General features: G+C 36.4%; 3 protein-coding genes across 8 annotated transcripts; 2 read left to right on the top strand and 1 right to left on the bottom strand.

Annotated features, from left to right (window-relative positions):
- Positions 1-4,537: 4,537 nt before the first annotated feature.
- On the top strand, positions 4,538-24,749 carry LOC149794421 (ATP synthase-coupling factor 6, mitochondrial-like). Its single transcript, XM_089968629.1, has 4 exons — positions 4,538-4,645; positions 13,680-13,864; positions 18,736-18,869; positions 24,376-24,749. Exons 2-4 carry the CDS (start codon positions 13,695-13,697, stop codon positions 24,492-24,494), a joined length of 423 nt encoding a protein of 140 aa, XP_089824755.1. The 5' UTR covers positions 4,538-4,645; positions 13,680-13,694; the 3' UTR covers positions 24,495-24,749.
- Positions 24,750-29,247: 4,498 nt separating this feature from the next.
- LOC149794420 (PIH1 domain-containing protein 2-like) lies at positions 29,248-40,797 on the bottom strand. Of its 4 annotated transcripts, XM_089968627.1 has the most exons (6): positions 40,674-40,723; positions 38,436-38,511; positions 35,022-35,206; positions 33,929-34,058; positions 31,744-32,327; positions 29,248-29,612 (listed from the first exon to the last, which is right to left on the bottom strand). In XM_089968627.1, exons 3-6 carry the CDS (start codon positions 35,199-35,201, stop codon positions 29,469-29,471), a joined length of 1,038 nt encoding a protein of 345 aa, XP_089824753.1. In that variant the 5' UTR covers positions 35,202-35,206; positions 38,436-38,511; positions 40,674-40,723; the 3' UTR covers positions 29,248-29,468. The 4 variants fall into 4 exon arrangements, with proteins under 4 accessions (XP_089824753.1, XP_089824754.1, XP_089824752.1 ...); XM_089968628.1 differs by lacking the exon at positions 38,436-38,511 and having other exon boundaries at positions 40,674-40,797; XM_089968626.1 differs by lacking the exon at positions 38,436-38,511 and having other exon boundaries at positions 40,573-40,686.
- A 9,804-nt stretch (positions 40,798-50,601) lies between these two features.
- Positions 50,602-110,265, top strand: LOC149794419 (tetraspanin-9-like). 3 transcript variants are annotated; one of them, XM_089968623.1, is made up of 9 exons: positions 50,642-51,318; positions 55,583-55,741; positions 58,951-59,131; positions 59,702-59,754; positions 72,519-72,587; positions 76,185-76,292; positions 102,871-103,074; positions 103,510-103,593; positions 107,231-110,265. In XM_089968623.1, the coding sequence occupies exons 2-9, from the start codon at positions 55,682-55,684 to the stop codon at positions 107,294-107,296; spliced, it is 825 nt and encodes a 274-aa protein (XP_089824749.1). In that variant the 5' UTR covers positions 50,642-51,318; positions 55,583-55,681; the 3' UTR covers positions 107,297-110,265. The 3 variants fall into 3 exon arrangements, with proteins under 3 accessions (XP_089824750.1, XP_089824749.1, XP_089824747.1); XM_089968621.1 differs by having other exon boundaries at positions 50,642-51,425; XM_089968624.1 differs by lacking the exon at positions 103,510-103,593 and having other exon boundaries at positions 50,602-51,425.
- Positions 110,266-144,179: the final 33,914 nt, after the last annotated feature.

Below are 144,179 nucleotides of genomic sequence, written 5' to 3'. Positions count from 1 at the left end.
AAGCGATTAAGGACAAACTACCTAGAATGACAGAGCAACTCGAAAAAATGAAAACACCTCATGGGATCATCGGCAGTGGCGTATACACGGTTCAATACGGATCATTCGATTGGACTCCTACGCGTAATGCAATAGATGTCACCGCAATTGTTAAGGGCATTTATCGATTGACATTGATTTCGGCGATGCAGTTCAGTATATCATCGCCGAGTTCATCCGGGTTTAACAATACAATATCAACAATCATCGACAAGGATACAATCGAACGGTTTATAATTAAAGCCGTTGATAGCAGTCTATTTAGGGCAAACATCACATGGTATGCGGAATTTGTAGTGGATCTAAGTAATTAAAAACACTAGCTCTTTTAAAATAAAAATGACCACCAAGGAAATTGAATCAGAGGTATCACCGACGTCACATCAATATCGATTCGATACCGCAAAAGAATTTTCCGCGAACTTGAAAACGCTTTCCGAACAATACCGTGTAAAAATAAAAAAATACCGTCGTAAAATAACCGCCATCGACGCGGTCGTGTACTCGGTGTCGGGTATAATAGCCGGTACCGGTGTTATTTTATCCACGGTAACCACGATAGCCCCGATCGCTGTTCCAATCGCTGTCTCCGCAATGACAACAGTTGCTGGAGTCGCCAACGCAATCACTAAAAAGATATCATCGTGTTTTCAGAAAAAACTCAACGAGTATACAGTAAAACATCAAATAGTATCCGACGCATACTCGAAATTATCCGGGTTGATCTCGTTATCGATTGATAATTTGTTCGTATCCGATGTTGAATTCTCCACGATGGTCCAGTTGTATAGCTCCGCGATGTCAAAAATCGAGGATTTTCAACTGGAAGCCGGAACCACCTCAATGGGCTCTGGTTATTAATATTAAACACTAAAGACAACAAATAATAATAATGTCACTGAACCCCGAAGGGTTTCAATTACTTCAGCGGATCGCGGAGAACACCACTCCGGTACAAACAAATATGATATCGATAACATCAACGAAACCCGAATTCAGTGTAAACTTTCCATCACCGGTTCCAGTGAAGGAAATAGCGCTGGCAAAATTGCGAGTATATCACAGTTGGCCTAATATTCGAGCGGACGCATTTAACGGACAACAACCTAATAACTCGCTGGTTTTTGCACGGAAAAATAAACCCGATGGAACCCCAAACTGGGAGGAGGTTACAATACCAACTGGGTCATACCAAATAGAACAAATCAATAAAGAATTTCAACGCAGGATAAAATCGATCACAGGAAAGGAATCAAAAATCGCTATTACGGTTCATGAACCGACGTTATCGTCGACGATTGAAATAAGCACACCGGGGTATATGGTTGATATTTATAACAGTTCAATAAGAACCATACTAGGATGGCCTAAGAATCCACCTTATGAAAACCCCGAGGGCAAACAATCGTATCATGAGATTAATCCCAATTATCGAGATGTTTTGTTTGTTATGAAAAACTCGTCACCCCCCGACTGGTTTACATTTCAAGACAGGAATACCATGTATTGGTATTTTAGGTACGAGAAAACTCCTGGATCGGTCGTCGAGGTCGAAGTTAATTTAAATGATATCGATAGGTTTTTTATCGAGATTAATCGTATTTACCAATCACAACTAGAACAGCTACGGGAAACAAAAGCACAAAAACACGTTGAGGTGTTAAATCAACTTATATCAGACATGGAATATATCAATGAAAGAATCATCGGGGTAATATCCACTAGCAGAATTGATAATAAACAAAAATTCCTAACCGAGTATAATATCGCAGAAGCCGATTTACCCGATTTTAAGTTTCCAAGATACAACACGCCAGAACTAAGAAAGTCTCTTAATGATTTTATCGGTCCATCAACTTATATCCTCAGACACGATAACGGGGATGATGGTAGGCATATTGCTCCATACAACGTAAATATCGCATCGGTGATAGCAATCAATCTAGTGTGTGATGTTATCGAAGGGAGTTACCAGGTAGATACCAATCAATCAAATCAAGCTCAACAGGGATATATCCTTTATTCATTTTCACCAACAGCCCCTCCGGGATTTTTAATCGTTGAGAATCCGATTAATCCGGTCTATATGCGATGCCATGATCGGTTTTTAACGAGAATTAATTTTAAACTCACCGATCAGTCAAATAACCTAATTGATCTACAGGAGGAGGAGTTAGTGATCACTCTGTTTGTAAGATCATTGTAAATAACCACTTAGCAGCAGGGGGGGCGATGACATCGACGCGGTCGTCGATGTGCTTACCGGACGCTGACGACACTGGGGATCGGCGCGCAGAAGGTGTTAATTAAACCAAATGACGTCACCATCGTGTAGGATGGACCGTCGTCGTTTTTTTTTTACCAGGCGCTGACGACACTAGATCGTTGAGTGCAGAAAGTATTAATTAAGCAAAATAACGATTGGACAAAATGTCCGATTCGCCCCCCCTGCTGCTCAGCGACCGCTTAGAGGCCATGTTCTGGTGACCTATGTTATTACAATAATCGCTATTTTTATCAGCCAGTCAGATGAAGTCTTATATCTTCGCGTTTAGCAGACTGAGCATAATAGCTGAAGAGCATCAGAGTGTGCCTATCGATTTGTTTCACTTTAAAATTTCTGAAAGCTGCATTTCCATTGGTTAACGCAAAGGTCACAAAAACATGACCCCTAAGCGGTCGCTGTCAGATCTTCACCCAGGACAGTGGAGATTTGATTTAATCAGATTGCCTAAGCGGATATCGTTAAGCCATGACGCGATTGAAAAGCCTAAGCGGATATTGTTAAGCCATGATGCAGTTGGATAGCTAAAGCGGATATCGTTAAGCAATGACGCAGTTGGGTTACCTAAGCGGATATCGTTAAGCCGTGACGCAGAGGCTGGGCAAAGTCTGGTGCTGATTTATTCGTGCAAATATGAGACCTTACCATCAAACGTTTAAACAGTGTTTGTTTCAGCTTTTTAAATTGTTGTCCCCGTCAAAGAAACAAATATTTTTTAAAAAAAAGAATCAATAAATGCCTATAGGATGTATGTCTAGAGTGTTTAGTTTCGATAATGTTACAATGTTACCAAATACAACAGTGGATGAATCATTTTAAATCAAGTCCGTACAAAGTAAGGTAGTAGTTTTCTTTCAGTGTGATATATCTCTTTCGTATTGGGTGTGTTACAGACAATCGTTTTGAGCACCATTACTGTACTGTTCTGAACTCAGTAGTCACAAGAAACATAACCGATTTGTTGGGCTATTTTCTTTCGGTCTAAGTGTAGTAAAGATGTCCTCACATTTTCTTGTTTGTTTCTTGTTTGTTTCTCTGGTTCGTTTTTCTTTGGCCTTTCTTTTTTCTTCCTTTCTTTTACTAGCACCTGGCAAGTTCGGACCGATTTCGACTATCTATTTCTGTACAGTTTTCTTTTTATAAAACCACAGACTCAACCAGATATTTTTCCGAAACTCCGCAACACGTGAGTGCACACTCCAACTTCAGCAAATAAACAAATTGGAGTACAATAGATTTCAAATTAGCAATACGTTTTGATAAAGACGTGCTAGTATTTTAAATCTTCATAGCTATTTTGTTACAATATAACAAATATAAAACCTATTACAGAAAAGTTTAGGAGTTTTGTGAACACGAGGCAAAATCTTTTATTGGATGTGGTCGTAAGACCGTGCGTTTGGTGAGGTGTGAAGTTTTATGAACCATGCAAGGCGGGTTTCCTGGCTCGCACAGCTCCATGTTCACGAAACAAAGGTCAATAATTGGTTTATTTCTTTGTTTAAACTTTGAAATTAAACATCTTCAGAATAGTGACAATTTTATTTCAGCTGCGTGCTGCCTCAGGAAAGGGTTAAGTAAAAGTCGATAATAAAAAGAAACCACACTTTTTAATGAAATATCATAAATATGAGGTTTGTTTCAAGGTATTCTTGGTTCCTTAATAAGTTTAAACAAGAATTTTGTTGCCTATTTTAATACATATCTTCGTGTGAAAGCAGTTATAATGAATATAAATATATCTTAAATATGACATTGCTTAAAATGTGCTTTGTAAAATTGCTTTTGCTATAATAAGCTATTATTTATGGTTTTAAAGTTTGAGACTTATTTTTTAATTATATATATATATATATATATATATATATATATATATATATATATATATATATATATATATATATATATATATATATAATGTGTTGTAAATTATTACATTCTGGTTATTTTTTTCTTTAAATAATTATTAATTACAAATATAATAACTGGCATATTATTGTAAACATATTACTGAATATATCCATGACATTATTATATGCCGATCATTCACTCCAAAAATAACTACTTTTTTTACTATTACTACTACTACTACTACTACTCGATTCCATATATTGATTGCTGTAATGTTTCGTATCACATATTTTTAGAATTCCGTAATATCTTTTAATTGTTTCGTTTAAAATATTGATTTGAAATGTGCAATTTGTCACCTTAATCTCGTATTTTCTCGTACCAACTCACGTCTCTCTGACCTCTCTCAACTGGACAACAGAGCTAGTGGTTTTCTTTCCTGCGCGCAAGATTCATACGCTTATTATAACCGTTAGTTGTCTGCTATTATTATTATTATCTCAGTCCTTTTTTAAAAAAAATATATTGTGTTAAATTTGCAAGTTCTCGAAATTCATGATCATGTAGACAAAACAGAAATGAATAGTCCTCATCGTGGAATTGCATGTTTCCGCGAATATAAGTTATAACAAATGTTAATCTTATAATTACTGCAATTTATGGAAGTTACAATTGTGATACCATTGCATACGTACTGGAACGATTAAATTTTTTTTCTCCAAGTACGTAACCTATTTTTCTCTGTCTCAAAGTAATTGGCAAAAGTTGATTGTGACATCGAGTGGAGTTCGTTACCGGCGACTGTAGTCCTACAATGTAAGACATAGCACATTTGGGTTTTGTTTTAGGGCTATGTCTTACGATCCAAATAACGGTCTTGTATAGCGTGTTCTGATGGAACGAGTAGTCAAAGTTTCAGGAATATCTCACACATTTGGCAACATATATTGACACTTTTCCGCTAATTTATGTGTGATTAATATACTTACTGTGTAGCTACGATGTCGTAGCCTCAACTTGAATTGTTACTGAGGTTACGAACTGATCCCATATTATCTAATGGAGCAAAAAAAAATCATCACTAAAGTCAGAAAAACAAACAGTGTAGAAATCTAATATATAAGTATAATCATGTTGTGAAAGAAGTTTGGCTTATTTTGAACTTATTAACCCCATACATGATAAAATAAATTGGCATGGTTACACTAATCTTACCCTGTTCGCCATAACAGATAACTCAAGACACTCGCCATGACTCCTTTTCTACTTAAGGCTTGCCAAACCATATCTTTAATGAAACGAATAAAAATATATTATGCCTATTGGAACTGTAAAGCAGTGTTTTGTTTCGTTCAAGAAACATCCGTCATATGAACCTAATTAAACATACTTCGGCATACCTTGACTACTGTCACATTGCACCAAATTCAAATGTATGTCAACGGAACATTAAAAAGTGTCCATTTGCTAATGTCATATTTTCATTATGCCAGGATAAAGACAGCACAGTAAGTTAATACTGATATTAGTACCCTTACTCCTACCTCGTGGACAGGGTACTAACATGAGCATATACGTGTCAATGGAGCAAGCTGTACGTGATTCACACCCAGCACTCTTTTAGCCTAATAATAAACTTTGAAAATATTCCTTGCATATAATCCAATAAATTGAGTAGTCCTCATATTTAATACCAGAAGTATTGAAAATCGTTGTAGAAATAGTTGTAAAATCTTGTTTACCTTTTTTAGCTGATATTTTCATTTAGATTGTCCACCATATTAGTTCAAATAATGATTACTTCTGTTCTCAGCCTCGTTTGTTGTGTGCCATATAAGGACATTGACGCCTTATTTGGAAACGTAAACAAATTGTAAACATTTGGCGCCGTTTGAGTCCAAAGTTCTGCGCATTAAAAGTAACAGAGGTTTATCGGCAACTTTGAAATTCCACCAAGAAGCAATTTTTTGCCACTTGTTTGATAATAACATAGTGTAGAATATCCAACAGAAATAATAAATGAGCAAATAAAGTATATACGCCTTTTCATGGTTTTTGCTCATAACAGGTGCAAACAACTTATTTTATTGCCTGCAACAACAAAAAATTCTCCAAAAAGTGAGCATTTTTTGTACAGTATATATATTGAAAACAAATCCATTAATGGAAAGAATTTTTGGGGTTAACTAATGAAGCAGTCACTAGAGAATATAACCAGTCTGTTCTTGAGGCATACTTTACAAATGTATGTGGTATATTAAAGGAAATTTTGGGGAAATGTGCCTCGGCCAATCCAGAATTTGCAGCTTTACCTACTCAGAATTTAAGGGCCCTGAATGGTCTAAAGTGCTCTCTGTTACGGATCACTGCCATCTCACCTCTGTCTGCGTGGGTTCGATTCTCGGATTCGGCTAATGTGGGTATGTGAGAAAGCTTGCTAGTAACTTCTCGTGGGTTGGTGGTTCTTTCTGGGGTTTTCCTGGGTTCTTCCTCCACCATTAATACTTGCCACCATGTATAGCCTATCGTGTGCTGAACAATGGCCTTAAACCCTATAACAACAACAAATGTAGGTTTTATTTGTTAAAAAAAGATATTTTTTTCACCTAGTATCAAATTATGTGATAAAGCAACTGATGACTTTATATTTAACTGAAAACTCATAATTTTATCAGACTTATTAGGTAAAATGTTTTCCTTTGAACTTTCTATACCAAATTCTGTAAAATATATAAACACTCCCTTTAGATATTAAATTTTTGTTCCAGTTTCACTTAAAGCTTTGGTAGAACAGTGAAACTCAAAATCAATATATTCCTATAAGAATTTATCGATGTTATCAATGCCTCATCTGTACATCCAATGTACTGAACACCTGGATACAGGTAAACTAAAACTGCCAAATCTGCTTATTTGTCCTTTCCTTCTCTAACATTTGATGCAGAAATAATAATCTGAAGAAGAAAAAAATTTAGAAATAAAGAAAGACAAAAAAGGGGAACAATTTAATATAGTTGAGAAGCGTTCATACCAAATTTTGTCAATGTGCATGTAAGGGTAACAGTATGATATCTGTGAATAAAGATCGACTTTAAAAAAATATTAGAATTAGTAATAATAAGTTTGTATGCATATGCTTATCTTGCTTTGCATGGCATTGGTGACCAAAATTCAGCTGTGTTAATTGCCTGAAAATAAGCCCATAGTGGCATTCAATTTGACTTAGTACATTATTCATTTTTATGGATCCATCTACTTTTAATACAGATTTTAATGTGTTAGCAGAATCTAGATGAAGGGGAAATACAATTCACAACAGTTTCATCAGAGCATTTTCAGTTGTTGTTGCATAAAGATGTTAAAATACTCTGATTAAAGGTTGGTTGCTGGCTTTTAGCAACAATTTGAACACTACTACTCAAAGAAAATGGGAGATTTGTGCCATTTCCAAAGACACAACAAAGTGACCTTACCTAGGCAGGTATTGAACACATGATTGTTGTATTATGAGTTCAATGCTCTACCAACTGAACCAGCAAGTGTCCAGGTCACAAGGATGGTGCAATGTGTGTGTGTGTGTGTGTTTGTGTGAGGAAGAAAGAGAGAAAGAAAGAAAATCAAATTGCTAATATGCATAAATGAGGTTTACATTTACAATCAGCCCAGACAAATTTTGGTTGGGGGCCCAGAGTGGACGAGTGGTCTAAAGCGCTCTCCGTTACAGATCACTGCCATCTCACCTCTGTCTGTATTGGTTCGAGTCTCGGATTCAGCCAGTGTGGGTATGTGAAAAAGCTTGCCAGTAGCTTCTTGTGGGTCAGTGATTCTTTCCAGGATTTTTATGGGTTCTTCCTCCACCATTAATACTGGCCGCCATGTATAGCCTATCATGTGCTGAAAAACTGCGTTAAACTGTACAACAATAACAGCAACTCAGATTTTACAATTATGAGTGTATGTCCAGTCCAAAAGCCTTATTATGTGTAAAACTTGCTTTTATTCACGTTTTATTCATGTGAAAGTGAAAAAAGGGATTGGTAACATCTGCCTCCTTACTTTTCACAAGAAATCTATAAGGACAATGTAACAAGAAAATCCAGGTATTTATTCCTTTTAAATGTCTACATGTATTAGAATTTGTTTAGATTAAATCATCTAAAAATATTGTTTATATGACTGAAAGTTTACATAAAATATTTATTTTTCTCTAATATTTCTTGTGAAAAGTTAAATACAGTGTTGTATATACTTTTTATTTTTATTTATTTATTTTGCAGTTGCTTTATTGCATAGTTGGATTGTGCTGGCATTTTTTGTCATAATAATATTAACATTTTTTAAACAGTGTAAAATTACAATAAAATCATAGATAAATGAAGATATTTATGCAGGGGGTATGGATGCTACAACAGCCTGAACTGTGAGTAACCTTAAAAACTTCAAAAGATTCTTTTAAATTATTACAGGGTTGGGGTGGTGGGTCTTATTCTTCAAACATAAGCAATCACATCTCATCCATGAAGATACAAGTATAAATTTTTATTAATCTTTTTTACTGCTACAGTAATTTCATATCCAAAGGTAATAAACAGGTTTTATACTATTTTGTAGCAGTAATAATAAAAACAAACTGCTGGTTACAGGTAGCAATAGCAACAATATTTATATTCAATGAGTATATAGTTGCTACTGAAGGAGTCTGACTTTTTGTCAGTAAAGTACCTTACAATAAATCACCTGAATGTACTATAAATATATGTATATTTATTATACTGATAAGGTGATTTCGTGTTGTCACAGATTTTGTTGTCCTTTATTGATAAAACGTCAGACTGGTTGATACCTCTACCAGGTGCTCAAGGGGAAGAACTGACACACATTTCCAGTTAAAGATGAGACAGAGGGTATGTTATAATACAACCCTATTACCACGAAATGAAGATAAGTACCACAATATTCTTGGCACATTCTATATTTAGATACATAAGTAAAACCTCTCCCGTGTGCAACCCTTCATGAGCCACACTTTTTGTGGATTTTTCATGAAAATATTCTTTGAGCCATATCAAATTCTTACCAATAACATATAGTTTAAAAGAAAAGCCAAATGGTTTCCTTTGTGCAGGTTATGATGTAAAATGTTCCCGCTATTCGTCAGATTATCTGAGGAACATTAAAAGAATGGGAGCCCCGTAAAGAGGGGTACCCTCTCTGTACAAAAATAGTAAGATGGTGGCACTCGGCCCAAGGGTCCCAGAGTGGCCGAGTGGCCTAAAGCGCCCTCCATTATGGATCACTGCCATCTCACCTCTGTCTGCATGGGTTCGAGTCTAGGATTCGGCCAATGTGGGTACATGAGAAAGCTTGTCAGTAGCTTCTCATGGGTCGGTGGTTCTTCCCAGGGTTTTCCAGGTTTCTTCCTCCACCATTAATACTGACTGCCATGCATAGCCTATCGTGTGCTGAAAAATGGTGTTAAACCCAACAACAACAACAGCACTTGGCCTGACTGAAACGCCCTCTGATTACATTGTTATTGCTAAATACATCACATTCTGTTGTGTATGTCAACTGTACGAGACCGAATACGTGACTTTTCTACTTTACTTATTTTCTTCAAGTAAAACATTTAAATTTCAACCATCTTTGTTATTCTTTCATAAACAAATAGATCGATCAATAAATAAATGCATAAACAAATGGATACACAAACAAGTAGAAACATGTAATGATTTTCAATTTTCATGGGCCGGAATCAATCATTTGGTTATTGTTCAAGATAAAAAGCTAATTCTTAAAATATAATTTCATATTTCTAAAAGTATTTCAGGAATACTTTGTTTTGACATTCAACACAAAGTCATGTTAAGCATGTGTTTCGTTTGAATACAATGAAGATGAAACTTTTTGAACGGTTATCGCTTTCATTGAGCATCATCCTATGTCCATCATCTTCACCACAAATACAATATTTGACCATATTAATTAAATTGCTTCGTCAAATGTCTTTGGCACAAACACCAGTTGTCGCAAAAAGTATTTGTACATAAAAGTTCTTATATAAAACAGGTTATGAAATTTTAATTCGTAACTGATATTGTATCGTGAAAATCATTGTCCAGAAATACTCTTTCAAGATGACAAGCTTAGGGATATGATATGAACATTTTATGAAAATGTCAATATTGTCTGTTTGTAAAAAAAATAACTGTATTTCTATTTGATAGCAATATACACGATTGCGGTTCAACTTCACTATTCAGTCTTTCGATATAAGCAAGAGAATGTCCAGCTTTATTTTTATTGTCTTGACATAGAGCACTTAATTTCAAGTATAATCTATGTATTGCTTCAATAAAGTGAATGTCCTTATCGACAGTTAAATCAGATTATTGTCTTGAATATACATGATGACTAATGTTGACAAAGATTTGTTAAGGACTCAAAAGGGCGATGCAAGATGTGCGCAGGTTGCATTGTGGGTATTTGCGTACTCAATCGTGATGTCTGAAAACAACACAAAGACAGTAATGTACCAACGCAAAACTCTCGGATGACCATTGCATGAATCTAATGCGGTGAATTAATTGTCGCTTATAACAGTTTTTACTGTACTGTCACAAAGTCTTTCTACAGGACTCCATCAGGCCACGGGATGAATAACACATTGAAAGTAATTTCACAAAATAAAATGCTTAACAATCCTTTTATTTTAAATTGTGTCATATGATAATTTTATATAAATTTTCTGAATAGAAATATCTAGTTAAAGTTAGGATAATAGAAATGATGGTTGATGACATCATCACACTTCAAATATTAAAGCCAAGACAGATGCTGAACCTAGTAGGATTAAAAGATGACACAGACTCTACTCCATGATCAGTATGAGTATTAGATACTAATACTTATTTACTGCAGGGTAGAATCTGGTGAAATCGACTCCACATGAGAACTATGCTAATTGATTAACAGCTCAGGCAGGTATGTAGGTTTGGTTATTCAAAATGTGAGAAGGTCAAATGTTGTTATACTGATCACTTGAGGCACATATGTGAGAAACATATAGAGAGGAATGCACACATCAATATGGGGTCAGATATAAAAACTATTGTATCAAAAACGTGGAGTATCGGTCAAAGGAAAACCCCTGAGGTCATCTCTTATTTGTTGTACAGGCTGAAATTAGATGTAAAGTTGATTACCTGTACAACAAAGTAGCTTGTAAAAATCTCCACAAAATACATTTTTTCTTAATGCATGGAATTTCAATCACTTTTTTCAATTTCATATAGGGGCCCCGAGTGGTCAAGTGGTCTAAAGCGCTTACTGTTACGGATCACTACCATCTCTTCTCTGTCTGCATGGGGTCGAGTCTCGGATTTGGCTAATGTGGTTTTGTGCAAAAGCTTGCCAATAGCTTCTTGTGGGTCGATGGTTCTTTCCAGGGTTTTCCCGCATTCTTCCCTACACCATTTATACTGGCCGCCATGTATAGCCTATCTTGTGCTGAAAAATGACGTTAAACCCTACAATAACAATTTCATGTGTGCATTTTCAGCTGGACTGTCACAAATTGAAACATAATTGCAGGGACACAAAATTTGATTAAAAGCATGAAATAATACATTGAAACTGTTTTTCATTATATTTGTTTAAACAGAAGTGAATGGTTGAAATGTAATGAGGATCTCAAGAAAATTTTCAAACTATACATCAGTAGATTAAGTCATTACTTCTTACTGGTATACTACTTGTTGATTAGTGTATAGCTTCCATTGCACACCAGTTTTCACTACATGTATACCCATACTGATTTTGCAAAGTTTGACCATCAGGTACCTCTCTCAGCCAACCCACTCCCTACTTGACTTGAAATCATACCAGTCGAAGTGGGCAAATAGACACTCTCATTTGTGAAATTTCTCTTTGCTCCCCCTGCTTTTATTCTCCATTTATATTCTGATCAAAATTTAGAATTCTGCATGTTTAAAGTTTACAAAATTTGTTTATTTGTATATAGAATGCTTTTAAGTCAACTTTAGTGCAAATTTGCTAGCTTCTGGTTCCCTAAAGTATGCACCGGGTGCAATTTTACTACTAGCAGTACAAATGTAAAACTCTAGGAAGTGAGTGAGATCACAATTTTAGCACCATTGTAAGATGACTATTTTCCCTCCCACTCCCAATCCCACCCTTTGTATTTTCTTTTTCTTTTCATCAGTATATACAAACTGAAAGTTTATCTTCTTGTGATCACTTTACAAATGTGCCAACCCTTACAATTTTGCCGTAAGTCATATGAAAATTACCTTTAAAATATGGACTTCTGAAATAAAAGCACAAATTATGGAAATATGTATTTGTGGTAAAATCCAGATATGGGCTTTTCCATGTTTGATTTGGATCTGGGTTTTATATTAGATTGAGTGGAATTGGTCAGGGAAGCAGACTAACAGACTGGTACTGGAGTACCTCGGATGCTGTAAACTGCACATATGTAGTGATGCTGTTTGTTTTTTTTTGTTTTTTTTAAATGGCATCCAACAATCAAGCAGTCATAATGATATGGACAGTAGATATCTTACAAAGTTTTAATAGTACAAAAGAATGAAATGGAACATTCAGATTCTTGGGGAGAAAGCAGGAAGGGCAACAATTACATTCAGTGGACATCGTATGTTGATTTGAGTTTGGAATTACAGTTTGTGAAGCTGTACTGGAGGTAAATAAGGTCAAAGTAAACTTTACAAGCTGTTTAGTTGAAAACAATGTTAGTGTCTTTATATCAGTCTTGAATCACGCTTCTGGACTTTTTAATGCATGTTTTCCAGCTTAACAATTGCAATACATTTTACTTTACTGAAAACTGGCCCAACAGAAGAAAATTGAGTTACTGAGAAGGTCTTGTTAGTATTGGCAGGTATACATTTATTATATATATATATATATATATATATATATATATATATATATATATATATATATATATATATATATATATATATATGGATAAATAAAAATATTTAAAAAAATGCCAATAATTCTGTGCAACTTGTTTTGTATTTAATGTATGTTCTTCAGGCACAAAATGTTTTTCAATTTATATATATATATATATATATACATATATATATATATATATATATATATATATATATATATATATATATATATATATATATATATATATATATAAAATATTTAGTATATTTGTCATGCAGTGATGTTGGATGCATTTGGGTCAGGTCTAGACAAATTTAGGTATGTTTTGGCAGTATTTGGGTGTTAGAGTTTATTCAGGTAAATCAACCTGTCTGATCCTAGTGCAGGCAACCCTATTTTCCTTTTAGAATTAATTGCCAAATGATGTTTGTTGATAATTCATTTATTGCCTCAACATGTTGAATGTTAAATCTGTGTGTGTGTATGTATACATATATAGTACTTAAATCTATCACTGGTGCTATCAAGTTTAATTTTGTTTTTGTTTTCTTTTTGCCAGGAGAGAATCTGAGAGATGCTGACTCAATTGGTAACACGATCAGCCACAGTCAGAAGCTGCCTATGGCATCAACTTCGTAGAAATGTAGGAGTTACTGCAGTCTTTATTCAGAAAGCATCAACAGCCACAGATCCTATTCAGCAATTATTTGTCTCCAAAATCAGGGAATATGCACAGAAGAGCAAGTTAGTTGATTTTTAAAATTTGATCCTTAATTTTGTTTTTTGCCTATGTTCTCAAACAGTGGAGAAAAATATGTTTGATTAAACTTGCATCTAGAGCTCTGGTTTTGTGTATGTTCAGTGTGAGATGCAGTTTAATGGGTAGCCCTGTATTGTTGTTGCATGTTTACAGACAGGGACTCATCTATATCAGTGACAAGTGCTTTTTCACAATTTTAAAGCAAGTCAGCAAGTGCTAATTTTTATAGTTTAATCACTTGCATACCTTTATCTGGCCATTGGGCATGCTGAGTGCTTGATTCAAACTCCATGTATTCATTCACATCCTGTGATACTACAATAAATGGTTATTGATAGCCAAGCCATGTGGATGATTTTTATTACTGCATGACTCCTGTTGGACTAAGCAACCAAATATATCAGATGATCAAAACAAATTTTAAAAAAGAAGTAAATCTGGTTTGTTTACTTGGCAGTGCTTTAAATAGTCTTGTTATATTGTGTTTATTGAACACAGATGCTCAAGAGTGGATCACCCATTGATTTCATTCCACCAAGTCATTGCCATGAAATTTATGAAAGGCACTCTGTTTCCTTTATGAACTGATTAAATGACAGCAATGAATCTTTAATTTTTTTAATTCCTTATACTGAAGAATGACTTCAGCATGCAGTATTGTGTTTGAAATGAAACAGTTATGCTTAAGCAGCAGTCTGTGTTTGCATTTTTAAAAGACAACTCATGTGAGAGTGGAAAGATGAAATAAGGCTGCTTCAGAGTGTGCGGTAACTATTCAGCCAAAGAGACACAAGCCAGATTTGTGGATCCAAAGTATGTTATGTATGATACAACTAACAGATGAAGAAACGTTCAGCCACGTGACAGCCTTACATTTTATCCCTAAGAAGTCTTTACTTGCACCCTCTCCATTTTCTTTCCACAATCTAGGAGTCCATACAAGGATCCTATCGGCTCGATTCCTGCGATCAGATTTTCATTGCCACATGAGTTGGCATTCCAGCTGGGGCCAGTTTCTGTCCAGTGTTCACGCTACTCCTTGTCCTGTCTGTACATCAGCATGCCAGATTCAGGATGGTGTGTTCATATGGAGCAAGAAAGAATAGTTTATTAGTGCTCATGGTCACAGGAAGAAGGTACCCTCCACACCAAAACAGTATGGAAATTACAGCTGTATTTTTGACCATGCATGGGGACATAAACCAAATAAGAATTCATTGTGTGATACTCTTTTTGACACCATGGTTTTGCTGTACATTTACCTCAGGTGACAAAGAGGCACATATGCTCCCTCTGTTTTTGTGGAGATTTGGAGGGCAGCTTTTGATATTATTACCCTCCATGTTCATGCAGGCAGTCTGTCCAGGAGTGGCAAGATAATCCAGGAGTAAGGGGGCTTGTTTATCATGAGATTGAACAGCAAGCTCCAAGTCTACCCTCTAACAGCTCAGAAGGCTTGGGCAGTGGATGCATCTGGTCTAAGCTGAGATTGTTTGTTCCCTTGAGCCTTCAAACCCTGTGGAATGGTTCTGTGAGTGCTGCACAAATTCAGAACTTCCGCTGCTCAGCTGATTGTGTATTCCCTCTGTGCCCCCAACAATCATGATTCATCATTCTTCTAAACAGTTTGGTAGACGACCTGAGGACATTACCTCAGAGGTGGGACCTGCTGTTGTAGCACATTGGGTCTGTTCTTCTCTGCAGTCCACAGATTCTCCGTCTTCATTTCATTTTTGGCAAAAAAATCCACAGCTTCCTACGTTAGCTCCACTCTGTTTCAGGAACCTCAGTCTTGTTTGTGTCTGTGCAGGGGCTGATGGCTTCTCTGCCAAGGTAATGCTTTATGGTTTAGTTTGACCACTAGAAAAGGTGGCGCTCACCAGATAATATGTACTTTTGAGAGAGTGACGTATGTAAGGTGAAGTAGATAGCATTTAAAACATGCACAGTGGAGAGAATGTTGGCATACCTCTATGCTACATTAATGTAATGTGGATGATATTTCATTTGGATATTTTACTTTTGGAAATTTTACATGATTTAAGCACACTGCTAACTAAAATGACTGCTCCCTTGTGTTAAAAAATTCAGTCTGAATTAGTCTAAAGTACACTATACATAGCAGCTATTAAAATAGGGAAAAAGAATTTTGCCAGACTAGACAATACCAGCTTCTGAAAGTGCAATGAATGAATTACCAAATATATAAAATGTAAAAAAAAGTTATCAGCTCTTTTTTATACAATTTACCTCTGAAGTTCAGGAAGTGAAAATGACCAAGTAAAGCTAGCACTTTTTTGAAAGGTGCACATTTGAAGTAAGGCCAAGCTGTATGCTCTATAACCCATAGTACACCCATCAATCATACACCAAAATAAAGGGAATTAAAGGTTCTTTGCATTATACCTAAGATATACAAGGTCTTTTTTAAATAGCCAGTAAAACCAGTGAGGAAAACCGGGGAAATTCTTTTTCTTTAAAATCCTAACCCTATGCAAAATGCGAAACTATAGCGCCACCAAAGGGATAAAAAGGGTGGGAAGGTGCTTTTCCTGCCTATTAAGAGCTATATCTTGCATCCATCATTATCAGGTGGATTGTGGTCGCTTTCAAGAGGACTTATCAGTCCCTCACAGAGAGGGACCTTGCCCATGAAGTTAAGGCTATTGCTGTGTCATGCTTCATGGACCTGTGTCTTCATTTATTATTGGAGGAAGATTATGAGGTCTATATTTTTGGTGGTCATGTACTACTTTATCCTCCATCTGTTTTCCATCTTGAGTACTGTAGTATCATTAGTTTTCATTAAGGACCAGTTTTAGTTCGTTTTCATTGTTGCCCCGAACCACAAATTTAAATCCCCAGTGAACAGTGAGCTACTTAGGATGACTCCCACTGCCATTTTCTTACAGTGTTTCATTCCTAGAGATTAACACAGCTACTTGGTATTTGATAAATCAAGGTCAATACTGTAATCTGGGAATTAAGTATTAGCTTTTACATGTTTTTGTTTTATTTTTTATTTAAACTTTTGAATCAAGAATTATAAATCATTTTATATTGTTTCAGTGCATATGTTCAATAAGGTATCCTATAGCTGTAAATTTACACTCACTGCCTTAAATTGATATGTGAGGTAAGTAAGGATAGAGAGAAAATAGAAAAAGCATAAGGTATTCAAACATTAGTAATACTGAAAATGAAAAAATAATACAAAATATCAGTATATTAAAATTAAATTTAATACTTATTCAGATCAATCCTTCATTCGAGTACAACTGTTGTTGAAACATTTAAATCCTTCTGAAAGCACATTTCATTTTATCCATGCATTTTTAATTCAAAAAAAAAAACAATAATCCTGTAAAATACTATAACTATTTCTTGAACACTATAATTAATGAAACACTCTGTATATACACTAATTACAGCAGAGTATTAAAGCTAACCCTTCACAGATTTTTGGACAAAGCCACTGTATCAACATCGTGTCAGTCAAGTCTCATGGTACTCACAAATGCTTCTCAGGTAAATAATCCCCAAATTGCTGAATTAAATAAGTCCAGCTTTCTCAAAACCACTGATAATTAGGTCCTATCTTTCATTCATTGTCGAATGAACTTCAATTATCCATTCATCGTGAATTGGCTTGATAAATGAGGTTGCAAGGTTTACTAATACTGTGCACTGATCGTCACCAGTAATATCTTTTTCCTTTTTGGCATCCATGACCTGTTTAGCATACCACTCGTGGAAGTGTGACTTTAATTCTTCTTTAATAACTGATTGGCCAAGTGTTGTTGGCTGTGTTGGCTTCCTTTGATTTTGAGCACTAAAACAAAAACATGGCGAAAGTGAATAATCTTGACAGGTGTTTTATTTGTGCTCATAGAGATGGAAGTATTGTTTTAGTGTTGCTGGTTGTGTCAGCTTCGACTAATGTTATTCATTTGGTCGAAAATGCGGTGTAAGTATTGAACTTGCAGGTCTTTGATTTGTGCTCATACAGGTGGTAGTATTGCTCTAAACATTAAAGTGACTGCTATTTGTGTTGGCATAGTTTTATTCTTTTGTATTCTTTATTTTGGGTAGTTGTAGAGGTTAAACCATGAAATGAAATACCTACTAATATGCAAACTTTTACAGGCAAAACCACAAATTGAAGTACCCTCAATTGAGCCAATGAAAATAAATGATACTACAGTATATCAGCCTCTCTCGAAACTGGCTAATTCAGCAAGTATTGTAGTACTGGTATTAAAATGTAGTTTTGAGTGATGTAAAACTAATTTGAATAATATCATAGTTACCTGCCATTATAACAAGATACTCTTCTCCCACGCTGATCTGATTCCCCACGAGTAGTCTGGATCCAGAAAAAGAGGACTGAAAACTGTCAGACTGAGTCTGTGTTCTTTCTGCTCTAGATTTTCTAGAGCATTCTTTCTAATTGGAGGATGAAATTTTCAGATGTGAACAAAGGTAGTTCCATCATGGAAATGGTAAACAAGGCAGTAGTGATTGGTAATATTATATTATTAAAATTAGTTCAACCAACCCAAAAGAACTACATTTTTGTACAGCACTTGGCATGTATCTTGTAAACACGTTAACTTAAATATATAGGAAAGGTATTTTTCTTGAATTTTATAAGGAATATTTGAGTTAGTTTCAATACCCTTTGAGAGCTGTTAAAAAGAATAAAAGGATAGAAAAAATATACTTACCTTTATCATGGATTCCTATAAATTTTAGGCTAGTAGAGTATCAGTGTTTTGTTTTCTATACATATTGAAAAAGATCTGCTCAGTACTACAAGTTTTACATACATGAAAATTGTGTTATTCATTATCAGGTCAGCAGGAGGTAATCTGGTTGATGCCACCCCAGATCAGCAGAAAGCCCTGCAAGATGAGTTGGACAAAATCCAGCGTATTTACAATGCTAAGGGCCAGGATATGTCCAAGTTTCCAGTCTTTAACTTCACAGGTAAAAAAAAGAGTTCACTTGTAAATATATATTTTTCAGTTCATTTAGTTGTTGATCACATTTCTAGAGATCACAAATGTTAACAATTTTGTACAGATTTTTTCAAAAATGAACTATTTTGGATAGTATGGTTTGACAGTACATTAGATAGGATGATTTTTATTGCAGTGAGACATAACAATCAATTTTCCATCACCACAACAATGTGTGTAGGTTTGGTTTAACTTTTTCCTGTATATATTTTCTAAAACCCTTGATAAATTCTCAGTATACTTGTCATAACTCATGCATCTTTACTAGTGAATGGTTTTGATATGTTAACCTATCTACACCTTGGTGAATCGATTTGATATTTCCTTGCTTTGATCTGTGAATTTCATTGGATGCAGCCACTGCATCCAATTAAAATCAAATTGTTCAGATTTGAACACAGTTCCTACATGATTGAGACATGTGGAGCACACAACTTTGCTCATGTTTAATGCACCGCTCTTACAAGCTCTTGGTTAGTCGACATTACATACTTACGAAATCCAATAGATGTCACTAGGACAAAGCATTGAGATATCTTATTGATCCGACAAGGTGTAAGTAGGTTAACATATCGGAACCTTGGCTAGTGAAGATATAGCTTCTTAAGCTAATTCATTCTGTGACATGCATGCTTGCCCTTTTACTTTGGCTGTCAAAGACAAAGTTAAAGATAATTTTGATGTAGTTATGGTTCAAGTTTTTCATCTGCATCTATTTAAAAAAAACTAAGATGAATTTTCGTAGTTTTATGCATCATTATGAGTCTTAGACAATTCTTTTGTTGTGACATACACTCGTGTCCCTTATGACCTTGGAGTAAAGCGGTGCTCTGAGTTTGACCTTGACCTTGTGATTATCACTGGAGTAGGATAAATTGGACTGAACTGTACATAATCCCAATAGCAAAATATATTATATTCAGTTGCAGTCATAACTTTCAGTTTGTAACTTAGATACCAAATTTAGATATATATAAAATGAGGTTTTTTACTAGATTATCGTAGGCTTTATCTTGTATTGTTAAACATTGTTTACTAAACTGTTGCAAGTCTTGTGTATGATATGTGTCATTTTATGAAAACTCTCCCCTTTGTCACTCAATTTATTTATTATCTTACAATTTTGTAACAATTTACCAGGGTGAATTCCTTGTAAAATTAAAGCAAAACTTTATCATATGTTAGAAAAGGCAGGCATGTTTATACATGGCTATGCTGACATATTTTTCTTGAGGGTCAGTGTGACACAATCCCTCTCTTGCCAACACCACCACCAAGCAAGAAATGAAATATATTTTCAAGTCAGAAAGGAAAAGGGAATAAAAAAGGAAATAAATAGGATATGATGGATAGAGATTTATCACTTAATTGTATGAGCAAGAACACCTTTCTATTTTCTTTGGCACATGTCAGTTAATTATAACTAATCTGTGTACCAGGGAAGAAAGTATTTTCCCAGATCTTGATGTCATTAAATTTACTGTGTACCACATATACCGACTTATAAATCGAATCAAACTGCAAGAAACTAAGATCCTGATCTACCATAGCAGAATATGCCTGGAGATCAGGGTCTGTGTTGTTTGTTCTACAGATTACTCCTAACAAACCACACCGACCCAGATCTCATGGTGCATTATTCAATGGCAGATATAAATCCATGCAGTATAAGCAAGTATATATGGTATGTATCATCTGCTGTAAAAACTGATTTGTTCATTTTTAAAAATTGCATATATAACAGCTTTAATGTATATTTTTCTTCCCAATATGGAAATTTAGTCATTTATATCATCAGTACAACCTAAAAATATAAGAGTTCATCTTCAGGAGTCAAGGTTTTGATATTTTAACCCAATCTGTACCTTGAGCAGATATTTCTCTGCATTGGGTTTGTGAATTTCATTGGATATATCAGCAAGCCACTGCATCCAATCAAAATTAAGTTGTTCAAATTTGAACACTGTTCCTTCATGATTGAGACAAGAGGAGCACACAACTGGAATGGACTCATAAATCAGCAGTTATCAACTGTCAGTCACTGCCGGTCAGTGTTTGTACAAGTACCTTTCACTCACTGTGGCTTCTCTCTGGTACATAGTCATACTTTCAATGTTAAACTTACAAAGTATCCTTTCTGAAGTCAATTGCATCCACAATGTTTGGCTGATGTACAGTGCACCGCTTTTACATGCTCTTGGTTAGTTGGCATTACATACTAAGGGAGGCAATTCATGAAATCCAATAGATGTTGCTAGGACAAAGCACTAAACTATCTACTTGGTCCACCAAGGTGTAGATAGGGTTAACATATTCGAATCTTGGCTAGAAAAGATTGAGCAATGTAGGATTTTCTCACATTCCTACATACTGCATGATAGTGTTTTCTAGTGTAAAATATCCTTCTGTGATGAACATTCCTTCATCATGCGACTGCTGTCTTTCATCACACAGTGACAAAATCTCAGATGTCCATCATCACCTTAGCATTCTATTTATAGTAATCAGGATACATTTTTAATTCCAACACTTCTACGTCCCAGAAGTACAGCAGTTGAAGTTAATGTCCTGCAGATGTTTTGCACTATTCAACCTATTTGCTATTTAATCCATTTTTTAGTTTTCAAAGGTCATTGTTATTGTTTATTTTAAAAAATTGATCTTGTCCCTGCTTTGTATGTAAATAAAATTGATTCTTCATCAAAGATGATTCAAGGAAAACATCATCTTGTTTTTATTTGTCCCATTTGGTTTTAAGAATAAGAGTAGACTGAGCTTTTTTACCTGTTCATTTTTTGTATTATTACATAAGCAGTTATCACTATGCTGATTGGGACACTACACTGTGTATTAATGTGTTTTTTTTACCAATTCACATTTGTATCACCTCATAAGTTGTCTTCAGTAAACAATTTTGAACAAGGTGTAATGAATATCTTGACAGTCTCTGACTCTTTTTTCCCCCACTGGTGATGTGTATTGAAATGTCAGTTTACACCAGATTTGATAATGTCAAACTAATATTTTAAGCTCGATTTTAAGGTAAGGAAATTTTAAATGGATGTCTTGCCGCTTTAAAGTTGTATCTGTATTAACGTTTTGACTTCAACTCTGGATTTTTATTCAGATATGTGAGGGGAGTTTGATAGGAACATTCCACCATCAGAACTTTGCATCAGGCCATTGGCAGAGCCTGATGTCAGACACAAAATTATGATCTTGACTTTGAATTTTCATATATTACAGTAATACAAAACAAGGATTGTATTACTGTCATGACTGCAGTCTTCAGCACTGTAAGATGATATCATTATCCTTATTATATCATAAAAATTGAAAAGTTTCTGGTGCTTTTAGTATTTGCAGCACAAATTTTGCCAGATGTAAACAGTAATCTTTGTTAACAAATTATTTGTTGTAAACTAAACATTGTATGCTCTTTGTAATGATATTATTACTTAGTAGAAAATAATGGTTATTTATGAACCCGTATCGATATTAATAATAGCTATCTTTTCTTCTAGTAATATTTCCTAGTGGAATTAGATTAAAAATAATCCATCATATTGGATTGTGTAGGTTGGAAAAATTCTGACCATTGCATGGGATTTTTTTGTCCCACAACATGGTATATCAGGCATATGCAACTTACAGTTCCTGGTCTTCTATCTGCTTAACATATGAAGAGGCTTGAAAAATTGCTTATTGGCCTGCGCTATGGAGAAAGTTGCACATGCCTTAGTTGCCTCTTGTATAGAGGGTTTCACAGTTGCAAAAGAGTTACTGATCACAGGGCTTTAAATTAGCTCCAGTGTGCATGCCCACAAAAAAGTTCTAGTCTAGGATAGTTCAGAATTTTGCACCATTTTACGCTTGGTTAGCGAAACATAAAGTCAACAAAATGAAGGATTCTTAACTGTACAACAGATCATGTTTGGTTATACCAATGAATAAATTATATATGTCAAACTTCTTTTGTTCATACTATGAGAATAATTATAGACATTACAGCAGATAATTAAATTAAATACACTATCCATATTTATATTATACCAGATAATATAGATTCATCACCCATAATTTTAAATAACATTTGTAGGAACATTTCACTTTGCTCTCTGATTTTAAACATTTATTGCACATTTTTGGCTGCATAACTTTAACGAAAACCATCTCAACAATTTGTATTTTTCATACTTTGGTATATCCTTCGTTTATTATCCATATGACAGGATGTAAAATTGCAGACAGTATGATTTAAAAAAAGATTGTAAGAACATGGTCTTTAAGTCAATAATAAATGTTCACAAATATTCATATTTGTTGTCTTTATCTATCAGTCAGTCTTTCTATCTTAGCACCATTTTATACTCGTTTTTAACCAGAAGTATGTTTATGTAATATACGTATGTGAACACACATTCATTCAAACATATACATACCCATGCACCAGATGAAATGAGACAGACATGCAGATAGGTGAGAGCCACAAATGTCCTATACGTGCATAGTGTTTCTAACATCAGTATTTGTCCAAACTGTATATTCTAAAAATTACAACCATTCAGAGAAATAAAATAATCAAGGAGACTTGTACGTTCACCTGTCTGTTCAAGCATGGATGACATTTGTGCATTTTGAAGAAAAAAATCCTTCCTAGATATAACACAAGTTATTTCATGAAAAATATAATGAACATTGATAGAAATGCAACAGTCTAACCAATAATAAAAGAACCTTACGAAGTTATAAAAAAATTCTCGTTTAACCACCACTAACTGCAATGATTAAAGCTGTAAAAAATAAACATATTTTCATTATTCTTCAAGCGAGATAAATTGCAATTACAATCTTTTTATGCAGCAATACACTTTTACACAGTCAAATAATACAAACTAGAGCATGAGGTAGTAATGGAAAGATAATGAAGTTCTGAAATGGGCAGTGAACATTTATTTGAAGCTGGGAACAGCATAAGTTAGTGACAAAATAAAAGATGTAAAGATAATTGATCAAATATTGATAGAATTTCTTTTTAAGATAGTGATATATCAATCATGCTTGCGGAATGTGGGCAGTCTGTCACATTTTCTTGATCTACATCTGCCATCTTTAGTGATTGAACTATCCGGAAGTGAGTTGTACCGAGACACCGTCTGATGTTTTCATGGGGAGATAATTACCATGCGGTGGTCTTTATGATGGGTTGTTATGGCAAAGAACATGATGTAGATATACAATGCACATAGTCCAACATCAGTTTATAACTATATTATGTTGCAAACATACTACATTTTTGATAAATTTACGAAAATTTAATAATGTTGGATTGTATATTACTATATTTCTTGATTGGCTCCATCTAATATAATAAGACTGCTGAAGAATAAATTGATCTGTATATTTTATGGTTAAATAAGTTGTGTTAAAAAAAAGCATAAAATATTAATCAGACCACCTTTTTTGTTACTCAGATCCAACTCTGGAGCCAGTAGATCTAGGTGATATGAAGATGGAATCGACTGAAATTAAGGAAGATGTAGTGCTTGAAGAGGAGGATGACCTCACCAACGTTCCCTACTTTGAAATCTAGTGATTATTGAAACTAAAAGGATGACTTGAAACTTTGGCATAAGTCTAACATATGGAGAATATAAATTGATATTTATTCATTAAAAGGTTTTGAAGTGTAATACTTCCAGCTCTAAATATATTAAGATTCTCTGTCTTCAACACTTGAGTATTGTTGAAATGTTTACAGTGAAAATTATAAATGGAGAGTGAAATAATTGATAGCTCCATGTATATATTGTTTACAGATGTGAAAATAAAGATTTTATAACAATGATGATAAGTGTCTGGGTTATGTCACATATGTGTATATCAAACATACTTAGCAATTTGATTTTCTTTCTTTCTCTCTTTCTTCCTCATACAGACACACACACACACACACACACATTGCACCATCCTTGTGACCTGGACACTTGCTGGTTCAGTTGGTAGAGCACTGAACTCATAATACAACAATCATGTGTTCAATACCTGCCTAGGTAAGGTCACTTTGTTGTGTCTTTGGAAATGGCACAAATATCCCATTTTCTTTGAGTAGTATTGTAAACAGTGTTCAAATTGTTGCTAAAAGCCAGCAGCCAACTTTAATCAGAGTATTTTAACATCTTTATGCAACAACAACTGAAAATGCTCTGGTGAAACTGTTGTGAATTGTATTTCCCCTTCATCTAGATTCTGCTAACACTTTAAAATCTGTATTAAAGTAGATGGATCCATAAAAATGAATAATGTACTAAATCAAATTGAATGCCACTATGGGCTTATTTTGACAAAACAGCTGTATTTTGGTCACCAGTGCCATGCAAAGCAAGATAAGCATATGCATACAAACTTATTATTACTAATTCTAATATTTTTTTAAAGTCGATCTTTATTCACAGATATCATACTGTTACCCTTACATGGACATTGACAAAATTTGGTATGAACACTTCTCAACTATATTAAATTGTTCCCTTTTTTTGTCTTTCTATTCTTTTTGTTTTCTAGAAACAATTCTTCAGATTATTAGTTCTGCATCAAATGTTAGAGAGGGAAAGGACAAATAAGCAGATTTGGCAGTTTTAGTTTACCTGTATTCAGTACATTGGATGTATAGATGAGGCATTGATAAATTCTTATAGGAATATATTGATTTTGATTTTCACTGTCCTACCAAAACTTTAAGTGAGACTGGAACAAAAAAAATGATATCTAAAAGGAGTGTTTACATATTTTACAGAATTTGGTAGAGAAAGTTCAAAGGAAAACATTTTACCTAATAAGTCTGATAAAATTATGAGTTTTCAGTTAAATATAAAGTCATCAGTTGCTTTATCACATTTGATATTGGGTGAAAAAATATCTTTTTTTTAACCCCCCAAAAAACTAACCTACATTTGTTGTTGTTATGGGGTTTAACGCCATTTTTCAGCACACAATAGGCTATACATGGCGGTCAGTATTAATGGTGGAGGAAGAACCCGGGGAAAACCCCGGAAAGAACCACCAACCCATGAAAAGTTATTGGCAAGCTTTCTCACATACCCACATTAGCCGAATCCGAGAATCGAACCCACGCAGACAGAGGTGTGATGGCAGTGATCCGTAACGGAGAGCGCTTTAGACCACTCCTCCACTCTGTGCCCCAATCAAAATTTGTCTGGGCTGATTGTAAATGTAAACCTCAGTTATGCATATTAACTCAGGGCAGTTGGAAAAAAAGGAACAGTACAGATATGCAGCCCTTAGAACAACTGGGTTAACCATTTACCTGTATAGTGTGTGTTATCTGTATATAATCAGAGCTCCACATCAAATACAGGAACTCCACAGTAATAACCTTGTCTACCTGTCGATCCATCCATTTGTTTGTCCATCCGTGTCCATCAGTCTGACCAACCATCTGTCCATTTACACTTAGCAGTAGCTTAGTTCTGCAATGGTTACACATTACTGAATGCCATTTGGTAGGTGAATTGCCTGTTACAAGTAAATCTGTAATTCAAAGTTTTTTGGTGGGGGGTAGTCTTGATGACGTTTTTGCCCCTTTTCCCACCAATATTACACATCCACCTGGCAGATCCTTGCGATTGGAATAGCTCAAGAACTAATCAACATATTCTACTCCAATTTGGTACGAACATAGACTTACATGTGTCTTTACGAATTTAGTCTTGTTTAGAAGACATGTAGCCCATGACTGCTTATCCTCCTTGACCTTGTTTTCTGCAAAATGACTTCAACAAACTTCGTTGGATATCTACCAAATTTGAGACTGTGACTTCAGAAATGACAAGGCCCTGAGTGAATTTGATTTTCAGCTTTCCATGAAATCATTTTTAAGGCTTCCTGATTGCTTGTTCTTCTAATTTTAGTTTCACAGCATTTTACTAGCTTAGGTGGATTTCAGAGACTCTGGATGGTTGAGTCGTTACAGATGCTTGCCTTTACAGATCACTGACATTTGACCTCTGTCCACATGGGTTTGAGTCTCAGCTTGGCCAATGTGGGTATGTGAGAAAACTTACCAGTAGCTTCCTGTTTGTTCTTCCTCCACAAAATATACTGACTGCCTTGTATAGCCTATGTGTTGAAAACATAGTCAACCCCACCAAACCAAGCCAGAACTAGACTACTTGGATTTCAACCGAATTATAATTGCATTTTTATGTTGACAAGACCTTTGATTAGTTTAATTTTATTTGTTCAACATTCAGATGTACCACTCTGTCATTGAGAAGACTTGATGTCCCTGATTGCCATTCTTTAACACGTTAACCCCTAGCGACGACTTTACGGGACAGGAGGTTGTAGCCTACTGCCGAGCTCTGTAGCGTCATGGTCATGCATGATACACTAAAGTGGGTGGTATTATACAAAGGTAGACAGATATAGCTCAAAATGATACCAAATAATCTGGAATATCTAGTTGCACTACAAGATACAGATAGAAAAACCTCATGTTTTGGACCGGACTTTTTTTTACCCAAAATTTGCTAGTGGTCAGAATCCGATTTTGTGTCCGGATTTGAGACATTTTGGTCTCAGATATAAGGAAAACTGGTATGAACTGCAAACAGACACATGAGCCTTTGGAAAAAGTAGGATAAGATGGGCATTTGGAATAAAGAGTGGTCTCCATACAAAAATAATGGCTCCGTTTAGCAAAAAGAAAAGGCCAACTTTTACCCTTCTGCTCATGTGCGAGTCAAATAGCCAACGAAAAACGATGTTTCTAACACAACTAGGCAGTATGTTATTGAAAGATGACCGGGGATTTGGTGTTTTCGAGTCTATTCAGAAATAGCTTTCAAAATGTGTTTCCTACTCAATTTTCAGGCAATATTGACAAAAAGCGCCAGGGGTTAATGTGTTAAACAGTCCATTTTGATGACATCACAAAATTTGAATATTCCTTGCATATTTAATCACTTGTGCATCGACATTGCACATAAATTACAAATTTAGCAATTCCTTGATGATTTGTAAAAAAAAAAAATTCTTGTTAACTTAGGAATATTACATTTCAGCCAAAGTAATTATGCATCTTTATGAGAGCTTTAGAAAATTGGGTTTACAGCATTCTGCATCACCAATTGCAAGGATTATGGCCCCTAAATATCCAATTTCTCCAAACTTTGATTTTTCAACTTTAAGGCCCTGTTGTGCAAATTAGATATGATGAAACCATTTCTACTGGTTCTAGTCTTCAGTTAAGGAACTGTTGATTATGATTATGTTCCTTTCATCTTTGGTTCATTATTCATAAAAATTAATTGTTTCCATGTACTATGTGTATGTGCTTCTGTTTAGAGATAAATTATTTTAAAAAATTTTGGATATGCACTTGATGTTTGGTTAATTTTCTAAAACTGTACCAGGGCAACCATGCACACACCGACATTTACATTTGGCATAAGATGTGACAAAAGTAGGTTATATTTTTTATATAAACTAAGTGCTAGGAATTTTCTATTGTGAACTTTACAAGGGTGTAATGAATAATGAGAAAGATGGAAAATCGAGAGGAATGGAGGAAGCTGGTTGTTCGGTCTTGTGCGGTGCCCCAGTGGTCTACCAGACTACAGGACTGATGATGATGATGAATGAATAAATACAGAGCCATAATTTCAATGATGTGTTGAAAGACTGGTGGTTATCCATTATCACTTTGGAAAATACATGTAGAAACATGCACCAAATGAATAAATTAAAAAATCCATTGGCAGTTTGGAAATATTTGCTGTTACCATAGGAAGAACATGAGCCTTTTCTAGACGTATCAGATGTACCAGTAGTTCTTCTAAATTGTTTATGACCTTACAAAAAAATTCAAGTAATGGTAGAAGTAGTTTTCAAAAGAGTTTGATGTAAGTGTTTTCCCATTATAACTGAGGAATTATTGGACATGTTCAATCAACTTTATAGCACTCCAAATGTAACACAAAAAATAAATAGTTTAACATGCAATTTTAATACAAGTAAAGACCGCTTTCTCCAGAAACCATTTCTTCTCATAGATGTTAGATATTTGTACCTGCTTTTAATGAAAAATGAACTGTATTTTCTTGAAATGCATAAATCATGAATCTCAAAATTCATGTAAAGGCCTCCTCCTCCCAAAGATTCACAGGTTATGGATGCAGTATAATTTATCATTGTGATGGCAAGTAAAATTTCAGCCTGAACAATCTCTGACAGTAAAACTATTGCAGAACAGCTTTGAGCAGTGTGTACAATCAATCATTTGAAATGAAACAAAAGATACATCAAAGACAACAGGACCAATGTGAAATTCAATTTATTTTATTAAATTTGCTTTCGGATAAAAGTTATTTTACATGGTTATAGCTTTCTCATTATTTCCCATATATATATATATATATATATATATATATATATATGAATAACGTCAGCATCAGTGAAGGAATGCTGGGATTGTGATAGATTTGTTTGTTTCAGTAACAACCGAAATTTCAGTATAAATGCTTTCATTTAATAAAGGTCTAAATTAACTTTTTGTAACTGGCATCATAGTGACTGTAAGGGTGGAATTTTTCTTGTTGAATTTGGCTGTAGCCTCCTCATCACATATAGCATTTGGTAGGTCTAGATGTAGCTCGTACATATCAGGGACATACAATGTTATGTCATCCTGAAAAGAAAAAAAACAGTAAGTCTTTATCTTACAATCATTTTGCAGAAATAATTTAACAATAAATTCACCTTAGTATATACTGTAGCTAGTACAAACTTACTGGACATCATTCTTCAGAATTCACCTTGAAAATAAATAATATAATATGTAAAAACAAAACGAATAAATACATGGTCATAAAATTCAATTCCGTTTTATGGCATCAGGTATTGTCTCTTGTTGAGATGAGAGAAACATATCCTGAGATTCTTTCTGATGGCTTTTGTGACAGAATTTTGCCCCCCAAAGTAATGTGTCTGCCATATATTTGTGAAAATTAACATAAAAGTGTTTGCTTTGTATTTGTGAAATGTAACATAAAAACATTCAAAGGAGGTATAAGAAGCTTTGACAAAATGAAAAAATTGATATACCTATCAAATTTTTGGTTCCGGATATGCTGATTTTTAGTATTAATATTTGTCCATGCTTGATTAGTTTCCTCTAAAACTCATTATTTATAAATGTCATTGTCTCTTTCGAAGTACTGTACTTTGGAATTTAACTCAATGCCAGTAATTTATTCCTTTCAACTGTTTTTAAAATTTAATATTAATTGAGAACATGCATACGTAGAGACCTAAAACAAGGGTATTTCTGGTACAGCCCATTGGTGAAGTTTTAATGGATTAGGTCTTAAACAGGTCCTGAAGGATGATAATAAAAGTTTGTAGTTGCTATTATTTTTCTGTTTTATTTAAAAAATCTTGGCCTACACTACACATTTTGTTCAAAAGGTCAAATGTGCTGACATGCCACAACACAATGTAGTTTAAAAACGTGCAGGGACAGCTGTAATGTCTGGAGTACAGACCCTGATGCAGGCGTTCAATTATTGTAGTTTTTGGAAAGTCCAGGATTTGAGCTTTGTAACTGTTGAGTGTTTAAACAGTTGAGAAAACATAATGACCAAAACAAATGCATGGGATAATTATGGGCATCTTATGTCCAACATCTGACATGTCAAGTTAACAGATACTTTACCATTTTTACCACATTCATTGGACATACCCATTAAATTTTGTGATTTTAGGATATTTATTTTGTAAATAATTTTGTTGTTGTTCTAGGGTTTAACGCCATTTTTTCAGCACAAGATAGGCTATACATGGCGGCCAGTATAACTGGTGGAGGAAGAACCCTGGAAAACCCAGGATAGAACCACCGACCCACGAGAAGCTACTGGCAGGCTTTCCCACGTACCCACGCTAGCCGAGCCTTGGACTCGAACTCATGCAGATAGAGGTGAGATGGCAGTGATCCGGAAAGGTGAGCGCTTTAGACCACTCAGCCACTCGGGGCCCCTTGTAAATAATGAAATGATCCTGGGTATATGTTTTGAATAGTAACATGTAGTGTGAGTGACTGTGGTTGGATTATTCATGGGTAATTAGAGATCTGTGTCACTAATGTATATAAATCTAATTTTCTTTGGAGGAGGTGAAACAGTTTGTGACATACTGTTTGTAAAATTACACCCATATATGAAACATCTCCAAATATAGACACTTGTAGAAAATAATTACCTTCCTTAATATAGTTTGACAGCCTTTGTGTAATACTTAAAACAGAATCATTTCCATACAACTTATCAATTAAAAGTAATTGCTTAAGCCTTAAATATTTGCTCTAAAAATGATTTCTGATTTTTTTTTCAATGCACTATTATTAGTAGAAACAAAGACTTAAAAAAGAAACAAATCTGATTATAGGGATATCTGCATTTGACCGTGATTGTAAAAGGAAACATAATTATTAATATCTCACAAATTATATTCATCCCTTTTATATGGCAACTTTCTTTGTGAATTAAGTACCCACAAAATAAATGATACCCACAAAATTAAATGAATTCACAATATTCAAAAGTTAGCAAGAAATAAAGTTGTGAATTCTAAGATTTAAAACATCAGATGACCATAGTGATCAGACTGATTTTTATTTCATAATCTCAGAACCCCACCACATACATCATACTTATGGAACTTAGCTAAGATGTATTCAACTATGACAAAGGAATTTGTGTGACAATGTTGTTTTTATTTAGACTGGGGTTTCTGTACTTTTTCCAACTACAGATAATACCCACCTGAGAGATCTCAAGTTCACACTCCGAGACTGATTTTACACCTGGTAGTAATATTGTCAGCGTCAGCAATTCTGAATTATCTTCCTTTGTCCGCTCCAACTGATACTGTGGTTTGGGAAGAGAATTTGCTTTATTTGACACTTCCTGAATGAGACCTGACTTCGCTTTCTTGTTTTCCATTGGTAGTAATATTTCAGGTTTGCTATTTGTCCCAGATGTAACTGTTTCTGACTGATTATTACTAACAGCAATGTTAGCAAGTTGGTTTAACAAAGATCCAGGTTTTGCTGTGGCCAAAGGTCCAAAATTTTCCTCTAGGTGAGAAAGATCTTTTTCAAACTGTTTATCTTGTGTTGTGAATGACTTTCTAAAGCTTTCATGGATTCTCTGTAAAGATCCTTTACATGGTACATCTGGGTCCAGAAGAGTAAAATTCTTAGATATCTTTACATGTTTGTTCACCTGTTCAATCCACATGATTCCAATTTCTATCAATACTTTCCTATCAAGTTCATTTTTTGCGTCACGTCCATATTTTTCAAGTACTTGAGGACTGAAAGCCAAGGAAATGACTGCTACTTTACCTGCAAAATTAACAAGCTTACATTACAGAAAAAGTATGGGTGCTTAAACTAATGTCATATACATATATATGCACACACACACACATCTACTACACAGAAGCCATTGAAAAAAGATTTCTCAGTGTAACATTATCAGCAATATGTGGGTTTTCATGATGAAGAAACAATACCAACCTTTGTACATCAATGACTATTCCCTTTGAATAAGATAGGTTAATCATAATGGATATTCACATGACTTTGGCACTACAATGGCAGTTAATGTATTTCAGTTTAATATATACTATAATGAAATTACACTACCTGCATGACCTGTGATTTTGGACTAGGGCACTATCTATTGAGACTTTTAAAAGATGGGCACAAAAATATCTTGCCTTGAAAAAATGAGTTGGAAAAATCTGTTTTCATTTTTTAGGAAACAGACTTGTTATGAAAATAACATTAATGCCAACAAAAGGAAGAAAATAAGTTCTATTTGACAGGTGATATATGAATACCTAAAGCGTGTGTAAATTGCTCTCAACAACAATTCGTATCTGCAGTCTCTAGCCACTTACATACCATACAAGTACCAAGATTAATTCATTGTTTCTACAGAACCCACATTATATCCCACTTTTATTCCTTAGGGCCATCTTGTGAGGTATTTAACACTATAGTTTATGCACAAATGCTGCTTGATATATTTTTTCATTCCTTCTTTGTTTTATTTCGTGATGGTAATTTATGGCATACGCAGTATACTGTAATTTCAGGCATTTACTCGTGTAAGTTTCTTTGGTGTGAATAGAGATGCTATTTTATTGCAGAGAAAACTACACAGTATTTTGAAGAATCATTCTTGGGATTGAATCTAATTTGTTGGTGATTCTATTGTTTTGGTTATATTTTGTTGTAAGTGTTGTTGTAGGGGTAATAAATCATAACTTTACATATATATCTTTTTAATGTGATATTATAAATTGCTTAGAAGAATTAAATATTGATATGTAATAAAACAATAACATGTTTTCATTTTCCTTTCAATCCCCTTGCAAGTGAGGGCCTCTCAAGTTTATGCCACTGACTCCCAGAAACATGATGGGGACTCCTGAGCTCCATAGGTAAATAGTCCATCCAGGACTCCTCATCCTGAAACTCTGGTGAGGAGGGTTGGCAGGTTTGTAATGGTAGATATCGGAAAACTTGGGCAGAAGTTAACCAGGTACTGTACAGATACTTGCCCAAACAATAAGTTCTGCCTTATGGCAGGCATATATAAAAAAAACAACTTAGTGTAGGGTGTTTACAGATGGACAGACAGACTTACATGCACATTGATGCCAAGGTGATATTTATGCTAAGTGTCGGCCAAATGGGATCAACAATCAGCCAGGTTTTGCAAGCACTTAAAAGAATAATCAAGTTCAAATTGAAAGCCTTCCTAAACTGCTGCCATTTTTCAAAAATTGTTTCATGATACATCTGAGTTGTTGTGCTTTTGTTTTAAGGGGAATTGCTGAATAAGTTGTGAGTGTGTGGTCTCACTATATTGGCCTCACTGGTCAGTGATGGGTGGGTGGAGAAGCACTGAATTTCCTCAAACAAAATGAACCAACCATGTTTTTCGTCTTCCACCTCCTCCAGTTCACAGCCTGCTACTTTGACAGGATCTTCTGTTGACTCCTGTGGAGGGATCCTTTCCCAGCTGCAGTAGTTTATGAATATAGGCATCTTCTTCTTATGTTTCTGCAAATAGTATTTGAATAAAATGGCAGTATAACTGAACAATATGGTGGAAGTAGCACACAATAACCAGTTAATTTTGGGCTTTATATTTTTCAAATTAATTCAGGTTTAAATTCCTTTGGACCATGGTTCCACTTACATTAACGATGTCACCTTTTCTCTTCTCCATTACTCTTAAGCTTAGCCACAAACAAACAAGATGAACTTAAGCCATACAAGTTATACAGCTTTAAATTGTTCTTCACTTTTCTCTGGATTCTTTTGAACAAAATAAAATACATGTAGTTCTTGTGTGATACTGTAGCAGGATGCTTCCTGCAACTGAGAGATTTTCACAGCATTGATTCTATATAAACACTTGGTTTGACAGGGTCATCTAGTACGCAAGCCGATCAGTTTATAAATAAAACTTCTAGGATTCATGGGTGGTCTAAGCAGTGTGTAATAAACTGTACCAAATAGAATACATTTTACTGTTTCAATTCTCAAATATCAGCAAATTTCTTATTTAACACACTGTTCAGCTAAATGAAGAAAAAAACTAGTTTATCAACAGGAAATATATCTTCCTCTGATATTAATTTTTGAAATGATATCCAGTTCTCAGCTATGTATAACTGTTTTCTTTAGTTCAGTAACAATACATGGTTCCCTGTGAGAGACTTGCAAAGAAACACAGACAAGATCAGACAGACCAGCCAAGAGATTGATGCATGAAAAGAAAGACGGAAAGAAACAAAGGTTCATTGGAACAGGGTGTCAGTCCTACACCCAATTCTGTGACATATGCACATTGTATTCAAGTGCAAAACTTTACAATGGTGAATTTTACCAACAAAGCCGTTAATGAAGGAAGTGACATGCTTACACAGGCAAGATAAAAACAAAATATAAAATATGTGACATGTTTACACAGGCAAGATAAAAACAAAATATAAAATACAGCTTATTTGTGCTACATACTGTCATTATGCTCTTGACACACATGTGGGGTTCAGGTGGGGTTAAGTATTTCATCCCATCCTGGGTATGTTTCTTGATGAATTCCTTGTAGGCCTGTGGATCACTGATAGCCATCTCATCCAACATAGACCATACATGCTGAGCCTGCTGCATGAGTCCCTCCTGGCTGAACCCTTCCATTTTGTCTGAAACAATTTTCAAGACCTAATAGAGTGATATCTGATAGTTGTACTAACAATGAAGATAAACAACCATCAATAAAGTTATCACATACACTGTTGTTGAAAAATACAAATAAAGGTTCTATTCGTAGATGCTGTTCTCAAAACAGCCCTTACAAAATTTCAGGAGTAGGAATTTGCCAGTGCTGAAGGGAAAATTACTGTTGATATTTGTCTTCAGGACAGATCTTTACATTAAATATGTAGTATAGTGATATTCTCTTTAACAGCCCCCCCCCCCAGCGAGGTGCAGATAAAAACATTTTATGGCCGTATAGAGCAGACACATAATGGGCTTTACAGACGGAAACCTCACAAATATTTCTTCACTTCTAAACTGCAAATCTCACAAATATTTGTTGACTTCTTAACTTAACACACTGACATTGTTCCAACATCCCAATTATATATTTAGCTTTAATCCATGCAAAGATATACAAGCAAGTTGATTATCCTTACTACTTATGTCTTCCAATGTCTTTTTTTTTAAATTTGTTAATTACTGGCTATTATTAGCACTGATAATTATCAAAAAATGAAATAGTAAAAACAGCTGAGAAGTACAGTATTGTTGAGCTCAATTCAGGTGACACCTGGTCACCATAAAACAAAAATGGCATGCAAATCATCATGGCTTAATCTACCTCAGATTACAAAATGATAACCAGCCAATTAAGTGGCAAACTCGCTTCCTTTGTAAATGCATTGCATTTTGTGTAATAGCTACAAATCAGTTTGACAGCAGTATAGTTGCCAATGAAGGAACAAGTTGTTGCAAAAAGTGAAAAATGTAATCGAAGTTTCTGTTTAGAAAAAAAAGTGAAAGCAATTCAATTGACCAAATAGGAAGAGTTCTTAGATTAAATTATTGAAGTTATGAATTTTACATACATAACCAATGATACACTGTCACACTGTGGTATATAAAATTAACTAAGTGCATTTCAGCATTTCAATGCTGCTGTTGGTGTTATTGTAGGCTTTCATATAATTTTTCAACACAAGATAGGCTATACATGGTGGCCAGTATCAGTGTTGGAGGTTGAGCCTGGGAAAACACCAGAAAGAACCACCAACCCATGAGAAGCAACTGACAAGCTTTCTCACATACCCACGTTGGCAGAACCCAAGACTCAAACCCATGCAGACAGAGGTGAGATGGCAGTGATCCATAACAGTGAGTGCTTTAGACCACTCTGCCACTCGGGGCCCCTGCATTTCAATTCACTACTCAGTATTGTCCTAAAATGTAAGATGTCTACCCTGATATTTATGATGTTTGTCAACCCAAACAACATTAAAATCAGGGTAGGGTATTCGCATACCCTCCCAACTGTTTGTAACCCATTACTGATTTCAAACACGAAAAGCATCAAGGGTATAAAGAAAGCACAAAACTTAGTCATTTCATTCATTTATTCTAATTTCTAACCTGATTTTGCCAAGGGGTCCTTAACAATGTTAAATTATTAGCATTTCAAAGCAAATGGAAGCTTATACTTTAAGCAAGCAAACAGCCTGCTTGCTGTCCATTTCTGGTTTCTATTATGGTCTTTTTTTCAGTAAAAACTGTTTTGTCTGTTGCCCAATATAGCACTGTTTAGTTTTAATATTTCTAAAACAAACTGGATAAAAAATGTATGGAATTATTGAATTTTCAGAGACACTGAACTACATCACATCTGTTGCTTGAAAACAGAGTCTGGCCCAAGCAAATATGGCCACCATGTTGCTCAAGAAACTCCCATTTTACTGTTTTGGTGGCTTAAGTGGTTAGAACACCTGCCTCGGAAGCAGGAAGTAGCAGGTTCAAACCCTGGCCAAGTCATACCAAAGACCTATAAAAATGGTATTAGCAGCTGCCTCGTTTGGTGCTCAGCATTAAGGGGTTGGTGTTAGGACTGGTCAGTCTGGTGTCAGGATAATGTGACTGGCAGAACATCATGTTACATTTCTGCAGCATGATGCCCCCGTGCTAGACATCACTATAAATTGCCACACTACAGACATCGTGGTGATATGACTGAAAATTTTTCAAAAATCCAAATCACACACATAAACTTTTGATTTGAAACTTCAACAAGTTGACAGTGTCTAAGACCTCCTGGCAACAATCAGGTTAGAACTTATAAATCAATGAATGAATGTTTTTAAAATCAGTAGCAGGGAAACAAACAAACTGGATGGCATTAGAATACTATTGCAGAGGGCTATGGTATAATGTGTCTTAAAGTTTGTGATCGGCAAATCTGTAAATAAAAACACTTACCTTCAAGATATTGTGTATGTCTATTTATTGTTCTTTGGTCTATATTAAAATGCATTTAATTTCCAGTTTAAATCAGATGATTGTGGGAAACAATAGATAAGCAGACTCCATGTGGACTCAAAGCTATGTGAAGGGAGTTACTCTGATAATACCACCAAAAACAGTATATTTTTATGATTGCATATATTGGTCCTAATCTTGATAATTTGATGTTTATGTTGCACAAAGCGTAAATGCCGGGTCTATCAATGAGAATGGACCACCAACCTAAGCATGAAAATATGTGTCAACATCAGACTGTTTAGGTGTTCCAACAAAAAGAAATAAGTCATGTACAACAAAGTTTTAAATTTAAAGTCAACATCTGTCAGTTGCAAAAGCCACCAGAAAACAACAACCATCCATACTTCATAGTATGACTCTTATTTGCTACCACAGATTTGATTCCTTGGTACCTGACAAATACTGTCATCATGTGTTCTGGCTGTTGCATAACATCACTGGCCATTAGCCTATCCGATAACAAACTAGTTAACTGATTTATTATGGTGAAAGCAATTTTAAGAAGATATAGATTCTGTTTGAGAACATGGAGTATGGCCATTATTTGGAAACAGTGATATTTATGGGTGTATTTTTAAAACAATGTTTTCGTCAGCAATCCCGACATTTTCATGAAATCAATTGGTGATGCAGGACTAGTAACTTATGGTCATGTAATGTATACAAGATAAGTACATGATGGATGGCACTTTGCAGAAAAAATTTAGAAAAATCGGAATAACACTATAACATTAGCACCCAGGAAATCATAGGAACCTACCATGTAGTGTGTTTGATTAAAGTAAAAGTCACACAGGTCATGTACACATTCAATACTATTTCAGTAATGGGTGTCATTTTTTAAAATTTGATTATACATACCTTTAAGCAGAAAGTATTCACTTCATTTTGACTCTTATACATCCACATTCCTTTCAAAGGTCATTATTTTGATGCCCTGAGAAGTGCATACAGCAAAATCAATGTTAAAATACACAGATTTTTTTTAACAATATGAGCCTAAAGGTGTGATCCAGTACAATCCGGATTGAATGTCATGTGATGTGATGTAGCAATAAAAGCTACGCATATTGATAAACAAATTTGTACTACCCTGTACTGTGATGATTCCTCCTGACGTGCTCTTTTCTTGACCCAAATTTAGTATATGGCTTACATTGTCAAATACCATAAACATCGATAATTTTTGTCTGGAAGATTCTTGATGACAGTTAAGATACAGAGCATTCAATAATCAGGATTGAATAGGCTTTGGTTAAAGAAAACTAGTGTTAAATTTTAAAAGAACAATTTATATTTAATTTAAAATTAGTAAATGCACATACATGACCAATGTGACTTTTACTTTAGTACAAGTCACATGGGTGATTCAGCACCAACTATTTCAGTAATGGATGTCATTTTTTGGAATTTGATTCTACATAACTTTAAGTGGCAAGTATTCACTTCATTTGGATTATTATACATCCATATTCCTTTGGAAGGTCATTATTTACATGCCCTGAGAGGTGCATATGGCAAAATTAATGCTAAAGTACTTAGATATTTTTGGATGAAATGAGCCTAAAAATTTTATCCAGTACAATCCAAGTTGAATGTCGTGTGCTGTGATTTCACAATGAAAACTTCGCATATTGATAAACACATTCGTAATAGTCTCAATTGTGACAATTCCACTTGACATACTCTTATTTGGACCCTAGTTCAGTACATGGCCATCATTGTAAAAGTCCATAGCAATAGATAATTTTTGTCTTTGAAGTTTCTTGGTTACAGTTAAGGTACAGAGCATTCAGTAATCAAGACTGAATAGACTTTGGTTAAAAAAAATTAGTGTGAAATTTTAAAACTATTTATATTTAATTTAAAATAAGCAAATGCGCATACATGACCCATGTGACTTGTACTATATATACCACCATGTCAGCCAATTCTGCGCATCAAGTAATTCTGCACAACGTTATGACATTCCTGTAAACATTTGAATCATGTGTTGTTTTTGGTCAAATATCCAATTTGTATCAAGAAAGAACAATCATCCTTCTATGAAGGAAGTGATATTCATAAAGTGTACAAAAATATCCTATATTTCTACCCTAATTGCATATGAAAATGTTATTTCTAAATGTCAACATGAAAACCCACTCCATGACCATCTTGAACTCGTAACCCAGAAAATCCTATTTACTATGTATCTTTTAGAAGCATAAAATAAATACATTATATAAAAGATGGAAATATATACCTTAAAACAATACTTCATTTTAATCCAAGTTTCCAATTTTGCAATAAGTTGTCCCACATGTAGTTTTATCGTCTGCTATGCAACATGTCAACTTGCTGCTAAAACAGGATTCTCTAGAAATTCCACGACATATGGTCTGTTTCTAAATTTTAGTCATATCTTCCCCATAAACGAGAAGCTGCAAACACATTACATCATATTTATTGTTGGTTCTCTTCAACATCATAGCTTTCTTATATATAAAATGCTGAACTTTACTAAAAAAATTTACACGATCAGTTTAGTTTGCTTACTATCTCTTGCTATTTATTGGCATTATTACATTCAATTTTTTTAAACCAGCTAAAAACCTGACCTAATTACTCGACCGAAATAGTCCAAAGTAATGTATTTCATTTCCATAGCCGGATTAATAAACATTACATCTTTTCAAAGCTATGCGCAGAAAAAGCCGACATATCGCGAGCCATGGCAACACAGTGGTGGTATCCGATGTGTCCAAAAAATAATATTACTTTTAACAGAATAATCTGGTGACAATTGTCTCTTTTCAAGTGTTAAGCACTTCAGTATTTTATTTTCGACAATCGGTCGAATTCGGTATGCATTTTGCTTCAGTATTGTTGACGGAATCCTTACTGTAGGTGCGCAGAAATGCCGACTGAATTGTAACAGTATACGTCTTACTTAACTCTCAATTTCGGAATACTAATGTTTTCCAATGTATCATACATAAATCTTCCATCAATATACCTATACAAAAAATCTTTATCCTTATTTACAGGACAGATCATGCAACTGGATCTTACAGGATAATGCAAATTGAAAATGTTGCAACATTGTATGAAACTCACCAGAAAGCGTCCTTGGTATGCGAAATACGTCAGAGATTTGTGCGCACTGTCTCTAGTCTGGTACACTATCCAATTCATACAACAGGAGTAATAAACTTAACAAGTTCCGGTGTATAGCAAAACTGGTTATTTCCATGGGATTGCAAAATTACAGGCCAATCTGAAAATCATCTGACTTTTCCTTTGTATTCTAGCATAAACCTAGGATGTAAATAATGGCCATTTTGAAAGTTATCTATCTATAAATACGTTGATGCAGTCACACTTGACTATTAAGCAACGGTTGGTGCGTGGTCAAAGATAAAGTAAAGACGGAAGTGATAGAACAATCAGAAGAGGAATGATAGGTAAAGCAAAAATAAGTAAAATAAGTAAATGAGTGTCAGGGTACGTTTTCGTCCCTTCATACTCAGACCAATCCGGCTAACGTAGCGGCGATAAGATAAGGAAACTCAACCGGCACAGCCCTGAGAATCAATGTCTTACTTGTAACTGACTAGTTCATTAGAATGTGATTTTGGAAAGATCCTGCTTGTGAGATACCAAGTCAGGAGCTTCTGAAATTATTGATGGTATTTGTTCCAAGTCCCTATTGTACGTGGGAAGAAGCTGAACTTGAAACAATTTGTTGATGCTGACTTCAATTCGAACTTTTTTTCCAGTGGTTTGCCCTAATTTGTCTATAATAATAATAATAATAATAATAATGATGATGATGATGACTTTGTATAGCGCCTAATCTTTAGAAACTCAGAGATTTGCAACATTAGACACCACATATAACATAAAAAAATATATAATGATATTATTACAACAACAAGAAAATACCATGAAATTAAAAAACATTAAAAAAAAAAAACATGCTGAAAATATTTAAGGTAGGGAACATTATTAGGTCTTTAAGTTTGTTCTTGCAGACGAAATAAGTGAGTTCAAGAGCACTCTTGAATGGAATCACTGTGTCTTTGTGTCTAAGTTCAGTTGGCAATTCATTCCACGTTGATGGACCCTGGTGTGCAAAAGAACGTTGTCCATATGACTTCATTTTCGTAGTGGGAACAATGAGTATACGACTGTCAGAAGAGGAGCGTAAGTATTTTGCTGGTGTGTACAAATGGGTGAGGTCGGATAGGTATGTAGGACTGGAGTCCGTCAGTGAAACGTAGCACAGAGAACAAATTTTGTGTCTGATTCTGGATCGAATGGATAGCCAGTGTAGTGTACAGAGCAGCGGGGAGGTGTGCTCTGATCGTGGTACTCTAAGTATGATCCGAGCAGCTGTGTTTTGAACTTTTTGAAGTTTCTGAAGTATTTATTGAGATGAACCAGACAGAACTGAGTTACAATAGTCCAGTCTTGAAAGTACTAATGAACATACAAGTGTTTTAGTGACATGAGCTGAAAGATATTTGCGAATGGAGCTGATGCGTCTCAGCTCAAGATATGTAGCCTTGCATATGTTCGTGAAATGTTGGTGCAACGTGAGAGTACTGTCCAGAGTGACACCTAGGTTTCGTACTGACTCTGTGAATTTAATGTTGGTGTTACTGATATTTATTGTTTGAGGTAAAGGATATGACTGAGAAAGTCTTTGTGTTGTGATCAGAATGGCCTCAGTTGTATCACCATTCATCTGCAGCTTGTTACATGTCATCCATGATTTCACATCAGAAATGCACCTCTCTACACCTTGGATGGTAGCATCAACTTCAGTCGGGTGTCTAGATTTGTATATTTGGGAGTCGTCAGCGTACAATTGGTGAGACACTGGATGATGATCTATAACACTTGAGAGCGGCTGAGTGTATACAATGAAGAGAACAGGTCCAACAACAGACCTCTGTGGAATACCACAACATAGATTAACTGAGCTGGAGTGTATTCCATTTGCAGACACAGTTTGTGTCCTGTTGACCAAGTAGGACTTGAACCACAGTAAGGCTGTATCGTGAATGCCAAATACATGCTGAAGACGGTGAAGTAATATATCATGGTATATTGTGTCAAATGCTGCAGACAAATCAAGGAGGGTGAGGACTGTAATCTTTCCGCTACCCAAAGCAGAAAGAATGTTATTAACTACTTTTAGAAGAGTAGTTTCAGTTTTGTGGCAAGGACGATATGCAGATTGTACATGGCTAAAAAGACTATTTGAATTCAGATGAGATACAAGCTGGGATAGAACAACCTTTTCTAAGATTTTTGATATAAATGGGAGATTAGAAACTGGGCGAGTGTTGGTTTCTTCAGCAGAGGCTTTACAACGGCATTTTGAAAAATGATGGAAATTCCCCGGATGAGAAAGAAGTATTAATAACATCAGTTAGTGAACGCAATACTGGATCTAAGCACTCAAGCAGCAGTGATGTTGGAATTGGATCAAGTTCACGTGACTTTGGTGCACTCTTCATCACGATTGTACGTACTAAATCCATAGAGACAGGTTCAAATGCTGCTAATGGTTGCAGCTGGAATTCTGTATCCCAACTGTATGGTGACGACGACTCAGTTGAAATTGTGTTGCCAAGCTTATCTCTAATGGTATTTTTCACGGAAGAAATTTGCAAACAGGTCCGGAAGGTCGACAAGAGAGAAGGTAGTTGGAAGTGGTGTAGATTTGTTCCTTGACATTAGCTTGTTAGTAATCTCGAAGAGCTCTTTGCAGCTGGAACTTTCCATGATCTTAGTACTGTAGTGGGCTGATTTCGCTGCATGGACTATGTTTGTGACGCTCTTCTTAGCGGCTTCATAGATTTGCTTATGAATAGTGAGTCTGATGGAAAGTCAAAGCCTCTCAGCTTTACGCAGTCTCTTTTAGCAGTGCGAAGCTGGTCCCTAACACTGCTATACCATGGAGAACACTTTTGAATTGATACTCTGCACTTGGTGGCTGGGGCATGTTTGTCGAGCAATGAACGCAGGCAGTTATCGAGTTGTTCTGCTGTAGGCGGTAGGCAAGTTGTTAGGTTTGCTTGGATGTCATGCATTAGTCTGTTTCTATTTTTCATACGGAGGCTTCTTTAGTAGCAAATAAAGGTGGAGGGTTAGGGTCTGATACGTCAAGATCGCATATAATGCAGAGGTGATCTGATGCAAGTTGGTGGGATAACAGGGAGGAACGTAGAATATTATCATCCGGTCTATGAAGAATCCAGTTTAAAATGTGACCATGTTTATGAGTGGGTTGGTTAACTGACTCTTTGAGGTTGAAAACATTAATGGAATCTAGGAGTTTTTATGTGTTTGAATTTCCGGGACAGTCAAAGTGAAAGTTTAAATCTCCAAGAATAATCAGGTTGCCACCTTTTGAATTTCCATAATCCGGGAGATTCGGAAACTGCTCCAAAAAGAGAGATTCAGTCATCTTGTTTTTTTGGGGGGTTTTTACAGGAGGAGGGCGGTATAGGCAGAAAAAATGGATTGACCTTTGTTCCAGTGTAAGTGTGGTTTGGACTAGTTCAAACGATGTGTGGTAGAAATTGAAAGTTGTGGTGTCAAAGTTGTATATGCCAGGGTCAGGTATTTGTCCACTGGTATGTCCACTAGGTTGTTCGCAATCTAGTACAACATGGTTAGCTGGGCCTTGGTCGCCTGGATTCGAGTGATTCCCACGGGAGATGGTTCAACACTGCACTGACACGGCTAGTGTTACGATATTTATTTGTGGTTAATCTAGCCGCTCTCCTCTGAACCATCTTTATATTATTTAATAGATCTTTATTGTGTGGGCTCCACACAGTCGAGCAGTACTCAAGACCTGGTTGAACCAGAGTGAAATATGCTGCACTAAGATCCAGTTGTTTCATCCTGTAAGATCCAGTTGTTTCATACTGTAATATCCAGTTGTTTCATACTGTAAGATCCAGTTGTTTCATCCTGTAAGATCCAGTTGTTTCATACCCTCATGCACGTTGATGTAATTAGGTCCTAACAACTTTGAATGTAGCAATATTGTTGTTGTTCTTAACTGGTCGAGGATGAACCATGGGAAACACCGGTATCTACCAACGACCTACAGGAAGCTACTAGCAAACTTTTTCATATACCAAGGTCTCATTCAATAGATAAAATGTGCATCACTAACAGTAATAGAAACAATATTTACAGATAATTTAAACTGAATGAATTCTTCAATATTTTTATTTTATTTTACAAAGTTGTAGGAATAATATTAAAACGTCAGTATGCAGGTATTTCATTGACAGCTGACACGTTGTCCAGTGTTCTTTTCCACAACTAGCACGTTATACGTCTCTGTTTTTCACATCTGGTTGGATGTCTTCCGCCAAGAACATAGTGGTCTGGGAAGTATTATGACAAACACCTCTGAGTCACTTTCAGATATTCGCAGCTGCTCGACTTACATTGGAAAGAAACAAGGATGTTCGGAATAAACTACAGGCCAATCTTAACATAATCTGCCTTTTTCGTAAAGTCTCGAAAGAAACCTCAGATGTAATTCTTCGCCATTTAGAACTATATCCTGAACTACTTTCATTTATAAAGAATAATGTGGCAGCGGAAGTAGACAATGTCACAATCAGATCATTGTCTATCGTTAATACTGTAACATATGTGGTCAGCTCATCCGGATACTAATCACCAAACACATCATATTGTTGTGTATTACTTCGGACTGCTTCACGATCTAAAGGAAATGGTTGAACAATCATCCCATCGGCCTATAGGTAAGACAATCGGAACATCCTCGATTTTTCCCATATAATTGGAAAGAGACAAAGCTATTCAGAATGCAGGAAAGACTTACGTTTGGAACCCCACCTCGTCTCTTTCCAATGCAAAGGAAATAACCTCGACTTTGTAATAGATTTGGAGGTAATCATATTGATACATTCCATCTTCGTATATTTTTGGCGAACGAACTTCCAGAAAATGTGTAAAGAACACATTCTTATAAATATGTGTTTAAAATTCTGTCGACGAGGTTTGAACAATCAATGAAACGCATGCACGTTGAATTTTAATGTTTCCTGCAAGTTTGTAATGACAAGAAATGAAGAGAAAGAAAGAAAAAAAAAGAAGTCATTCAAGAACCAGACACTGTCACTTAGGTTTCGGTTAGTAACGGCATGTAATCTAGTAATTGTGACGTCAGTGAATTTATTTTGGTTTACTTACAGCCGAAGGTTTGAGAAATAGGTCAAAATGGACATATTTAAATATGAAGTTTTATCTGTACGCGATGGAAATGACCGAGGGCATTCCGATTTGGCAAGATTTAGTTACCTCCGAGTTTGACATGCGAAAACTACGCACATGCGAAACTGAGGATTTGATAACGGAAGTGTTCCTTTAATATGGGCAATTGTATGTTTTGAAAAAAACATATAGCACATTTTCACAAGAATTTAAATTGATTCAAATTGCAATTAAAATATTCTTAAGTGACCTCAGCAAGTAAACTAACAAAGTAAAGGGAACAAGTGTTTGCAACCTTTTTTTCTTTTTTTTTCTTTTTCTTTTTCTTTGTTTTTTGTTTGTTTGACTCTTAACACACATACTTGTCAAACGATCTGATCTGCGTAGGGATTTCGTTATCAAACATTATACAATAAACACAGAATGATAAGGAGGGTTACTCGAGGCACATATTTTGCCATTGTTTTGAAAATGCCGGGGTATAGATTTTGATTAATTTGCATTTATGCGTTAGCATAAGAAAACAATACCCAAAAGGCCATGTTCGAACCACATTTACGATAAACCATTGATGCTGAAATTGAAGATATCGATGCAACAGATCTAGAGGTCTCAACAAATTTCCTTGTGGCGGCTCTTCGCTGGCGTGTAAATCGGTGAAAATACACGATAACCTAACAATTAACAACTAGCAAAGAAAACTCTCTCTCTCTCTCTCTCTCTCTCTCTCTCTCTCTCTCTCTCTCTCTCTCTCTTAAAGAATGGGAATCAACACATAAAGATTGTAATTTCTATACTTAATTAGCTACAGAGAAAGATATTACGACTACCTCCAAACACGACAACAATAAAACGATTCTTCCCATCGTTGTCACATTTCTTCTCCACAAAACACTGATGATGATGATGATGATGATGATGATGATGACGCCGAGTGACTGGTAAGAAATAGAATTAGTTTTGATGATGTGTTGTAAAATATTCAGTAATAAACTTTGGTGTAATAAATCAAGAATATGTTAAGTATTTATTATCAAAATTTGCTTTCTGTGAAGTTTGAATGTAGATGTGTCTCACGAGAATCCATTAATCAACTTGCCATCTTGGTCAAAAATACATGAAGTCAATAAACACGTGATGCAAATCTGCTTGCTTACTTCATACACTTCTATTCAATTGCATGAGGTCTTTAAAGAAGCCTGATTAATGCATCCACTCCAATAGCCCGAAGTCTTTCAAGAAGCCTGATTAATGCATCCACTCCAATAGCCCGAAGTCTTTAAAGAAGGCTCATTGATGCATCCACTCCAATAGCCCGAAGTCTTTAAAGAAGGCTCATTGATGTATCCGCTTTAATAGCCTGAAATCTTTAAAGAAGGGTGATTGATGCATCCACTTTAATAGCCTGAAATCTTCAAAGAAGACTGATTGATGCATCCACTTCAATAGCCTGAAATATTTGAAGAAGTCTGATTGATGCATCCAATTCAAATAGCCTGAAGTCTTTAAAGAAGATTACTTGATGCATCCACTTCATCTCGTAAATGACATTTTCTCTCCGTGAAAGTTAAGTTCTTATCGAATTTCTGGCAGTCAACAGTACCATAATTTAACATTTTCTCCAAGATATTTCCGTTTCTACAACCAAGTTTTACGGCATTTCCCCACAAGTGTTTTGAGCTCTGCGATATCAACTCTGCATTTATACCATAATTTATTTTTGCACTGTTCTCGCTTTGAGGACAACACCTGTTTGCTAGGAATTCCAACGTTAATCTTTGATTTTTCAGTGTCACATTGTTTTGCAATGTTTAATCTTGCGGTAATTCGACGTAAGTTTCTTGGACCTTCAGAGAATCTCCAGTAATCTTCAGGTCCATCGACATCTTCCTTATTTTATAAATCAGCAGTTCCATCTTCATCTTTTTTGACTAAATGAGAAGTTTTTAATCTTCTTGGCGTCGCCCCCAGATTAAGTTTGTGGTGTTAGTCTTGCCACCCACATGCTAAAAATCACTTTGGTAGGAAACTTCAATTATTCAGGTTTTCTCTGTGACCAAGGCAAAACAGCATGGCGACCCAGTTTTGTATAGCGACCCATGGGGTGAAGAACCACTAGTCTAATTATTTGTGAGCAGGTTCCTCTCAATCTCTCGTTGTTGTTTTTACCTTTGTCAATATAATACAACGTTCTCTTCATAGAAAGGAAGAAAATTAACTAAACCTCTGTCACTGGAGACAAGATGAGATATTCAGTTAAGCTCCATATCTTTCAAGCTAAACTACTGTATGGTGGATGACTTATTTATAATCCATTTATCTGTGTGATGCTTGTACAATTTACAAACCAACTCTTTAAAGGTGTGTTTACTTTTCTCTTTCTGATATTTGATCCTTTTATAACAAGAAGCTGGTCATTGTCAAATTCTGCAATTGTTTTCATTTATTTAGCAAACTCATTAGGAAACGAACCCGTATGTCATTTAGATAAGTACCCTACCCTGCAAAGTCCTTACCCTATATCTTGTCTCACAAGCTGCAAAGTCCTTACCCTATATCTTGTCTCACATGCTGCAAAGTCCTTACCCTATATCTTGTCTCACAAGCTGCAAAGTCCTTACCCTATATCTTGTCTTACAAACTGCAAGTCCTTACCCTATATCTTGTCTCACAAGCTGCAAAGTCCTTACCCTCTATCTTGTCTCACAAGCTGCAAAGTCCTTACCTTATATCTTGTCTCACAAGCTGCAAAGTCCTTACCCTATATCTTGTCATACAAGCTGCAAAATCCTTACCCTATATCTTGTCTCACAAGCTGCAAAGTCCTTACCCTATATCTTGTCTCACAAGCTGCAAACTCCTTACCCTATATCTTGTCTCACAAGCTGCAAAGTCCTTACTCTATATCTTGTCTCACAGTTATCTACTCTATGCTGATCATACAAAGTCCTTAATATTTTTGCTCAGATGTTCAGTCTGTGATTCCGTGTCGCAGACGTAAAATTCCATATTGCACACTCATCCTGGAACTACTTTTACAACTTGAAATATTTAATACTAGTCCCCTTATAAAATATCGGGAAAGATTTATTGCCATTTTAAATTATGCAAGAAATCCATTCTTACTGGGTGATAATGGCCGCTTTTGCCGCTGGTGATAAGTGGGGAGTACGGTAAGTAGTGACGAGCATTTTATTGACATTTCACGGAATCTACCGCCAAGAAGTTAGAGTTAGGTGAGGCTGACAACATTAATTTAGAAATAATGTTTGACATTGAGTTCTCAGATGAAGCTGATGTGCAAAGTGACATCAAACGAGAGAGAGAGAGAGAGAGAGAGAGAGATCCAGACAAAGTAAGAGAGACTCTGTCAGTCATGTCGTGATAAACAGATAATTAAAGGACAGTAACTACGGAAACAGCATTCGAACTTCAAACGAGTTTGCTAATTGCCCCAAAATGCTGAATTCTTGACGTAACGATCCTAAATTAGAAGGTCTAAGAAACCAAAGAACAAAAACAAAGGCCTTTGATCTCGTTCCAGCTACATAAATGCTGACACAAAGACATTCCACAATGTAAAACATCGAAAATTTCAAACTTAATGACATTTCAGCTTCAGGGTTAAAAAATCTGGTCTGCGGAATATTGTTCAATATTTATTTTTGTTAGAAGTTACAGTGGAGGAACATTCAATTTGTCTATTAATATTACCGATGAATCGAATTTGTTAAGCTGGTGATACATAAGTGCTTTGTTCCCAGTCGTGGGAAAGAACTCGATAAATTCGTTATTTCCTGCAACTCGGAACAAAACTCGCGTGGTTTTCTTCTTGAGTCGTAACTGAACTAGCTATTGATTGGTTTGTTTATTCACTTTGATGTATGCATTCTTGTCCATTATATATGGCACAATCTTTAATTTATTTATTTATGATGTCATTAATGTAATTTCTGTTTTTCTTCTGCTTTTGTTGTCTCAAATATGATGTACTTCATCTCTCTCGTGTATGTTTACAGGTAGTTGTACGAATCCATACTAATTTTATGTATGTTTACATGTAATTGTACGAATCCATACTAATTTTGTGCCGCTATTGATATAAGTATCTAATCGATTTTAAGTTATGAGAACTTGTAACGAAAGTTGTAACCCAACCCGATCCCATTTGTCAGCAGTTATGACAATAAATATATATTTTTTTCTACATCGAATATCATTTTTTCATTACAAGTCCGTATTGAAATATGAATATTTGTGTAACATTTTTAATATTAGGAATATTTGAAAAAGAGGACTTCTAAAATTATTTCCACCTAGTGTTCTCAAAAGTCTAGATTTTGAAGAATATACATTCTTTCAAAAAGCGCCACAATTAAAATGTGATTCATACCTCCCTCCCCTCTCGTCTATTAATCCAGTTAACAAATAAGAGCAATATTGTAACCTGCTAAAGCAGTTCACATTCATTGGAGTATTTCACACATATAAACCAATGAATACATTGACAATTCATACTTCAATGATACCTTCATCCTACGAAGCAGGTTTGCATTACATCTTACCATCAAGTCCATGATCCAGGGCCGCAGACAGGGTATGACAACTAGGACAAAATTCAGTGGTTCATAGAGGCCTATTGGAGACATTTTTCCAGGGCACACAAATCCTGTCTGCGGCCCTGCCATGATCATGATGAGTGGTATCAATAACGCATTTACGTCATCTGAAGTGATGTCATGCATAGAAATTCGGAAAGCTTGGAATTCCCACAACGGTCAGATGACCCGTCATAGTTTGTAATTCATAGAGGCCCATTGGAGACATTTTTCCAGGGCACACGAATCCTGTCTGCGGCCATGCCATGATCATGATGAGTGGTATCAATAACGCATTTACGTCATCTGAAGTGATATCATGCATAGAAATTCGGAAAGCTTGGAATTGTGAATAAGTTAAATGACTCAAGCTTCCTTTTGTTTTCCAAATAATACGCAGCACGTCCAACGGGGATGAATTGAGGCAAATAATTTACATTTTAGTGGAGTTAATATAAACGTCCGTTCCCTTGCTTGCGCGTGCGCGTGAGTTTGTGTGCGTGCGGTGTTCCGCGTGTCTTTCGGGCGGGATTGGAGGTGGGCAGAGTGTTGACTTACGCAGACAAAATATAAAAATACTAGCGGCTGAAACAAGAAATGCATTTACAATTACTACAAGGCATTAAAATACCAAAATTGTTATTCATTCCATATTTGTAAAAGCAACTTAGACTTCGATCAGTTTCTCAGTCTAGGGTGTGAGCCAACCGAAAGATCGATACTGGATAGGCTGTGATATTGTCAGACAGTGTGGAAATGATTCAAGTACTCGTTTAAACCGGTCAGAATCCTTATCAGGTGCGAGTCGAAAACCAGGTTTCCTGTCAGACGCTTTTAATTTGACAAAGGAGTAAACGAGAAACACCGCATAGGAACTTTACAGAAGTGTAAGTTGTTCCATAGGAGCGTATAGTTTAAACACACTTTTCCTAACTTGACCGATGCCTAAAACGATCTTACACCAGTAAGTCTGATGTCCTTAAATCATCTCATTGTAAGTATTTCTTTCTGCAACATACTCTCCTTTTTCTACTGAGACAAAATTTACTTGCAACTAATAGTTCATCTTCTTCGTCCTTCTATGTATGTATGTATGTTTGGATGGATGGATGGATGGATGGATGCATGCATGCATGCATCTATCTACCTACCTACCTACCTATCTATCTATCTATCTATCTATCTATCTATCTATCTATCTATCTTTCTCTTATGCTTCCAGTTATTTTCTTTCTTTCTTTCAAAATTATGACAGGCATTAAAAGATGGTGGGTGTAGACGTTTTAGATATGATAGTAGTAGTTGTCCAGAAGTGCACACACATTAAGGGATACTAAGATACATACACCAGTGACACCTGATCACTTAATATCATTCCGCCATGAAAAGTTTACGTACATTTAAAAATCAAGATGCTCTGCTGAAATCATTCTCAACAGAAACACATTTGAATATTACATAATTAGGAGACATACAGAATGACGATTACATTTTATAAACAGTTTCATGTTGAGTACAGAAGCTCTCCAACCATGTCCGTTGATTTCAATTGCAAGTCAGTTTATCTAGAAGTCTAGTACATGTATATCAAATGGTTATTTGTTATTTTTCTGCGTTTTCCATAGCAATTATTCAGCAGCATTGTGGACAACAAAATTTGGGTTCTCACATAATTGGTACAATTAACACAATGCTCATAATGTTTGTTTAATATAATTCCATAGAACTTTGTAATCAATGTATGGTTTGGAGTTTTCCGGCTTTATAACTCACTAAGGTTGTTATATCGTGTCAAGGCAAATGGACTAAAAGTGCCTTTCTCGCGGGAACTCCGAAGTTGCCAGTCTGCGATCATCTCAAAGTTATAAATAGTCTGAAAAGATTAGTCCGATTGTTCTCGGCGTGCTTTCCCTAGGTCTCAAGACTTGCTATTCAATATTTCAGGGATTTAAGAAGGCATTTTCCAGAACGCTTAAATTCCCACATTCACTACCTTCACATCAGAATATGGAATTTACGTTCTTTTCGGCAATGTAACAGAACTTTACACTGGCTTGACTAAATAAAATGAACAATACAAAGTAGTATATTGATGGTGTCACCCGTTGTCATAGTATTAAACACGTCCTAAATTTGGAAGTGTTTAACATGATATATTTTTGGAAGGGGGTTTGTTGCTCAAAATCCTAGACTGGTACCAAACCATTTACTACATAAATCTTGAATCCCTCCCTATACACGTTCCATGTATTGATATACTAGTTAAATTCTTTCAGTAAAGAAGAGTACACAGCGAACCTGACTGACCGCGTTGTTAATTCATTTGCAAACGAAATCATGTGAAGTTATTGATGTGCACTATTTCCGTTTCACTGCAAGGTTTAATTAGATCACAAATTACCTGTGATAAAAATCAAATAGTCCCAAATTCATCTAAACTAAATACCCAATATGATACATTGAGTCTGAAGAGAAAATAATATTTATTGATGTACGCCAATCTTGAAAATGCATCCAAACTGACGGGACGTATCCAAATACAATCATAAGTTCCGACCTACAGTTTTGTACGTTGCATATGGTTTTATTTTGAAAGAAAAAAAAAGGGATTTTATAGCTTTTCCGCACTGGTTATCCTATTTTGTTCGTTGTAAATGCATACAACTTCCCCATCCCGTTATCAGAAGCACTTAATAATTGTAGAACAAAACCATACTATATTAGAAGCTGACACCTTGGGAAAAAAATTAAAGGACAAAAATCGTAACAGTTTTAGAGAGACACAATTTGTTTTCCTCACGTTTTATTTGAATGTAAAATGCACTACACGAGTGAAACTCGCAGAAAATAAGACGCTTAAAGAAAACAAACTACTTATGGCGACTAGTTTTAAGAACACTTTGTTTTAACCAAAGTTCTTCATTTTAGCACTCTTGCAAGGAATAATTTCTCTGTTTCTTTTCCGCAATCGACGACTTTCCCGCTGCATGAAATTAGTATCTCGCCATACTTGTAAGTTCTTCACCAGTAAAAGCAGTGATAAACCGTAGCGTGACGTTGCTCATTAATTATGCGACAAGTTGTTAGTTGAAAGTGACTCGAATTGTTTGGTTGATTGTTTTAAGTTTGTAGATAATTTGGATAAACTTTGATTTCATATGAAAAACATACGTTTGTCATTATCTCATAGTTTCTGCATAAAATTGTTACTTTACATAACAAACAGTTGCAAGAGCGAATCGGTGAACCAATGTATTGGTGATCGACCGGATATGATGGACCGGATATGACTCAGTGGCGACAAAACTATATGCTATTAATCGGTCATATTTTAAAACGGCTCTATAAGTTTGCATATAGTTTGAGATATACTATTACATCGATAAATTAAAGAGCAAAGAACATTATGGCAAAAATTTCACTAAAATAATCTGCAGGAAGGAAAACAAAACTGGCAAAAAAAGGTAGTGTTTAAACAAAGCAGCCTGGAATGAGGCATCCGATTTGTATCCAGCAATATCCTCCTCTCTTTTATAGTAATTTTGCAAACATTGTGTGGGCTGGTTTGATCCAACCATCGTTTCACTTACATCTTCCAATGATTTTATGTTTTTGTGATACTCTCTCTCTCTCTCTCTCTCTCTCTCTCTCTCTATATATATATATATATATATATATATGTGTGTGTGTGTGTGTGTGTGTGTGTTTCTATTTCTAACAGGATGTCTTTATTGCTTCTACCTGTAGATTCTTCGATATCGATCCATTTATTTGTTTGGTGCTAAAATGTCTGTTAAATTACTGCTTTGCAAAGTATTTAAATCTAATTCACCTAAACACTTAATACTTTTATAAATACTACTATCACATCTGCATTGGCATGCCATAACAAGATTTCTTCCACCCATTCAAACCGCCTTCATACCACCCGACCACTCTGTACCTCCACCCCCATGACCACTCCGGTGGCCTAGTGGTTAGAACGTCCGCCTCGGAAGCGGGAGGTCGTGGCTTCGAACCCCGGTCGAGTCATACCAAAGACTTACAAAAATGGTACTAACAGTTGCCTCGCTAGGCAGTCAGCATTAAGAAGCTAGTGTTAGGACAGGTCGGCCTTGTGTCATGATAATGTGACTGGGTGGGACATCATGCTACATGTCTGCGGCATGATGCCCCAGTGCTAGACATCACTATAAACTGCCACACTGCAGACATCGTAGCGATATGACTGAAAATTTGTTAAAGCTACGTTAAAAATCCTAATCACACACACACACACACACACCTCCACCCCCAGAAAGCGACCTGGAATCAAAATCAGCCATAGATATGACGAATTTTCCTCCTATGAATCCACACAAAAAATATTGGTCAGTAATGTTGGAAAATGTTACTTTATTTGAATTTTTTTGTTTTTACATCTAATTGTTAACCGCCACACTTATACTTCCTAGGGTCACCAGGGGTGGGGGTGCGGGCCAAGAATGGCATGAATCTTTTAGATACTGGCCCCAAAATCAAGATAACCCGATTTCCGTGAAATATTATTCAGCGGTTTAGGAGATGAAGCAAAGGATGGACAGATGAACAGAGGTACACACTTACAGACGGAGGGTATCAATAGAACCTCCTAAAGCGTTGTAATAAAAATAGAATTATGGAGACTCTCTCTCTCTCTCTCTCTCATTTTATTTGTAGGACTATATGTAGTCCATTAAGTCAAAAAACCCAAATCCGTGCTGATACAGATGGACTATATGTGGGTATGATACCACCTGTTCATTATCATTCGTAATTTTGCTTTAAACACTCACCGGTATTTGGTAACAGCAAATACCTAGCGTGAAATTCAAAATGGTCATAGGACATAAGGCTGAGTTATTCCACATGGATTTACAAGTCGCCAAACATTGGATTGCTCCGGAAATATAATGTACACGTCACCAATGAACGCTTCAGCCGACGGTAGTTCCATAGCCACGATAAATACCGGAAAGTGTATAAAATTTACACTTATTTATGCAGACAAAATTGGCTGCAGATTTTTTCAGGTTTATATGAATAGGCAATATCATCCCCTAAACCGCATCATAGTTGTGTGGCTCATTTATCGGCCTAGCTTAAAACGAAACAACTTACTTTGTTTTACAGGTAACAACTACTGCCACTCTCTTCTGGTCAGACATTACCGCTATGGTCTGCAGTCATTAAATTTGAGGAACAGCTTATGGTTCTGTGAACTCATTCGTCATGGGAGCCGTTTTGTTTGTTGTAAAAGGTTTGACAATTGTCCTGAATACAGTTATCACGGTAAGAAATATGATTAGACAGTTGAAATGATACAAATGATCAGACGGTTGAAATGATTCGAATGATTAGACGATTGAAGTGATATTTATGATTTAAGTTATATGATTGATTGAACTAATGAAGTGGTACTAATGATTTGACTGAAGGGATACGAATTATTGCAATACCGAAGTGATACGAATGCTTAAACTTCTAAAGTGATACGAATGATTAGAGTACTGAAGTGATAGGAATGATTAGATTACTGAAGTGATACATTTGATTGAACTACTGGTTTGATACGAATGATTAGACTACTCAAGTGATACGAATGTTTAGCTTGTTTAATTGATAAGAATTACCAGAATACTGAAGTGATACGTATGATAATATTGCTAAAAAAATACAATTGATTAAACATCTGAAGTGATACGAACGATTAGACTACTGAAGTGCTTAGAATGATGGAACAATTGAAGTGCTATGAATATATTTCCATATATTTTCCAGTGTGAAGTTACCTTTACACTTTTGTATTATTTTCAACAAGTAACACCTTACTATAAGGAAATTCTGTGTAACGACAAGAAAAAAATGTAAATAAATCATTTAGCTGTTAAATCCCCTCCCCCCCCCCATCCATTTACGGCTATATAAATAAATCATTTAGCTGTTAAATTCCCCCTCTATCCGTTTACGGTTATATATTTTAAACTCTCCCACTATCCATTTACGGTTATAGGTTTTAATATACGGGGTTACTAATCCAACTAATAATGGCATGTTGAATGGCTACTAAATCCCCAATAATAATTAACTTCCATTCATTTTAATTAAATGTTTTATAAATACTGTCTACTTGTAAATGTAATGGCAGCAATTCCAGGATTTCTTGCATGGCCACAATTTCAAATATTACCGACATATATACATAGACGTAAACGCTGTTGAGTTAACTGTCATATGATGCAACCGAAACTTGAAAAGTTAATTAATTTCAACGTGAAGAAAAATCGATTCTAATAATGTGAATTGATTCATAGTGTTATATATTGACATTTATGAACAGGTAGGAGAAAACAGTAGCATATGACACAATGGTATCGACCAACTATAGATTAAAGCTCAATGGCATGTTGTATTTTGCATCTTTTACTTCATCTAATAAAAAAAATGTTTATATCATACTATATAACTGAATTTCTTTTTTATGGGTTGATGTTTGAAGGAAAAATGTAAAACACGTATGTTAGTTAAACACATGTTGTTGCCAAAATATACATGCAAAATCATCATTACGCATGGACGTCCGACAGATTGGAAACAAGTTATTGCAACGCATATCAAGGCATCTGCAATGCATGAACGGCAGAAAGATTGGAAACAAGCTATTACAACGTACTGGTTCCTCTCGATTATCTGCAGCTTAACACAGTATGGCGCTCACGCGTGTGTGTTTGTGTGCACGTGCGTGCGCACGCTGTGTGAACATATTGAGAAACTCAATATGCTGTAACTCGATCTCCATACAAGTTTCCATGCTAAGTAACTCAGTATGCTGTAATTTTATATCCATACAACAATACTGAGAAACTCAGTATGCTGTAATTTGATCTCCATACAATTTTCCATGCTAAGTAACTCAGTATACTGTAATTTGATCTCCATACAACCATACTGAGAAACTCAATATGCTGTAATTTGATCTCCATACAAGTTTCCATGCTAGGTAACTCAGTATGCTGTAATTTGATCTCCATATAACCATACTGAGAAATTCAATATGCTGTAATTTGATGTCCATACAAGTTTCCATGCTAAGTAACTCAGTATGCTGTAATTTGATCTCCATACAAGTTTCCATGCTAAGTAACTCAGTATGCTGTAATTTGAACTCCATACAAGTTTCCATGCTAGGTAACTCAGTATGCTGTAATTTGATCTCCATACAAGTTTCCATGCTAAGTAACTCAGTATGCTGTAATTTGATCTCCATACAAGTTTCCATGCTGAGAAACTCAGCATGCATTAACTTTATCACCATACAAGTTTCCCTACTGAGAAACTCAGTATTTTAGTCTCTCAAAAATTGGAAAATGATCCGCGTACTCATTCTAAATCTGTTTATTGAGCATCAGTCTTACATTATGAAAAATTCCCAGTAATTGAAATATGACTCATCAGTATAATGCAAACATTATCAGAACTCATATGGAAAATATCAATGTTATAAGGAGCGAAAATTGTTTGTTGTATAATAAATTTTGAAAGTACTAGAGTCATCAGATATTCAAATATTCATATCTCAAATTCTCTGGAATAGAGCCGTGTTATAAATTTGAAGACCTCGTTGGGATTTACTTAAATTTAAGAGATTCATAAAATCTTTTTTTCTCTCCCAAAGAATAAAATAATTGAGAGATGCTAAATTTTAAAGCCTTAGCACTAATTTCTATCCTTTCTACTATATGTGCCTCAGATGAAGATTCCAACATTATAAGAATGTTCACAAGCATGATAGAGACAAATCTCAGTTAGAGGACATTTTAAGAAATTTATTGAAACTGGGACCAGGTACCCTACTTAATCCAAGTTTCTCTGACCCTGAAAACAACGACCGAAAATCTGTAAATATTGCAGCAATTTGAAGAAAACCAGATTCACTAAGCAGAGAGCACGTCAATGTGGTAGTCACGTGATACCAACAAAAACAGTGCTGACACGTGCTCGGTACTTCTTGAAAATGGTTTTCTCAACCCTGCTGCGATACCGAAATTTTTCTGGTCATTTTTCTCAGAATAAATATGTCGAGAATTAAGAGCGCATTATATTCATTTACAAACATTAAGTGACTTCAATATAATATATCCATAATGATCTTTGATATATATTTTCCATTAACCCCTCAACATCTATGTACAACAACTTTAGAAATTTATTTATTGTCTATATCACGTGACTATTTGACCTGTGATGTCATTGACATGTAGGTTGTGAGATTTGGATAGTTTAAAATAATGCAGTTATGATGGGTTGATATGATACAAGTTGTATCGTAAATCCGTCTATTAGCCCTGCTCGTTGGGCAAGCTCTCTGTCGGCCACCAGATTGCGTGATGATTCATGCCTGACTGGCAGATACTACTCGATGTTGAGGGGTTAATGGAAAATATGTATCAAAGATCAAATAAGTCTTATTTGTGTAAATGACGTAACTTTTCATGCCTCAGCTCGCGGCACTGGTCATGCTGGGGTTTGGAGCCCTTCTCAAATTCGGTACTGAGATGCTAGGAGGGTACATGGTTCCCTTGATGAAAGCGCTTCCAACCGGTCACTCGACGGACGCATGGACACTTTTCAACAGCGCTGCCATCGTCTTCATGACTCTAGGAAGCATCTGTCTAATTTTAGGTAACCAACCAACCAACCCCCCCCCCCTCTCTCTCTCTCTCTCTCTCTCTCTCTCTCTCTCTCTCTCAGCTTACGCACGTGATATAAATGTCTAACATATTAATAGAAGAACAATGACCATAATGATAAAATCAAACGTTTAACAAATTAAGATAAATTCCTATTTTTAGTAGGTGTATTATAAATATCTATATATTTTAAACTAAATCACCAGACATGCATCGAACACACCATTTACTTCATGAAAAAATATTTTGGTTTTCTTTCTTCAAATTCATTTCTGTAAAATTTTCCCAATTAATCGATGAATATTTGTAACATACACTTGTGTTTCTTACATTTTAGACTTTTTTTCACCCGAAACGAAAACATTTGCCTTTTTGTGACAACCCATACATACATACACACATACATGCATACATACATACATACATACATACATACATACATGCATGCATGCATGCATGCATGCATGCATACATACATACATACAATACATACATACATACATACATACATGCATACATACATTACTTGTATCTGTGTATCAGATTTCTTCTCGATCTATAGGGGGAATTGGTTGCAGTGCTGTGTTGTGTCCTAGTCGCGTGGCAGTTCTGATCGTAAGTATAAAATATTCATCATCGTGTTAGTCATTTGTAAGCGATATTTTTATCAGTGTAAAATTAAAATGTTTTTAAATGTACGACTCCTGCTTACCCCTTTTTCTGAAGTGCAAAATCGTCAATTCCGAAATGTTCAAAATTAATCTTTTCAACAAGTTGAATACAAGAACCTGTCAGGTCAGTTGTCATGCGTATCAAGCAACCCACATATTTCATTGTCCATGCCATTATCGTTAATTGGTTCGAGAGTAGATATATAATGTTTTTGTTTACTTTGAAATGAAGTTAATTGAAGACGTATTTGGTTTGAAGCAAATTTGTCTTTTTTTTTGTCCTGTAGTGCTGTTGTAACGTAAAGTTAATGCTCAAATTCTACATGTCTGCCCCCCTCCCACGCAATGGATAAGCAATTTCGCTATTTTTACTGAAGCTCAGAAAGACTCCTCTTTTGGGAACAAATACAAAACTATTTGAGAAATATATTGTTATTGTTTTCCCGAATTACATTTACATGTAAATTTAACAATATAAAAGTGTGAGATGCAGACTTTGTGCCTTAAATTGACTCGTATCTTTTTTTTCGGGTAGGGTAGTGCCCGTGGGACGCTGTAGGGGTCGACATCTTAGAAAGAAAAAAAATTACCTCACTAACTCATACATACCTTTTCTCAGTTTCTTCCTATAAAATACCCAGTACACGTAGATTTGATAGTCTAACCCCCCTGCCCCCCCCCCAAAAAAAAAGCCTAAACAATCAGGAGATGCTGAAGGGGGCTTCACTTCTCAAACCTTTGTCGTTGTTTAGGGGAAGAATATACCATTTCCCCCTCCCCATCAGCTGATACTGATTAAAAACACTTGGTTGAATAGCTTAATTGCTCTGGTGATCATGTACTTTGAAAGTCAAATACATTCATCGATTGTTGACGTTTTCAATAAAATTTGTTTAGTGTTGAGTAATATTAATCAATCTTTCACCATGACAGATCCAAAATCACAATGGCACGTGTCCGCTTCATTCTTAACAACCTATGTAAAATCATCAATATAGTAACTGGATCTCTGCAGATCACTATGCATTAAATGGAGACAATATCGGTTCAAAGTAAACAGGATGTTGTATGAATAACTACTATATAGTGTATTGATCGAGTACAGCTCAAAATCGAAATAGCTACCGAAAGGCAATTTGTAAAACTGTCATCAGAATGATTCAATATATCAGAGGGCAAGTTGTAAATATCAGTCAGACAGAACAGTTGTTGCGCAGAACATGCTAAGACATCCACATAGTACTGAGAAAGTCCAGTGATCTATACGTCTTTATCACGTGATGTCACTGCAATGACATTTCATAGATCTCTCGCATATTTTCATTGGTATACGAGCAGGTCCTATGGAAATGCATTGTACTTCAGTACTTTTTGCACTTATTTTGGGGTTGGGGATTGCTTAATATGTGCTGTTAAGCACGCACAGGCTGCATTACGTTTGATGCTGTGTAACATGATGCCATAGCAGGTTTATCATGACGTGACCGTGTGCAAACACCAAGAAAAACGTCCTGAGTAAAAAAAAAAAAAAAAAAAAAAAAAAAAAAAAAAAAAAAAAAAACAAGGATGCATATAATGGTCCTTTTGAACTTCCCTCAGTAATGTGGTTGTTAATACATCATAATAATTTATGATATCACAATGACTAGATGACGAGTCATCACTGAGATTAATGTAAGAAATGATTTGAGAATATTTAAACCGATTACTTCTTCAATTGTTTCGTAACAAAGCTGTAGAAATTAAATTGCAACTTAAAAGAACGGTTATTACAATGATTGCCAAAATGTCATCAAGTTTCATTTTCAACATGTTCATTTCATAAGACTCTTTTGTATGTACATCTAAATGAATGTTCGTCCGCCAAAACGTTAGTAATATGGCTGCTGAAGCGCAATACAATCAAATAATGTTATATTAACAACAAAAGGTAGAAGCCAGAACTAAGAGTCAAAAGTCGCGCTGAGCAAGACCGAGAGGCAAAAGCTTATGCAATGCTAGAGCCATCAGTTAACAATAGGTTGCTCGACCACGACAGTACGGATGATATTACTGAAAAACTGGTCTCTATCGTGTACGATATACGTGTAACTGAAATCAAATCCACACAAAGAAGCATATGTGTCGTGAACTGGAAGACGAGTTCGGCATAAGTCTTCACATATTCTCCAATGACCGTGGCAAGCTTCTGATAATGGCTAAAAATCTGTCCAAAAGAAACTAGAAGAATGAAATCAGGGAAGAACTCTAAACTATTCTGCCAGTCTTGTCCCATTTAATATGTGGACATACCGTCTCCGCTCAGAGCATTTCTAACAACTCATCCGACTGGCGAAACAATAGTTTCTAATAAAACAACTTGTGCTCAGATGCTAGTCTGGTCATTTGCCCCAAACCTCTTCTACTGAGTAAGATCATGACAAAAAAAGACGTAAAATAATATTTTACTCCCCATGGTCATAAAATAGCCTGGACAGTAAAATACGCTTTGATGCCCTTCCATCTAAACCCCTCTTATTATCCCACTACGACAGTAGTGACAAAAAAAGTCCTCCAGCCATTACACCACTTCAACCCACTAACACAGAGAATGACGATGCAGCCAATACTACACGAAAAACATTGTATGATTTCTTTTATGCACAAGGTGCTAACCAGAAAGTCAGTTAATATAAAATGATTAAATGTCAGTCAAACAATACAAATATGGTTTCCTGCCCACTACCAGTGCTTCAGCAATACATATATTAAGCGGTCATCAAATACTGGACCAAGCAAAGAGGATATTATGAAGATTTTAGAACTTCAACAAGGTGTTTCTGTGTTTGATGAAGCTTTCCATTCAAAGTGTGCTAAAATTTTGTAGAAGAATTAGGAAACATTTGGTGCTATTATCATGACGATGAGTGCCTTCTACACAATTTCCAGTCTTCTCTCTAGTGTCGGAAAGCGATTCAGCAATGCAGGATTCCGTGCTCATACAGTGGAGGTTGTTGTGATTGCAGAAGATCCAGTCAATCGCATTCTGTAATGGTCGGCAATACAACCGTGGTGTGAGACTCCACAAAATCATATATAAAGGTCTCCTCTGACTTGTAATAAAGGGATTTCATCCATAAATGGAAGAAGACCATGCTAATGAATTGCAAAAGCTGCACGAGAGGCTTGCGTTAAGTTGAAGAAAGCAGATCATCAGTCTTTCTCAGCACTCGTAAAAAATGGATCGTGAACTTGTACAATGAGTATAATAACCTGCTAAGAAATCGAAAATGACGTCTAGCATATTTCTGTGTGTCTTACATGCATATCACTGAGATATTGTTGGCAATGCTTCGAATTTCCAGAGAGGAGAGCTGGCTTCACCATCTGCAGGCCAGCATGAAATATCTGCATGATATATTATGGTGTGACGGGGTTTGTTATGCCGTCACTGCGGTAGGTGTGGGGTGGGGTGCTTCCAATATTTTATTTAAATTATTATAGAAGTCCCACCCAGGCTCGATTTTGGTTGGAAGTTAAATTAGTGAAAGACAGATGAAAAGCTCCGAGCCCCAGTCAGCAATGCCGACGGTTAAATGATTGAATATACAAAAATGTGAAATTCATCTAATAACAATATAATAACAATTCAATAATCAAATGATTAAAATTTCCCAAATACTCTCCTTCCGCTCGACCCTGTGATAGCCTATTGCATTATTTCATTTGTAGTGTGAGATAGCTTTCCACCTGTCCTTGTATTATACTCATCTGTGTATTCTTCTCTCATATTCCTCCAATTCCTTCTCCTCTTCCCCCCGACTTTCTCCACATTCCTTCTCTTCCTCGACTTCTCTATACTCATCCTCCTTCTCCACTTTCTCCTCCTCGACTCCTTTTCCTTTCTCCTCCTCGACTCTCTCCACCGACTAGACTTGGCGATTCCGACTGCTCTGCAAGTCTAACTTCCGTCTCCAATCTTTGAGACTCGGGACTTATCTGAACCGGAAGTTCTGTCCCCCAAAAGCATCCTGTGAAAACACAAGGACGGTACAATATTTTCCTAAGCCCTATCATCTCACACTACACACGGCCTATCATCAGATAACGGCTATTAAATTTCTTCGGTCACGCATTCATTCACATCCGAATACTCATACGTTCTTGTATGGTAAAACAATGTCATAATAAAGGCACGGTATTATTTACCTCTCATACATGCATCAGTAAATTGCGTCACATCAGTACATATTCCTAATCCCATTATACTAAACAATATCACAGCAATCAGACACATTTCTTTACATTACAACTCATACAAAGTACACAAATATTCAAATATCCATGCATCCATAATAACTAATCTTACACATTTCAACCATTTTCCAAATTCACAATTCAAGGCATGTATAAATTCTAACATATCACATGCATAAATGTATCGTAGTTTAATACGAAGTAACCTATTAGCCAATGACAAATTAATTCTGATCACAAGCTAACAATCTACATAATTCTCTACGTACAACTCAAACTCATTTCTCAAATATGCATGTAAATTAAATACTACAAAGGTAATTATACGTACTAAACGATCCTAATAATTAAGTATACATACTACACTTAATTACAATTACAATGCCGTAATATGCTGCAAAAATCGAGCAAATAACTTACTGACCTTTACGAAGCTTTGTCTTTCCTTAGAAACTCCTCTCTATCCCTTATTGCTCAGCAATCTGTCAAGGCGAAACCAAATTTTTGCTTGCTAGTTAGAAGTTATAATTCGGATCGAAATTGTTATCACACCCTCTGTCTAAATTCCGATTGGATGTCGCTTTGACCCGATCAAATCAAACTTAGCGGACAATGTCCTTCTCGCTGTCTGTCCAGGTGGGAACGGATTTAAGACACGCCCCGTTCTTTGCGGGTTTCTCTGATCTTTGGACAATCTGTAACACATAGGTGGGAAGTCGCTCGATCTAACGCCTGTGCCGATTCAAGATGCCAGATCTTCTCTCTGGTCACGGTAATCTTGCGTAAGAGATTAACTCTAGAGCCTCCGGCTATGTTCAGACATCAAACTATGGATTGTAATAATACCTTTGTTTATACACGACTTACTAACTGGGGCTGAGCAAACGTGACACATACATTAGATGATATCGGTGTGCTTCGCAAATGATAAACAAAACTACGCCCGATTCCTGTCTGTATTATGCCCTGATAACAAGGCTAAGAGAGAGCCGTCACTTTATCTATCAACATCTATCGCTGGTGGATCTTCGGTCCAGATAAGTGCAAACAATGCATTTGGCACGACACCAGTGGTTTGGAATTTGGAGGAAACTGTTAACAGGGACACACATACCTAAGGGCTTCAGTCCCAGTCTCAGACTAACTGCAGTATCCATGTACTATCTGACAGCAGCATATCGCACCGTATGCATGAAACAGCTGTATTGTCTGATCGGCATCCAGGAACATGGAACCAGCCATCCAGATTTAGGAATATTCCGCATTAAATGGGACTTATCACGTGTCCATTCAGTTGCTGACCTTCTTGAAAATAGTTGGATTGATCCAATGGGGTCAAGCGATGACGATCTGTTGGGTACATCCTCGAGCATAATTGCACCCCCATATGTAAAAATTAATTTATTGACTCAGGACTCACATAAGCTCCTCCTTTCATGAACGACTCCTAAAATTGACGTTCAAGTCTTGGAGCAGTCTTTAGCCCAAGACAAGAACCAAATCCGTTAATAAGGAAACCATCCTCAAATCAGATCATCGCCTATTGTGACGAATGCTAATGACAGCCATCAGTAGAAAATGTACTAAAACACACACTAGGACCATTGCCTTAGTCCTTGGCTGCTTGCGATTGAACTCTGAGGAAGACAAACAAAGCAGCACTGGCGAGCCAGTTTGAGAAACAGGATCAAGAGCTGGAGGAGCATCTTGCCATGTCCAACTCGCAAACAGAAGTTGATACATTTCTCTGTAGTGAACTGGCCAAAACTGGTGAAAATGTGATGTATGAGAGCTACCAAACTAAATGCTCATGATAACCAGGGAACAATCTGAAAACGTTTAAGCTCTTGACGTCCCATATGGAGAGGCAGATACACATCTGCTTTTTCACACCCAGCACGCAACAGACTCTGGCATGAAGTCCGTGGCACTAGCAGCTGAGGACGCAGACGTGGTGGTGATCATCTGCCCAGCGTTCACAAGCAAAATCAAATGTGACATGTGCATGCAATGTTGTGCAAAGAACGGAACTAGGTTCATCAGTATCAACAAGCTATACTGGGGAATGAAGTCTGCACCACCTTGTTAGGTTTGAATGCATTCACTGGATGTAATACGTGCAGCATCTTTTCCAGACAGAGAAAGCGTAAGGGATTGAAGTTCATTCACCAGCGCCAAGCATTTCAAGATGCCTTTACATCGTAGGGATATGAACGACACTTTTCACATAGCTTCTATGCAGCCCTCTAAGCGTTTACAGTACACTGCTTTTACTCCAACCTGTCATTTGAAAAAACACAGTTACCAGTTGTAGTATGCAAATGAAGGGACAGTTGAATCAGGACAGTTGATTCTATGTGAGAATAGGCTTCATCAACACACACTGTGAGCTAACTACCAAAGTGCCTTATGTTGACGTAGTCTGGTAGCAGCTCCAGATGTGCTATCTCCCGAGAGCATCGGATAGACAGTTGGAGGGGGATGGAATTATTGATATTCAGTGGATTACTGGCTCTTGTCCATCTCAGGTCATCTTGTGATTTATATCCTTTAAATTGTTCCTGTTAACACCCTAGCTGCCAGCGTGAGTCCAAAGGTGTACAGAGAGTGCATGCTTCAAGACTGCACTAACATGACGGGTGCCAATGAATATGATTTAGTATAATGCAGTACTTGATGGCGAGGATAATGAACACGACTCAGTAGAGGTAATTCTTGATAACGAGGATACTGAAGATGACTCAGCATATGATTTATTTATGGCGAGGATATTAAGGATGATTCAGTACAAGATTTACTTGATCACCAGCATACTGAAGATGACTCAGTCCAGGATTTACTTGATGCCCAGGATATTGAAGATGACTCAGTGCATGATTTACTTGATGCCCAGGATATTGAAGATGACACAGTACAGGATTTACTTGATGACCAGGATACTGAAAATGACACAGTACAGGATTTACTTGATGACTAGGATATTGAAGATGACACAGTACATGATTTACTTGATGACTATGATAATGAAGATGACACAGTACAGGATTTACTTGATGACCAGGATACTGAAGATGACACAGTACAGGATTTACTTGATGCCCAGGATATTGAAGATGACACAGTATAGGATTTACTTGATGACCAGGATATTGAAGATGACTCAGTAGAGGATTAGTTGATGACCAGGATAATGAAGATGAATCTGACTTAAATCTGCCTTCACAAACTAAAAATAGACTTACAAGTATAGTGGTCTTCTAATAGACATTTATTGTGAATGCATATTAGTGTAACAAACAGATAGGCATTAATGACAAATATTTGTTTTGAAATAAGGTCATCTTTATATGCAAAAATTCGTATACTTTTTTGAAATTGTGCTAGTAAGTAACTTAGTTCATGCAGCTGTCTCATTTACATGCATTTTTTTATTAAAACACAGCTTATGATGGATTATGAGGTTTTAATTTTCAAAAATATAGTGATCTGATCACTTGAGTAATTATTATATAATAAATATGTCACCGATTCATGTATGCCATATATGAGTTGTCACATCCACATATCCACCATAAACAATCGATATTATTTGGCAGTGCTTCTGTTAGGAAGCAAATGTCTGCCAAGATGCTAAAAGGTATAGATGCCCGGCATACATATTGGAAAAATAGATAACATGCTTTTAGAAAAGTATTATTTAATTTAATACTTCTGGGTCATGGTTCATTGACTTGTTTTCCTACGAGATTCTTTCGGAGGTTCGAAGTTATTTGATTCGCACTGGAGACGATGATGCTCCGAATGTGTCTCATGTCATACTATGTACTTATCCTCTATTCATTCATTAAAAGAAAAAAAAATCAGCAAGATGTATTTTCAGTAATGTCTGTATTCATTTTAATTTTCGGAACAGCAATTTAAGGTGGCGTATTTTGCATATAATTTTAAAGAAAAAGAATTTCACTGGCTTTCCTCGCTGGTTATACTAGCTATTTAAAAGAGACCTTGTATATATTAGGTAAATTCAAATAACCTTTAATTCCCTTTATTTTGGTGTATGGTTGATGGGTGTAATATGGGTTATAGAGTATACAGCTTGGCCTTACTCCAGATGTGCACTTTTCAAAAAAGTGCTAGCTCCACTTGGTCATTTTCACCTTCTGAACTTCAGATGTAAATTGTATAAAAAAAAGAGCCGATAACTTTTTTTTTTTACATTTTATACATTTGGTAATTCATTCATTGCACTATCAGAAGCCGGTATTGTCTAGTCTGGCAAAATTCATTTTCCCTATTTTAATAGCTGCTATGGATAGTGTACTTTAGACTAACTCAGGCTGATTTTTTTTAGCACAAGGGAGCAGTCATTTTAGTTAGCAGTGTGCCTATATCATGTACAATTTCCAAAAGTACAATATCCAAAGAAATATCATCCACATTACATTAATGTAGCATAGAGGTATGTCAACCTTCTCTCCATTGTGCATGTTGTAAATGCAAACAACTTCACCTTACACACGTCACTCTCTCAAAAGTACATAATAACTGGTGAGCGCCCCCTATGTGGTTTATTGTTTTGATAATTGCAGTTGCATTAGTTGATACATGAAGGGAAGATTTCCATTGGTCAGAACATAATCATGTGATCAGACCCGATTGCGTTTATTTCTGTATAAACCGTACGGAGAACTGCTTTATACTAACGTCTATAAATAGTCACGTGCAAAGCAACTAACGTAAACTGGAAGGCATACACACTGCACGCTTTTAAAACGAAATAAAAACTGTGGGTTTATGTTTTATCTAGAAAATTTAATAATTGATTTGACAGAATCAAATAGCACATCTTTGCCGTTTTTTTGAATAGAAATAATTCTTTATTTGACTAGATTTGAAAAGAAAAGCCGGGAAGCATAAAATCTGCCAAGAACACTGGGGCTACAGCACTTTCACTGCAGGTCGTTACAAATGAATTTAAAACTATAGGTACACGGATATAGGAATTGGGAGGAGGGGGTTCAAAGACTGACATTAAAACAACTGGATTTACAGTCGTACATTGGAAGACGCCGACTTTGATAGTTACGATGTGGGGTGGATGGGAGATCCGCTACCTTCCACCCATCGTAACTGTTAAGTGTCAATGTCTTGTACTGTTTGACTATTGTACCCCTATCACTATAACCATTTATCGGTAGTCTTAATTTCATTTGTAAGTAGCCCCTGTATGTAACCTAAACTGTTAATCATCACGGAAATAGATTTAAAGACGCGAAAATTGGTTACTCACACGTATGGAAAATACCAGTTCACAAGTCACAGTGAACTCATGATAGCATTAAAACAAAGAGCCTACTCGGAAAACATGCCAATTTAGATTAATGATTAAGACCATACTGTGGAATGTTCAAAACCTTAGACAGCCTACCATTGGTAGATTTTTTTTTTATTTGATATTAATGTACCTATTTCGTTTCAGATAGAGAATTCCCAGTTCTATAAATAGCTACGTAGCAGCGCCTCAACAAGAATTCACACGCTTAATCTGGCTCTAAAACTGATAGGAAATATCTTTTAAAAAAGTTATAAATAATGACTAAAATTATAAATTATTGCAATTATTAGAGTTTAAGTTTTCTTTTCTTCCTGAGTTTATGTAAGAGTTTAACGTTGTTTTTTCTGAGTTTATCTTGGTATAAACTGTCAGTTGCCGACTCACACAGCAAATAACGCCCGAAGGGCGTTATGTAAGCTGTGTGAGTCGGCAACTGACAGTTTATACCACGATAAACTAAGAAAAAAACAACGTTAAAATCTTATAATTGAAATTTTAATTATTCGTTATGTTATTTTATTTGCATCATTAAAAAACAGAAATCTTAATTGAGCGTAGTAATACATGTTTGTGGTTTTTCTGTTACGTAGCTATTTATAGCGCTTGGTATGTCCAGCTTGATCGCAATAAGGTCATCATAAGACCAATGGAAGCCAAATGTTTTCAGTTATTTTATATTTTGTTTGTTAGAATGTTGTTTTTCTTTAATGCTTACTTCGTGTCTGCCTTAACTGGCAGTGTTTATTTTATGCTGTAAACGTGACTCTATTTATAGAAGTGGGTATTCTTAGAAAAGTAGTTCTCCTTACAGTTCATACAGAAATGAACGCCATTCATTTTGATCACGTGGTAACATTCTGACCAATGGAAATGTTACTTTCCTTTACCAGCTACTGGCATTGCAATTATGATTAGTTCTTATCAAGGACGTACAGGCGCTACGTGATTTTTTATATATATGTAAACACGATCACGTGACCCTTATTCTGGCATCTGTTTTGCGTAAAATTCAAGTTTTAAACCATCGTTTTAGAGAAATAATCTCAGTTGGGCTTCTAAACACTGAAACGTAAAGGTGTGTATTTTGTTGTATCATTTTGGGAATTGCATTTTAATGTTTATTCAAATTATTTGGATTCACAAGGATTAATTCGTTTCTCAAAAAGTATGTTGAATGCTGGTACAGAATTCTTGAACAAAGACATTTCTTAAAATTTTTATTCGGATTTAAAACACCGGATTACTTCTTGTGTCTCTACAAGGAATTGTAGACCACAACACAGCACGGGATACAGCTTACGTCCTCGCCTTCCATCTTGGAATCTTCGTCTGGACTCGAACTTGATTTCAGTAGAACATTTCAATATTTGGACTTCACAAATTTTATTCGTCGATTATTCGTGGATTATTGTTGGATTTGATTCTTAAGACCGTAAGTTCTATTTTTCATTTTTACATTATTTTTCCATGGAAATACATAATTTGCTAAATTTTTCAAAGCTATTTTTTTCACTCTTTCTTGTGTTGCTGTTTATTCGAGCCTAAATACGTAACATAACAATATTTATTGCAATTTTCCACGTATACCTATTTTGGATACGATGGTAGGCTAGTGATAAAGACGCTATATGATACAGATCATAGCTGGGGTCCCTCCAACAGCGAGATGAAAGTGACGGAATAAACATGACTTCTTCAGCTGGTAATAGTGTGTGCGATTTTGATTTTTAACGTAGCTTTAACAATTTTCCAGTCCTATCGCTACGATGTCTGCAGTGTGGTAGTTTATAGCGATGTCTAGCATTGGGGCACCATGCTGCAGACATATAACATGATGTTCCACCCAGTCACATTATCCTGACACAAGGCCGACCAGTCCTAACACTGATCTCTGAATGACGTGCGCCTAGCGAGGTTGCTGTTAGTACCATATTTATAAGTCTTTGGTATGACTCGACCGGCTTAAAATGTAAGAGGGATTAAAGAAATAGAGGATTCTACATTTATTACTATGAAGGCTCATTTTAAATTAACTTTATTAAATTATTCGACGTGTTTCAAAAATGTTATTGATTATGAGCACAAATGTAAACTAATTATCACACGAGTAATCAGATGTGTATTTGACGAAACCACACAATAGTGAACAGACATGACTCTGAAATACATTCGATATCCGCTGTATATATGCGTTTGCCTTACAAGATGTCCTAACGTCATGTGTGATGCCAACATGTGTCCGGACAAGTGTTTCATGTAGAAAAACCATCATATGGGACTATAAACCTAAATTGCACAGTTGATTATTGACACAGTTCCTTTCTTGTTTGAAAAAGAAGTGTGAATTTTGTGACGTCAATGCAAGACATTTTAAGTCGTTATTAATAAAAGAAGAAGAAGAAAAAAACATTCATATAAACATAAATTATCGAGAATCTTCTTGCCGATATTATGCTATTTTTTTTACGAAAGTGACCAAGATTGTAAACATAGTCTTAATCAAGAGAGCTATCATAAAATATAAATTATGTTAAATATTTCAGTCATGTATAATATTATATCAATTTTACATAGCTGTTTACTATGCAAAACAAACAACAGTCTTTGAAATGGGTAAAACAGGGAAATTTGATTAATATTAAGGGAAATAGTAAATGTGATTAATATTCAGGGAAAACAGGAAATGTGACTAATATTGAACGTAAAAAGAAAATTGATTAATATAGAGCCCTCTTGCATCGTGAATGACGTTACCTAATTTCGTAGTTATTAAAGCTGAAAATTAATTGTCCAATCAATCAGTCGACAGAACATGGTTTTGAATGGTGTCCATTAGTTCTAAAAAGATCCTAATGTAAATCAGAATGGGAAACATGATTACTCGGTAAAAACTATCGGCCATGAAAAAGGCGGGTGGGGGGGTAGGGGGCGCTGAAGACATGATAAATATTTTCATTACCTACAACTGACAGTGAATGCTATATATCTATAAGAATATTTACACAGTTCGAAGAGTTTTCCTGTTGATCAGATAATTAAATTCTTCGATAGCAAAATAATTTAAACACTTTTCACAACATACAGACAAAGAAACAGAAGGAGAATGTGAATTACTAAAGTTTGCCACTATATTTCAGTACATTGTAGCTGTCATGGTTGTCATCACGGGAGAGATATCCATCGCATTGTTACTGTACACAACTGATGTAAGTATAATTGCCAGAATGTTCTATAGTTTCAACATAAATACGCATATCTCTTATGAACACTATATTAGGACAGGAATGGGGTGGGATGGAATCCGCTGAACGCGTCCATCCGTCAGTCGTATTGAAACTAGACAACTCTAATGAAAAATGGATGAAAAATGAACGAATTCGTAAAGAAAAAATATTTTCTTAAAATGAAAACCATTAGATAACCTACACGGTTTGACAGTACATGTCCAGCCACCCAAACAACAACTCTGTCCAAATGTAAAATTTCAAATGTTCTGCCGCGATAATGTTTTTATTTACAACCACATAAGAAAGTTCCATTGAGAAAGTTTGTTCTAGACGACTAACGCGGATTATGCGTAGATATGTTTTCTTTTCAGGTATAATTATATGTTTGAAAACGGTGGGATTGCACAGTGTTTCACACCCTGATATAATTACATGTTTGAAAACGGTGGGATTGCACAGTGTTTCACACCCTGATAAAATTACATGTTTGAAAACGGTGGGATTGCACAGTGATTTACACCCTGATATAATTAAATGTTTGAAAACGGTGGGATTGCACAGTGATTTAAACCCTGATATAATTACATGTTTGAAAACGGTGGGATTGCACACTGATTTGCACACTGATGATAGAATTACATGCTTGAAAACAATGGGATTGCACAGTGATTTAAACCCTGATATAATTACATGTTTGAAAACGGTGGGATTGCACACTGATTTGCACACTGATGATAGAATTACATGCTTGAAAACAATGGGATTGCACAGTGATTTAAACCCTGATATAATTACATGCTTGAAAACGGTGGGATTGCACACTGATTTGAACCCTGATAGAATTACATGTTTGAAAACGGTGGGATTACACAGTGATTTACACCCTGATAGAATTACATGCTTGAAAACAATGGGATTGCACAGTGATTTATACCCTGATATAATTAAATGTTTGAAAACGGTGGGATTGCACAGTGATTTACACCCTGATATAATTACATGTTTGAAAACGGTGGGATTGCACAGTGATTTACACCCTGATATAATTACATGTTTGAAAACGGTGGGATTGCAATGTGATTCACACACTGCTAACAATTAGAGTGATTACCAGTCCGTTGAGTCTCTTTTACACGATAGTCAGAAGACACCAGTATCCAAGGAATCAAATTTTAGCTCATATGTGCAAGGCTAGTGTATAATCATGCGCATGCGTTGTGTGTCGTGTGTTGTCTGTCTGTTTTACAATTGTTATTTTCAACTTTTTCTCAAAATCCACTGTACCATTTTCAAGCAAATGTGGCTCATGACCAATCCACTAGACCAGTTTCAACCAAACCTGGCACGTGAACAATCCACAAAACCAGTTAGTTAATACCAACATAAAGTAATGACAGATAAATTTGAAACACCTTATATATATATATATATATATATATATATATATATATATATATATATATATATATATATATATATGACTTTTAAACATTAGTTTTGGCGTGAACATCATGCAACTTCTCAGAGTGATTTCTGGCGTGAACATCATACAACTTTTAATCATGAGTTCTGGCGTGAACATCATACAACTTTTAAACATGAGTTCTGGCGCGAACATCATACAACTTTTAAACATGTGTTCTGGCGTGAACATCATACAACTTCTAAACATGAGTTCTGGCGTGAACATCATACAACTTTTTAACATGAGTTCTGGCGTGAACATCACACAACTTTTAAACATGGGTTCTGGCATGAACATCATGCAACTTCTAAGAGTGAGTTCTGGCGTGAACATCATACAACTTTTAAACATGAGTTCTGGCATGAACATCATATAACTTTTAAACATGAGTTCTGGCTTGAACATCATACAACTTTTAAACATGAGTTCTGGCGTGAACATCATGCAACTTCTAAGAATGAATTCTGGCGTTAACATCATACAACTTCGAAGAGTGAGTTCTGGCGTGAACATCATATAACTTCTAAGAGTGAGTCTGGCGTGAACATCATACAACTTCTAAGAGTTCTGGAGTGAACATCCTGCAACTTCTAAGAGTGAGTTCTGGCGTGAACATCATACAACTTCTAAGAGTGAGTTATGGCGTGAACATCATGCAACGTTTAAACATGAGTACTGGCATGAACATCATACAACTTTTAGACATGAGTTCTGGCGTTAACATCATACAACTTCGAAGAGTGAGTTCTGGCGTGAACATCATGCAACTTTTAAACATGAGTATGTCGTGAACATCATACAACCTTTAAACATGAGTTATGGCGTGAACATCACACAACTTTTAAACATGAGTTCTGGCGTGAACATAATACAACTTTTAAACATGAGTTCTGGCGTGAACATCATACAACATTTAAGCATGAGTTCTAGCGTGAACATCATGCAACTTCTAAGAATGAGTTCAGGCGTGAACATAATACGACTTTTAAACATGAGTTCTGGCGTGAACATCATACAACTTTTAAACATGAGTTCTGGCGTGAACATCATGCAACTTCTAAGAATGAATTCTGGCGTTAACATCATACAACTTCGAAGAGTGAGTTCTGGCGTGAACATCATATAACTTCTAAGAGTGAGTCTGGCGTGAACATCATACAACTTCTAAGAGTTCTGGAGTGAACATCCTGCAACTTCTAAGAGTGAGTTCTGGCGTGAACATTATACAACTTCTAAGAGTGAGTTATGGCGTGAACATCATGCAACGTTTAAACATGAGTTCTGGCATGAACATCATACAACTTTTAGACATGAGTTCTGGCGTTAACATCATACAACTTCGAAGAGTGAGTTCTGGCGTGAACATCATGCAACTTTTAAACATGAGTATGTCGTGAACATCATACAACCTTTAAACATGAGTTATGGCGTGAACATCACAAAACTTTTAAACATGAGTTCTGGCGTGAACATAATACAACTTTTAAACATGAGTTCTGGCGTGAACATCATACAACATTTAAACATGAGTTCTAGCGTGAACATCATGCAACTTCTAAGAATGAGTTCAGGCGTGAACATAATACGACTTTTAAACATGAGTTCTGGCGTGAACATCATACAACGTTTAAGAATAAGTTTTGAGCGAGAGGCTTTCTTTCATGAAATTGCAAAGTACATTACTTTTGAAACAGCATTTGATTGACTGTTGCTGTTAACTCGGTCTCAATCTCCCTATAGGTTTATGGTCTGCGGCCAGGTGAGCGTTGTTAGATGTGAATGAGAGCATTTTCATTCTCACAAGAAGCGGAAGAAGCAATTGCCTAAAAAAGAAAGAGGAAGAAGAGCAGTACGATAAGGTGGAGGGTCACAGTGTCAAAAATTGCGTCTACTTCTACAATATGTTTTTTCTACCACTGCTGCTATTACTATCACCACCAGCACCACAATTTCTGACACCATCCTTAACAGCATGGAATAGCATGATATTTCACGTTGCTGAATCAGTAGTATAACGATATTCTTACTACATGTAACATCTTTGTTGGTTTATTTATCCCTTTTTAAAATTGGGAATGTGTCTTTCAGAGCTTCTTAATCACTTTTAACAGGTAGGAGACAAGTTAAAATCCTCCTTGAGAGACGATCTGGTGGCTCATTATGCAGGAGACGAGAGTCAAGACGAGCATAGTAAAGCATGGAATTACATCTTCGTACAGGTTGTATTTTTATTCAGTTGATTTCTTTTATTGCCTTTATCACTCAGTACTGTGTAACATTAAATGCTGTGCAGACGCTTTTGATAAAATAATAAGAAATATATTATGTTCCTTCTCATGTACTTAATAAAGTCCTCAAAGGTCCAGGTTACGTTATGTACTCAAGCAGAGTCATCTTTTGATGGTGTTCTGACCAAAATCACTGGCCACCTTGGTTATAGCCTGGTAGTTAAAGTCATTCGCTTTTCTAGCTGAGGTTCGACGAAAGCAAAATACTGAGACAGGGAACCGCACATACCTGTTTGTAACCCTCACCAGCTTTCGCCATCGTGGATGTACCTTCCCACTTGTTAAGGTACTCGCAATAAAAAAGTACTATAACCATCAGCATGTATATATTTATTAACTTGTCAGATAAATAGAGAAACGGCATCAGTAAACCGGTTGCTATGGCAAAGACCCAGTTATGATTGTTACTTTTAGATTTACACTGCTCTTCTCCCAGCCACAGGGGCTCGTATCGTTGCTTACAATCGACCGGTCATACATGTACTATATAATAAATACTTTTAAAAGTGATCTCTTATGCTTTCATTTATATAGTTCACTCTCTCTCTCTCTCTCTCTCTCTCTCTCTCTCTCTCTCTCTCTCTCTGTGATTTCGTCTGTTTATAAATAAAGCAGTTAAATGTATGGGCGAACCGAGTTTTCAGTTTGCATAGTATGTAAAATTGTGGCCATACATCTGGTATCCTGAAAGTAAATAATCACAAAGAGACAGCTATCCTAGGCAAGGCACTTTACTCCAGCTGCCATAGCACTAAATAACCTAACTGTGTTGCTGTGCCAAACAAAACCAAATCATTAAGTGACATTATTACCGGTTGAGATAAGAAGTGACATTTGCTGAACGAAGAATGGCACCAACAACGAAACGCTAAAAACGGTAATCCTGCTTGTCTTTACTTAAACTCGGTTCCATATTCCTCGGCGGGTAGGCACTCACATCATTATAAAATCGCAAAGAAACCAATGTTTTACTTTTAATAACATAAATGACTATTTATTTGTCTTTAGAAAGGTGTTTTTAATGACATTATACTTCTAGAGGTTTGACAAACTTGACCATTAGACTTAATGAGACGACGAGAGTTAAAACCTATAACAACAAGACATCATCTCCCAAAGTTCCAAAAGATTTTGGTTCAAACATTCGAAAATTATGTACAATTCAAGAAGATGATGTTGAAAGAATGTTATAAAACGGAGACAACGGGTTAATAAGGTAATATATATCTTGTGAAATATTGATTGTTTTAGATCTTTTAAACAAATCGTAGGGCTTACTTCTCGTCGTGATATTTATTTTTTAACTTCCATTATAACACAACTCGGTGAAACTATTATTCCATTAGATATCAGCAGTCATGCAGAAAAATATACATGCATTATGTCTAATTGCTGTAACGATATACCTTATATATCATGTATCGGCTGTATGTCTAATTGTTCTAACTATATTCCGCACATATCATGTACAGGCTGTATGTCTCATTGCTGTAACTATAGACCTCACATATCATGTATAGGCTGTATGTCTAATTGCTGTAACTATAGACCTCAAATATCATGTATAGGCTGTATGTCTAATTGCTGTAACTATAGACCTCACATATCACGTACAGGCTGTATGTCTCATTGCTGAAAATATAGACCTCACATATCATGTATGTCTCATTGCTGTAACTATAGACCTCACATATCATGTATAGGCTGTATGTCTCATTGCTGTAAACATAAACCTCACATGTAATGCATAGGCTGTATGTGTATTGCTGTAACGATAGACAGCATATATGATATAGATTTAATGTCTAATTGTTGTAAGTACAGACCTCACATATCTGTAAGGGCTGGATGTCTACTTTAATAACAATAAACCTCACGTATTATGTATAGGTTGTGTGTCTAATTGCTGTAACTATAGACTTCACATGTTGTGTTTATTTATGTTTTCGTCCTCACCAGGGCTCTGATTTTGCTCGTGGCATCATGGATGACACAGCATCATGCAGAAGAATAACTTTTTTCTTAATTGCAGATGTAGCAGCAGAGAGGGTGAACAGACCATAGAATTCCGACAAAACAAATAAAACAAACAAATAAATCATCTCGTAGAAAGGTCCAGATTTTACAAATGAACTTTCCTTGAGATGTTTATTTTTGCAATGACCGATTGTGCTAATAAAACCTCAGTTTGAAATAGTAGCTGAAAAAATAAAGTACTCTACGTGTTTATTTATTTCTTGTTTATTTTTTTGACGACCAACGTTGGTAGGTACCCTCTCTGCTGCTATTAATTTACCACCATACCAAGTTTGATGAATATTTTTCAACGCGTTCTCGCTGTCGTTTTTCCTCATCTGTTTCATCTTCATCTGAATCTTCGGAATTTGTTCTATGTTTCAAGTAATATTCAAGTTCTGATGGTGGTTTTTCTATTTTTCGATTTATGTTCTTTCTTTTTCTGTAATAGTTCATCAAACTTCGATATTGATCTCCACCGCAATTTTTGCAAATCTGATATAATCCTCTAACGCCGTTGTTACATCCAACACATCTTCGTGGACCAGCATGAGGATTTTTCTTTATAAGATAATTATGTTTCTTGCAATATTCTCCACGGCACCTTTTGTTGCATTTATCTGTTGTTCCTTGACGCAGCCACGCACAGTTGTTCATTATATTAATGATATCTGTTTAATTCAATTTAATTTTATCATCACCCCTGTTACCCAAATATTTTATCAATACCCACACGATATCTTGTTCTTGGATCATGTAAATTTATTGTTATAAATCCATGCGGGGTAGCTTGCGCTCGTGAGAAGAAATTTTTGAATTTAATTATATCCATGTCACCACCACACCAGGTTTGATGAATATTTCGCAACGTGTGTGTGTCTACGCCATTAAACACAACTAAAATGTTGCAGTTGTCTCTGATCACTTTTGGTATTTGTGTATATCGTTGAGTAACATAGATCACGTCTGTATTTTTGTGTCTACCTCGGGAAAATATTCTGGCTGGATTTGATTGTTTATCTAGCATCACATCGTCGTATACAACTAAATTATTAATAAATCCGTCTATGGAATCTACGGATGGTGCTTCATCAATATCGGTTACAAACTCTATAACATCATTATCTTCATCCAGTAATCGCGCGTTTTCATTGAAATCTTTAAGTACATCATAACATCGTTGATCATCAACGGATGGTGCTACTAAATACAACTTATCCCATTTCAACCATCTCATTATCAGATTAAGTAATAATTGCGTCTTACCCGATCCAGATGGTCCTATGATAATCATTCTGATGGAGTTCGGTAGCGCAGGATGATGCTTAACTGGCTCTCGCTGCCGAGTTGCTGAGAAATCAATTATATCCATATATATTATAACATGAGTTTATATTGTTTACGCTGTAAAGTTAAAACTCCAACTATTGATTTAGCTACGGTTACAACAAAAAATAAAAAAATAGCGTACGGTGGAAAATGTTCTGTATGCTGTAGAAAGAAATTTTCATTTTTACCTAATAAGCGCGGTGGTGATATTGCTAATTTGATGTCAAAGTTTCCAGGTGCTCCATGGGCTAAATACAGCGGAGAAAAACATCTACCAGGATATAATTATTGCGGTCCTGGTACCAGACTTGATATCAGGCTCGATGATCAAGATCAACCAAAACCAGGCGAGGAACCAATAAATGCTATTGATCGAGCTTGTCATGCTCATGATGTAGCTTATAAAAGTAAAAATCTACAAGATAGGCATATTGCAGATGTAAAATTAATTCATTCATTAAATTCTATAAAAAATAAAAATATTAGAGAATCATTAGCTAATTGGTTAGTAAGATCCTCGATGAAAGGTAAATTAGCGATTGGGGCTGGTAATTAATAATGGAATCAATTTATTATTCACCGAGAGGATACTGGAGAGGCAAAGCAGCAATTGGTAAACTCGCTGATGCAGCATCGGTTAAACATTCTACTGCTAAAACGTGGTTATCTAAACAAGCAATATGGCAAATTTATCTACCACGTCCTAAACAAATTCAGTACTCGTATTTCGATGTCAGTGTTCCTAATGAAGTTCATCAAGCTGATATTCTGTTTTTACCGCATGATACTGTGCGTGGAAAAACGTACAAATACGCGCTAACCGTAGTTGATGTTGCAAGTAGATATAAAGAAGCAGAGCCGCTATCAGCGAAAACATCATCTGAAGTAGCCGATGCGTTTGAACGAATTTATCAACGAGGTGGTCTACGATGGCCACAGCTACTACAGGTTGATCCTGGTAAGGAATTTCTTGGTCCAGTATCATCGCTGATGAAACAACATAATACCAAAATACGACGAGGACATACTGCAATTCACCGTGATCAGGCAATTGTTGAGCGATTCAATCGAACACTTGCTGAACGGTTATTTGGATATCAATACGCGAGGGAATTTATTCAGGATAAAAGATCTCGTGAATGGGTTGCAAGATTACCAGGCGTGATAGCTGCATTAAATAATGAGATCACACGAACAACCAACATGAAACCCATTAGCGCGGTCACAAAAAAAAATATACCAACACAACGAAAAGATGCTGGAAAACAAAAAATATTAGGTGATGTTACAGTCAGATATTTATATGAGCCTGGTGAACTTGAAGGTGGTAGCGCGAGAGCAACTGATCCTATTTGGAGTGTTACCACACACAAAATATCTACCGTGACAAGATCCACTGGAAGAAATGTAGGCGTTTCCAGACCTGCAATCTACAGATTAGATTCGGCCGCTCCTCAACGTGGATTTACACGTGAACAACTACAAATAATTCCCGCGGATACACAACTACCACCGCGATCACTCCGGTGATTTCGATCACTTAACTAGCACTAGCGCCTCTACGTCGATTACACTCAAGACAGGTTAACATGGTATTTTCTCGTGTATGACCGCGACTATTATCTTTTCTATCTACGGTAAATTGTCTTGAATCATTACTCGAATATCGCCATAACATTATACAATTACAACTGGTGCAATGATTGTTCTGCTGTTGTTTTAACTCAATAATAAATTCAACATCAAGATCAAAGTCACGTTTATTTTTTTTGTCAGATTGTTTGTATCCGATTAATTTTTTTCTTATTATATCATCATCGATGATGTTAAATTTATCAACGATTTCAGGAATTATGATTCTACGTAATTGAGATATATTTCTGACCCTCGATACCGCTAAATAAACTAAATTTGACCACTCGATGCGATCGTCTACAATCCAGACTCGTGTATCAGAAATAGTTAATCCCTGAGACGAGTGGATTGTCATGGCGTATCCCAACACCCATGGAGATTTGTCAGCGCGTAATGCATCTTCGACCACACTGATATCAACGGCGACAATATCATTTAATACGAGATTTTGATTCTCAGTCTGTCCTGGAATATCAACATTAATATTCTGTTTTCGTGTATCTGATGGTCTATAACACAACGGAACGGGTAGTTCTGAATATTGTTCTTTATGCAGCTGAAATAACTGTTGTTGTAAAGCGTCTCTGATTATTTTTCTACTTGCTACGATCAAATCGGTGGGTCTCCATGAGTTCAAAAAATCACTCATTGATGTCTCTGAGATCACTCCACGTATTATTTCACACTGAATTTTGTTTGATTGTAATCTGATTAATTTTTTAAACTCCTTCAAATTTGCATCAAGAGCTCTATGATCATCATCTATTTCCTCGTAATAATCAACGAAATTTTTTAACCAATCATGTGGAGATGGTCCAACAAAAGGCGGAGGTTGACCATGATCGCCACACATTATTATGGCGGTATTTTTCGTCAACAACCAATCAAGAAACATTTTTAATGTATCTAATGACACCGTGCATATCTCATCCCAAATAATTATTTTAGGTATATATTTTTCTCCCATCCGTTCAGGAGTCCATGTATCCCCGCGCCATCGGAAGAAGCTATGATACGTACACGATTGTACTTGCCGCTGTTTCATCTCACGTGCAAGTCTATGTGTGGGTGTCAGCACGATTATATCTGAATTTCTAAAAACATTAATCGTTCGAGTTGTTTTGCCGCATCCACCAGGTCCATTGAGATATACTGTCTTATATCTGGTTATTGGATCACTCAACGATGGTGCTTTCGACATTTCTGATATTTTATTACCCTCACGATAAAAATCTCTCATTGGAACATCTGCTGATTCTACATAATTGTGTAATAGTTCCTTTTTTATTCTCCACGAACCCCATCGTTCATCATTACTTGTAAATTTCATAACAGATTCTGAATATTTACTTGAAATATAAAACGAGTCCGTTGCGACTCTGACTGCGGTCTCAGGAAATCTATTAATCATCGATAATAAATTTATAGAAACATAAGCCAACATGGAAGATCTTAGATGAGTATATTGCGGGGATACGTCATTTATGTAACTAACGATCGTACCTAATTTTGTTCCGTCGGATAAATAAACACTCTCTCGATTTACAAATGTATTTTTCGCCGTTGTATCAGCGATTATAAAATCGTACTCGGCATCATCTAAAATTAATCGTGCGTGATGTCTTTTATAATCATATGCACCACCTTGAGTAAATTTACCTATAATTTTTCTACCGAGATCTTTTGCGGTTTTGAGTTTATTAGGAATATCATCCTTAAACTCGCTGATAACTTCAGAATCTGACATGGGCAACCAAACTTTGGTCTGTGCATGATATGATATAATTGCCTCACTGACCACCAACGATGTCAGTATCGCACAATCTAGCATATATCGCAACAAAACTATAGGTGCCCAACGTTTTTCACAAAAATGTCTGCCAAACCAAACATAACAAATCTTGTGAAGATTTTCGTTAAACTCGAACGACTCAATACAGGCGAATCCAGTCAGATCAAAATCAGGTAATGGTCCATTAATTGCCACACGCGTCATCTCGTTTGTAGGGTGACCAAATCTTTCAAAGTACGTAGAACAATCTCCGTATCCCAGAAAACTTCCTGGATAACATGCAACCATATCAACCGAAATAACATCATTGTAATTGTATTTGGTATTCCATAATCCGCCATGTCCATATTCGACGCAACTTGCGCGTACGTCCTCGAGTAAATCAAATCGTGTTGGTTTCCATGAATTTCGTTCTCTGGCGAAATGAGCCGCAACAGATGGAACGGTAAAACAATTAGTTAGTAATTTGTCAGTATTTTCCGCGTGCTTGCACTGTAAAAACGTCGCAAGATTTTTCATCTCGTCATGGAGGGATTCTGTGCGATATATTTCACCGTTCGGTTTGACAAACTGATCAAATTCACCCTCCTCATTACTTTTGAATAACCATACCGATACAGGATCGGTTTTACTTATTTCGTTGATAAAATCAAACATACTCATATCTGCCACAGATAATTCTGTGGGGTAAAATCTAACAGTTCGATCACGTGGAAATATTGTTACTGCGTTAGTCCATGCGTGCGCGTTATGATCGATAATATTTATTGGAGCTCCCTTCGATTTATATTTCGACTGGTACAGTACTTCTCCCGTTATTGTCGCCACAGCTATTGGAAATTTTAATATTTTTCCTAACTCAGCAACATCTTTTATTGTAGCACCGGTGTTCTTAACTGAATCAGCCCACGAGTTTATTTTTTCACGCCTTAAATCAGTTAATCCATTTCCACGCATCGCGTTTGTAAAGTGTTCTATTACTCGTTCAGCTACACAATTTAACCTTGAAAATTTCATCGGCGCTAGTTTATCAACGTTGGGTTTTTTATTTATCTCATAAATTCCATAAATAACCGCTGTTACAGGATATGCTCGTTCATAATACGGTTTATCAATACCTGTCAGTAGACCCGGTCTGGAATTTTTACTTAATATGATAGTTTTATTATTACCAAGGACAGGATCATATTTGTCACGGATAATCCAACTATCTGTTTCTGTTAATACAATAAATTTTACTCTGAAGAAATATTTTTGATTGCCCTCGTATTCAGCGATGTAGTTAATGATAGTTGCCGCTCGCTTGTCGTTCATTGTGGCGTCCGTGACAGCTTCCTTGACGGAGTCAAGGCGTATAATCTTGAACGTTGACCATGTATGAGATGCACCATCCGTGTAAAATTCTTTCTTAGCGTCATGAATTTTCGAGATCAAACTTTTATTTTTCGGATCAACCAGATCTCGTACTGGCAAGTCAGAAGATAATCTGTCAAGGTTGAATTTATACTTAACAGGCCTAGTTTGGGATAATCTCTCAAACTCGTTCATATAATTAAAACAAATATTTAAATAAAGAAAATTATATATATATATATATATACAATGTCCCAATGTAGATGGTTGATGATCGGCTCAGTAAATCGATGCAACAAATCCTGTAGAAAGGAATTTTGTTGGATGCACTCACAAAACATACGACGAGGAAGTCTAGGACCAATACCATGTCTACGGTGTGGTATTGGAGTGCGAGGAAAGACAGAATTATGTGGAAAGTGTGGCGGGAAACGGTTCAGAGAACTTAAAAGATATTATGACAAAAAAAATAATAGCGGTGAAAACGCTATAAAATCCGTGAAGGACTATATATCAAGATTTCAGACAAACAATGATTTAAACATATAATATTATTATAATGGAGCAAAATATATTTGTCCCACATCCTGTCATAACAAACTATGAATCAAATATTAATGGTGTCATCAGACACTGCAAGTTGAAGAGACCAGTTGGTTGTATTATCAATGTTGGTTATCTTAGATTTACAGTTGGGAAAAAACATTATTTCTGTCATAGATTTACGTATGAATGTTTCTTCGGAATGATCAATGATGGTCTTGTTATTGATCATATTGACGGGGACACTCAAAACAATAATTTATCCAATTTACAAGCTATCTCTCACAGCGAGAATAATACACGCGGTAATACAGGAAGATGTAAGACAATCGGAAAGAGGGCGGTAATTTCTACAAACATAGAAACCGGTAAAATAATTATGTTTCGTTCGATGCGTTCAGCTGCAAAATATTTTGATATTCACTCGCATTCAGTACAAAGAGTGGCAGAAAATATATATAAAACAGCTTTTTCGAAAAAATATAAGCAGAAAATTACATTTCAGTATCAATAACTATCATCACCACATTATTAACTATCATCACCACATTATTAACTATCATCACCACATTGAATTAATTTTTTTAATTTATGTCACAGTAGGTCCTCCATACACTACTGAATTTTTGATTACATAAGGGAGATTACTTTGTAATATATAGTTTTCTTCGTAGATGGTTGGTTTTTTATGATCGTAATTAGTCAGTTTAACTAATTACATCGTATAGTGCCGACGAACCTAACTCATTAGACTCATAAGTATTATTTATGGTTTTTAAATATTTCCCCATCATACAACACATGATAATATTATTGATCCGTAGGAAGCTGTGTGTGAAACAGAAACCGTTACTCATTGTAATTGACCTGCAGTTGTGTGTTCACTGAACTTACAATTCTGGAAAGTTCTTTGACTGGTGCATTAATGCTACTGTTATTATTGATTTTCGGTCTGCTTAGGAAACCAGCTACAAATACAGAAACTATTATTCAGAAACTGTTATAAATACAGAAACTATTATTCAGAAACTGTTATAAATACAGAAACTGTTATTATTCAGAAACTGTTATAAATACAGAAACCGCTACAAATACAGAAACTGTTATAAATACAGAAACCGCTACAAATACAGAAACTGTTATAAATACAGAAACTGTTATTATTCAGAAACCGCTGTTTAGTGTAAATATTGGTTCCTTAGCTATATATTAACTTCCGAAACATATGTTCGTTACAATGTTTGATAGCTCGATCAGTATGGTATTGGACTGTGGCGCTCGCGGTCCAGGATCGAATCCCCATGGCTGACAATTTGTCGGTGGTGCGCATAATTGCGATTTTTATAATAGTGGGGGGAACCGCAAGAACCCCTCCGCTCAGCAAATTCATAACCACAATATTGACTTGTGGTTGATACATATTTTCGTATCACCCACTGGATTAATTATTGTGGGTGTGATTTTGCTGAGCGTACATGTTTGTACTGTCCTTAGTTAAGTTTCATTCATAATCTGAGCTCGCTAATACACTCGATAGGGGCTCTTCATTCATTGTATATAACCATTTCATTGTATATAACCATTTCATTGTATATATGTTATATGTATGTCCGATAAACTTGGTAGATTGCGGTGGCAAGCTACGAGTTTAATGAGGACTGTGCTGTCCTTGTGCTGTCCTTAGTTAGTGCCGTTTCATTCATAATCTGAGCTCGCTAATACACTCGATAGGGGCTCTTCATTCATTGTATATATGTTATATGTATGTCCGATAAACTTGGTAGATTGCGGTGGCAAGCTACGAGTTTAATGAGGACTGTGCTGTCCTTGTGCTGTCCTTAGTTAGTTATATGTTATGTGTATATCCTCTAAACTTGGTAGATTGCGGTGGCAAGCTACGAGTTTATGAGGATTGTGCCGTCCTCCCTCTTGGGCCTCTAGACCGTTGTTTGGCGGGTTAGGGGCTCTCGTAGAGGGAATATTTGCCTAATGAACTTGGTAGATTGCGGTGGCAAGCTACGAGTTCTTGGCTGTGCTGTCCCTGAAACATCCCGACGAACTCGCTAATACACTCGATAGGTGTTCTAGGGATATTTTTTTTTTTTTAAAGATTTATATATTATATAATGAACCATGAAAATATCAATGATGTAATTGTCGCTATTAAAAAATTAAAAAAAGATGGAATTAATATATCTGATGAACTTAATCCTGAAAAAATAGTTTCTGACTTTGAGATTTTACAAGAACGTAAAACCATGGGGACACACACACTATCATCTGAATACAGGCTCATGAAACGGATTCAATCGGCAATGTTTCAGTCGCTAGCTACCGTAGAAGATGATCATGTGAAGGAGTTCGTTCCTCTTTCTACCGCCGTAGAAAGAATTAAGTCGTTATTATCCCACGAGTATGAGGCAAAGAAAACGATTAGTACTCGCATAAGACTATTAAGAAAAATAATGTCAGATCGTGAAACGATCCAAGGTAACTTCGTTACTGATGAAACGATCCAAGGTAACTTCGTTACTGATGAAACGATCCAAGGTAACTTCGTTACTGATGAAACGATCCAAGGTAACTTCGTTACTGATGAAACGATCCAAGGTAACTTCGTTACTGGTGATAATGAAAATGAAAGTTTTGGTAACTGGGGTCCAAGTCAACGCTGACCACGTGTATTGGTAGTCAAAATCAAGAAAGTTCTAACCTTGTCAAATTTGTTCCTAATAAATTTTATTTATTATAAATTTTATTTATTATAAATTTTATTTATTATAAATTTTATTTTTACTGAGGATTTATTTTTTTTTACTAAAATCAAGAAAAATGCACAAATTACTTGATTCTGACGGGGTAGTTGGTAGTCAAAATCAAAGAAAAATGCACGAACTACTTGATTTCTGACGGGGTAGTTGGTAGTCAAAATCAGGAAAATTGAGCAATTTCGTTGTATTTTAGTATAAAAAAAAATAAAAATCTCAGTAAAAATAATATTATTAATAAATAAAATTAATTTATAATAAATAAAATTTGTTAGGAACAATTTGACAAGGTTAGAACTTTCTTGATTTTGACGGGGTAGTTGGTAGTCAAAATCAAGTAGTTCGTGCATTTTTATGTTTCTGACGGGGTAGTTGGTAGTCAAAATCAAGTAGTTCGTGCATTTTTATGTTTCTGAGGGGGTAGTTGGTAGTCAAAATCAAGTAATTTGTACAATTTCAGTAAAAATCAGGAAAATTAATAAATATTATTTTTTTTTGTGATAGAAATTTTAATTTTACTTTCATCGACTAGCTTTTTTAGTTGCCTGGGCCGATTAATTTGTACCAAACACAAATTTGTGCCAGTAATAATAAAATATTTTTTTAAGTTGATCGAATTTGATTCTGAAGATCTACGACAGAAATCCCTACGAAGGAAGTCCTTAGACAGAAATCCTTAAGACAAAAGTCTTTACGACAAAAGTCTTTACGACTTTACATACAGATTTATTACAAGCTCTTCTTCACGTATGTCAATTAAGCGATTAAGGTGGTCTGTGAGCTTAAAATTGATTCGTGTTAACATATTATTGTGACACCGCAAATACACGGGATTAGTTGGTTCTTGCACGATTAAATTTCCAGGGGGAACTTGTGGTGTGAACGTGTACAGGATGTATCCTTGTTGAGCTTGATTTGATCTTCCGAGATCTATTTGATAGCTGCCATCGATTACGTCACAAACCAGATTGACCGCGACCGTCGGTGTTATATTAACGATCCGCGGGGATACGTGTCTTCCGCCGCCATGTGGATCATTATCATGTCTAAGAACAGTTGGAGGTGGTGCTAGTTTTTTCCACGCATCGAGTATTTTAGGAAAAAACTCATCAATGACATCACTGACAGATTTTCTTCACTCGGTTACACTATACCCGGGGAATTTATAATTCGGTACATCGGCTTCTGTTAATTTATATTTTTCTAACCATTTATATGCATCAAATTTTTTAAATGATCCTAAACTAACCATCGCTTGAACTATTCGGTTATTAAAATATTCCATATCTGATATAAGCTGATTTAATATTTCCACACGCGTGATGATTTTTTCACGCGATGACGCTGATATGTCAAACATATGTTCGTTAAAATATTGATTCAGTTGATCTAGTTGTTTTTTACATTTTTGATTGATTTCCTGAAAATATATAATAATATCACTCCGATCAAAACCCAAAACATGTCCTGTTTCCCCCTCCCGACTTAGAAAAGTCCATGCCTCCATGGGGGGGGGGGGTGAAAGAGAAAATGGCTAAATATTAATTTATTTTTAAAAACACGTAGTTTTTCCCCGTATGATGGATTAATTTCATGATATGATTGTCTATCCGTGACATAATCAGACTTTTTCGGTTCTGGTGGTCCTTTATGCACCGGGGGAACATCCGGCCATCCTAGCACTGATCTGATTGAAGATTGATAAATATCAACGGCATAATCAGGCGAGTTTATTTCAACCGTCGAGGACAACGTCGGCTCATGAACGTTTATTGATATTTTTGATTCTTTTCCCGTTATTGATTTTATTCTACGCGCAAATTCCTCACCGATCTCTTCAATCTGGTAACTGCCGGTTGGTATTCCAACAACAACCCAGTCAGGTGTTCCATCGGGTTTGTTCTTGTTAGTAAATACAAGCGAATTATTTGCTGGTGTACCATTAAATGATTTTGATCTGATATTTGGCCAGCTGTAATATACTCGTAATTGTGCTAGAGCTATTTCTTTTACTGGAATTGCAGTAGGAAAATTAACACTAAATTCAGGATTAATTGAACTTACCGAGATCATCGTTATCTTTGGCGGAGTTGTGTTGGTCACGATCTGCTGGAGTAATTCTGTCATTATTGATACTTGTATCTTTAATACCAATACCTTCGTCGTATATTTTGGTCATCATTGAAAATTCGAAATCAGATATAATTCCATCACTGAGACTCGCTGATAACAACGAGGATAATTTCGAGTATGCTACCGTCGCTGTATGTAATTTTATTTTGTAATCGGATAATTTTTCGTTCGTACAAGTACATATTTTTTTTGTGATGATACCAAGCACACCTGCAATAGTTGTTGCTGCTGAAATACAGATAGTTACAGCTACTGGTGCCATCGTTGTCAACGCTGATAATATGACACCGGTTCCAGCAACAACAGCGGATACTGAATAAACAATCACATCAACGATAACCAATCGTCGTCGATATTTTTTTACTTTTACTGTATATTGATCGACTTGATCTTTTAGCGTCGCCTGCCATTCACGTGCTTGATTGTATCTGTATTGTGCACCGTCCATATATATTTTTATGCAGTAACCAATTGAGGTGTTTCAGCTACAAATTCCAAACACCACCAGAAGGATGTTGCGGTTAATTTCTTATCAGCTGCTTCCAGAATAAATATTTCCTCGGCTCCGATATTTAATACAACAGATACAACCCCGGAAAACCTGTCTGTGGAATGACGCCATGGAAACGTTGTAAATATTTCAAATTTTGCAGCACTGAACACAGACAGCCTGTACACGCCAGTACTTGTTGCGGTATATTTGATAGTATTATTTTGTTTTGACCATGTTGCAAATCCCGATGATACCGTGCATACGATGTTTGTGATATGCCCTGGAGTTATTTCAGCTGGAATTTTAATCAGATTGGTTTTATTGATAATCTCAGGAATTCCCGCTACGATGTCTAGTTGTGTTCGTTTGATCGTGTCTAGGTTACTTTTGATATCAACGAGTTTCATGTCAATGACGGAAGGAGTTCCAAAGAACTTATTTATGGCATCATCGGTTTTCTGAAAATTTCTTCGAAGCCTTGTAAAACCGGTTACGTGAACATCATACTCGGCCCGTAGCGTGGATAGTTTTCCATCCACGTCGTCGACGTATAGTTTGTTTGCGACGTCGTTGTCAGATTTTGGAGCTGTTACAGCTACTATTTTGTTCCCGTTCATGCTAAGTTCACCTGTCATCGTGTCACCGGTGTTTCTCACGCGATTAGCAACACTTTTTGCAATTTCATCTCTGATGGTTTTAAGTGACATACTTGAATCTCTGATTCTACCACCGTCAGTAAACACGGGAATATTATCCGTAACTGCACCAAGTACTCGCCGGACTATATCATTCCATTTGATATTGCTGGTTTTTAGTTTACCATATCGATCTTGAAAAATAACAACTTCATCTGGGTCAACTCCAGCGAGGTTCATAATATCAGCGAGGTCATCTTTAGTCGCATACTTTGACAGATCAACGTCGGATTTTATTTTCTTACTAGTAGAAGATCTTCCGTAAATATCAACCATTATAATAAGATCCGTTGTTTAAAATGCTTTACGCGCAACAAATCGGTTGCTTGTATAATCGTGCACGACTTTATGTGGCGGCCTGGATGATTTTGATATTGCGTCGAGTACATTAATTACTTCACGGCCGCATATTGGCGGATCTGTCATTGTTTGTGTGGGTAGCGTTGAATACCAAACTTTGGAACCGCTAGTTGTTGCGTGGAGTGGTGCGACATACTTGATAAATTCAACAGGTGGAGCTAACCCGTACGAATCAAAATAGACAATTCCACGCGGATCAACCGCGTATGATACCCAATGAGTACCGGGTCCGGAACGTTTGTCAAGATTAATAATACCTGTTTCTAGTTTGTTTGGTTGTTTCGGTAATTGATCTCGCATAAAAACACCTCTAAAGGCGGATATTTTTAATTTTTTAGCAGCATCAAGTAAATCACAATTTGATGCTGGAACGTCTAACGAAATGACCCTGGAAGCCTTAGGCCTCTCCCCCAACGAGATCCCGGTAATCTTAGACCGCGTCCCTTTTTTTTTGTTATATCGTCCACCAGTAGCTTTTTCGAAAATTTTTTTACCCGCCGCGCCAGCAACACCTCCAGCAACACCTAACGCGGCCGCTTTTGCTAAGGCTGGAGCAGCCGCAGCTAGTAATGCCGGAATGGCCGCAAATAGTGGAAATATACCACCCGTTTTAACCATGTCTTTGATGGCGCTCGGGGAGAGATGGAATTGAACTCCAGTTTTTGATTCCAGAGCCTTATTGAAATGTTTAATCTGATTATTTGTCAACGATAATTTGTTTGGACCACCACCAATCTGATCTCGTTTTAGTGATATTTTAGTTCCGCATTTGTTGGCGGTTTTTGATTGAAGCTTTTTTACCTGACCCGGGGTCAGAGTAACATTAACATGACCATACGACATTTTTATATAAAATATATTTTTCTAAATAACACGATTAAAGATTTTCCACCGGTGCATCAACGACCCTCATTCGACCACTGCCACCTTCAAGTAACATGGCCTTGTCGCTAAGTATGACCGCGATCGCTCTGTAATCAACACCACCGGTATTTAATGTTGCTTTGAGATGTATATCAACGACAGATTGTTTTGATAGATCAAGATGTTCTAATGAAAAATAATAAATCGGATACAATTTTTTAAAATCTAGTTGTGATATTTGCAACCCGGTATCAACATTTTGATCACGTCCCATAAATGACATCAAACGATGATATGCACGTCCTATGTGATTTAATGCATAATTTAGTTGTACATTTTCTGTTGGTTCCTGTTGTCCGTTTATCCGTAAAGAAATATCTGTGAGACCTAGTTGGTCAAATATCATATGAGAGTGAATTTGTGAGTTTAAACGATTACGGTTCTGAAACGCAATAAAAATATGCCGTGGTGCAGAAACACCTTGTTGTGATGCTATATGCCATGTAAACTGACCGTTAACGTTAGTTTGCATACTGTCTGTGCTTGTTGTTAACCATGATAACAAGGATTTACCACCTGCATCCATGAAAGAAATTAATCGCTGTTCTTCTGCGATCGTTGGAGTCATTACCGGCATCCACAATGAAAGTTTCGATAATATTACTTTACCAGCGTCACCAACGGGTCTCCACAGAGCATCATTATCATCGTTCTTTCTTACAAGAACAACCGTGTGTCTAGCTCCAAAAATAACCTTTTTAACATTCCTGCAAAATCCAAAAATATGCGATAGTGGAATTGTACATGAAAAACCTCTATTGCCTCCTAGCAACATATTTCTACGTGCTGCAAATCCCAAGTTGAAATTTTCATTAGAACCACGAACTACTGGCCACACATCAGCATCACCCGTATCAGCAAAATTTCTTGGTCGTATTATATTATACGGATCATTTTCAGGGTTATCGGAGTTATCTTTCACAAACATCATTGTAGGACCTGCTGATCTTGTATAATCATCAGAATATCTCGCCAGACCAATTATTGTTGTAGCAACGTCGACATCATTCTGAATTGATTCAATATTTTTTCCATCAATCATGTATGTGGCGCCACTAAATAATGCTATGATCCCGTTGTTGACAAAACCAATTTTTACTGGATCTAAGTAATTAGTATCATCCGTTTTTATAATTGTACCTTCTACCTCAAGAAAGGCATCAGCGGGTAAAAAGTATCTACTTGTGTCATGAACTTGTAGTTCAATTCTTCCACGTTGATCTGGTTGTTTTGCGTCATAGGAATAAAATTGATAATCACGTACAGATTCATCCTTAAGGACGGGTGCTTCCATGTCAAATGCTGTGTCGGATACGCGCTTGAACATTTTATTATAATTATTTTTCGTCTAACACGTTGATCACCGCCTTCGGGAAATTCCACCTCGGGAAGTTCCACTTCCTGATATCAAACTTGAGATATTATTTCCAGATTCACCGAGTCCTTGATCTGCTAACGCCGCTAGTTTTTGATTTGCAGCCTGATTTATTATTTTACTAACATCTGCGGGCATCACCTCAGTACTTGCCAGTTTCACCGGTGGTTGTTGTTTTCGTCGCAATAATCGTGATAATCTTTCTTTGATCGCCGAGAACGCCTTACCAGCAACATTGACAATTGCACCAGGAGCTTTATCACGAACAATATCAATAGCCTTCATCGATAATTGTTTTGCAACAGGTGCTACTTTTGGAGCTATCCTTGTGAATAATCCTCGAATGACATCACCAAGTCCATCTCCGTAAATAACACTATAGATTGGTAATCGTGAGTTTACCGCTCTAACCTGTGTGGATTTACGATGATTATCATGCACAATCATCTTATTTTATTTACCATTTATCTAACAACTAGTCATCAACGAGCTCATCAATAAGTTCTCGGTAAACGCCGATATCCATGATATCACCTTGAAATAGTCGCCGACAAATATCAGCTGCTTCATTAGTTATTTCTGGTGAATTATTTCCGGCACGTTTTCCTCCTATGAGAACTTCTAACCGTGACACGTCATTGATGATATTATCAGGACATAAACCAGATCCTGTTTTAGGTTCATCTTCTTGAGGTGTTTTAAATACTGGTGGTTGCATTACCGGAGCAAGTACTTCAGTGGTGGCCGGGGGTGAGTCACCTTCTTGAAATCCATGTGGTGAACCTGTCGGTGTAAATGTCATTTTCGGTGCAGAAATTTTCTTCGAGAAGGGTGATTTAAGTGACTTTTTAGCCTTTTTAATTTTCGACATCAACCCTTGCTGTGGCGAAGAAGATTGTTGTTGTTGTTCTATTTGTTGCAGAGGTGGAGGAAGCTGATACTGGAAGGACTCTCCTTGTTCTAGTTGTTCCCGTCTCCCTCTAAGTCTTTCTACTTCTTCTTTAAGTCTTTTAAATTCCTGACCTCTAGCTTGTTTTCTGTTGTAATATACGCGATATATCCATTTAATGAAATTATCATCACTTGTTTTTTCATGACCGGGTTTTAAAAAATTAGATTTATTAGATATATTTTTTGATATCATCTCAGGTAATCTCTCTCTTTCAGTGTTTCTAATTTCCTCAACAACTCCTTCGTTAAATCTTGCAATTAATCTTAAGCTCTCTTCTGCTGTTTTGGGTTCAGATGCAAGTTTTTTTCTCACATCGGCGACTTCAGCACGAAGTTCTCCAATACCTTCAAGTATTTCCTCACCAACAGGTGGAGGCTGAGCTGCAGCTATGTCAGTTGGAAGGTCTCGTAAAATCTTTTTTGTTTGTTTGGTTCTTCTTGCTGTTTTTTCAGCCTGCACTGCAGTTTGTTCTAATACCGGAAAAATACCCTTTTTCCTCTTCTCATCTTCCTCCGCAATATCTCCCCATATAGTTTTTTCAACAGCCGATGCAGCTTTCTTAGTAGCTGCAGTGACGGGTTTAAATAGTTTTTTAGTGTCTTCTTCGTACTCAACTTTTGATTCTTGCTGCGCTTGCAGATTTTTTCTAAATGAGTCTCTGACAGGAAGAAATTTTTTAATTGTTTCTAATCGTTCTCGTGCTGTTCTTGCAGTATGAGATTCTGGATGTACCATTTTATTATAACATAATAATTTAATTAATATCAGCAGAAGAGGAGCAGCAGAGAGGGTACCTACCAACGTTGGTCGTCAAAAAAATAAACAAGAAGTAAATAAACACGTAGAGTACTTTATTTTTTCAGCTACTATTTCAAACTGAGGTTTTATTAGCACAATCGGTCATTGCAAAAATAAACATCTCAAGGAAAGTTCATTTGTAAAATCTGGACCTTTCTACGAGATGATTTATTTGTTTGTTTTATTTGTTTTGTCGGAATTCTATGGTCTGTTCACCCTCTCTGCTGCTGATGTAGCCATCAAACTCTAGCTAGTCTGAAAAGAATCTGGTTGGTAAATGAGCACTGAACTGGTGTTAAATATAAAGGGAGACAACATTGTAGTGTTGGAAGAAAAGATATACGTCAAGAGTTACGATATTTTATACAACTCTTCAACTAATTATTTTTCAAGATATAAAGATTTAATTGTGTTCACATGCAATGAAGCCGGGTATATCTTGCAAGTACAGATAAAAGATACAAGACACACACCTTTTTGTGAGTTTCAACAATTACATGTATATATTATTTATTTGATGTTACAGAGAAAAAACACGAGATACTAGAGGCTTGAATGATATAGTTCACAACGATTACATTGATTAAAGATAAAAGGTAATAAAAACAAAAATGTTTTTAAAAAATTGATGATGAAACGGTAGCAAAAATATAAGTGCTATATTGATCGCAAATATTTATATATTAAAACACGAATTAAATGAGATGCAATCACATTTCGCAAAGCCACAAACATTAACAGACCTCAAAAAACAACCTTTAGGTTATAACATTAGCTACAAAGTTTACTTATTAACATATAACGGTGAATTCTTTTCAGAAATGAATCTATAACTGAAGAAGACGATTATTTTATATACCGGATCACTTTAAATGTTACGATTGTCTTTTGCTGAATTACAGTAATATAATTCCAGGTTATAATTCAATATAAGTTCCAGTGAATGTCTCTATCCAAGAATTTCATCAGAGCACTTTTGTATTTTCAGAGAAAATAATCACTTGAATTCAGTAATTCAAAGAAAAAGATTTCAGTCCGAAATAAAAATAAATACCGGTCAGAACATATAATACAACTTGATTGTGCTAAGACTTAAAGCACAAATGACCAAATCCTCACAATTACAAGATTATATATTTCTCTATTTGAACTCATGTCACAATTAGCGCTTTAAAAACATTATCTAATGGAAAACAACCTTCTAGAATTATCCTGATGTTTACAAAATAATAACCTGGATTATGTATAATTCACTTAGGAAACTCCAAAACATTGACCCAAATAAACATATTTACCTTTTCTATTAATAATGATCCTGATATTAAGCCCATATTCAGAGAGAATAATTAAGCTATGTATTAGTTGTTCACATAAAATAAAATATAAAAAGTCAATTAGGCCAAGCAGAAACTAACTAAGTTTTAGACAAGGTCTAGTCCAGCATACATTGTTACATGAAAATAGCATGTAATGAAATATATAAAAATTAAAACTAAAACACAATTAAATTAAAAATACATAGCACATTTTTTTACAGGACTTCTCAGCCTTCATGACTTATGCAAACTTTACACAGATGTTTATAAATTTAATCTGAAATCTACGGTGCTAATTTAATTAATGGATATTTTCATTTTTAAACGAAACGTGATAAAATGTAAAGGACGAAAAAAAATTAAAAGCAGAGGTCGATAAATGAATGTTTGGGTAAAGGTGTTTTATCAATGGAGAATTCGCAGAGACTCGCCAACGTTTCGTTTGTTTTGTTTGTTTGATTGATTTTATTTTGTTGTTTTTTCATCCGATAGACACATACAATTTAAAACAGTAAATGGCAGTTAGATAATAGATGAATACTGATCGGAAGCTTTCAACAACAAAAAAGAAAGAATTCAATCTGTGTTGTAACCCTCTACGAACAGCATGCTAAACTCGGTGCTGGTAAGACTTTAGGAGATATATGCCTGGTAAGACTTTACGGGCTGTGTGCTTGGTAAGACTATACGAGCTGTGTGCCTGGCAAGACTTTAGGGGCTGTGTGCTTGTTAAGACATTATGAGCTGTGTGCTTGGTAAGACTTCATGAGCTGTGTACTTGGTAAGACTTTATGAGCTAGATGCTTGATTATACTTTATGAGCTATGTGCTTGGTAAGACTTTATGAGCTATATGCCTGGTAAGACATTACGGGCTGTGTGCTTGGTAAGACTTTACAAGCTATATGTTTGGTAAGACTTTATGAGCTGTGTGCTTGGTGAGACTTTATGAACAATGTGCTTGGTAAGACTTTACCAGCTATGTGCTTGGTAAGACTTCACATGCTATATGGTTGGGAAGACTTTATGAGCTGTGTGCTTGGTAAGAATTTATGAGCTAGATGCTTGATTATACTTTATGAGTTATGTGCTTGTTAGGACTTTATGAGCTATATGGTTTGTAAGACTTGACGTACTATGTGCTTGGTAAAACTTTATGAGCTATATGCTTGGTAATACTTTACGTGCTATATGCTTGGTAAGACTTTACGAGCTATATGCTTGGTAAGACTTTATGAGCTATATGCTTGGTTAGTTGTTATGAGCTATATGGTTGGTAAGACTTTACGTGCTATATGGTTGGTAAGACTTTACGCGCTATATGGTTGGTAAGACTTTACGCGCTATATGCTTGGTAAGACTTGACGAGCTATATGCTTGGTAAGACTTTACGTACTATATGCTTGGTAAGACTTTACGTGCTATATGCTTGGTAAGATTTTACGTGCTATATGCTTGGTAAGACTTTACTTGCTATATGGTTGGCAAGACTTTATGAGCTATATGGTTGGTAAGACTTTACGTGCTATATGGTTGGTAAGACTTTACGTGCTATATGGTTGGTAAGACTTTATGTGCTATATGCTTGGTAAGACTTTACGTGCTATATGGTTGGCAAGACTTTATGAGCTCTATGTTTGGTAAAACTTTATGAGCAATGTGCTTGATAAGACTTTATGAGGTATATGCTTGGTAAGACTTTATGAGCTATATGCCTGGTAAGAGATCACGGACTGTGTGCTTGGTAAGACTCTACGAGCTATGTGTTTGGTAAGACTTTATGAGCTTTATGCTTGGTAAGACTTTATGAGCCTTATGCTTGATTATATGTTATGAGTTATGTGCTTGGTAAGACTTTATAGCTGTATGGTTGTAAGACTTTATGAGCTATGTGCTTGGTAAGACTGTATGAGTTATGTGCTTGGTAAGACTTTAGGAGCTATGTGCCTGGTAAGACATTACGGGCTGTGCGCTTGGTAAGACTTTACGAGCTATGTGTTTGGTAAGACTGTATGAGCTATTTGCTTAGTAAGACTTTATGAGCTATGTGCTTGGTAAGACTTTATGAGCTATGTGCTTGGTAAGACTGTATGAATTCTGTGCTTGGTAAGACTATTGGGGCAGTGTGCTTGGTTGGACTTTATGAGCTGCATGGCTGTTAAGACTTTGCGTGCTATATGGTTGGTTAGACTTTATGAGCTATGTTCTTGGTAAGAGATTATGAGCTATGTGCTTGCTTAGACTTTATAAGCTATTTGCTTGGTAAGACATTATGAGTAAGACTTTACGAGCTATATGCTTGGTAAAACTTTATGAGCAATGTGCTTGGTAAGACATTATGATTTATTTGCTTGGGAAGACATTATGAGTAATGTGCTTGGTAAGATTTTATGAGCAATGTACTTGGTAAGACTTTATGAGCTATATGCTTGATTATATGTTATGAGTTATGTGCTTGGTAAGACTTTATAGCTGTATGGTTGTAAGACTTTATGAGCTGTGTGCTTGGTAAGACTTTATGAGCTATGTGCTTGGTAAGACTGTATGAGTTATGTGCTTGGTAAGACTTTAGGGGCTGTGTGGTTGGTTGGACTTTATGAGCTGTATGGCTGTTAAGACTTTGCGTGCTATATGGTTGCTTAGACTTTATGAGATATGTTCTTGGTAAGACATTATGAGCTATGTGTTTGCTTAGACTTTATAAGCTATTTGCTTGATAAGACATTATGAGTAAGACTTTACGAGCTATATGCTTGGCAAGACTTTATGAGCAATGTGATTGGTAAGACATTATGATCTATTTGCTTGGTAAGACTTTATGAGCAATGTGCTTGGTAAGACTTTATGAGCTATGTGCTTGGTAAGACTTTATGAGTTATATGCTTGGTAAGATTTTATGAGCTGATTACATGGTAAGACATTATGAGCTGTGTGCTTGGTAAAACATTATGATCTATTTGTTTGGTAAGACATTATGAGCTGTGTGCTTGGAAAGACTTTATGAGCTATATGCTTTGTAAGACTTTATGAGCAATGTGCTTGGTAAGACTTTATGAGCTGCGTGCATGGTAAGACATTATGATCTATTTGCTTCGTAAGGAATTATGAGCTGCGTTCTTGGTAAGACATTATGATCTATTTGCTTGGTAAGACATTATGATCTATTTGCTTGGTAAAACTTTATGAGCTGTGCGCTTGGTAAGACATTATGATCTATTTGCTTGGTAAGACTTTATGAGCTGTGTGCTTGGTAAGACATTATGATCTATTTGCTTGGTAAGACATTATGATCTATTTGCTTGGTAAGACATTATGATATATTTGCTTGGTAAGACTTTATGAGCTGTATGCTTGGTAAGACTTTATGAGCTGTGTGCTTGGTAAGACTTTATGAGCTATTTGCTTGGTAAGACTGTATAAGCTATTTGCTTGGTGAGACTTTATGAGCTATTTGTCACATACTATACTAAAGGCCAGTTCTACGGAATCATCTCTCCGTAAGCCACGAAATATCCAAATTGTAAACTGTCTCTTTTTGAAGTCAATCAAATGAACAAATATACAATATTATGAAAAGGGGTGGATGTTTATATATTATTTTAGCAATAAATAAAGTGACAACTCTGTATAACGAGAGGATTAATGAGATGGTGGTCTGTAGCCGTATCAGACATCTTAGCATCGTCATTCAAGTTTTAGGCACGAACTGTTTAAAATTAGGAAGGAAATCAATAAATCTCTAAGACAATCTAAGCCATATATGTATGTATGTATGTACGCACGCACGTACGTACGTCTGTATGTATGTACGTACGTACGCATGTATGCATGCATGTATGTATGTGTGTGCGTGCGTGCGTGCGTATGTATGTATGTATATACGTACGCACGTACGCATGCACGCACGTACGCACGCAGGCACACACGGATGCAAGCATGTATGTATGTATGTATGTATGTAGCATTTTATGATACGTCAGCTCGGTAGTGGCTGTATGGTGGAAACATAATGTAACATTTAAAATGTAAAATTTATTTGCACACAAATTTAGAAAAATAAACCCTTCATAACTAATGCGGCTATGAAGTAGAGCTATATAAAATTTAAAATATAAAGATATTGAAATTCTGCAAAATGTGTATAAACTAGCAGTTACAGGTAACACCTGTAAAAGCCGCATAGTATTTTGAACCTTCGAATTTGGAGGAATATACATTTGGCAAGGTGGAAATTCTAATGTAAGTGAAACTTCAGAACGACCTGGTGCTAATCGTAAAATTGTAACAGATACAACCGACATTCTTCAAGGGAAATCAACACGTGTTGAAATATAAATCGGGTTTTAAATATTCCGATTAGCATAATAAACAGCGTACTTTTGGTGAAATTTACAAGAGGTTCCAAATCTGTACTCAAGTTTTGGTAAATAAATTGATTGAAATGGTGATTTAAAATATATTAAATTGAGAATATAGTAGTTTAATCTCTCCCCCCTTCTCTCTCTCTCTCTCTCTCTCTCTCTCTCTCTCCACACATAAGCTTTGGAAAATATCTCAACTGACTGTGATGTCATCATAATATCACGTGATTAATTTATTAAAAAAATCATAGATCTTTTCACCATTCAAACTGCAGTGATGAGTTCCTCACAATACTTATATTATCTCAGTCCTAGCACACTGACTAGATAATTAAATGAGGTTTGTTCTAAAGGAGAGACTTTTGCCAGATCTAGAAAAGAAGAGATAAGTAGGATAAATCTCCCTTACAACTGCTTCTTGTAACCAGTATACCTCGGGAACCATGCAACATATTTTAATGCGATGTGGCTCCCCATCTTGTTGTTAAGCTTGATCCCTTCCAGCCCTTATTTTACATTACGATTCATCGATATAACGTCATTTTCTACCAATTTGTAGATTACCACCCAATCGGAACATCCTGGGCATTTTCAATGACATGGTAGAAAAAGAAACCCATGTTGTAAATAATGGCCATTTTGAGCTACTCTCAATTTCGTGGTTGTCATCATGCCCCCAAAAATTCATAGCGTCACCATTAATAGAGGACGTGTCATAACTAACTGCATCACAATCAAATATTGCAAACAAATTAAACCGAGGGATTTCATAAATTGCCTCATTACAGAGCTGCAGGAATAACATTAGCAATTTAATGTGCAGGTACTTCAGTGATTGTTGAACCATCGTTGAGTATTATTTAAAATCTGATGTGTTATAAGACTCCGTTCTTGGACTAGGTGGACCGATATTCGTCCGCCCAAAACAGACCGATTTTTGGAAACTATTACTACGGTTACCTCTGAGTCTTATGAATGAATCGAACTTATTTGTTTTGCACTGGAAAGAGAGCAGATTGGTCTGAACGGATTACCACCATGAGAATATTTGATTGACACGATAGAACGAGTAGCATGGTCTAATTTGTTTTGTCCAGTCATTATTATGATTAACATAAAGGTATACCTTTCAGGACACACGGTACTAATGGTATGGAAAAATGTGAACCAGCCTGAACCGAAAATAGAGTATGTATGGGTTAGGCTGACCAGGATTGGTTAATAATGTAAGTTATGTTGCAGGAAAACGAATCTTTTGATAGCTTATCCTAGTTGTAAATGAAATAATTAGAGACATTGTTTTATTGATAGAATTTCATTCATTTAACAGTCTTCAGTTTGGAACACTCATGACTAAAATTAGCACATGACTCTTTGGTGCGGAATTGAAAGCACATGTTTTAAACACATGCAGGTCTGGAAAATGCCGCAGCTCATATCCTTTCCTCTACACAGAAGCTGACATCCAGGTTTCATCTATCCGGATATAGGTTTGATCATGAGCACTCAAAAATGTTAAGTTATTGAATTTTTAATATCTTGGTGTTTGCAAACGTTTACTATGGGAACTGAATTAGTACCGTGAGTCCTTCACCAATTTTATTGCATGTGTTCTATTTTGAACATTGACCTCTGAACTAAAAGTTGCATTAATTTTTCAAATACAGTTTGATTGTTGCGGAGTGACCAATTACCTTGACCTTAAAGCTGCCATAAAGTGGAACGGGAAAAAGGCAGTAAACGGTACCGAATTTACCATGAAAACCCCAACAGCTTGCTGCAAGGTGACAGGAGTGTACCCGGGGTATGACCCACCTTCTGACGTCTATTGTGACATCACACCTACGGACAATAACTCATACTACATGAAGGTCTGTTATTTACATGCATTTCGATTTAACCTTTCGGTAATGCTCCATGCATTTCACTCTAACTTAGGATAAATGCTTATATTAAACTTTATGTATACGCCTGAGAGCGGGCTGTCATAGTGTCATATAATTTAAGGTGTCAATAATTTAGCTTTGCACGGGACATCAAGAATCTGATTGAAATGATTATGTTACAAACAAGAATGCATGTGACATGTATAAAGCATTCATTGTCTGTTGAAACATTCATTGTCTGTTGAAACGTTCCAGAGAGTAATTAAGAATATGATATCTGAATTATATTATGACATAAAGATTTTATCCTCTAAAAGCACACTATAGCATCTGGGCCATCAAGGGTAATTAATATAAGTTATAAAAACCACTTGCTTTATGGACGTAATATATCTATAATATATTTTGTATAAATTTCAGGGATGTTACGAAAAGGTTAAGAAGTATCTGTTTGACTATTCTTTAATTCTCATTGCTGGAGGTGGTGGCATGATTGCAATAGAGGTAACTGTTAATTAGGTTTTCTACTAATTAATACATCTCTTTCCAGATAGCTACTCTTCAATTTTGAAAAACAGTTTTAGTCTTTATGATATATGAAGTACCAGAAGTACATCATGTCTCATATTATGTCCTTTTTTGTGGTAAAAAGTCACGTGTAACATTGCATATGTAAATAACTGTTACGGCTAAGCAATTAAAGCGCTAAAATTGAAATTGAAGATATTTCTTTACACTCAAGACATCGAAAGTAAATGGTTCATCGACACAAAAGACGCCACCAATAAGTTCTTGCACTTAATTCCTCATCAACACTAACTTTGTTTGGGTATTATTATGCTGAAAGTATTCATGTACATTTAAACTAACATATTTCATTCATGAGCTTACATGTATCTCCAGTTTGTAAATTTTTCATGAATTGGAAAATGATTTTTTTGCGATAGCGACATTCTAATTTTGGAAAACAATTTAGTTTTCTTAGATACTGGAAGACAGGACTGTGGACGCTCTGCTCTACTTTATACGAATCTAACATACGTTTAACATCAGCCAACAGTGCGGGGTGACAAAGATTTGGGATTTACTACATTTAAGCTCTGTATCTAAATAAGACATTGTTTCCCTCGCAAAAGTTTAAGAATATACACTGATTAACTTACCAAAAAACGCAGAAAGAAATTTCTCTCTCTCTCTCTCTCTCTCTCTCTCTCTCTCTCTCTCTATATATATATATATATATATATATATATATATATATATATATATATATATATATATATATATATATATGTGTGTGTGTGTGTGTGTGTGTGTGAGACGAACTATATGGTTGGGGTAGGGTGCTCCCAATATTTTATTTAAACTATTATAGAAGTCCCATCCAGGCACTATTTTGTTGGAAGTTAAATTTAGTGAAAAATAGATGTAAAGCACTGAGCCCCCAGTCAGCAATGATGACGGTTAGATGGTTAATTATACAAAAAAATGTTGAAATTCAATGAATAACAATTTAACAACAATTCAGTGATCAAATGATTAAAATTTCCAATTACACCCCTTCCGCTCATTCCTTTAATAAGCCTATTGCATCACTTGATTAGCAGTGTGAGATTGATTTCAATCTGTCATTGTAATTTGTACTCGTCTGTTGTATCCTTTCTCTCTTCTATTTCTCCAAATTCCTTCTCCTCTTTCTCCCCAACCTTTCTCAAAATTCCTTCTCCTCCTCCTCGACTTCCTCTAGACTCCTTCTCCTCCTCCTCCTCCTCCACTTTGTCTCCCACGACTGCACGTCTGTCAACTTCGACTCTCTCGGCTACAGTCTCAATTCCGTCTGCAACTCTTGAAGACTTGAGCCCCAGTGGAGCTGGAAGTTCTCTGTCCCCTAAAAAGCTTCCTGTGAAAACACAAGAACAGTACAATCATTTTCCGTAGCTATCACATCTCACACTACACACAGCCTATCATCAGATAAAAGCTATTAAGATTCTTCGTTCACGCATTCGTTCACATCAAGATACTCCTACGTTCTTGTATGGTAAAACAAACGTCATAATACAGCACGGTATCAATTCTTCTTATATATATATCAATAAGTTACATCAGTACACTTTCTTATTCACCTTTTAACTAAATAATATCACAATAATCAGACTCAATTGTTTACCTTAAAACTCATAGAAAGTACGCAAATATTCATGTGGCCCCGAGTGGCCGAGTGGTCTAAAGCGCTCTCCGTTACGGATCACTGCCATCTCACCTCTGTGTGAGAAAGCATGCCAGTAGCTTCTCGTGGGTCAGTGGTTCTGTCTGGGGTTTTCCCGGGTTCTTCCTCCACCATTAATACTGGCCGCCATGTATAACATATCGTGTGCTGAATAGTAGCGTTAAATCCCACAACAACAACAAATATTCAAATATCCATGCTCTGATATATGCATACGTCCATAGTAACTAATCTTAATACTTCATCCATGTTACCAAATTCACAATTCAAGTATGTGTAAAGTCTAACAAAACGCATTAATAAATGCAGCTTTTTTTACTTCGAAGTAACCTAATAGCGAATTAAAAAAATGAATTCTGACCACAAGCTAACAATCTACATAATTCCGCATCTAATAATTCTCTTCGTAAGACTCAAGCCCATTACTCAAATATGCACGTAAATCAAACAATACCAAGGTAATTCTACATACTAAATAATCCTAGTAATGAAGTGTATAAACTACAAATAATTACAATTATAATGCCGTAATACCCTGCAAAAATCGAGCAAATAACATACTGACCTTTCGAAGCTTTGTCTTTCCTTAGAACCTCTCTCTAAGTTCTGTCGCCAGATTACGAGTGGCTTCTCTCTCTGAGTAAACCCTACTGATCAGCAGTCCTACCAGGAGAATACAGAATCAGTCGTACGAGTTCGAAAGGTATCATTCGGGTCTGAATTGTAATCACGCCCTCTATCTCAATTTTTGATTGGATATCGCTGCGGACTGGTTCAATCAAACTTAGCGGACGATGTCAGTCTCGCTGTCTGTCAACATGGGGACGGACAAGAACAAACTCCTTCATCCCGTGGGCTTTCCTTTTGGGCCTTCAATTAACCTTTAAAATATAGTTGTGATAACGGCAAGCTTTTGTTAAGTGATATGACCTGTCGCCTTTGCCAAATGAAGTTTCCAGTCTCTTATAAGCGAGTACAAACAATAAATGTCACATGTTTAAATTTCAACTTAACTCACAAAAAGGGACATTGTACCACGTATCACATACAGTATTTTTATGCACCAAAAGACATTAATAATCAGTTGGTGTCTTTATGGTACAGAAATATGCATGATAATACAATCTACAGTATGGAAATGTGGTTGAACTAGAGTTACCCAACCTTGGCTTTACCATTTGAGCTGCAGACACTCAGTGTCTAACTTGCCAGATAGATATAGGATATTGTTATATATTCTTGGCAGTATAATATGAAGATATAGGATATTGTTATATATTCTTGGCAGTATAATATGAAGATTATATGTCATGATATAATACAAAAAAAAATCAAATTATGTTCCATTAATAAACCTATAGGTTATAAAGTACTTGTTCCAAAAGTATTTAAACCAATGGCAAGAGTGACTACATATCAGTACAGTCACTTCAGCTAATAATACTGAGCTCATATTTTCATGTCATAAGAGAACATGACCCTTTAATGTTTCTCAGTTTCAATAGAACGATATTACATCTTAATGAAATTGATGTTAACAATGTGTAGTTATTAAACAGCTATTAGAAGAGTAAGTATTAAACAATATGTCATATCAGGTCACTTGTATCATGAAATGTATTTAATTGTGATTAAATTCACACTAACTTTGCGTAAGAGTTCAACACTAACCACGCGACAATGTTTAGAGATCAAACACAAGGCGGCGGTAATATTCCCAAGACAGGTAGATTATAGCTTATACATGACTTTATAGCTGGGGCTTAGCACACACACACACACACACACACACACATATATATATATATATATATATATATATATATATATATATATATATATATATATATATATATATATATATATATATATATATATATATTCTCTCTCTCTCTCTTACTCTCATTTCAGACTGTCTCATTGATATTAGCAGTTGTGATCTTTAGAAGTATACGGAAGAAAGTCTGGCCGTTATGAGAACTTCGCCGACGCAGAGATTACTAATTGAAGATGCGATGACAAATTTTAATGCACTGAAATTATTTCTCTCAATCTTATTGTTTCGTGAAATTTGAAACCTTATTTATTTTTTGTCCGATTTACACTAAGTTGTACAAATTATATCAAAATCTATGAAATGTTATGTAATGCGCAAATGTATGTTAGCCTAGTCTCGGACGGTCCTCTGCCCACGACCCTACCGTTATAGTAATTTACTCTATTCGAGGTTTTACACAAAAAGTATTTCGACCAGTCAGAGGTTGTGATTTCTCAAGTTCGGTTAAGAATTTTCTTTATTTCAGTCTTGATTTGTTTTATGCTTGAAATGTTGAATTTAGTTTTATGACGGCACCTTGGACTCCTTTCGGGGTGAGGTTTACTGCCTTTCTTTGTGAAACCGGTTCTGAAAGAAAACGTGAAATAGCACAAATCGATCGTTCTATTATGAATCAATTACGTCATATCAGAATTGCCCTCTACACAGTTTATATACTCTTGGTTAGTTGGTTTTTGACAAGCACAAGCATTTCAAATTAAGTAACAGTTTTCACGCCTTCGATAGCAGTGGACACAAAAAGCCAGAGACTAACTGAGTAAAGCTGAAGGCAGAGACTAACTGAGTAAAGCTGAAATTATATATTGTTAAATAATCATGCTATAGACCTGAACAAATTAAACATTTTTGTGAAATCTTGGTTCTGAACTATAAGCTAGCACAACAACCCAGTGTGTAATGTATAGTGTTTGAAGTGGCTCTGTTATAAATTCCAACCTCTCGTCATGAGATCAAGTCAGACGACAGTAATTTAGCATACGCGAAAATTTGGAGGTGGAAGATGGTTTGAAATTTGCCCGAGAAATCCATGGTTGAGGTCACCGTTTCCATTTCGGGGAATTTTCTTTAAATAACAGGAGGTCAAATTTCATCAAGCAATGGAATTCGATTCCTTCTCTAAACTTGGCAGAAGTCATAATTTCACTATCGATAAAGAAGATACAAATCTTTAGAAATTTATTTTAGGTGGTTAAGAGATGACAATGTCTGACGCTCGATGTAATCCCCTCCTTTACTGCATATTCGATAAGCCTCACTTTGCCTTTCGTGATCTAAGGGATTCTATTGATTTGTCCACTGATTGCTTTTCGGACGTGCGTCTGTCCGTTCGTCCTGAGAAGCTTGTAGCAAGATTGAGCAATATTCTTGTATCATTGAGAAGTAAAATATAGCTAGAATATTTGTAAGTATACTTAGATGTGATGATTCGATTTCCAGATCGTTGCAGCAAGTTTTCACCTTTTTGTACACATTTTTAATTTTGTAGGACTTAGTCTTTAGCTTAACACTGTTAGCACGATAAAACAAATTCTATTTGAGGTAAACTAGTGGAGTTTGATAAGTGTATGTGTATTTATGCGGAAATGACCTGTTTCAATTTTAGTCCATTCCATCAATTGTTTTACACATTTAACAAAAACATATTGCTTTAATTTTCTTTTTTTTAAAAGATAGTATTTTAAAATGTATGCATTTATAAACGACATAATAAAATGCTCATCAAATGTTAATTTTTAGAAAAAAATCTTGTTTGAACTGCTCTATGTACATGATCGATTTACAAACACAAATCTAGTTACATGGAGGGAGGATCGGTCGCAACAATTAAACGATCACCATAAAATCATTGACGCCTCTCCGTTTTAGTCGTCGTCGTTTTCGTTCTTATTATTATTATTATTATTGTTATTATTATTTTAAAAATAATATAACTTTATAAGGGCTGTCCTTATTTTGATAAGTCAGTACTTTGAGAGTATTACTTGGATTACGCAGTCATTATCTGGTATTTGCTTCATAATCCAAACACGTTTCATGGAGTGTTACATGGAGTGCGAAGTCAGCATATAGTATATGCCTGATACTTCAACCACTCTTTACAGCGTATTATTGGAGTACGCAGTCAGTATATAGTATATGCCTGATACTTCAACCACTCTTTACAGAGTATTAATTGGAGTACGCAGTCAGTATATAGTATATGCTTGATACTTCAACCACTCTTTACAGAGTATTAATTGGAGTGCGCAGTCAGTATATAGTATATGACTGATACTTAAAACACTCTTTGCAGAGTATTAAATGGAGTACGCAGTCAGTATATAGTATATGACTGATACTTCAAACACTCTTTACAGAGTATTAAATGGAGTGCGTTATTCAGAAGACTAGAAAGTGCATCTATTGTTTGATGTCTTTTAGAATATAAATTGGATGGCCGAAAGAGGCAAATATAAGTCATTATTAGAATTTGCGCTACAGTAGAATTAATACAAGTCATCAAATCGAGATAGAACATTTAGGGGCGGGAATGATGACTGAGTGAGTGGACGAATGAATTATATGAAAGACGAATGATGACTGAGATTATATGAAAGACGAATGATGACGAGACTTGAAATGTGCAAGTCGTGTTTACGTACCACTTTTGAGTTGTTTCAGATTCTAGTTGTTCTTGAGAAGAAATGGTGTTTGCGATGGTCTCTTTGAAATAAGGAATTATATACAATAAGTATTTTTAGTGTTGTGGATGTAGAAAGGAAAGTTGGCTTTAAATAGTTTGTTTTAATTTAATAGAACATATCATATAGAAAACGTTGTGTCTGCTCTGAAGTGTTGGGACTTAGATTTCTCTAGCATTGACTGTATACTGATGGTGTGGTTGTAGTAGTAAATATATGTAACTGACAGCACTAAGTTCAACCATTTCAATTTGGTGCATACATTTTTGTTGTAACGGATGACAAACAATGGAGGAGTAATCTAAAAAAAGCCTTACCTATGTATGTGAGCTGCTCTTGTATCTTTACTCTGTTTATTTGGATGTTTCTGATAGCAGAATATAGCTTAATGCATTGACTATAATATTATTAAAGTCTTTTCTTTCGAAGACAGGTCTTGTCATGTGTATTATTCCCCAAAAGTTTCAAGTTTGAAGGCATCAAGGTCTATGTTATAGTTGCAATGTAACAATGGTGCATTGCAAGTTATAGTTACAATATAACAGTGTGTGATATGAACGGCGGTTTTGTTCCTTCACTTATCTGGGTTAAAGCATTCTACCTCCCATGATTTTGTCCTCATATCAGGCGCAAAGTTACTTTCAGGCGCCCTGCAAGAGGAAAGTCACATGGGGTATAAAAAACACAACCTCAACCTAGGTCAGTAATTAACAAACCGCTGTAATTATCATACTACTCGATCACTCGATTGCGAAGTCATCTGAGCGATACTACCATCCAGGCACTGGCAAACATGCGAACATTTGCTAGACTTATACTCCCTGTAAACACAGTAACCCATCACCCCACACCCACCCCCGGGTTCCGTATCTGTGCTCGGAATTGACGGTCATTTTCTATATCGGCTAATACGATGTCAAATCCATCCATGGTAATCCTTTTATCACCCATAGCCATCGAGCAAAATGGTAATGGCGTTGATGCTGTTTTGTGCTGATGCGAGAAGTTCTGAATAGACACGTACTCACGAATGCAGCTATAATGAGACTAGGTTACATGCGTCGCAAGCCATATCAGCTATTATTGATATGGCTCCAACGGCTATACACACGCGTTTTTATTTTAAGAGTAGGCTCATTCTTTTGGCGATTTCATCTCGCAATTGTGGTTCCACTGCGATTATTTTCTTGGCGTAGAAAGCACCGAGGGTCTATCATAGTTCTTCTGTTAATACTGTCATTGAGGAGACTAATTGTTAAACTGGCTGTAATACGTATATTCATTTCCAGCCAAGCACTTATCTTCACTTGTACCACCGTCATGAAATCATAGAAAATATATTCCGGGTGAATATGGAAGGCTCCAAACTATTATGATTTTCTGGGGTTTAGCTTATATTTAATGATAAACCCAATCTTTAAGGCCAACGAAAAATACGGTTCTGTACCCTTGCTGATAGACGTTGAGTAGTGTGAACTGAATTTCATCTCTGACAACCAATGATCTTGAAATTATATAAGCAAAAGATTTATTGCCGAGTGTATCGACACTATATATATATATATATATATATATATATATATATATATATATATATATATATATATATATATATATACACACAATGTACAATCTGCATATCGCCCTTGCTACAGTACTGAAACTACTCTTCTAAAAGTAGTTAATGACATTCTCTCTGCTTTGGATAGCGGAAAGATTAGTCCTCACCCTCCTTGATTTGTCTGCAGCATTTGACACAATAGACCATGACATATTACTTCACCGTCTCCAGCATGTATTTGGCATTCATGATACAGCCTTACTGTGGTTCAAGTCCTACTTGGTCAACAGGACACAACTTGTATCTGCAAATGGAATACACTCCAGCCCAGTTGATCTATATTGTGGTGTTCCACAGGGGTCTGTTCTTGGACCTGTTCTCTTCATTCTGTACACTCAGCCGCTCTCAAGTGTCATAGATCATGATCCATTGTCTCACCAATTGTACGCTGATGACACCCAAATATACAAATCTAGTCACCCAACTTAAGTTGATGCTACCATCCAAGGTGTAGAGAGGTGCATTTCTGATGTGAAATCATGGATGACATGTAACAAGCTGCAGATGAATGATGATAAAACTGAGGCCATTCTGATCACAACACAAAGACTTTCTCATTCACATCCTTTGCCTCAAACAATAAATATCAGCAACGCGAACATTAAATTCAAACAATCAGTACGAAACCTAGGTGTTACTCTGGACAGTACTCTCACATTACACCAACATGTCACGATCATATGCAAGGCTGCATATCTTGAGCTGAGACGCATCAGCTCAGTTCGCAAATATCTTTCAGTTGATGCCACTAAAACACTTGTGTGTTCATTTGTACTTTCAAGACTGGACTATTGTAACTCAATTCTGTCTGGTTCATCTTAATATCTACTCCAGAAACTTCAAAATGTTCAAAACACAGCTGCTCGGATCATACTTAGAGTACCACGATCAGAGCACAACTCCCCGCTGCTCTGGACCCTACACTGACTATCCATTCGATCCAGAATCAAACACAAAATTTGTTCTCTGTGCTACGTTTCACTGTCGGACTCTAGTCCAACATACCTATCCGATCTCACCCGTGCGTACACACCAGCAAGATACTTACGCTCCTCTTCTGACAATCGTATACTCATCATTCCCACTATGAAAACAGAGTCATATGGACAGCGTTCTTTTGCATAGCAGGGCCCAGCAACGTGGAATGAATTGCCCACTGAACTTAGACACAAAGACACAGTGATCACATTCAAGAGGGCTCTCAAAACTCACTTATTTCGACTGCAAGAACAAACTTAAAGACCTAATAATGTTTCCTACCTGAAATACTCTCAGCATGTTTTTTAGTTTTTAATGTTTTTCTAATTTCATGGTGTTTGTTTTTGTAATAATATTTTTATGTTTTTTATCTTATAGGTGTTGTCTAATGTTGTAAAGCGCTTAGAGCTTCTAAAGACTAGGCGCTATACAAAGTCCTCATTATTATTATTATTATATATATATATATATATATATATATATATATATATATATATATATATATATATATATATATATACACACAATGTACAATCTGCATATCGCCCTTGCTACAGTACTGAAACTACTCTTCTAAAAGTAGTTAATGACATTCTCTCTGCTTTGGATAGCGGAAAGATTAGTCCTCACCCTCCTTGATTTGTCTGCAGCATTTGACACAATAGACCATGACATATTACTTCACAGTAATTATCATTTATTAACATCGCTATTTGAACCCACGCACCTTTAGTTCCGGTTATGATAAACAAGTATATTCCGGACTCAGGCATTTTTAAGATCTATCAATTCCATTTCCAAGAGAACTGAAAATATGTCGACCATTTGCTATAGCGTCTGTTTTTCCTCTGCTTCTTTGGTTAACACTCATCGAATGGCTCCATGAATTTACTATCGTGGTGATGAGGCACCTATGAGATCTTTACATTCTTGTAATTTTTCATCTCTGTATAGGCAATATTGACAACGGGTAGCATCTTTAAATATTAAAAGACATTTCATATACTATTAAGCGTACTTTCTAAGTAACAATGAACAAGCGCACGTGGTTTTGTTGAACGTTCGAGTGCATGCAACGTTTAAGAACAAGATGTTCACATATTGGCCCGTTTAACATAGTTTGACACGGAAGAGTCGAATAAAACAGTGGACGTTGTCGTAAAGCCACAATATAAATAATCAGCACTTCAAGAGGCGGTGCAAGCCCGTACGATTTAAAATACAAAAGATCTTTTGGCGTACGCGACCCGACAAGTCACAGTTTATGTTAGTTGGTCCAGATTAACGAAGCCGGTCTCCTTTGCATGAGCTCTTTGATTCAAGTTTGTTACGCATAAAGAAACTGGGGAAATGCTTAACTGATTTTGCCATAGCGAGTAAATAAAATTTGTTTAACGGAAGCGTTCCGGGTACATTTTAGACAACCACATGCGCATTTGCTCTTGGACCCGTGGAAGCCTCATCTGCTAACAATGCTGGCTGCGAGAAATGGAAATATTTCAGCAGTCTTTTGCATATGTGTCACTTCTGGTCTAGATACTTTTAATTTCACAGAAATATATTTTGCTTGGCCTCATAAAGCTAATTCAGTTTTGTTTGGGTCTACCACACGGCGATAATTCCTGTTCACTTTGCCGGACGAAGGTTAAATATGACTCCTCGATCGCTTTGTATAGCGATCTTTATTTTCGCAAGCTGATTTGCGCTAAGAAAAACCTTAATTTTCATGATAGGATGCTAGTTTTTGAAAAGTAACAAGTTCAATTATTATGTTATTACACGCTAATATAACTGTGTGTTAAACTCAAAACAACCTAGAAAATATCTCTGCAAAACCAAAATATGTGACCGAAGTAAATCTCACAAGAACACATGAATGATCCTCCATGAAGTTGTAATCGACGATGTGCAGATACAAGGTTGTACTTCCGGTGGGTGTTAAACATGATTTTGGCGTCGTTGGCACCAGGTATGGTATCCATACCAGAAGGTCCACAAAATAAGCCTGTGTAAGTTGATGAAATTATCCAATGAGTATTTAGAGATGGGCCAGACTATCTCTCATAATCATCACTGCCATGGCAATAGCAACGTCGGCAAGAATTGATTCGATGTCCTTTGCATCGATGCAATAGCGTACGCTGTTAAACAACTCCATGATGTCATTGTTAATAAATTCAATCTAAGCATCAGAACCGTAGTCATTATCGTCACTGTGTATCAGTTTTCTCTCAATTTCAAAGAAGGCCTCGCGTGGAAGAAAATAATGTCATGGCAATACCAACGTAAAGCACATTGGTACTATCGTGTGCTGAAAAATGGCGTTAAACCCTACAACAACAGTTGTCCTGGGTAACTTTAGGCATATGTGCGTATCGTTGTCACATAGATCTCGTCTGCATTTTTTGTGTCTGCCACGGGAAAATTTTCTTGCAGCATTGTCTTGGTTTTTATGCTTAACATCATCGTACACAACAAACATATCCTCACTCGAATCAATCAACCGTGGAAGATTTGAATCTTAGTGACAACTGAAACGCTACCATAAAATCTCCGCGTGCATCATATCACGGTTGATCGTCCGATCTAACGTTATCCATCCCATAATCATATTCAACAACATGGATTTTCCCTAATCCAGCTTGATCAATAATCAACGCGCTGAGTTGGGAAATGTATCACCGTGCTTGGCTGCTTTGGTTCTCGCCTGCGCGAAGAAGTCAATGACGCTTAAAGCTTTCCCTATTTCGTGATGCCATATTAAATACATCCCCTGTTGTTTAACAGTCATATCTTCATATTGTCAGTGATGCCTGATGAAAACTCGCACTGGAAGTCCGCGGATTCAACCACGTAATGATAGAGCCGCAATCACAGTAACTTGTGCATGACGTGGACGAACAAGTTCACGTTTGTGGGCAGACAAGATAAATGCAAACGAAGATTTAGTAGACTTGGCAGCGTTGATGTTGCTGCTGCGATAACTAATCTACCTGGAACACCCTAGATCAAATACCCAGGTGAAAGGCACATATCTCAATACAATTATTGCGGGCCTGGAACACGGCTGGATATACGACTTGATTCTAACAAACCAAACGAAGATTGAGAAATCACCTATAAATCGTGGAGGTAAAGCACATTGGTAGAATACAAATGGTTAAGATGTACTACAGTACCTGAGGTTATTGGAAAAGTGAAGTTACCATTACACTGTTGGCTAGCGCGTCAAAGGTAATCTATTGGGCCGCTCTAGCATGGTTGGCCTAACATGCGCTGTGAGAAGCTTACCTACTCGCATCACGAAATATTTCCCATTGGCGATTTGATCTTATAACGCCTAACGAAGTTCATCAGGTTGATCTTTTATATCTTCCACATGAGCGTGTACGCGGACGCACATACAAGTACCAATTAACTATTGTACATGTTGGAATTAGATACAGAGAACCCGAGCACGTTTTATTTTAGGTGTATGACTAATGGAAATCGTGTTATCCAATCGCAGGAGCGGGTCTAAGACCTCGTCAATAATTCCTGCGCGTACTGATGTCCTAATAACCAATCCGCAAGTGTACGGTTTATCGTTCCACAACAGCCTGGTCGCGATCTATGTTAACACGATCAACACGAACCAGCACCTTATGTTTTCTTAATACTGCAACATCTGCTCCAAGAAAGTCTTTTCCTTGATTCACTTGCAACAGCCGTTGCCATGCAAACGGTGAGCGTGCATAAATATCACGGAATTGTGTATACTTAATGCTTATGCATTATACCTAAAATAAAACGTGCTCGGGTTCTCTGCGTCTAATGTCAACATCTATAATAATTAATTGTTACTTGTATGTGCGTCCGCGTACACGCTTATGTGGAAGATAATACAGTAAGGATCTTAGCTTCTTTACGGTACAGGATTCCATATACAATGATATGAATCAATGGATTTGTTATTTTTAACGCATTATTATTGTCACGGTTAAGTGCCAAAATGAAGTACTTATGGAAAGTAATTTCCAGTTTAACCAGGGAGGTAGGTATCTGTGCGCTGCAATCTTGGATTAAATAAATGGTTCGTGTTGATGATCAAAATAGTTTACTTTTTCCTTTGCCTCATTTTGGCGTAATTTTCTTGAGTGGTTTTTTAATTACTTGAGAAATAACATTTAAAAAAGAAAATCATGGCATTACTTTGTGTAAGCTGATTTAATATATAGAACCTTTGGAGGAGAAATGAATGGTTGATATAGACGTGCAATAAGCTTTCATTTATTTGTTTCATCTAGATAATGTTGGGTTAACGTTCTTACAAAAAAGTATCCCCTAACTGGTTATGAAATCTTATGCAATTTGTTTACGAACGGAACACAAATAAATAAGTTTATGTCAACTTGTGTTATCTAAGTGAAAAAATGAATCATCATTACGAAGAAATTGACGGAATATGATTTCACTGTTTGAAACACACACGAGCAGTTCTGCTTGGTCATTTGTACAAATTGAAATCACCTTATTTCAATAATACAGATCTCCAGCCCATAACAAAAAATTCTATTTATGTTCTACACAATTGGAACGCCGCATTTTCTTGAATACAGGTGAAATAAAAATTCTTGATTTATTTCTGCCCTTATTTCTGAATAGTAACATTTTCACATGATTTTTATCTTTAAAAGTGATGGAGAGAAAGAACATGAAGCGTCAGCACGAATAAACTGACAATTGTATTTATACGATGAAATTTGGTCTTTTTAATGTTTTACGGCACATAAGCGTATGAAAGGTATATCGAGAAGACGCACGTGGTGCCAAGTGCCATGCCCAGTGGTAAATAGTGCAACGTGCCTTGTCAAGGGGCAATTATAGTCATTTATGGAAATGACAGTGAGAATTACTTTTTGTGTTTGAATTATGACTGCATTAGAGTTGATTGATTGGATGGAGACAGATGTTGACAACTATTTATGCGCACCATAATATTGTTTTGTCAGATATATTTTGTAATCATTGCCAGAACGATGAGCGTAGCATTAACGCAAAGAAAACAAAAGTTACGATGTTTTCGGATATTGGGACATTTTAAACACGGTGTATTTGGAAATTATAAATACTTAGGATTGATCGTTTTGAAGATAAGGAACAAGTTGTCAATCCAGCATGTATACATACTGTCTAACGGAAGGAATATTAAATCTTTATTTTTCTGTAGTGAGGCATTTATAACTGTTGATATGACAAGAGTTCCAGTTATTACATAGTCAGGTTAGATATGATATTTTGGAAAAGTATACATAGTGGAAAGGGTTAATTTAGCATTTAAAATATTTGTTTATAGTTTTACAAAGTTCACTCGTACGTTATGCTGAGTTTCATGTGGCTCCCTTACATTTACAAAAGAAGACCCAAAGAGAATGGTAAGTTACACGACAAAAACAATATCACTATTGTTACACACGCCATATTATCTTATATGGGCGGATTTATGAAAACTTTAAGAGAAATATAAAATTTCTGACCTATAATCATTGTTACCTTCAAAATTTGTGTCGAAATAAACGATTGTGCCATGTCAGCCATGGAACTTGTATGGGTAATGAATGCCATTGTCTCTCATTAAATTCAGTAATTTCCCGAATATTGAAAGCATTTAATGCCCAAACACGTCTATTCCGGACAAAATCTACTAAAGTTTAAACAGTTGGTGAGTACTGAGACAATTAACATTTTAAGAAAACTCTAAACTTGATTTATGCCATTTTCTCAACCTTTCGTTAAATTCTGTTGATCGTTGTCGGACGCATGTGTGTTGTATTATGCAGAGAATAGCATTAGATTGAATTCACCATACTGAGATATGCCAGGTGATTTATTAAATCTAAAGGTATTTACTATTCTCTCTCTCTCTCCCTCTCTCTGCACATTAACTTTTACATTTTCACGCACATGCGCGCGAATACTTATTTTAGTGTTTCATCATTGTGACGGAATGAGTTTAGCTTATATAAATTTGCGTTATTTATCGTAATTTATATTCCTTTCCCTCTTTTTTCAATATTCGTGTAACGTTGTGTGTTTGTATCTATGTGTTTATTCTGTTTCTATTATGTTTGAGTATCGTGTGTGATATTGCTGTTGTTCTGAGTTACAGTGTCTTTAAGGTAAATTAAATGTATCGCCCATGTAAATGCAAAGGGGCTCGGATTATTGCTTACAACTGGCCTGCCATATATGTACTATAAAATACCTTCAAAGGAGGATACTTGTCTCCTTTCTCGTGCGACATATTTAAGAATAAACGCTGATGTTTCAAGCTAAGCTTTGCGTAGCTTAATAAAGTTTGTACCGATATTTAGATCAGGCGTTCGACCGTGTATCCCTATCAAAAGTTTTATTTAATTTAATACTTTTAAGGAATGCCAAATCATTTTCCCACGCTAATGCTCGACATGGCCCTGATCGCGCCCGCTTAATATGCAAGTGAGATCCCGCTGAATGGAATATGGAATACTGTCTTCTCATTGGTTAAAAGAAAATGACGTCCTATATTTATTTATAACTCATTATACGAGCAACAATACGAGCCCCTTTGTGTAAATGCATGCAAACTGAGTTATTAATACTTTTACCTCATATTTTATCACTTGTCACTTGTAAAATGTATTCTTGCCCAGTGACAGACCAAAGGCAGCTGAACCGGACTGATCAAATGGCAGGATATGAACCCGTAACCTTTAGCACGCTAGACACTCAGTGCGGTTCATTTTGAGAGAAAATATCAAGAACTACCTTTAGTCTGGTTCCACTAAGCAGGGAACTAGACTAGAACTACCTTATTCATCCTTATATAAGTAGGACCCAAATGGGAATAGCTCCGACCCGATATTTCTTACTGAATTTGCTGTAATAATCCTATTGGAGTCCATGCTGTTATGGTCATGCAGATAGTACAAAAGCATATGATCCAGTGTTCCGGTTATAATGCACTGGCGGATCCGGCTTGCAACCGTTAATAACTTGGGGTGTGTTCTAGACAGATGACTACGGTAATTGAACAGTCTTGTCTTCCGCCTTAGATTGTCTAATTTTGAAACAAAATGCTCCGTATATTAATGGTATTAACTTAATAATTCTATGCGTATGTGTCCAAGCATCATTAATCTATGTGTGCGAGTGCTATGCATGACGATCATCACGTAGACTACCACCAGGATATTATCCGTTATGAAAAAGGTAATAGAGGAATGAGTAGAGGAATAAAATCCCCATGTAACTCATGATTGAACTTGTTATCACGTGACTATTGTTGTTTAATAAGCACACGTCATCGTTCCCCTAATATACACATGTAATAATACAGCAAGAGGTCTAGATCTAGGAAAGTATTATTAAATACACATTTGTCTAACAATCGAACCTTGAAAATCGATCATTAATCAAAAATGTTATTTCGTTATACTTAATGTGTCGAGTGTCTAAGATACTCTTATGTAACAGAAACTTTATGAATTTTGAAAGGTTTAACATTTTACTTGAAAAGCTTCGTTATGAATGGCACGTTAACAGTCATTATACAACGAGAAAGCTAACAACAGTTATTTTTATTATATCAGCTAGGTTTCTCACTATTTGGATAGTTTATTGAATCTAAATGCTAAAGTATTCTTGCAGAAACTCTGGCTCTTTCTTTTTGAAGGAATTCACAAAATGTAAAGGAAAAGATATAAATAGTCTAGCATCACTCAAGGGGCCATAAGGTGAATTAATAGTACTCCGCAGGATTATATTAAATGACACTCTGGGGAATAAAAGAAATTTAACGTTGTGTGGCAGTTTAATGCATAAGAAAAATTTCATATGGGAATGGCACTCTGGAACATATGCGAAATTTAATCGTATGGCGTCTGGGGCATAAGAGAAATTCTATGTTAAAAACCTGCATAGGTTTAACATTTCTGGGTATTCTGGGGCCTAAGGGGAAATATGTTAAAAGGTTATCTAGCCAACACGCCAGTTTTAATGCTCCACTTTTTGATATACTATCCAGTACCCACTTTTTGATTACTTTAACACACACACACATACACACACATACTTGACTATCCAACGAAAAACGTATGAGTGTTCATACACATACGCTATGCCTACATACATACAAACATTCTATCACACAAAGGTCAAAATGTTTATTGACCCACTATACCCACAGACACATTTTGTCGCACACAAGCAAGGGTCAAATTATATATAGACACACCTTCCATAGAAAAATACTATAATTGCAGACAGAGAGTAGGGTACGGGGTCTGAAGTTTCAGCTGTGTTGTAAAAATAGACATATACATAAACAAACATTCACAAATACATATAACGGCAATGATCAGTATCTCGCTTTCTCAGAGACCTGGGTGGCCCTGTAAAAGCAGTTGGTATTTGTTAACTAAAGAGAGGGTTTATATATACCACACCACTTCAAGGTTCTTCTCCTCAAATTTTTCTTACCGCTGGTTTATATACGAAATCCTGCTTTGGACTCTTTTCGTGTCTCCTTATAAACCCTTCGTTTCCATATATGTTGTCTTCATGATGGCCAAAGAAGCCTTCAAATTGACTTCGACGACGGGGTTGAACCCCATACTGCAAACTATAGTTGACGATTCTACACTTGCCCTCATCTTGAACAAAGTCTTTGGAACTGGTTACATATTAGACAAACATGTCGGTATATATAACCTAGGACCGGATCAAATAGGACTGGAATGTTCCACGTATTGTTTATTGTCTGGTCAGAAGCCAATGTATACGTGACCTCACTTTCAATATATAAGCACACCAGCATTCCTACGAGTTATGAAGAGTCTGAGTACAATGCCTATGACTGATAAAATGAAGACTATGTATTGGAGTACGCCAGCCTGGGATGCACAGTAAACTCGGAGCGATACTACGACTACTACCACAGTATAGCAAGTGTTCTTCTTCCGGAAGAGCAGAAGAGGATCACTTTAATTTTGTTTTGCCCAGTTTCCTATCGTCTCAACAAGAAATATTCCATGTGGTGGAAGTATCACCTACACATCATTCTCCAATATTACCAGTGAATGATGATTTCAGAAAGAAAAAGACGGAGGAATTGGAGATTGTTTTATATCAGAAAGAATAACAGCTGTTTATTCATCAAGAGCAACAAGAAGAAAAAGAACGCAACAAGCAGAGAAGATGAAAACTTTTAACATACAAACATATTAATACCAAAAAATACTTCTTCATGCATGATAAAAAAAAAACAAAAAAAAAAACATTCTTACAGCAGCTGAGAAAACGCGTGCTAGTGTACTTTGTTCGTTTCTGAATGTGATTTAGCGTTAAAAACATGAATATTGAAATCAGTCCTGGTTTTGATGAATTCATTGTCGAATTTTATATATTCTGTTGAATAGATTCTTGACAAAGATCTCTATTTCTAAATTTTGGATATGAAAACAAAACTGTCCAAATTTTAGTTCGCGAAAATCATCATATGTATTCAAAAAGAAGATAAAATAGAAGATGTATTCGAATAGATACCAAAAGATAAAAATAGAAGATTTATTCGGATAGATACCAGTTTCATGACTTAATGTAGATTATAAAATACCATCAGCTTCAGCAGAAAATATACTTAAGAATGCTATTCTTTCTCGATAGGTGCTAATCAGAGAGTTTTTATGAGGGGCAGATTTATTGGTAAAAACACTAGAATTTTATATGATTTTATGAATTAACGAGACGAAACAGAAACGCATGGTCATTTCTTACTAATTGGCTTCAAAAAGCTTTTGATTTCTTTGAATGAAACTTTTGTGGTAAATGCTCTGAAATCTTTTAGTTTTCGCGATTCTATTGTCTGAGATACAAAGTATTTTGCAACACCTCCAAATGCAGTGTCAATAATAGTCAATTTTATCAGTTCTGTCATTTAGAGAAAGGTTGCCTTCAAGGAGACCCAATAACCCCATACCAATTTGATATGGGAATAGTACTTCTCTTTAGTGATCTCAGGAATAACATAAATATTACCGGTATCTTTATAATGACGGAAAATTTAAACTGGGTCAGTGCGCGGATGATACTTTTCTTTCGGTTTGACAGCTCTCCATAGTTGTTTAGATCCTCCATCGAAACACTTATGTATTAAAATCAAAAGCCATTTGGATAGGAAAGAAGACAAATACGGTCAGACGTTTATAAATAATTAGGTCAATTTTTTTCCTTTCGACCTACTTTTACTAATAGAGTTCTCTTTAAAACTAGACGATATGCTAGACTTAGAATAATGGGAAGACATTAAAAGCAGTTAGGAAACAGCTGGGTAATTGAATTAAGAAAAATCTGTCCTATATTGGAAAAATACAACTTTGAACAAATCCTAAATTGGGCTAAAATCTATTCATTTATTCTCGTCATCACTTCATATATATATACAGTGTTCATAAAATCAGTGATACATGGTTGCAATTTCCAGTCGACACAAGGCCTATATGTTAAATTTGTCGGTTACTAGGCACACATACTGTAGCGTATTTAATGCTTTGTCTTTGTTTCGTATTATAATGTTCTAAAGTTCGCTTATTCATTATTAAATATAAACAATATCTAAATGGTCGCCCCCGTTCCCTCCCCCCCCCCCACAATGATGGTAAAGTTTAGTCAAACACTCCAAAGGAGAGAGAGAGAGAGAGAGAGAGAGAGAGAGAGAGAGAGAATTGTGTAATCTTTAGAAATGTTAATTAAAACAGAATAATGACTTAGATGAACCCTAAATATATTACAATATTTTAATTACCTCTTGTTGGTCGTCATTTCGCTTAGTTTCTATTCCACGTTTATTTCCATACGCCAGTACGTGAATGCCTGACAGTTCAGATTCAGTGTACAAGAAGCTAACCGTGTTTGTAGTGCACTACTTTCTTCGTAAAAACCATATTTTATGTTTAAATCATGAGTGTTATATTGGTTTAATAAATCTGAATAAAAATAGAAACTTCAAACGAAAACAATCAACTTATCAATTTGCATATGTGATTGCGAACAACAAGAAAAAGTGTAGAACTACATTTTGTAGCGGACACACTCGCAGGGATGTGAGGATATCTTTCACTCCGTCAATATACAGTTATCCGGAGCATATCGTAACTCTATTCAAAGTGCAAAGATGTGTATTGGTATGTTATATGAATAAAATATATGTATAGTATATAAGGTGTATAAATTTCTCATTAAATGGAAACTCGGCAAGCCTCGTTTCCTTTTAATAATACATTTATACATCTCGTGGTATATCATTATATCTTTTATACAGCGTACATACATACATACATACATACATACATACATACATACATACATATATATATATATATATATATATATATATATATATATATATATATATATATATATATATATATATATATATATATATATATATATATATATATATATATATATATATATATATATATATATATATATATATATATATATATATATATATATATAATCTGGTTACAAAACACGTTCTGGAAATATGTGAAGGCATCCAGTTATTTAGATTAGGAGAGACAAATAAACAGCGATTAGTAAACGTAGTTGTAGCACATGCTGGCAAGATGTAATCCTAGCCATAATAAGACGGAAGATAATCATCCCTAGGTGAAGAACATTTGTCGCAGGATATTTTAAATTTGTTGATATTAATGACTTTCATTCCTATTCAAGATGGCGGTCAGAAGGAGTAACTCTTGTCAAACATCTATTTGATAATCAAGGATCATGATTAAAATTTGAAGCATAATTTCAAAAGACGCGCAGTAATAATTTCATTGAAAGTGTCTTAATTATTTTAAACAATAGATGGTCACTGGAAAGAAAATTTAATAATTATATTAACAAGGGAAATACTTTTACGAATGTAAATTCAGAAGGAGTTTACTTTTAGCAAATAATAATTCAAGATATGCATATAAAGGTTTGGTAAAAGTTTATAACAATGAAACCTAATGGAAAACTCGGGGCATGGTCATGACAATTCAAGTTCCAGATACGTGATGAAGCCAAGAAAATCTTCCTAAATTTAACAAAATAGTCTTCGAAAGATGCCAACTTAATTGCATTCAGTTAAATCCATTTACAGAATCATTGCGTCAAAGCAATCTTTAAAGAAATGAATTTCACTGATGTCGATACATGTACCGTTTGTAAACAAGAAGTTGAAAGTATCGAACACATATTTTATATCCAGTTATTGAAAGGTTTATTGAAAGGTTTTGAAAATCCATAATTGCATAGACTAACAATTATATTCCAAGTATTTTGAATTTTCTAAAGAAGATTTTTTCTTTAAAAAAGATACAAAGTTTGAACAAACTGGCCATCATACCCCCTCAGCCATTTATCTCTATCCGTCGTCAATACTGCGCCAAAACGTTGGGCTTTCTCCATTGCTTGCGAAATTGAAACGGAAGGCAAAAGGATACGGCATGACAGAGATGGTGTAGAAAGTTTAGACAAGTGTATACATACAGCTTTCTATAAACGGTGTAGAACATTCAGAAGCTGAGCTTACAAAGTCGATGACACCATGTGAAAGAAATGTGGGAGCACTACTACGATCGAGGGAGGGTTCAAATCAAATCCAGAATTTAAACGCATGTCCGATGACTACAACTTGGTGGCAATTGCGACTTTAAATCCACACAATAGTTTATATATAGGACAGACCAATGCGGTTTGATTTAGACCAATCTCAAGCAGAACTAATCAAATACATCGATGTGTGTATCTTGTATTCTTGAGTGTCCTAATTTACCTGTTTCCCCGTTAGTCATCCTGAAATGTTGACAGAACATGTCCACTTGGATCTAATTCGCCAATACGAAGGTTTAATCCAAATTAATAAGTGCTACCACTGATGAACTTGTACCATCCTGTTTTACCACAACATTGCCAAAGAAAACTGATGTTTCATTTATTTCGTACGAAGACACAATTCAGAGTTTTCCTACCAATACAGGGACCAACAAGGTCAAATGCATACCAAATAGAATAGTACTGACGTTGAACTTTAATTCCAGTCTGGTGGTGAACCTTGACATCTTAAACAAGCCTTCAGTTAAATACATTATATCAAGACCTTCGTGTGAAACATTGGAGTCTCACATAATCACCAAATTATCAATCGTCCTTGGAAAGCATATCAGTTTGTCTCTCAAAAGGATACACAACCTCCAAAGCACAACACGTTGATTTATGACACGCCGATTTGATCATAAAAAGGAGAGAGAGACAGAGAGAGAGACAGAGACAGAGATACAGAGAGAGAGTTTTAGGTCAGAAAGAGCATTGTGAGTACAATGCTGACATAAAAATGCGAATTCAGCACATCAATAGAATGAATGTCTCACTGACTCCAAGTTCGATTTAGAACAGGGGTGCACAACCTTTCTCGGCCAAGGACCAGATTGCATTTTTTAAGACCACTTGAGGGCCGCAAAAACTATTTTATTTAATATAACTACTGTTCACGGGCCAGATTTCTGTGTTGTTTTAATTTGCCCTGAGGGCCGGGCAGACACGTTATATCATATATCATTTATATCATCTGTCAACTTTATTAAAGTTTATTAAATTCAGCACAACATGGTCACTGTTTACTGACCAGACAATGATGCCTACTGTCCAGCTGATCCAGACCTATTCGTAACTCGTCTAAACACTGGATATCAGAATGTAATGCTACTATTGATGACCATCCAGTCTGAATCATAGGCAGAAAAGAATCAGAATACTCGTCCATTGACATCAATGACAGGATTGGACCTAGACACAACCTCCAAAGATGATGCTCTGTTATCCAAAGTACAGTTATCCATACAATTAGGTCTGTGGAAAGATGAGTTCAGCAATTGAATGCTGGATCTGGGTTCGCCCTACAATGTAAGATGTCGAACTGATCAGTAAGATATATAAAAATCAACGTCTTTTTGCGGGTACAAACAACGTTATGTAGCGTGATCCCCGTTTGACTGACCGGCGAACTAGAATCCAAATTCCACAAATTCTCTGTTATTTTACATGTGATGGGAGCCGAGGAATGATGCAGACGGTTGAAATTTGGACGAGATTGTTAAAGAAATGAATCAATGCCACGGCGTTATACAGAATATTTTTGGACAGGTTGGCAGTCGTCGGCTACCATAATATTTCAACCAGTACTGAAATATGTATCAATGGATGTTAGTCCGATTAAAGCAATTATACTTTAACATGTGAAAAGGTATCATTACGGGATGATTATGTGAGACATTCTTGAAAATTTGACGTCCAACCGCAGTTTGGCACCCGTGGCCCCTTTAGAACCGGGCTGGCGTATGTAGCTGTTACTCCGGGCTCCTTGAAGCCATTGAAACGCAGGCTCACCTCCGTCAAGTTCAGCTTGTCAAATCCCATCGAGTTGCTCCCTCGTTATTCTTGCGCATGGTGTCCTGATGGGCTAAGTCAACGAGCTTTGGTGTGGATATGCCATGGTGAACGCAGACCTGCCAAGAAAACTGGACGGAGACCGAGCTCTGCTGGGTGTCCGTGATAATGGCCTGAAAGGTTAGGGTATTCTGCGTACCTTCGATCCCGTGATCTTGCCAGAGGCTACGGTGTTTGCGCAGAATATGGGGTCGTTCTTGCGAGTAAGCTACACCGTGTAGTTGGCACTGAAGATGATCGGCGAACTTCGCGCGAAAGACGGCAGCCCTTTTCATAAAGAGAAACTCAGGTTGAAGTTGTAATTGACGGCACCCATCGCTGACGCGTGTACGGATGCACATCCGGCTGCATTCTTAACGTTTTCCACGGTCAACTGAACCTCGTTAGTATTGTCTGTGATATTCTTTGCAAACATCGTTTTCCTCCCATGGCATAGTCGTTGCCTTATCGGGGCAAACAGACATGTTCATGGCAACAACGATGTTGTGGAGGCTGGCCTCCACCTGGAGATTGTCACTGAGATAGTTATTTTCGCCTGCCGTCTTTGAGATCCGACCCGGTGATATAACTTCTGTATCACCGAAGAAATCATGTGAAATATTAATAGAAAAATACAATATTTTATTTGCGAAAGAAGCATCTCTAGTTGGAACATAAAACAATTTTAATTTAAAAGACAGATTTAGTAAGAATAAATGTAAAAACATGTTTGGGCCCCCATAGCTTGCTGGCCCTGTTGTCGCACCTTTCGCACCTTTTTAAGGCCGCTACTGCAGCTTTGAGTACTATGCATTAAATAATTGCTTTGTGTAGATATTTTATAACTTTAACTTTTCTACTATGCATACATTTCTTTCCTGAAAAATTGTCGAAAAGGGGTATTTTGAAAATTCAAGTTTTGGGTAAGGTTTAGGTTAAAATAAATCGAAACTTCTCCTCCCACACTGATTTAAGAATAGTAATGAGAAGTGGTGGACTAAAATAATGTGTTTGGTTTAGATGCGTACTGAGACTAAGCTTTGTTCTTTTTTGTCTTAAATTTTGGCAATTTTTTGAGAAAATATCGAAAATGTGGTATCTTATTTCCTTGAGAAGTAAAGTTTAAAAACCAAAGGCTTGTACAGACACTTTGGAGTTTAATGAGTTATAAACATACACTTTGCAGTTTAATAAAGTTTATAAAGAGACGTTTTGGAGGCCAAATCGTGGTATAAGGCCTAACTAGCTAACATTTGGGTAAATTTCTTGCAAAAGTGTACCCGAAAATGGGTGTGATGGGGTGAATGTAATTTGAAAAGCCAATTTTTCATAATATCTTTTCTAAATATCTGAAGAAATAAATTGAACATTTGCAGGTTAAATACTTGGTTTATAAAGATGCATATTACGGTTGTTACCTTTTGTTCGTTACCTTTATACGTAAATTTATGGATCAAAGACAGTACCGATAATGTAGTATTTTTTAAAAAATAACAATTTCAGTTGAAAAGTTGACATTACTTTTTCTTAGACTAGATCGAACAGTTTTCGAATGTTATGTGCATTATGTAATTGGTTGATGAACATGTGCAATTATAGAAAATTAGCATACTGGAAGTGCGGGAATAAGCATGTCTTCTACATCTAGCTTTAGTAGTGATCCAAAATCGTTTACACAAATAAAATGATCCACCAAAAACTACTGAATAAGATATATCTTTTGTAGGGCATAAATTATCGATGTGCTTTTGGTTATATTTTTACCATAAATTATTAAAAGAATTCATGCATTTATCTTTGTTAACGAAATAGAAAAAGTGGTTAGCTTAAATAAAATGAATCTATAAAATCTAACACCACAATCACGTCCACTTTCTTTTTAAAAGTTATTTGTTTCCAGTAAGAATTAATGGTGTTCCTGTTTTAATCAAGATTTCCATCTCATTACGGTTACTGTTGGTCGTATAGTTCACTGTTCATGATGCATTCTCGGGTTTCTAATGGTATTTATATTTCACAGTGCATAATGATATGAAGGTTATATCGAGCTAAGGTAAGTGGTGTAAAGTGCCATAACCAAAGGCAAGTGGTGTAAAATACCATGCCCAGAAGCAAGTAGTGTAATATACCATGCCCAAAGGCAAGCAGTTTAATACACATTCCCAGAGGCAAGTATTATAAAATACCATGCCCAGAGGCAAGTAGTGTAAAATACCATGCCCAGAGGCAAATAGTGTAAAATGTCATGCCCAAGGGCAAGTAGTGTAAAATACCATGCCCAGAGGCAAGTAGTGTAAAATGCCATGCCCAAAGGCAAGCAGTTTAATATACCATGCCCAAAGGCAAGCAGTTTAATATACCATGCCCAGAGGCAAGTATTATAAAATACCATGCCCAGAGGCAAGTAGTGGAAAAAAATGTCATGCCCAGGGGCAAGTAGTGTAAAATACCATGCCCAGAGGCAAGTAGTGTAAAATGCCATGCCCAAAGGCAAGTAGTGTAAAGTGACACGCCCAGAGCTACTAAAAAACAAAACAACTTACATATACATAACAAAGACTTAACACAAAATCTTCGGAAACGTCTGGACTCCTACACCTTAGAATCACTACAGGCATATAGCAATACAAAATTCTGCGAAAATAATAGACGGCAGGTTATTGTGTCTATCACAGAACGGAAGGATATGTTTTCACCTAATTCTAAATTGTGAACAACGGATGGAAATACGGCGTGGCGAGAGATCAACGCAATCTACATGATTTGTAAATAAATTATATCCCATTAGAGTTATGCAAGGATTTTCTGAATGAAAGATGTTGAGGCAATTGTGTATCGTGATACTGGACAATAATAATAATAATAATAATAATAATAACAACAAGGACAATAGTATGATAAATAATGTCATTACCTAGGTATATACTAACGCAAAATTTCGGTGCAAAATGAATGGCGGTCTTTGCTAATGAGAATCGCAGATCATTCTCTTGCTGGATGACATTTGTTAATCATCCTTACTTCAGACCTGTACATGAACTCTTCAAGTAGTAGGTATCTGACTCCATCCCATTGTCTCTCAGTCTTATAATCATGTTTATATCTAATGAAATGTATGAGGCGAGTTAAATTATTCCAATATGTTGTTAACCAATTCTTAACAGAATATAAATTACTCACTTCATCTCATAAACTTAATCTGAAATGTGATAATCATTATTTTAGGATAACGCTTTAAAAAGTCATTAGATCATATCAGCTAGGGTCCTCGATGTTTTCATATTTAAACTGAATCGTAGTGATTATCGGGGTGCTACTGCTGCTGATGATGATGATGATGACGACGAGGAGTAGAAGAAAGAGAAGGAGGAAGAAGAGGAGAAGAAAGATGATGAAAATGTTGATAATGAAAAGATTTTTGAAACATCGAACGAAACAGAAAAATTCCAACTATCGTCTTTGCATACTCAGCTCTATATTCTGTTAAAACTGATTTCTTGAAATGCCGATCCGTAATGCATGGAGAAGTTCAAAACAAATAAAGGGGACCATCCTCTCACATACGTAGACAGGATGCAATTAAAGTACTCATCTCTGAATGGTACCATATGCTAATGAGAATTGTAATTCATCTGCTTGCTAGAGGACATTTGTTAAATCTTTCACATTTCAGACCTCTACATGAACTCAGCAAGTAATAAGTCGCCGACTTCATCCATGTGTAAGTCAATCTTACATGTATGCTTATTTCAAATAAAATGCATCAAGTGACATAAACAATTTAATCTCATGTTCGCCAAGACTGGCACAAGATATAAAAAATTACTCAGCTTATCTCATAAATTTCACTGGAAACATTTTCTCTTTATGACACTCGATTACTCTGACGTATTTGATGCCACAGATTTCCAAACTGTACTGCATATGGCGCTCGAACGTATCTCTAAATACAACTGCGTTGACATGTTGATTTCTGCACTTTTCTTGCAGAAATGCCGGCTTTTGTTTTGACCTCATTTTTCGTCGACCCATTTGATATAACACTTTTATTTTAAATCTACCATCTTTTTTGGCAAATTCAACACAAAAGTAAAGACTGATGGACAACTTAAAACAGGGTTGATTGGGTGGAGCGGTATTGGGGGCATGCATTCTGTATACCAGTGGCGTTGCTTGCAAGGTTATCATGGGAATGGTGTTTGATGATTTCGATGAGATGAGGTAGACACAGTCCACGAGTGCTGAATATATAACCTCTTAGAATTACTTTGATAAACAGTATCATCGTTTGCTTGTATATGCTTAATACGCCAGACCCTCTTGACAGATTATTACTTGGTGTGTGAAGTCGGAAGCATAGAAGGTGCCTGAATTGATTGTGTGTGTTTAGAAGTAATTAGTTGGCAGAAAGAAGGGAGATGGAAGTCTTTGATGGAATTTGCTCTAAAGTGGGACTGATAAAAACCATAAAGGCGGGATCTAAATGACGAGTTGGAAAGATGACCGAATGAGTGGATGAATAAAATATTTGTAAGATGGATTACGAGTGTGTGTGTGTGTGTGTGTGTGTGTGTGTGTGTGTGATTTGGATTTTCAACGCAGCTTTGTTTTTAAAAAAATTCAGTGATATTGCTACGATGTCTGCAGTGTGGCAGTTTATGGTGATTTCTTGTACTGTGACATCATGCCACAGACATCCTCCCCACCCAGTCACATTATCCTGACACCTGGTCGACCAATCTCAACACTAATATGTTAATGCTGAGCGCCAAGCCAGGCAGCTGCTAGTATCCTTTTTATGTCTTTGGTATGACTCGGCCGAGTTCGAACCCGCTACCTCCCGCATCTGAGGCAGACGCTCTCGCCACTTTGGTCACTGGAGCAGTCAATAATAACCGAAATCAATCCATAATAATAGGGATATTTGCAGATTGCATTTCAGTATTAAAATGTGCAGGGTCTGGTTTACTTACAGTCTCAGGCGGTTTTTCCATATCCTACCAGTTCAAGGGAATGAAAAGTGTTTATGAACACTTTTTAAATAATTAATGCTGTGATCTATCTTTTTTCTGATGTAGATGTAGGAAGGAAATGTTTGTTAAACAGTTTGTTACTAACTTCATAGAAGCTACCAAAGAGATGATATTTTGTGTCTGCTCTCGAGTGTTGGAAATTAATTAAGTTTCTGTATTTATACAGCTGGTTTGGTTGTGCATAGTCGTTAAAAATATATCTGACAGATCCTTGTTAAACCATTTCAATTTGGTGGATATATTTATTTGCATATATGTCAACCAGTGGATTCTTACTCTAAAAGAAGTCTTACATATGTCTGGATTTGTTTCATTGATAGTTGTTTTCTATATTTAAATGCTTTTCTTGGTAAATAAATGTGTGCTATTTGCTTTGATTGTAATATTATTTAAGTCTTTTTTGTCTTTTCTGATAGTTATTTGTAAATTAGTACCGATTTTGATGACATCGGGGTGGTACAATCTAAGCTTTAGTTACAATATTACCGTGCTACGGCGTAATATAATGTTACAGTATAATCGTGGTACTGTTTCAACTTTCAGGTATACTTATATGTACCGTATACGTTAGAGTTTCAATATAACAGTGTTACAGTTACGATATAACTTTAGTTGAGTGAAAAGTTATACCAACATCATATCCGTCGTACAGTATACGTTACAAGTACAATATATCTGTGATACAGTGTACGTTACAAATACAATATGGTCGCAGTACAGTTTAAGTTATATCTACAATATTTATTTGGTACAGTGTACGTTACAAGTACATTATAACCGTTGCTATGTATTACAATGTATTTCTAAATATTAAAATATACGACTTTGAAATAATGTACTACTCCTACTGGTACATTTTAGCATGGATAATAAAAACTGAAAGACAACTCAAAATGAGGCTGACCCAGGAGTCAAGCGATCTGTATATGCAAAGGAATTGTTTACGACGTCATATGTGGACAGTTTAATGTTTTTCGCCAAGATTAAATATAGTAGACTGACCTTGGTAATAGCCCCACTAGTGTGAGTAATAAACATTTCTTTAGAATTAACTAAACCTACGTTGATAAAGGTATGTAAATTCTCTGGACTTGTCACCGCTATAGGTGACCATTTTAGAGATCTGACATATCACAATCTAGAAGTGTTTACATAGCAAAAAACAATAAACCAAACTATCTGACTCAAGAAAGAGCACATGTCGTCAATGCAGACAGGGTGACATTGTTACAATGTACATATTTTTCGATATTACAATACATATTGATATGCATAAATCTGAATTGTACATGGAGGCGTGGGGGAGGGAGGATGGGTTTAGGAACGAAAGCGAGAAGTCTAGATGCATGGTGGAATGAATTAGAGAAACTTTTTTTCTGACTGTCGAACTTTAGAATCATCAGTTTTGAAAAGTTGTAAAGTTTATTATTACATTGTCGACGAGTTATGAATAAACTTATCTAACAAAAAGTTTAAGGATTGTTGAGGCTTACATGTAACTTTGCTAGCCATTTAATAATCATTATTTTAGGAGACCGCTTAAAATAACTACTTTGATCGAATCAAATCACCTAGGGTCCTCGAAATGATGCTGCCACCACAAGTTGAATTCTTCAACTGCGTTTCAGCAATGTACCTTGTTTTTACCACATTGATCAAGAAATCTGTCAGTGAAAAGATGTAAATGTTAAGCCTTTACCCATTAGTTTTACCACTGTTACCTTATCGTACTATCTTTTTGCCTCAAAATTCAAAGCAAAAACAGGAAGACTGAAGGACAGCTCAAAACAAGGCTAACCTAGAGATCATGCGATCTGTACTGGTCATTATTCTGGAATTCGTCAGAATTAAGTGGCTAAGACTGTTATTAACGCCTTCATGAATAACACATTTCTGCTGAATTAAATAAGCTTAAGGTGATGAAGGTGACTCGCATGTAAATCCTGGTGATCTGTCATCGATAGATGTGATAATTCATTGGGATCCTCCATTTGCTTTAACAAATTTTCGTAAATCGAAATTTCTCTTTTTTACTTCTTCTAGAAATCGGAATAGGGTGGCATGTTTGAAAGCGATAGGAACAACAACAACAACAACATCAAAGAAATGTTCAACATTCGCCCTTTTCGAATATATCTAAAGTAAATGAAATAGAAAAGAAATTAAGTTTGCACATTAACTCGTACCAAACTTAGCCATTGGCAGTGCATAATAATACTGTTACATTTAAATCTGAATGTGGGCAGTGTGAAAAGATAGTCTGTGCATGTCATGACGGCTCTCGATCTTACCATCTATAATGATATCGTTAGTAGTGAATGGGGGCGCTTTACGGACAATGGGAATTAGCATTAAAAACACCCCTGGGTCACTTTACGGACAAGGGAAATTTAACATGGAGAAAAATCGTGGGTCACTTTACGGACAAGGGAATTTAACATGGCAATAAATCGTGGGTCACTTTACGGACAAGGGGAATTGAACATGGCAATAAATCGTGGGTCACTTTACGGACAAGGGGAATTTAACATGGGATTTTTTTTTAAAAAAAATTAAAAAAAAATTAAAAAAGGGGTAGGCAATTCAAAGACTGTCTCTTTTCGAGAAATATGGCTGGCCCTGAAAAGGGCCTTTGGGTTTTCTTCTAATTTCTTCTTTTCCTCCACCAAGTTCTTATTTTATCTCCTACACTCTTCTTCTCTTTCTTTTTTTTCTTCTCCTCTTCTTTCTTCTCTTCCTCCTCTTTCTTCTTCTTTTCATTTTCTTCTTCTTTTTCAATTTTTTCGTTCCAATTACGTATTCTTATTCTTTCCTCTTCATCCTCCTTCTCCTCCTTGATCTCTTTCATGACACCACTAATCTTGTCCTTTGCTTTCCTTAAGTTATTAATTTCCATCTTCACACGATGGGGACTATAGGAATAATGGTCTTCAACCAGTCTTAATAGCATCTGTTCCATTATTCCTAAGTTGTCTAAAACGTCTTGCAAGGTTTGTAATTTGTCCATTTGGTTTGACGCCATCTTCTTTGTATTCTTTGCAGAATGGTTTGAACAACTAATACTGTGGGTTCTTATACGAAAAGCGCGAACGTGAAGGAAAACATCCCCCTAAAACATAAAATGGATCTTACCTAGATGATGACCCAACATCGCGCGGACGTGAAGGAAAACATCCCCCTACTTTCTCATTTCATATAATATAACCCTAACTATACTCTCCACATTTGCTAAAAAACCCATAATCTACTATTCACACAAACATACCTTAGCTCTTACAAACACATACACTTCCACTATTAATAAAGAGTTAGTGTTTATTTTCACACTACTCTACCTACACACATTGGCAAATTAATAGTTATTTCTTTTCTAGAGTATTGGGTAGCCCTGAAAAGGGCTGTTTTTTTTAAACTCCAGATGCACCTATCTAATGGTTGCACCTTCCTGGCCTGGCGCCGCACACGCATCTTCTTCCCCAGTCTTCTTTCACCTTTCTTCTGGAGAGCGCAGAGGGAGGATGATTCGCTTCAACACCCCAATCCTCTGTTTCAGGAATATTAAACGACATCATCTCTTCTCTTTTCTTTTCCTCCTCTTCCCTCTGTCTTCTCTCCTCTTCTTCCTTCTTTATTCTTGCTTCTTCTACGATAGCCTCCGCTGATAGTTCGTTTACTATCCGCCTGGCATATTCCAGGTGCATCTGGAGTTCTAACAGTTTCACTATTCTGCTAGTCATTCTTCTGGCTGTGTTGATCAATCAACAAGGGTAGCTGGACTGCCGAACGAGTTTCAATTTATACTGAAAGCGCGGACGTGAAGGAAAACATCCCCCTAATAACATAAAATTCATCTTACCTAGATCATGACCAAAAAACAACAACAACGCGCGGACCTAAAAGAAACACTCGCTCACTTTTTTTATGCTACCCATCACTTCAATTGACTATCCACATATTCAAAGCAATCCAATCTAACCCCAAATATACACCTCAAGCAGCCCAAAAAAAACCAAACATCATTTTAATCTACTATCCACACCAACCTACTTTATCACTTACAAACACAATCACACAAACACATACCCTCAAAATTTTTAAGAAAGAGTTAGTGTTTATTTTCACACTACTCTACCTACACACATTGGCAAATTGATCGTTATTTCTTTTCTAGAGTATTGGGTAGCCCTGAAAAGGGCTGTTTTTTGTTGTTTTTTTTGCTATGGCATTCTTTTTTAGTTTCTAAGAATGCGATGTCCTCTGAGGATAGACTTTCTGGCGATAGGTCTGCTTCTTCGGAAAGAGAAGAAGAATTCTTTGGTGTCGATACGACAATCGACAAAGCCTCTGTCAGCTTCAGGTTGCTGCTGTTGTTGCTGCTGTTGCTGCTGTCTCTGAAGTCTGTACTTCTCTGTCCATTCTTCTTTCTCCCTGTTCATTTCTTCTCTGAAGAGCTCTTCTATCAGGTCTTCAGTGATTTTTAACATTCTCACATTCTCTATTTCTTCTGGCTTCGGTATCAGACTGTGTCTGACCCTATGCAAATTCACGTAGGCTTCGTTGAGCTTAGCTAGTTTGGAGCACATCTTCTTAGGAGGATGAGTCGACAATGGATGGCTAGACTGGGAACAACCCGGTTCTTAAAGTTAAAGCGCGGACGTGAAGGAAAACATCCCCACACGGTTTTCGAGCCGCAACGTTCATGAGAGGGATAGTAAGAAATGAAAGAGCATCAATCCAACATTCTTCTAGCTAAACAAACCACAAAGGCATTTTTTTTCAAAACACAACATTTTTATTCAGAAATCACTTAACACTAAACAACAACTCTAACATTTTTTAACAATAATCCAACACTATAACATCAAACAATTTTTTTTTCAAATCACAAACATTTTTTTCTCAATGCACAATCTACTTTAAACAGGGCTGACAACGTTGTGAATGAAATTGTGATTTCCACTGTTGGAAATCATTAGGCCATTGATGGACACTACGTTTCCTAGCTTGAGACAAAAGATAAGCATAATGGTCACAAAACCATCGATCTACTTTCACATCGTTTCTAGCAGAAGAACGAGGATCGAAATGAGTCACTAAATGTTCTAAGGAATAGCCCAGGCTGCGATGATGCAGAAAATACACACAGTACTGTCCACACACCAAGGAATCTGTGCCTTGTAATTTCACATTATTGAATCGGGTGGTTTGAGCATTTCTTCTCATAAAGTCGATGATATCGTCTTCCAAAGGGGGCAATCCGTACGAATCGAAATATTCCACACATCCTTCTTGATGAAAGTAGACGGCTACCCAGTGGGTTCCTGGGAGATGACTTTCGTCCGTGTTGATCACGTAAGCTTGATGGTCTTTAGGTTTGCGATGAGGGAGTTCATCTTTAGCACAGACGACAGGATTCCAAGAAGACGTATAAGAACTGTGGTTCAAAAGGTAATAAAGTTCCCAGGTATCCATTGATTTGTTTTCTTCTTCACAGGTAATAATAAGTCGTCAATTCGATCCTGACTTTTTGCTTGAAAATGTCTGACGAATAAACGGTTATTCGTTCTGTTTCCTCACTCTGATTCAGGAGAGCTTCGATACGATGGATCTCTTGAGTGGTTAATGGTGGACAAGAATGTTCACGCAAGTCTTTATACCACTGATGCAACACGTCTTTGTTCGAGATGAGACTCCAAGCTTCGTCCAGATACTCGTCCAATTTTTCTTCTTGACTCAACATTAGGCATTTATCGTGTTGAATTTGACTGGGATGATCGTTTTGACATCCATAGCAGTTTTTCTTGATCAGTTCTGTTATTTTGTCGACCAAGTGTTTGGCAAAACAGGAGACTAAATGGGCTTCTTGTTCTGGCCATCTTGACTTCATCATGATATCTTCTTCGTCTTTGTCTTGGGATTCTTCTTCTACAGTTTCCTCACATTTCATCTTTAAAGTTTCTCCACTAGGCAAAGAGGGATAACAGTCTTCCATGGCTTCTAATAGTCTAGAATGACTTCTCTCAAACTGTTGATTTCTATGGTATTATCGAATTCTGCATACAGGAGGACGTTCACCGTCTCTGTTAGATTTGTAGTAAACTGAAGTTCCACACGAATTTGGCCTGATTTTATAGGGTGGAAATGTCCCTCGTCGCTGCCTTGGTCTGGAGTGAAATCGAAAGCCCACAAAGCATAGCCTCCGTCATAATCGTCGTACGAAATACCGTGACTGGTGTTGGTTCCTAACTGTCCGGTGGCTTCGTACAGGGACAAGTACGATCTCAAGTAATTCTTGTCACCAAACTTAGGTTCTAAAGGCCGGGTACACAAGGTCTTGCCGTCGCGACTGACTTCGATCTTGGACACATTGTAATGCTTAAACTCAAAAGGATTTTCGTTGTGGACTCCGTTGAAGGCTGTATTCTTGACGATACCAACAATCAAACGCTTGGGTAACTGTCCTTGGAACAGATGATCTTGGATCATGGATTGCTGTCCAGCAGGAATGGTGAACGTTTTCACTTCTACGCGTCGTATGGGATACTTGGCAGTTGTTCTGCTTAACGTTTGACTGATATCGTTTCCCACTTTAGGTAACACTTCTACGCGACGCACGTAGAGCTTGGCTTCTAGGATAACAGTTTTGTATTCATTGGCATGGGCCATCAAATGGAAAGCGGCACTGCTACGATTCAGTCTCAGGCGGACATCCACTCCGTTTAGCAAATACTTTTCTTGTAACCACATGTCCAAATGCAAACGATCCATCAGTTCTAAACTTCGCCCTTGCAGAATTTTCTTACGACGGTCATTAAACCCCACATTGTGAGGATCGTCATCTGCTGTCAGGACTGTGTCGCTAAACGTGCCTACACCTGCCGTGTCAGGTTTCCATACCACGCAAGCATCCAGATGAGTATTCTTGGCTTCTTTTCCGTACGTCAAGAGATTTTCCAAGTAGGCACGATATGGGTAAGTATCCATGCTACTGCTGACCAGTTTGTTATTCAAGTACAAGTCCACTTCGCTGAACAAGGAATGCATGAAATTGTTGACAGGAGCTACTCTAGCATCGCCTCCTGGATTGGCGTTGTCCGTTTTGATCACTTTCACTTTCAAATACAGGTAACTGCTATTCAGATCGATGTAATCTTCGGGTTGTCCTTTGATTTCAAACTCGATGGGAGCGGAATCGGCCAATGAGGAGATGGGATTAAATTCCACCCATTGGGATTCTTGCATGGTCATCATGGTGGGGGGCATGGCAAACAGATCCAGTTCCGTCTTGGAACAAGCACAAGACTCTCGGTGCATCATTTTTTGTTCTGTTCTTCCTCAATAATCGAAAACGTCTAAGTCTCGAACGGTTCTTCTTTTCTTGGCTTTCCTCGCTTGAAGTCTGGTGAAAGGGTGTTTTCTTCTTCGTCGTCTCTTTCTGCCTTGTCCTTGCTGAATGCCTGACTCGGTAGCGTGCATGGCATTTATAGGTGTGTCTCGTCGGCCTAAAATGTCTTTACCCGTTTGCAGCAAGACATTTTTACCTGCCCTCATGAAGGCTTCTTTAGGGTTTTGTTTGTCGATGATGACATTTTGGAGAAATTCTTTGCCTTGTGTCAGTGCCGCATCTTTCAAGGCGTGCAATCCGCGTGTCACCATCGGTTTCAACACCGGGGCCACCGAACGAAAGGCCGATTTTAACATGTCTCCTAAACCGTGTCCTCGCTGTCGAGCCACCCCTCGGTACACTGGATACATGACTTACTTACGAATCGTGAGAGAACCGTTTTCGAAAATGGAGTTTCACCGTGACTTTTCCTTTGGTGAATGGAATATTTTGTCCCAAATCTCCTTTTATAGTAATGTTGACCGTGTCCAAATACGACTTGCTGACCGGCAAATAGTGAGGATGGACAAATTCGCGGTGGACGTGGTAAGTGTTTCCACCTTCCTCGTCAGCGTTCGTGGCAGAATCCACTTTGAAAGGAATGACACGCAGTAACGGTACAGAGGTGTGTCCCACCACGTTGTATTCCACTACATCGGAGTACACAAAGATCAAATTCAGTCCTTGGTTCAGTTCTACCGGGGTACGAAAATACTGGCCAAAAGTCACGTTGTCGTAAATGACTGGTAATTCGGGTGGTGTTTTTTGTTCTAATTTCTTCCTCAGCTCCATGTCCCCGCCCAACATGTCAAACAATTCAGGACAAAATATAATGGAGACGATTTTACTTCGCTCAAATTTCATCAAGAAGCGACGAGCTACTTTGTGGTACTCCAGGGTGACACTTTTGTTCTTGAAAGTGTCCTTCTTAAAAACTTCCCCAAACACACCATTAAACTTGGAGGCTATGGCGCTGACCAAATGATGACCACTGAAATAATAGCCTGGCAGAATGAACAAGTTGTAGGTCCACGTTTTAGTTTTCTCATCATAGGTTCTACTGGTATATGTGCCAATCTTATCCAACTCCTCTTGCAATGGTTTGTCATGAACTTCCACCTTAAAAGTATTTTGATTGGGAATGACATTGTGGACTTGGGTCGGGTGAATCATTTCCACTAAAGCCACTTCCCAATGGGCTTCGTGATCTAACTGGATGGCTTGAGGTAATTTGGCCGTGTAACAGCACAACGTGTTGTTGGGAAACACCTCCATGGAACTGTCACTGGGTAAGGTTAAGTAAAATTGGTTTTGGTGACTCATAATTCTAGAGTTCTGTGGCTGTCCGAGGGGATATTACTGGATGTCAGAGGCGTGTCTCCGCCCAAAATGGGGTTTTGGTTGTGGATGTTGGAGTGGTGACTGGCACTGGCACTGGACACAACGTTCCCGTTCGAGGAGAATTTCAGGGAGGGATTGGGAAGTAGGTAACCGATGCAACTGCTCAATAAAATGGTCCACAATTGTTTGTCTCCTTGTTGCAAACTCAAATTGGCGATGGCTGCCCCGATGACACAATACACCACGAAGATTTGGCAGAAAAAGACGATTTGCGTTTTAGGCACACGTTCTCCGCACCACACCCACAAGGGTTGTTTTTGTAAATCTTGCACAGAAGAACTACGGGAAGAAGGACTGGTCGACGTAGCTGCGTCTGATGTGTGAAAGGGCATGATGGTCACTTCTTCTTTTTATAGTCGATGACTTGCGAAGCGTCGATCCAAGAATCGAAACTGGGTGGATATCCTTTCCAACGTACTTTGACTTCTTTGACACGTCGTTTGCCCACTTTACGGGTTCTGTGTTCGAGAATGCTTTCGATGTCGTACACGTCGTCTTCTTTTTTGGTGACACGTTGTAACTCGGGCAAATAAAACGTTCCTTTGAGTACTTCTCCGTTCATGTCTTCCAATTTATAGACGGCAGGATGACGACCATGTACTCGTCCAGTGACGCGAAACAGTTCGGTCGTCCAGTTAGGTAAGTAACCTTTGTCGAAAGTGCGTTTGGTTTTGCCAATGCGCACCCAATCTCCTACGGTCAACTCTCCACTTTTCTTGGGGACAGCCCTCGTCGGGGACGTACCGAACAGGCGCTCGAACACCAGCACTTCGTTGTCGGGAGTCACGTCTTGCGGGGCACGTCCGATGCTTCGATGGTAAGATTGGTTGTACGCTTGCACCAGGTGCGGTAAGATGTCGATGTACTTCAGAGTGTGGTGATGCGTAAAATATTTCCACATGCGTTCTTTCAAAGTGCGTTGAAAACGTTCCACGATGCTGGCTTTGGTTTCGGGATTCTCGGTGGTAAAAAAATGAATGTCACGTTTCTTTAATTCTTTTTGGAAAGCTTGGTTCAGAAATTCGGTGCCTTTGTCCGTTTGCCATCGAAGAGGGCGACGACCGCTTTGTTTTAACACCCGTTGCAGGGCTCGCACTAACTCGCTGCTGGATTTGGAAGTCAAAGCCACGACCCAGGCAAATTTGGAAAAGACGTCGATGACACAAAACAAATATTTGTAACCACGATTGTAGCTGGCCAAATGAGAGACATCGGCTAAATCGGCTTGCCATTGATGATCGATGCCTTCCACTCGGGTGCGACTTCTGGCAAACTTGCGTCGAATGGGTTTGTGTAAAGTGTAGGTAGCTTGTTCTTGTAACCATCGTTGCACTTGAGGTAAACGGAGACTTTTCAGTCGCGTTTTGGCAGCACGATACAATTTTTGAACTCCTGCGTAACCTGCAGGATGCGAGGGATCGTAGTAAATGCTAGCTAAGACTTTTTCCATTTTTTTTGTGTTGATTGGTGTCTTAATAAGGCACCCACTCTTGGAAGAGGCTACTCTTTTTCTCTTGGGGTATTTTCTTGGATTGCAAGGCTTTGCGTGTGCGGCCAGCAATAGGTGTCGAAGAGGAGGAGGATGTCTGAGCAGGGGATATCGGTTCTTGTTTCACTTCTGTCTTCACTTCTGTCTTCACTTTCTTTTTCTCTTGTGAGGAAGAAGGGGTGGCCATCATCTTTTTAATCCATCCAATTCTGGAGGTAGGTGGTGTTGTTAACTTGCGTACTTTTTCTGGTGGAGTTTGAAACCCTTCTTCTTCTTCTTTTCCTTTTTCTGTCTTGGTCACGGGTACTGGTGGTACTGGTACTGGTGGTACTGGTACTGGTGATGGTGCTGGACTTTTCATCAAGGTCTTAAAATCTTTCAAAGTGGGTAGAGCTGTTTCGTCTAAAGCTTTCTGGTGAAAGAGTTGCAGTCTTTGCAAGAGTTGACCGTACTTTTGCGATTTTTCTGTTTCGGACAAATCTTGGCGATCCAGCAAGGATTGCAATTCGTGTTGTAACTGGGACATCTCGCTCAAATTGGGATTGGGAGGTAAATGCGGGGTGCGTTGTTCTTGCCACCGATGGTATTCCATCCATCGTTTGTAAGGCACTAAAGCTAGTTTTCGTCCTTCCATGGGGTTGTCAGGGGTGAATTCTGAGATCTTGGGACTTCCGAAGGCCTTTTTATCTTGCTCCCATCAGTCCTCCCAACATGGTTCCCAAGACTCCTTTCAGTATGGGGCCTAACAAGAGAGGTAAAATGCCTCCACGTTGGACCAACATCTTCTTTTTTTGACGAATGGGAATTTTCTTTTGAACCATTTTCCGAAGAACGTGACGATGTTTGCCTAAGCATTGTTTCTGGTGTTTGGACAAAGGGATCGTGCCTTTCAAAACGTTCAAACAACATTCGCACACGGTATCGATGACCTCTTTGGAGGCCGTTTGAATGAGTTTTTTTCGTAGGGGTGGAGAAGCTTTGGACAGGACAGATAACAGGTCCCCATGTTTGGCTAAACGTGGTGGTAGTCCTTTTCTTTTCTTTCCTTGGGGTTTTCTGGAGGGTGACATCTTTGAGTCTTTAGGAGCACCTAAAAACACTGATACCCTACTCGGTCACAGGCCTTTTTTATACTGGAACGCGTCGCCACTGATTGTCTTTACGTTTTATCAGTTTGAGGACAGGCATGACACGTCGTGCAGGGGTACGTAACGGACTAAATCGAGCCAGTTCTTGCTTGGACAAATCCAGTAAACTTTGTAACATGCCCGATCTTTCTTGAACTTTGATTTTGGGAGAAGGTACTTTGTGAGCAGCAGCCACTGCCGCTAAATGGGAAGGTCCTGCCACTGGGGAAGTTCTTTTGGGGGTCATCAACGGAGAAGTTCTTGGTGTAATCAACGTCTCCAAGTACTCTTCAGTTCCTGGTGACATCAACGGAGAAGTGGACAAACGTGAGGCTGCCGGAGACGTTGTGGCAGGTCGTGGCTTGCGAGTGTAAGGTTGCGTCCTGGCCGAAGTGCCTCTCTTGCGACTAGTTTTCTTCTGTGGACTTTTCTTTTTTTGAGGACTTTTTCTCTGTTTCTTTTTCTTGGGGCTTCTTTTCTTTTTCCGGGGTGATGGTGGTGGTGTCTGGTAAGAGGAGGGTCCCGCCACTGGAGAAGTTCTTCTTGGGGACTTGGTCTTTTTCTTTTTCTTCTTGGGGCTTCGTTGGACTTTTGTCTTAGGGATAACTTTGGGGGCATTAGGATCCCATCTTAAGAGTGAGCGAATGATGACCCCTCCTAGAGTACCGCTCCCTCCAGGTTTCAAAATGATTTGTTTTTTGGTTTGAGTGTCGATGCGGGGATCGGCCAGTTGGACCAAAGCGACTTTGTTTCGATCGAAAAAGCGTTGGGTTTGATGAGGAATCTGAATGATTCCTTGGAGTAATTGACGTG

The sequence above is a fragment of the Sinohyriopsis cumingii genome, chromosome 8 (assembly GCF_028554795.1).
Source record: "Sinohyriopsis cumingii isolate HCF-2022 chromosome 8, ASM2855479v2, whole genome shotgun sequence".
NCBI lineage: Eukaryota > Metazoa > Mollusca > Bivalvia > Unionida > Unionidae > Sinohyriopsis > Sinohyriopsis cumingii.
This window is presented reverse-complemented; position numbering and strand designations above follow the sequence as displayed.

Bases quoted from the DNA above. Each gene is read 5' to 3' on its own strand.
- LOC149794421 (XM_089968629.1), top strand. From the start codon at position 13,695: ATGCTGACTCAATTGGTAACACGATCAGCCACAGTCAGAAGCTGCCTA. The intron at 13,865-18,735 runs GTTAGTTGATTT...ATTCATTATCAG, and splicing joins GAATATGCACAGAAGAGCAA to GTCAGCAGGAGGTAATCTGG. The intron at 18,870-24,375 runs GTAAAAAAAAGA...TTTGTTACTCAG, and splicing joins TCCAGTCTTTAACTTCACAG to ATCCAACTCTGGAGCCAGTA.
- LOC149794420 (XM_089968625.1), bottom strand. From the start codon at position 40,659: ATGTTGCAACATTTTCAATTTGCATTATCCT. The intron at 34,059-35,021 runs GTATGTAGCACA...TACTATTTGCAG, and splicing joins GTGTCAAGAGCATAATGACA to AAACATAAGAAGAAGATGCC. The intron at 32,328-33,928 runs GTTGGTTCATTT...TTAATTTTGCAG, and splicing joins GGTGGAAGACGAAAAACATG to GTAAAGTAGCAGTCATTTCC.
- LOC149794419 (XM_089968623.1), top strand. From the start codon at position 55,682: ATGGGAGCCGTTTTGTTTGTTGTAAAAGGTTTGACAATTGTCCTGAAT. The intron at 59,132-59,701 runs GTAACCAACCAA...CTCGATCTATAG, and splicing joins AAGCATCTGTCTAATTTTAG to GGGGAATTGGTTGCAGTGCT. The intron at 103,075-103,509 runs GTCTGTTATTTA...TATAAATTTCAG, and splicing joins ATAACTCATACTACATGAAG to GGATGTTACGAAAAGGTTAA.